The 144,179-nt window shown below is 37.8% G+C and overlaps 2 protein-coding genes and 1 pseudogene across 2 annotated transcripts; 2 read left to right on the top strand and 1 right to left on the bottom strand.

Annotated features, from left to right (window-relative positions):
* Positions 1-1,421: 1,421 nt before the first annotated feature.
* Positions 1,422-26,934, bottom strand: AASDHPPT (aminoadipate-semialdehyde dehydrogenase-phosphopantetheinyl transferase). Its single transcript, XM_043482128.1, has 6 exons — positions 26,654-26,934; positions 24,880-25,105; positions 12,300-12,421; positions 11,513-11,674; positions 6,206-6,277; positions 1,422-3,884 (listed from the first exon to the last, which is right to left on the bottom strand). The coding sequence occupies exons 1-6, from the start codon at positions 26,834-26,836 to the stop codon at positions 3,720-3,722; spliced, it is 930 nt and encodes a 309-aa protein (XP_043338063.1). The 5' UTR covers positions 26,837-26,934; the 3' UTR covers positions 1,422-3,719.
* A 241-nt stretch (positions 26,935-27,175) lies between these two features.
* Positions 27,176-83,757, top strand: KBTBD3 (kelch repeat and BTB domain containing 3). The gene is made up of 3 exons (XM_043482127.1): positions 27,176-27,305; positions 71,191-71,435; positions 76,140-83,757. The coding sequence occupies exons 2-3, from the start codon at positions 71,215-71,217 to the stop codon at positions 77,740-77,742; spliced, it is 1,824 nt and encodes a 607-aa protein (XP_043338062.1). The 5' UTR covers positions 27,176-27,305; positions 71,191-71,214; the 3' UTR covers positions 77,743-83,757.
* Positions 83,758-86,202: 2,445 nt separating this feature from the next.
* Positions 86,203-87,213, top strand: LOC122450641 (annotated as a pseudogene).
* Positions 87,214-144,179: the final 56,966 nt, after the last annotated feature.

Consider the following 144,179-nt stretch of genomic DNA (forward strand, 5'->3'; position numbering starts at 1 on the left):
CAACCCCAAATTCACATAATCTGATGGCATATTTTCCCCCATAAAATAACTATTAGTTCCCCTCATATCCCTTTTGATTAAGAACTGTTGTTACTGCTAAATTGCTTCAGTCATGTCCTACTCTTTGTGACCCTATGGACCGTAACCTGCCAGGCTCCACTGCCCATGGGATTCTCCAGGCAAGAACACTGCAGTGGGTTGCCATGCCCCTCTCCTGGGACTCTGCCCAACCCAGGGATTGAACCTGCATCTCATGTCTCCTCCAACAGGCAGGCAGGTTCTTTACCACTAGTGCTACCTGGCAAGTTTAAGTACTAGATGGAATTATCCTTATGCATATTTTTGATCAAAGATGTATGTATTTAAGTATACATATATTTATGTATATACATACATAAAAACATATACAGAAACATACACACATATAAATCTCTTTAGCTGTTTAAATTCAGATGGCAGTACTTTAGTCAGTGAGGGGCTATTCAGTTACCCAAATCTAATTAGTTTCTGCGTTTCAGATACTTAGTAGTAAGGATGGTGAACATTTTAATTGAAAATATATCCAAATATATTCAATTCCTGAGTTTGAAGAGCACAGGATACGTGAATGTTTATGTGCACACATACACACACAGGTTCATTTAAAAAAGTCAACCCATCAGAGTTTGTAGGCAGGAAAATACTAACAGGAACCAATGAAGCTATAAATACTGGGCAGTATGGTACGATGCAAAGAATGCTTCTGGACTCAGCAAAATATAGATATGAAACAGTGCTGTGGTCCAGCCCAGCTCAGGACTCAAAAATTGGTGATATCAAATACAGGGTGCTTTGGTGGGGGAACTGAATGGCATAATCTGTAAGAAGAAATTAGATCTCCTATACCACTCTGCAAAAAAATGTATTCTATACCGCCTTTGTTCTCAAGAAGTTACTTGATAATGATCCACACAAATGAAGCAGTAAATCTTAAAAAGGACATGAGACACAGAAAATGGGCCACCAGGGAATCCAACATAGGGGAGTGTGCTAGTTTTGCCTGACTCTTGGACTGTGGCCTCTAGGCCCCTCTGTCCATAGGATCATCCTGGCAATAATACTGCAGTGGGTTACCATTTCCTCCTCAAGGGCATCTTCCTGGCTCAGAGACTGACCTGCTTCTTCTGCACTGGCAGGCGGATTCTTTACCACTGATCACCTGGTGAGCCCCCAACGTAAGAGAGACAGAAGTAACTCCTAAGTCGGTGGTGGAAAGAGATCCCAGGACGACAGCTGTGCACTAGCCACAGAAGGTAAAAGCTCAGAAAGGACAAAACAGTGATTGCTTCAGGAGCGATTTCTTCAAGAGGGATGAAACTGATGAACAACTGGTATGTCTGAACGTCGAGTTTTGGGTTTAATTAGCAGTAAGTACACAGAAGCCTATGCAAACAAAGTTGATTATTAAGTCAGGAAATAAAAAGGCGGTACAGGGTAAGAGTAACACATCACTTAGCTGTACAGTGCTACGTAATCTCAATCGTGCATACCTTCTTAGTCACAGCCAATAATGAAAACACTGCATTACACACGCTGGGGAAAGGGGAACAGGAAGGGAAAGTGTAACGGCTGGGAAGCAGCAGACCAAAGTTTTATATTAGGAATTAAAGAAATGCCTCAAACTGGAAACAGGTAAAGCAATATAAGCATGCTATTTGGAGATACAGTAATAAATAACAACAACAAAAAATCAGTGAAACAGCTCACTCTGGGGACAGGAAACAGAAGGTCAAGGGAATGGTAATTTTTATTAGAAAAAAAGATTTTTATAGACCTACTTGAATCTAAACTATGTGTATTTATTTGATTCTGACTATGTGAAACCTTAAGACAACAGATCTCCACCCACTGCCCCCCACCCCCGGAAACGCAGCAATGGTGCCTGCTTCATAAAAATTCATAAATGTTATAATGATAAGACAGACGACAGCATTTTCCTATCACCATTACACTCATGCTACGGATAACAATGCTTCCTCTGCTATAAATGCTACTCGATCCTTTGAAAACAAGTTATTTACTATGCTTGGAATATCTGTGCATGCTTAACGAAGTAAAAAATAAAATGTTCAAAATTTTTCTTGTACTTAAGCAAAATATCTAATTTTATACAATTTAAACACAACTTTCCACTTTAGTAATAGAAACAATGAAACTATTTCACTTCTGACATTTAACAATTATTATTATAAGACTTCAAACTCCCCAAGACATGCACTACAACCATAGAATAGATTCTGTCATCAATATGATGGTCTTGCATCTTACATATTATGTTTGTACTTTGTCTTATTTACCAAAATAAAAACAGGTTAAGATAATGAACGGGCAGTTCATACAAAAAGAATACAAACAGCCAATACTAACAATGCCATAGCAACCTCATTTGTAATGAAAGAGACACTTTTAAAATATAAGGTACCATTTTTAACCTATACTGGCAGAGATTAAATTTTTTTTTTTTTTTAAAAGATCCTATCTACAGATGACCAGTCTGTAGGTTGAGGGGGGTGGGGATGGTGAGAGAATGATCAAACATATAACGCTAACTGCAAGTATAAATTATGCAGCTTTTATGGAGAACAATTTGGCAATACTTATTGAGGCTCTAAATATATTTAATTCTTTTGGACATAATTAAACAGGTACTTCAAAATGTGGCTACAAGGATATGCAATAAACCACTGCTTACAGTAAAAACTGCAGACATTTAAAATGCCCAGCACAGAGGACAGAGTGAGTCAGCTGTGGCACACCTTCCTCATGGTAGGCATGGGCCTCCCCTAGGTATCACTCCCCCAGACTCTGCTTCAGGCTTCTTTCTTACCAAGAGTTCCCTTTCCACAGAAGCCAAGAGTGTCAAGTTCAGCTTTCTCAGTGACCTGATCTGGGTCAACAGAAGCTCTGTGGAAATTTTCTGGGGGCACTTAAGAGGAAAAAACTTTCCTAACAAAACGTGAGAGGCAAAACAGCCTTTTCTGCCTTTCAGATGCATGAGGGAGACCAGCCTAAAGCAAAACAAATAAGCTAAGGCGGAGGCAAAAAAAAAAAAGGCCCTAATGGCAACTCTAAACTGTTTGTTATGTGACACAATAAACGTCCTTGGTTACTAAGTCAATTACAGTTGAACCGTATTACCTCTGGTCAATTGCATCTTGATAGTAGCTGGAAAACAGAATACTTAAGCAGCACTAAAAGTTATGCTACACCAATATATTTATGGACCTCAGATGTAGAGTCAAGAGAAAAGTTAAATATAGTATGTTCTATTAAAAAAAAAAAAAAGAGTAAGTATATTAATAGGGAATCATTTGCCAAGAAAAAGATCTGGGAAGATACTCCATGTTTTAAGGATAGGTACCTCTAAAATAGTTATCTCTTGAAAAATAGGAATTTGAACATTCTCTATTTTGTGTATTCTGTCTTATTACTTTAAGACTCTACCATCGATTTCTATTTTTTTTTTTTTTTAGCAAATACAATGTGATCTTGGGGAGGAAGAAGAGGTAAACATGTATTCTAGTCATCTATCTTGATCTGGGAGTCTGCCTTTTAGGAACAGTTGTTTCTTCTTTTTAAAAATGTTTTATGAAATAAAATTTGATAGTCACAGGCATTTATTTTTTAGTGAATACAGAAGACTACAGTTTTCACTTCCCTTTGTTACTCAGAAAATCATATCATGACTTTGTACCATTTCTTATGGAAATCTCTTCTGTAAAGCAAAAACAGTCCCAAAATGAAGGATCTTCAGGGGTCATAGGAACTGCAGACGATATTAAATCATTAAAGGTGAGAATAGTAAACTGCCTCTGGGTTGCTTTAGAATCTTCTTGAGATGTAACCTAAAAGGGGGGGAAAAAAGCCCTTAGATTACCTCAAAATTATAATGTGTATTAATCTTATGGTCAATTTTATAATTAGGAAAATAAGAAATCAGTAATCACATTTCAGTAATATTAAGTTACACTTCTATAACATTAAACAACATAGTGGGATTTTAGATAATTGTTTCTATTTCTTCTATTAGTGTTGTCGATATAAACAAATCAAGAATAATATGAAATAATCTGATTCTTAAACTTTTTGTAGATAACAACTGCCTGTGGTATTTGTTTAAAATGTAGATTTACTGAGCCATACGTCCAACAATTTTGACTCAATAGAAAACAATCCCCAAACAGATAACTTTAACAAACAGGTGGGTTATTCTGACAGGGAGAGACCACCAGGTAAACTTCTGAGAAATACTCTAGAGGGTGTATCTAATAAAATTCCCATAACTACTTAGAGATGCAGCACTTCATTAGTAAGTGACTCATTCAACACTAAATCGAAATTATATCTTACACTCTGTGATACAGCCCTTGCTCATAACTCAGCCCAGTGTGGACTGTCTTTAACAGTCTATACATTCTAGAAAAGACAGTACTTGGGTCTTTTGCAGTGCTTTTACAGGGTCAATATCTGTTTCATATGATTTAATTCTCATTACTATGTTGATATGGTTATGTTACCTCAATTCTATAGATGGGGAAACTGAGGCTCAGTAAGATCAGTCAATGTATACAAGCTTACAACACAGCTTAAATGGTAGACCTGGGCCTGGAACCCTTGCCCTTTTCTCACTATGATACTGCTGCCCAAACAGACTCTCTTCCAGGAAATACAGTACTGCTATGTGCAAATGTTACAAGAAATATAAAGCTCTATGGAATCAGAAGGTATTTGCAGAAAGGGCAATGCTGAGACTTCAGCATACAAGGACAGCTAACCTGTTTCAGAACATCTTCAGATAAAAGGAGTCAATTTTAACATGTCATCCCTTTTAAAATAAAATAATTTAGGAAGAATTTTACTCTTTTTTAATCTATGAAAGGCATGATCTGTATTGAGCTTTTATCCTAGAAGCAATGATGCAAACATACTGATCACACTACATTCCCTTATGCAGATTCCCTAAAATAATCATATGCATTTAATTTTAATTATTGTAACATTATCAGTATTCCTTAAATAAATACTTCTATAGAATCACAACTGTATGTAGACAGAGTCAAGACCCTAAGGTTTCTCTTTTAAAAAATTTCCCAACTTATCAATTAACAGGAAAAGAAAGTAAAAACAGATTTTAATTGGAAGAATTGATGTTATGCTAGAATATATCATAAGGTCTCTCACACGTTTGACACTTTGGGAATAATTTAGGAGAGCACTATAAAAAGGGGAAGATCAATTTGACAGATAATCCCACTATTCACTAACCCTCAACTTAGTACCATTACATTCAGTTCAGTTCAGTTGCTCAGTCGTGTCTGACTCTTTGCAACCCCATGGACTGCAGCAAGCCAGGCCTCCCCATCCATCACCAACTCCCAGAATTTACTCAAATTCATGTCCATTGAGTTGGTGATGCCATCCAGCCATCTCATCCTCTGTCGTCCCCTTTTCCTCCCGCCTTCAATCTCTCCCAGCATCAGGGTCTTTTCCAGCGAGTCAGCTCTTTGCATCAGGTGGCCAAAGTATTGGAGTTTCAGCTTCAGCATCAGTCCTTCCAATGAATATTCAGGACTGATTTCCTTTAGGATGGACTGGTTGAATCTCCTTGCAGTCCAGGGGACTCTCAAGAGTCTTCTCTAACACCACAATTCGAAAGCATCAATTATTGGGCACTCAGCTTTCTTTATGGTCCAACTATCACATTTATACATGACTACCAGAAAAACCATAGCTTTGACTAGATGGACCTTTGTTGGCAAAGTAATGTCTCTGCTTTTTAATATGCTGTCTAGGTTGGTCATAACTTTTATCATATTCAACAGCCCCACTTCACCAGGAAATAAACCATTGTTAAGATGACCAAGATAGTAATTACCTTGAATTTCTATTGAAAATATGAATATTGGAACAGTACTACCAAAATTTTTTCTTTGTAATATTTAAGTGTATTTGAATGTGAAGTAGCATATTTTAAAAACATTTCTGTGAAATCCCAAATGATCTTAAGGATTAGATAATGAACACTTCTAAAGTCTATCATTAAAAAAAACCAAAAAGCTAAAACCTCTACCTGATATCAAACAAACGATTATTTCCATCAACAACAAATTCAACTTTAATACATGCTTTTTAAGGAAAAAAAAAAAAGCAAACAGAGAAATCTTACATTCTGATGTATAGATCCATTGGGTTTCCTAAGAGCTACTGCAACAAAATGGTGTTCATCTATTTTGCTTTCCTGAGAAATAAAACATGAGTAAACAGAGAATACTAAATACAGAAACTTAGATACAGTTCTATTTTCATCTAAAAAAACCTCACAACCCACCACCACACACACACATATATATTCACTTCCCCTGAATAGTTTAAGGTAAAGTCACATACATTTTGGCCCTTTACACTGAAATATTGCAATGTATTTTCTAATAGGGACACTCTCACATACCCACAGTAGTTAATAAATTCAATAAGTAGTTAATAACTTCAATAAATTTAACATTGAAATAATACTTAAATCTACTCTCTGTATTCTAGATTCTGTGAATAATGTCCTTTATACCATTTTCCCACCTTCAGTATAGGAACCAGTCTGTGGGGTATTGTATTCAGTTGCCATGTCGTGCTAAGTGTTTCGTCTTTTATGACACTAATATTTTAAGATACAAGCTCCACTCCCCACTTTTTATTAATAAACACTGCTTATTTTTTGTCTGATGGCTCTTAATGATTATTTAGATTATAGATTCTTAATAGGAATACCATGTGGATAAAGCATCATACCTAGAGGCATGTCTAGAGAGCCATCTGCCCTCATTGGTGACGTTAGTTTCATACATGCTTAAAGTGATTAAAAAAAAAAAAAAACAGTCTGCAACACTGGTTTATAAGCATTTAGTTAACTACATATTACAGTTTAAGGAAAATCATGTGGAAACTCATAGGTACAAGTTAAAAAATATGCAATTTCCTATTTTCCCCTATGTGTGAGACAAATGGAGAGGGGCTTTAAAATAGACACTGAGGCAGTTACTAGAGAAAAGCATGAACAACTATTAAAAACTAAACAAAATTTCACTGAGAAGCCACTTTACTAAGGCAGTACCCCATAAGAAATCAGCTCAAACAGGAAACTACAATCAGAAATAATGTTAGAGACTTTTCATCCTTTATCCTCCTCTGTGTATCTTCACACTTTAAGATATCCAAATTTGTAAAAAACAAAAGAAATTCAAAAGAGATAAATTTAGGAAAATATTTCAAGAGAAAAAAATAACTAAGTGTGAGAAAGATTTAATGGGCTAAAGTTTGTAATAACATTATAAACACAACTATTCTTTTTGAACACGGTCCTCCCATTCTTTACACTGAATATATTGATAATACAAACACTGTAACACAGATGTGTTTTGGCTATAATTACTTTTGGAAAACTACTTAGATAAGCAGTTTTGTGGTGTCTATATCTAAGGTGGAATATCAGTGTTAACCATGGGCAGCAGACCATTTTCATTCAGTCTGTCCTCTAAAATGCCAAGGTACTCTGCTCAATTTGTCTGTTTACTTCATAATGAGCAAAAATTCAATGAGATTGACTTCAAAATAAAGATTCACCATATCTACTCACCCCTCATCAACATCACATAAATATGAAATTTAACACCGCAAAACTAAAGAAGTTATTTGACAAAGATTCCAGTAATCAAACATTAATATTCGATGTCTCACCAGAATAAAAGTTCTATACAATTAACTTTACCCTAAATCCCTTCTGCCTAGTATGTCTATAATACTAGTTGAAAAAGGAAATGAAAGTAGCAAGCTTGCTAGCTAAAGTTAAGGCAATACATTCAATACTACTGAACTTAAGACTTAAGACTTTCTAAATTTAAAAATTTTTTTCTAAGCTTATAACTTTTTATTCATAAAATCATGAATAGCAAAAGTTTCCTAAAAATCACCAACCCAGAGAAACAATATTTTATTTTTTCAAGAGGTAGTTTAGCATTAGACTACAAAGATTAATCTGCTTCAGTTAAATTGTATGTCATTTTCTTAGTATAACTTTACTTTGTTTATAAGATAAAATACAAAGTTTAACCTAAAACATTGAAGTTTTACAATGCTTTTCCAGTGGTAAAGTGCTGAATAAAATCTGTCATAAATGTTATTCTTTCTACTCTTTAAAAACACTCCTCCTTTCAAAAGTAAAGCAAAGAATTTGTTTCATCTAATCTCATCATAGTTTTAAACTATGACGGTAAATTTAACTTTCCAAATAGAAACTGGTTATGAAAATTGAGAGCCTATGAAAACACAAGATTCCTCTTGGTATAACAATTCGTACTTCTAGAGTATTATTTTTCCAGGTGTGAGATACATGCGTGCCTACTAAGTTGCCTGGGTTGTGTCTGACCCTGTGTGACCCTACGGACTGCAGCCTGCCAGGCTCCTGTGTCCATGGGATTCTCCAGGCAAGAATACTGCAGTGGGTTGTCATGCCCTCCTCCAGGGGATCCTTCTGATCCAGGGATCAAATCCATGTCTCTTCAGTCTACCTGCATTGGCAGGCGGGTTCTTGACCACTACTAGCACACCCTGGGAAACTCCATGAGATACATCTCTGTTCCCAACTCCGGGTGCTCCCTCATTCACTACGCCTCACAGGCAAAGTAATGATAACACTGTTATAATCCAGCTTTTAGAACCCTGGGTCACATCAAGTATCCAGTGTGGGTGAATTCAGAAGGGGAGGAAAGGCAAGTGAAGATCACTTACACCACAGGTGTCCGCTGTGATCACAGCCATCCCTCCACTGCATGCCTAAAGGCTGGTTCTTTATCTCGTGCGGGTACTCAGAGATGCCCCAACAGGAATTCCCATCTGTGTTCCTTGACTCTAGACATGCCTCCCCTGACTCTAGGCTCATCATTCTCCCCTCAAACCCTGGCTTCTGGCTGTCCATACCACCAGACTCATTCTGTTAAGTTCACTCTCTCTTCCCAGGCCTGTTTACAGTATAATAAATACTCCACACTTAAATATATATGTATCTAACATATTATTTGTATATTTTCCTAACTGGTCCACTGAACGGAAAAAACGCTCAAGTGCATTCAATTCAATAAAGAATTTTTCTTCCATAGATGTTTTCAAATGCGCCCTGTAGGATCTCTATTCCCAGTTCCTGGACAAGCTCTGAGGCAAACCTGATAGCTCCTCAGTTGCTTTCAGCTTTAAAAAAAGAAAATCCTATTTCAATTCTTAAGACATACTCTTCCCGGCCTCACCTTCCTCTGGTTTCCTTCAGGCAGGTGGCAGAGTGGGAAGTGATGGAGAACAGGCAAAGTAATGATCAACACTGCCGCAATCCACTTTTTAGAACCCTGGGTCACATCAAGCATCCGAAGGCTAGCTTAGTGGGCATCTGAGAAATTTTCAGAGACATACTACCTGTTCCTCTGCCCTATACACTGCATGGGCCTAGCAGTGCATTTATGAGCTGACTTCTTGTATTTCCTACCCGCAGCAATTAATACACAGTAGAATGCCCTCTGCCTCTTTCTTTTGGAAATCCTCTTAGGTAGCTTTTCAAGATACTTCAGGCCCTTTTTCTACAACATCTCACAGGCCCACAGGAATTCAGACATCTTTATCAACTAAAAAGTTGAAGCACAGCTAGCCCAATCACTCATTCTTTCCTCCTCACCCTGCTACTAGGTCTATTCCATCTGGCACCATTAAGAATAAAGGAGTCTCCATGAATGAAACGGCTGAAATCTGCCCCCTTCATAATGAAAAAAAAAATTTCTAACTGTATTAAAAAACACAGTATGCTAAATATAATTTACTCTTTAACTGATAGAATTCCTATCTTACTTGGTATGTTAGCAATTTTGCATCACCTAACACTACTTTCTGTCATTTAAAAAAAAAATATATATATATATATACATATACTTATTTGGCTGCTTGGCCATCTTCCTTGCGCTGTGCAGGTTCTTCTGCTGAAGCGCCGGCTCCAGCTCAAGGAGGCCCGGTGGTTGCAGCCCTCAGATCTCTGGGCAGAGATCAGACCTGTGTCCCCTGCGCTGCAGGGTGAGTCTTCGACCAATGGACCACCAGGGAAGCCCCCACTTTCTTAATTTACATGTTGGTTATTCTTCCTCGGTCTCCTCTCCACCCCACCTTTAAACAGCATTCTCAGGACTGGACCAGGTCTTTCTAAATTCTAATTTAGGTACTCACTGCTGCAACTGTAACTCCCATGGTTTCAGCTATCACTCACACGTTAATGATTACCCTTTTTCCTTTAGCCCAGTCTCTCTATTCGCCTGCTCAACACCTTCACCTAGATGTTTCTATGGTATCTCATACTTAAATCCCACTTGTGTTCTAATATTCAGTATCTCAACAGACAGTCCTGTAAGTCACAGAATTGATAACTTCTTTGACACCTCACTTCCTTAACCTCCATATATCATCATACAGAGAATGTGGTCTTAAAATACGATTCTGATCTTACAACTCTGTATTTACAACTTGTTAAATTCCCTTGAGAAAATGAATGAACATCTCCTCTTTATCTACTCATCATGAATTCTTTATTCTGGATACTGATGTTCTCTGCACACAATTCAGGTGATGACAGCAAGAACCACCACATTATAACACAGACCATTCGGCTGGGCTATGGACACTTGATACCAGTTGTAACACACTTCCTTGACTACGTCTGGTCAAGAGAAAGGCAACTAACATCCAACCTAAGCCATGGAATCTCTTTTCCGGAGCTTTTACAGCTTGAACCAATGAGTTCACCAATCTCTGTGGGGTTTTTAAACTGTAAATTGTTACACCTAAGGGTGGCAGACAGTCATGCTTCCTGCCACATAAGGAACCTTAACTAGATAAGGTTAAGAAAGCTGGTGTATAGAATGAGAAATGTGGGTGGGAGGAAACTGAAGCCAGGAAGGCAAAAGAGAAAAGATAAAAAGAGTTCTGATTTTCCAGTCTCTAATTCTAGCCAATTCTGCAATTTGGTTATATGAATCACTCTAATAACCCATCATAATGTCTTTTTGGCTAAAATGAGTTTGTTAAGATTTCTCTCATTAGCAACCAAGAACTGCTACTGGCAGAAACCAAATAAATAAGAGACCGAAATATTAACCGACTCGTAATGCCCTACATGATCTTATCAGCCTGAAACAGCATCTCTCTCAACCCCCCTCACCTCAGCCCAGTGACAAAATGGCAGCCTTTAGTGGTTCTATGCTTTATGTACTATGACTTATCTTTCACGTATCAGCTTAAATGTTATATGTGCTCCTCGTATTTCTGACTTCACCTTCAGAACACCCAGACTGGATTCTGAATGTGTCAAGTCTCAAAGACTAGCCTCCCCAAGCTGAGCTTATATTCACATGCTCAAAATAAGAAAATTCTTATAGCAATTCTGTAAATTTCTTACCTCAAACGCCCATTCTTTTTCTTCTTCTCCATCCAAAAACAAACGTGTTTCTTTATAAACTTGGCCTATATCCAGGTTTAACGGGGATATATCGAATTCAAGCCGTTGCAATTCAAATCCTAATCCAACACCTATTGCTTTTATAAAGCTTTCTTTCAGTGCCTAAGATACAGACAGACATTTTCTCTTAGAGCTTTAGTAGATAAAACTGTTCATAAAATCTTCAACCCTCAACATGTATGAATCTTTAATTCTCTACTACATTACAACTATAAGCTACTTACTTTCACCTTTATACCAGCACAGAGGCCAGCCAGCTGTGAAAGCTGAAGACAAACCATCTGGGCTCCCCATGCCTCCATTACCCCAGGTGTAACATGCAATAACAACAGTGCCTTCTTCATGGGGTTATGACAACTAACTAACTTATGAAGGGCTTACAGTAATGCCTTCTGGTACATAATAAATATTATGTAACTGTTTTTTAAATAAGTTCTAATATGTATGAGATTCTTTAAGACAGAAACCATTAAACTTTACTAATAATGATAAATAAAACGTCTTATTTTAGCTTTAAGAGTAAGGATCTTCTAATTGAGTACTAAACATATGTTAAATTTTCTTAAATGTCATTATAATATAATAATGTATACATAAAAATCATGAAGTTCCCAAGTAGTGACTTATGTACTTCAAACACTGTACAAAATACAGGGTTACCAATGGACTTTTGCTCCTGCTTTTAACAACACAGGGGCTTACTCTCAAAACTAGAAAGAAATTATACCCAATTCCTATAAAACATATCCAGCTGAGTCCATTCATCCTTAAAGCTTCTGATTGTTTCCCATTCTTTGTTGGTAAACTTTCTTTTCATAATATGAAAAAATTCTGGAATCGAACCACGACCTGTCAATTGAGGAAATAGAGAATTACCAAACTGTTAAAGACAGCACACAAAAGGAAACAATAGTCCAACCTTACTTTCGAATACAGTCACAATTTTGCTAAACAAAGTATCAGCAAATCAAAGCAAGTTGAGAATTAAAAGGATAACATACAAGACAAGCATGGGTTAGTCCAGAAGTAGAAGGGTAATTTAAGAGAATGGTGAAATTCTCTGAATTACTAAAGAATTAAGGAGAAAAAACATGGTTATATAAACAGATGCCCACCAAAAATTTGATAAATTTTTATTAATCTTAAAATAACTAGGGTAAGTTTCCTATATACGGTAGAATATCAGAAATCCAAAATAAGTACTCTTAAAAAATAGAGTAACAGTGTCCTGGGGTTTAGAATTTTACTTTGCTATTTAACAGGAAAATCAGGGAACAATTTCTTTATAATTTTGGAGGAATTGGTAGAAAGCTAAGAAGTGTTCTTTTAAGTGAATAACATGACTGGAAAGTTAATATACACTTATTTCCTTCACAATAACTGTTTTTAAACATGTATTCTAATATGATTTTTCCAAATAAAAATAGATTTTGACTTCTGTTCTATTGGCTCATTTTTTAAAAAAATACTGTTCCACAGACAATAAAACATTACACAGCATCCAAAAAAATCAACAGAACTCAAAGAATCTGATTCCCACAATTAAGAGCTAAATTTGTAATTTATATATTACAAATTATATAGTATGCTTTTCGTATTACATTTTTCAAAATATTATATGTTATGTTTACTACTAAACAGGAACCTTCTATCATCATCCATTTACTTACTGTACAATTATGCAGAATGTGTACAAATATTATACCGTTATGAACTGAACTAATGGTTAAAAACAAATCAGTCATGGTGCTTACTCTCACACAATTACAGCCTAAGTGGTCTATCAGAAAAATCTGGCAACAAGGTGCATGCATGCTAAGTCACTTTAGTTGTGTCTGACTCTTTGTGACCCCATGGACTGTAGCCCACCAGGCTCCTCTGTCCATGGATTCTCCAGGCAAGAAGACTGCAGTGGGATGCCATGCCCTCCTCTAGGGCATTTTCCCACCCCAGGGATCAAAGCCAGGTCTCCTGCACTGCAGGCAGATTAGTTACCGTCTGAGCCACCAGGGAAGCCCAGCAACAAGGTAGGTAAACCATAAATGTTTACTATATGAATAAATGTATGTTAACTGTTACCTGGTAAATTAAATGCTCTACAGCCCTATATCCTTATTTCATGATTACATTACTTCCAGCAAGCCTCTTGAAATAGGCCTTCTGCAGGTTCTGTTAACACAGTTTGTCTACTCCTGAATTTCCATTTCTAAAATACTTAACTTCAAAATCTGACATTCCCAACTGGCTGGAACTATAGCACGTCTGGAAAGAAAAAAGATGTCAAATTCCCCTACTTCATGCTTTACTCATTTAATTTAATCATTTAATCATTTAAATGATTTTAATCATTTAATCATTAACTAACCCCATGAGAATTCAACAATTAGAATGCACACTATATCATCAACTCCAAAAGTACCTTTTCCGTGGTTATCTCAAGGGTAGAAAATATTAAAAACCAGCTCTTCCACAGAATTGCCCATAATTCCCCCACCATCCCAACTCCGAAATAATAAAAATAGCCTCCTCTCATTTACATAGGAAATATCTCTAATGACCCTCCAATGATATGTGGTCCTTTAGTTCAAGGCAAAGATTCTCAATTATTTTCAAGTTAATCAGACTCATTTGATTTATCTATCTATTCCTTAGTCCTCTACTGTTCTCAAGAATGAAAACTTTACAATCCATTTTTATGAATCAACAAGTGTTGTTTGTATTCATATTAATGTTATAACGCTATCATTTCTGGGACTTTCCTGGTGGTCCAGTGGTTCGCCTTCCAATGCAAATGGTGCAGGACCATTCCTGGTCAGGGAGCTAAGATTCCACATGCCTCGTGGCCAGAAAGTCAAAACAGAAGCAGTATTGTAACAAATTCCATAAAGACCATAAAATTTTTAAAAAGGCAGATTACACACACACACACACACACACACAGAGCTATTACTTCCTAAAATAGCTCTGCAAAGCTGTAAAGTCATTTCATACGAAAGCACTGAAATATTAAACTGGGATCTTAGGAGTCCCGGGGGGATTCTAACCCTTTTGGGGCTATGAACACTCTTTGATAGTCTGGTGTTTATTCCTTAAGCCCCTTAATAAAGACTGTCTTGTTAAAATGCAAGCATCACTAGTACATCCTGGCTTGACAGGTAGAACACTAAAGAAAGTAAAGACAGTAAGCTCTGTTTTTCCAAAGTGACAGAAGAAACTGATGCTCTCAAACACTAGGGGCACATGCAGACCATGAACTGTTTCTGCTGAACAGACTGCTCCAAACAGGATAAGCGACAACAACGCAGGGAGCAGCTACCTTGAGTCTGGAAGACACCATTTTATATTCTGAGCGGGAGAGAAAGTCCTTCAGTCCTGTCAGACTCCTTGCGACCCCATGGACTATACAGTCCAGGGAAATTCTCCAGGCCAGAGTACTGGAGTGAGTAGCTGTTCCCTTCTCCAGGGGATCTTCCCAACCCAGGGATCAAACCCATGTCTCCTGCATTGCAGGCAGATTCTTTACCAGCTGAGCCACAAGGGAAACCCATTTTGAATGGAACTGCAGCCTTATCAGAATACTATCCAAAAAAAACCTAAAATTTTAACAAATATGCCTGTTCTCATCTATAGTATCATTATGTTCGTTGGTTTCTTTAAGCTATAATTTTGTAACGTTCAAGAAGTCCTCTGACTTTTACCTAAATATGATGGGGCAATCAAGGAAAAAATTTAGTCATGCTAGTAAAAACACTCATTTAACATAAAAAAGCAATCTAGCACAATCACTGAAAAAAGTAATCATAACTGATCATGCACAGCTAAAAAAAAAAATCTGCTATGACTATTTTCATATACTTTTGAGAGCACCATATGCCACACAAAAAAGAGACTTACAGCAACAGAAAACGGCTTTGTAAATATTCAGCCAAAGAGCCACAGTGCCACCCTGTGACTGAAGGTGAAAATACACACGCGCTGGGTAAGGACTCTGTTAAGGATTTAGTTTATCTTCGATATTGGAATTTAAAAAATCAGTAGGAAATATCAGAATAGAACACTCTCAAACTAGCTGAAGATGACATAGTCATTAGTTACATCAACTGGCAAAGCCTCCAAGTAATACCAACATAATTCATGTCTATTACAACCTTTGATTTAATAGACAGGTATGAACTTAAGTACATAATGTACATACATATAGATAAAATAACTGAAAAATTTCTATAGAATGAATCACCAACCAGGTTGAGAAAAACAGGATTCCCCCCGCTTACAGCTTAATCTTTAGGGAAAGCAGGACTAGATATTAACTAAGTGTTCTGCAATGATCAACTAATCAGGGTCACACAGCAACTAAAAAAATAATTTATACAGTTGAGCCTTGAATAAGGCGAGTTTGAACTGTGAGGGTCTAGTTGTCCTAAAACTCATGCCCACACAGAAACTAAAAATGTGACCTTATTGGAAACAGAGTCTTTGCAGATCTAATCAAGTTAAGATGATGTCATCTTGGATTAGGTAGGTTCTATATCCAATGACTGGTGTCCTTTAAGGAGAAACATTTAGACACACAAGAGAATATACAGGGAAAAAGGAGCCCTAGGAAACTAATACATAAATGCAAACAATTTAATTTATATATATATAGATACATTCATATACTGAGCTTTAGTGTTATGCTGCTGGAGTCAAATGTTCAAATCTTAGCTCTAACACTTCTTTTAACGTTTTATTTTGTATTGGGGTATAGGTGATTAACAATGTTATGATAGTTTCAGGTGAAGAGCGAAGGGACTCAGCCATACACATACACATATCCACTCTCCCCCGAACTCCTCCCACCCAGGCTACCACATATTGAGCAGCGTTCCATGTGTTATATGGTAGGTCCTTGCTAGTTATCAATTTTAAATACAGCAGTGTGTACATGTCCATTCTAAACTCCCTAACTACCCCTTCCCCTCTTCCTCCTGGCAGTCATGAATTCATTCTTAGTCTATGAGTCTCTTTCTATTTTGTAAGTTAAGTTCCTTTGTATCATTTCTTTTAGAGTCCACATATGAGGGATGTCATACAATATTTCTCCTTCTTTATCTCACTTACTTCTCTCAGTATGACACTCTCTAGGTCCCACCAACAGTGTAGGAGGGTTCCCTTCTCCAGTATTCATTTGTTAAATTTTTACTTATTTATTTATTTGGCCATGTCACACAGCATGTGGGATCTTAGTTCTCCAACCAGGGATGGAAGCTGAGCCCCCTGCTGTGGAAGCCCAAGGTCTTAACTTCTGGGCCACCAGAGAAGTCCTCAGCATTTATTTTTGATGATAGCCATTCTGCCTGGTATCACTTCTTTACCATTATTTAACTACTCTATGGCTGTTTCTTAAGCTATAAGATAGGGGAAAAAGAGTTGGGTAGTTCAAGAAAGAAACAGATAAATGGCCTGGGCCTGGAGCTGCTGCTGCTGCTAACTCGCTTCAGTCGTGTCCGACTCTGTGCGACCCCATAGACGGCATCCCACCAGGCTCCTCCATCCCTGGGATTCTCCAGGCAAGAACACTGGAGTGGGCTGCCATTTTCTTCTCCAATGTATGCATGCATGGTAAGTCGCTTGAGTCGTGTCCGACTCTGTGCAACCCCATCGAAGGCAGCCCACCAGGCTCCTCTGTCCACAGGATTCTCTAAGCAAGAATACTGGAGTGGGTTGCTATTTCCTTCTCCAGGGCCTGGAGCTAGTAAGTACTTAATAAATATTAGCTTTAAGGCTGTTGCAGTAATTGTTAAATATATATCACTCCTCTTTTGTGAAATGTTTTATCAAGCTCTTAGTCCATTCATTAGGTAAGTTTTAAGGGGCTTTTCTAGCAATACTTACAAAGTATTTTAAATATTAACCGTATTAACCTCTGTGTGTCTTATTTGCCCCCGTTTGTGAGAGAGAAGAGACTTAACATGAAATCAATGACATCTGCTAACTTTGTGGGTTCTTCTTACCATTCTAAGTTTAAAAGGTATCCTTCTTTCAGAAGTCTGGCCAAATATACAATTCTATTGTGTTCTAGTAACCTTTGTTAAAAACCCAATTCTAATTAAATTTGTTGTACATCATGAAACAAGGATCTAATGGCTTTCAAATAATCTTACTCTTTAAAAAAAGTGGACAGGTTACAATCGTTTTGTTGGTTCCATAAATTTAAATCTAATAGTGTTTCCTAAACACTAGTATGTCTAACAATCACCTGAAACTGTTTGAGTATAGAATCACTGGCTGCATCTAAGAAATTCTAGTTTGAGAGGTCTGAGGGGCCCTCAAGGAACCTGCACAGGCATCCTGGCTGATTGTAACATTCCGACCACCATTTCAGAAACACCATTCTATACATGTAACAACTATTACAACCACCTTAGACTAACATTTACTTATAAAGTACTTAATAATTCCAGGCACTTTACATGTTTATTCCTAATCTATCCCACACTGATGGTGCTAAAACTTCTGTGGCATATGATGTAAAATATATACACACAAATTCTAGGGGAATTAAAGATTTAAAGGTAAAAAAAAGGTACAATTTTAAAACAAAAAACTAATACTCTATAACCTATTGTTGGAGTAAATCTTTTACCAATTTGTTTACTTTCTTCAAATGAGACAGAGTTCAGTATTTATCAAGGAAAAGTTAGATATGTTAATTTAAAAAAGATAAATAAAATTCATACATTTAAAAAAAAATTCAAGATAAACAAATAATAAAGTGGGAAAAACATTTGTAGGGGCTTCACTGGTAGCTCAGTGATGAAGAATCTGTCTGCCAATGCAGGAGACATGGGTTCGATCCCTGATCTAGAGAGATCCCACGTGCCGAGGAGCAACTAAGTCCATGCTCCACCACTACTGAGCCCATGCGATGCAATTACTGAAGCGTGCGCTTCTAACAAGAGAAGCCACTGCAATGAGAAGCAGGCACGCCACGGCCAGAGTGGCCTCTGCTCTCTGCAACCAGAGAAAAGCCTGCACAGGAACAAACACCCAGCACAGCTGAAAATAAACATATAAATAAATACAATTAAAAAAAATAGTTGTAACAGGTATCAAAGAAGTGTCACTATCCAAAGTACATAAAGAGCTTTTATATATGACTTAGAAAATATTAATAAGCTGTTTATGGAAGAGCAAATTCAAGTAGCCAACAAGCTATTACCCTAGTGATTAATGCACCATTTAATAAATAATCTTTAACCACTGAATTGAAATATTACGTACAAGTACTAATCAGTACTAGTTGTCTATTCATTCGCTAACATCATGCTTTTTTGTTTAGGATGCCTCAGTTCAGTTCAGTTCAGTTGCTCAGTCATGTCCAACTCCTTGTGACCCCATGAACTGCAGCACGCCAGGCCTCCCTGTCCATCACCAACTCCTGGAGTTTACTCAAACTGACGTCCATTGAGTCAGTGATGCCATCCAACCATCTCATCCTCTGTCGTCCCCTTCTCCTCCTGCCCTCAATCTTTCCCAGCATCAGGGTCTTTTCCAATCAGTCAGTTCTTTGCATTAGGTGGCCAAAAGTATTGGAGTTTCAGCTTCAATGACATCAGTCCCTCCAATGAACACTCAGGACTGATCTCCTTTAGGATGGATTGGTTGGATCTCCTTGCAGTCCAAGGGACTCTCAAAAGTCTTCTTCAACACCACAGTCCAAAAGCATCAATTCTTTGTTGCTCAGCTTTCTTTCCAGTCCAACTCTCACATTCATACATGACCACTGGAAAAACCATAGCCTTGACTAGACGGACCTTTGTTGACTAATGTCTCTGCTTTTTAATGTGCTGTCTAGGTTGGTCATAGCTTTTCTTCCAAGGAGCAAGCCTAGTATAAGTTTAAACAATAGTAAGGCAAGTTCCAGCTCACTTTTGCATACTCTTCTTAGACATCAGTTCCTTCCTCAAAACTTTAAATTCATTTAACCCAGTTCCATAGCATTTTTTAGCATTTTGTACCAGCAAATTCTTAGCATTTAACACACAGAAGTTGCTCAATAAATACTAGTTCTATATTGTGATCCCACTGAATTCCTCTGTACAGTGGGAAAGACTGATCCTGTAACCTGGGAAAAGAGAAAACTACTTGCCAGTAAACACCTGCCTTTTCAGTAGCAGTTCAGAGCACAAAGAGAAGTGTGACTTATTTAAGCTGCTTGACATTTGTAAATCTCCCAGTTTAAAAAAAAAACAACCCCCCCAAAAAACAAAGCTTTAACTAAACATATCTTTCAAAATGCAGATCCAGAAGAATGTAGATCAGCTTAAAAATGTAGATCAGAAATGACAGTGGAATGCAGTTCTTTGATTTATGATGAAGTTATGTCCTGATAAATCTACTGTTAAGCTGAAAATATTTTAGGATTGAAAATGCATTTAATACTCCTAAGCTACGAAATGTCACAGCTTAGCTTCGCCTACTTTAAATGTGTTAAGAACACTTATATTAGCCTACAAATGGGCAAAATCATCTAACAAAAAGCCTATAACAGAGCATTGAATACCTCATGAAATGCACTGAATACTGCACTGAAAGTGAAAAAAACAATGGTTGTACTGGGTGTTTACCCTGTGACTATGTAGCTGAGTGGGACCTATGGCTCACTGCTGCTGCGTAGAATTACGACACATGGCTAGCCTGAGAAAATGTCAAAATTAAAAGTATGGCTTCTACTGAATTGCTTTTAAACCATCATAAAGTTGAAAAATTTTAAGTCGGAAACTGTAGATTGCAACAGTAACAAAGTTGGAAACTGAATCTGATGGGGATGCAAATGCAGGAGAGAAGCAGCTAGGCAGATAATTGGGAGGATGAGGAAGAAGACTTGAAGGAAGAACTGTGTGTAACCATGACTCACTAATGAGAACAGTTTATACTCAAACTAGAATCTGATATGAACATAACTGTTTATTGTAGCTGCGAACCAACTTTTCAACAAATTTAAGGAATATTTTAAGTGAAATTGAGAATTTCTATTATTTGTACATTCAATGAATATTTACTAAGCACCCTCAATGTGCTAGACACAGTAAGTACTAGGTCTGCATGGCTCCTGAACTTATTTAATGAAGGGAACAGAAATGAAGGATAATAATCAAATAACTAAGTTATAATTAGAAATGAGAAAGGCCATGACAGAAAATAAGAGCAGGTTGTCAGGAAAGCCCTTTCTGAGGAGGTACTGGAACTAGTTACTTCTCAGTCTTCAGATCTCCAGTACTCAAGAAGACTGAGAAAAACAGGCAGACAGATCAGCATTTTTTAAATGACCCTGAACTGGAAAAAATTTGCTACATTCAAGGTAATAAAAGATGAGTGTGGAGAACAGTGAGCAGAGAACAGATAAAAATGCAAAAGGAGAGATAAAGGAGAAGCGACAATAAGACGACACAGTCATGTTAAAAGGAATGAATTTTATTAAGAACCAACTTAAAAGTTTTAAGACAACTGCTTTAATGAGATTTTTAAAGACCACTCCCTAACTCTGTACAGACAATGTACTGAGTGAGAACAGAGAAGAGGGGGCCCCAATTACGAAGCTACTACATTAGTGCTACCAGTTAGTATGGGGAAGGAGACAACAGACAGACTCTACCAAAGCTAGCATATAATGCCATCACTTAACTTTACAGTCACTGTTCTTAATTTAGGTAGCAACTGTTCAAGAGGAGCAGTTCTATGATGCACTCATTTCAAAGCTATTAAATTAGCATTAAATCTCAAAATACTGAGTCATTTTGTCCTGCCAATTAATATCCGGAGAAGTTTATAACAAAAACGTGAACTAGAAAGTATAAACTCACGGTGAAAAGTATTTTGGGTCTTTCTCCAAATTCTAATAATTTTTACACTGTATCTATCTTATCTTGGGCTTCCCTCATAGTTCAGTTGGTAAAGAATCCGCCTGCAATGCAGAAGACCCCAGTTTGATCCCTGGGTTGGGAAGATCTGCTGGACAAGGGATAGGCTACCCACTCCAGTATTCTTGGGCTTCCCTTGTGGCTCAGTTGCTAAAGAATCCGCGTGCAATGCAGGAGACCTGGGTTTGATCCCTGGGTTGGGAAGATCCCCTAAAGAAGGGAAAGGCTACCCATTCCAGTATTCTGGCCTGAGAATTCCATGGACTATACAGTCCATCGTACTGCAAAGAGCTGGACACAACTGAGCAACTTTCATCTTTTTAAAAAATTGATTAATTTATTTTAATTGGAAGCTAATTATTTTATAATAGTGTAGTGGTTTTTCAATTTCATCTTAACCTGCCATATCTTGTAAGTATGGATACAAAACTGAACAATTCACAAAACTATCCTTATACTTCTAACTGCAAACGCTTTTAGTGGTAGACAAAAATTATTAGAAAAGGAAGGAAACAACCAATATTTCCCAACTGGGTGCAGCAGATTATAATGATGACCTATAAAACACCCGCCCCCAGGGTTAGGATTATATTGCACTGGCAATTTATCTATATTGGGGCCCCAATATCTTATATTAATAACTCCTTCTCTGGACATTCATTAAACAAACAATTACTGAATGACAAGTATACATCAGTTACTTTTGTATAAGGTTCTTCTCTCCATCAGGCAGAGAAAACAGTGGTAGGTGCAACAGTGTCCTTAACTGTGGGCATCTGGCTAGAAGGAAAAAGCCCCAAAAATCCATGATATATTCTCTCCTACCCTGTCACAACAACAAAGAGAACTGGGAGAAGGTGGGAAATGATCTGCACCTAGTAGGAATGTCTAATTCGACAAAGAAAGACACCACAAGTTCCTACGTGATGTTTGCATGTTAAGTCACTTCAATTGTGTCCAAACTCTTTGCAACCCTATAGACTGTAACCGACCAGGCTCCTCTGTCCATGGGATTCTTCAGGCTATACTGGAGTGGGTTACCATGCCCTGCAGACAAAATAGGAGTAATGGAACTAAGTCTTTCAATACACTGATGATGTCCCCAAAGTCTTAACTTCATCTTGAGATGAAGTTAGATAATCTTAATAACAACATTCAGAACAAAGTACAATACTTCCCTTGCTGCTATACTAAGTTCTACCCTCCATCATTTAGCAAATCTTAGGAACATCTCCTGCTCAGTTTCCTCACTCTGATAAGCAGAGTAATTCAATGAACTGCCAGTGAAGTAACCAGCGTCTACTTCCTGAGAAATAATGCTGCATCCATTAATCTTTTCAACATTAGTGACAGAGTAAGAATACTATTTAAAACTGGAAAGTATCTCTTCCTCAGTGCATTACTGGATATGTCAACAGTTTTTTCGCAATGAAACAGCTAAATAGTAAAAGGCCTGGATACTGTGATTAGGTAAATTAGAGCAAAGAAAAAAGATGGTGGATAAAAAAGGCTAATAAAATATAATTAACAGGAAACAGAACCTTCATATTTTTGCTTTAGTAATTACTTGTTTATCCAGTATTGACCATAACCCAACATTGCCCACTAAACCAATTGTAATTAGATCTGTCTCACAGGCATAATTTCCAAGCAGATATCAACTTGATGAGCCAACCATTACTATGTAATTGTGCTGACTGCATTCTAAGGAGCAATGGCCTCTCCAGTAATTTCTGATTTTAAGGGGAAATTCATAAAAGAAACACAGAAAACTGTGAAGTTTATAGGCTCATTTGCATGCTCACTCTGAATCCTCTAGAGCAGTGGTCCTTTCACATTACACCTTCTATGACCCTGGAGAAAACCAGATTCTCTTTTTGAGAAAGGCATACCTGTGCATACAAAATGTAGAGAACCATTTCAGGAGGTTAAAAAAAATGATGCTTATTTGGGGTCAAGAACCCCTGTTATAATTAGTACAACTCCCTTCTGAACAAAGAATAGAGTTTTAATAGATTTATGAACAGGTTAGAGAAAAACTGGCTGGTGGGAATATTCAACATAAGGGAGAGATGAGAATCACAGCCATATTCTGAAGCCTTACTATTGTAGCAAAGAATGCTTATTCATTTATTTAACAAATATTTATTATGCATTACTTCGAACTAAGTAAGGTGCTAGATGTGACAGTACAGTGGGAAGACAATCATCCTGATATAACTAAAGTGAAGTATATTATTGGAATGAAGGAAATATATTTTATGAGAGCCTTAGAACAAAGCGACCTGGCTTAGTTTGAAAGTGCACAAAGGCTACCCTAAAATAAGACTGAACTGGAAGCTAACCAATAAATAAGTTATCTGTGCCGAAATGCAGGTGGGCACAACATTATCACAAATATTCCAGTCCAAGGGAAACACAAGCAAAGAACCTGTGGTAGATGCAGTGTGGAGATTAAGAAATTGCACAATGAAATTAGGAAGATGTTGGTTATCTTATTTTAACAGCTTTCTTCTTATCCTGTTACTTATCTTCTGAAAAGTTCCACTCAACATATAATATACATAAAGAACTGAGTAAAATGTCTTGGCACACAGTAAGTGCTCACTAACGTAAGTGATGATGAAAACTACAGAGGAGTTGAGAGACCCTATGTTCTATTAAAATTACTTTATAGTTAACCACACAATAAATGTCAGCAGTTCCGACAGTCATCAGCTGCAAATTTCTAAGGCAAAATATAAATATTTTAGTAACTGTGTGCTCTTTCTTTTCGTTTTCTATAAATGTGCTACAAAGAACTATATTTAGATATAATACAAATACATGTTATCTCTGCTTAGGGATTATAATACACTTCACTATTGAGATTATTATCTTTTAAACAAGTTAATTAGTGTTAGTCACTCAGTCATGTTTGACTCTTTGCGACCCCATGGGCTGTAGCCCACCAGGCTCCTCTATCCACAGAATTTTCCAGACAAGAACACTTAAGTGGGTAACCATTTCTCCAGGGGATCTTCTTGACCCAGGGATATTGAACCTGAGTCTCCTGCATTGCAGGCGGATTCTTTACCATCTGAGCCACCAGGGAAGCCCACCAGTTTGATCTTCCCGACAAAGGGATAGAACCGGGGTCTCCCCTGGTGGCTCAGAAGGTAAGAGATCTGCCTGGAATGCAGGAGACTTGGGTTCAATCCTGGGTTGGGAAGATCCCCTGGAGGAGGGCATGGGAACCCACTCCAGTCTTCTTCCCTGTAGAATTCCATGGACAGAGGAGCCTTGCAGGCTACAGTCCCTGGGGTCGTAAAAAGTCGGACACAACTGAGCAACTAAAACTAAGCACAGTACAACTAAGACAAGACATTTAATAACTCATGTATTACAAAAATGCAACATTACCTGGAAAACTAGTCTTCATTATATCAATTCCAACTTGTAGCTCAGATTCTGCAGCAAGTACAGCATAGTCTCCTTGATGAGAGATGTTAAAGTTGAAATTGGGGTAAGGATTCAGTGAGTCTTTTGCAAGAACTGGTTTTCCTTTTGCAGTTCTTTGCAAACGAATATTATTCCAAGGTATATTCAATTTCTCTGCAACTAATTTCCTCATCATCAGACGACCAGCCTGTTAATAAAACATTTAGTAAGTACTGCTGTCTATACTAAAAATTCAAATAAAACTGCCTATAACATACAAAGTCTATTATTGTACTTTCTAAAATACTCACTTCTTAAAGTTTTTAAACTACCTAAAGTATTAAATATCCTGCATTAAGATTTAAGAAATGCTTATGAAGACAGAAAGGTCAAAGTCCCTCGTTAGCAATTCCCTCCGTCCCATCAACAAGTAACCAATGTTGACAAGAATTCATCCTTCATCTTTTCTCTAAGTATCCAAATATATGCTCATTTGCATTTGCTATCCATCCATTTATTTGAAATCCCACTATATGTACTATTCTACCATGTACGAACTTTTTCATTTCTAAGTGTTGGGGATTATTTTATGTCTCTTATGTTTATGCACATAACCATTGGCCTGTGCATCTTTAAATGTAGCATAATATTTCATAGTATCAGGGTACCACAACTTGACTATCCCCCTATTACTGGATATTTTAGGCTGGCTCTGGTTTTGCTATTATATACAAAAGAATTCCCCAGTGGGCAATCCTGTTGTACTTACATCTTTGTGCACATGTGCAAGTGTTTCTAGATCATATGTACTTATTACTTGCCTCCACAGTTAGCAAGGCATAACCTATCTTTTTTCACATATATTCTATTCCACTCTCTCTCCGATTAAGGTCTAAAATCACAAAAAATACCCGAGGACATAAGAAAACAAGGTAGATAACATTTTGCAAAATCTTTCAAGTTTTTTTTTCCTTCAGTTCTAACACTGACTTTTAAATACTGCAACACTTCGAATTTCACGAAAACATTCACTAGTGTCCCTTGAAAAATCAATTAGTCTACATTTCGAACGAAAAAGTCCTTTGATAGAGGGACATTTTCAGGATAATGACAGTCTTTGACGAGATGGCACTCAGAAGCTGTGCCATACTGCGCTATATAGACATCATTTTGAAACCCAAGCTTCCATTTGTTGCTAAATATATATACGTAAAATAAACGATTATATTCAAAAAAGTGTTTTCAGAGCTAAATATTTAGTTAAAAAGGTATGCTTAAGACCGCATCCTTCCTTGGCTTCGGTTTCATCGGTAAAAGGAGGCTAGACTCTTCCAGTTCTATGGTGTGCATGGCTAAACTAAGTGATACTGTCAATATTTTTTAGGGCCTACCACGTGCACGGTGCACAGGGAGACCGGTGGGATATTTAACAGGCTGACTGTGTGCTATGGGCCCAAGCAACGAAATTAAAAAAATGTGATTAACACTTAAAAACAAGGAAAATCCTATTGACAGACCTCTGCAACAGCTATTTTAGGGTTTAGCAGAACCTTTCTTTTCAAAAGCAACGGGGGAGGGGCTGATTTTTTGTGCGGACGAGGCGACGACAAAACCGGCGGAGACTAGGCCGGGCACACCCCGCAGTAGCCCTGGGCGGCCGCACGCGGGCGCCGAGGCTCGCGTGTGGGGTCTCTACTGCGCGGCCCACCACCCCGACGGCTGCTCCCCGACCCGAAGCGCGAAAGACCCGCGGTACCAGGGCGGCCTTAGCGTCCCGGGCGAAGACGAACTGGCCGATGCGCTCCTTCTCCTCGGGCTGGATCGATCGCACCGCTAGTAGCCATTCGGCGCGGCTGGGCAGCCACGTGCCGCAGGGAAAGGCCCAGCGCACGCCCTCCATCGCCGGCAGCACGCAGAGTCGCCGGGCGAGGAGAACCATCCACCGAGGGCCTAGCCGCCGCCCGGGGCTCGATGGCGCGGACGCTGGCGGAGCCCCTCCCAGCTCCCCCGGCGCCGCGCGGGGGGGCGGGGTCGCCGCGTGCGTGGACGGGGCGCAGCGTGCGTCCTCCCGCGCGGGGGCGGGGCGTCTCGTGTGTGGGCGGGGCGCCGTGCGCGTCCGCGGGACGTGGCTCACCCGCGGCCCTCAATGCGCGTCACCCGCGCGGCCGCCGCCTCCTCGGGAGCGGAAGCCGAAGCCCTGCTCTGCGCTCTGCGTCCTCGGCGCTCTGCGGCAGCGCGTGACCGCGCGCGGGGCGGGGCCTCGGGGGCGCGAGGGGCGGGACGGAGGCGCGGCGCTTACCGGCCGGCGCTCAGACTTGAAGAGGCAGCGCGACGGCGGCGGGAGCCAATCGCAGCCAGGCCTCGGGAGCGAAGAGGCCGGGCTGGAGACTTCGGAGACCGCGGTGCAGGTGGGTGACCGCGGGGCGCCGGGGGAGCGTGGGGGGCCTGCCTCGTTCCCGGGCCAGGTCCGGCCCCGTCGTCCGCAGAGCGGAGGGCTCACTGGCCTCGGCCGCCCGTGCCGCTCCTCGTGCGTCGTGGCGGGGGGCTTCCGTGACAGAGAGCGTCGCGCGGCGCCTCAGGAGTTGTTTCCCGGGCCCCGGGTTGCCTCCCCCAACACCCGACCCCGGAGGCCTGAGCGCCCCGATGCCCTTCCGGGCCTGTGTCCGCCCCGGCCCGGAGCCCTGCCTCACTCCCGGAGCGGCGCGGCCCCCGCCTGAAGCCGAGGCTGGGGGCGAGCCGCGGAGCCGTGCCGAGGCCGTCCAGGGAGCCAGGGGCTGTTTTTGCGGTTGCCAAGCCCGGGCCGGAGCCCTGGGGAGAAAAGTGAGGATTCTGTTGTTGAGGCGCCGGTGTTTCCGTTGTTATTACGGGTCCTGGCTCTGAAAGCAACGGAACCAAGTTAAATAGTTTCAGGAGCCCCTCCTTCATAGTTGCTCTGCGCCTTTGCTCAGTTGTTTATGACCAAAAGATCTTGCGGGTTTGGGGCCAGGGAACAGTTGAGATCTATAGATGAATATAAATGCCCATCTTTGAGATAGATTAAATGCCACGCTGTGTGATTCAGCCAATTCCCTTCTTCCTTTGGCTGCCAGAGAGTATTAACTAAAGGCCGGTAGTAGTACTGAACAGTTACCTGCGGCTTACTTCCGTCTTCTTTAAGATGGGTTCTATTCTGTTTTCATTTATATTTGTTTCTGTTAACTTTTCATGATATCAACACCCTCCAATCATTTGCAACTAAATGAGATCTTGGACACAAACACAAATCCTCAAAGGGCTGTAAAATTAATTACTCGCTTCACATACCATTTTAGCTAATGCTAAAAACGTGTCAGGTGCTACAGTCTGGCAAAGAAGATGAAACATATACAGAAAAACTACAGAAAGAGAAAATGTAAAGATATATAAACTATGAAGTGCTGATACCCATACCAGCAATGATTGTAACTAGTTTCTCTACTTTTAACGTTATGTAGCTAAGCATCATATTAAAACTTTTCCATTCTTGTCTATTTGAACTGACTTTTACAATTTTGGCATATTTATGTTTCTGTTTTTAAACCACTCATGTTCATTATCTCACATGTTCTATGCAGTAATTTTTTACTGATGCAGACACTGAGATGAGAAAGAGAATTTAGGGGATTACTTAAACTCAGATTTAGGAATTTATGGTCTACCCTTTTACTATTCGACTAAGCTCTGTGTATTCATTCTATAGAGCCTAATGTAGGCAAGTAATGTAGTGGTTATTTGTACTTGTTCCCTTAGAATATTCTCCGCAACTTCCATCATCACATTCCTTGTTTGTCTTTGTCATTCAGGTCAAATGTCATACTAAAGAGAATGTCTCCATGGAACATGTATAAAAAGCTCACTCTTCCCACTCTCTAACCCCCAGCCCTGAGCCTTACCTTAGTCAACACTGTTTATAGGTTTGTTTAATGTAATCCCCTTCCCCATCTACTTTTAAAATTCTTACTTGCCCTTGAAGGCTTAGCTCAAATCTAAAAGACTACCACAGCATACTTAAAAAAAAAAAAATACACACACACACACACATAGTCTATACAATTCGTTTGACAATTATTCTAGTACTATCTTATGACATCTCTTCTGTTGGCCTGAATTATTTATATGTGTGTTATCTTGCAAATTAGAATGTAAACTGCTCAAGGGAGATTTCCTGTGTATCTTGTCCTTTACAAATAGTTTACTTCAGCAAATGTTTTTGATGAACTTTTAATAGATTTTATGCTTCATAAGCTAATACTGATATTTATATTCTACCTTTACTTTCTTTACTTTTTTCTTAAAGACATATAAAGTGTGCAGTTAATAGCTTGCCTAATTATATGCAATAAACCCAAAAATGTATTGCAGTATTTTTTACTGCATTGGTTATGAAAAAAAAGGACTAAAGCTTCTGAGAGCATTCATCTTGCCAGATCCTAATCTGTAGCTTCTTAGGATTATGAGAGACTTGTGTCCTATTTTCAGTTCTATCACCAGTTATCTTTGTGACTTTGGGTAAATCACATAACCTCTACCAAGTATCAGTTTTAGTAGAAAAGTATCAAATGAAATCCATCTCTAAGATTTTTTAGGTAGTGTTCATTAGTTTTTTATTCTATTGCAAAATCTTGATTTCCCCCATTCCTTTAATTCCTGTATCCGATCTGTCCCAAAGTTCTATTGGTTCTATTTCTAACATAGAGCTAAAATCTACTTCTAGTCTCTAGTCTAAACCACTGTCATTTCTAACCTGAAATACTGATTAGTTTTCTATCTTGTTCAGGAAAGGGAAACATTCTCTTCCTGTGTCCATCCTCCATGACAAGCACTCCTGAACCAGTCTTCAGAGCTAAGTTTATAAGGCCATGCTCTTCAGCACAGTGCTATAGGCGTTTTTATTTAAGCTAAGAAGGAGAAAGGAAACCTGAAAAGTGTTGTGGCACAGAAAAGAAAGGGGAACTAGTTAACAGTGTGAACACTTCTGAGAGGTTATAAATGAGGGGAGAGAAGTTAGCATTTGACTGCAAGTTGAAAGTGTGGTGACATTGACATGAACAGTTTATTTTCATTTTTATTTGTATTATTTATTTGTTTTATTGACTTATAGGTAGCTTACAGCATTTCGAGTATACAGCGAAATGATTACGTTTTATATATATGTATACGTACGTATATAAATGAGACTGAATATAGTGCCCTGTGCTATACAGTAGGTCCTTGTTTATTTTATATATGTAGTGTGTATCCTTTAATTCCCAGGTCTCAGTTTATCTCTTGCCCTATTTCCCTTTTGGTAAATCAGTTATTTTTCTATGTCTGTGAGCTTATTTCTGTTTTTTAAGTAAGTTTATTTGTATCATTTTTTAGATTCCACATAATAAGTGATATCATGATATTTATCTTTCTGTGTCTGATTTATTTCACTTAGTGTGATAATCTCTAGGTCCATCCATGTTGCTACAAATGGTATTATGTCATTCTTTTAAATGGCCGAGATATATTGCATTTATATATATATTATATATATATATATATATCACATCTTCTTTATCCATTTCATATGTTGATGGACATTTAGGTTGCTTCCTTGTCTTGGCTATTGTTAATAGTGCTGCTGTGAACATAGGGTGCATGTATCTTCTAATTAGACTTTTTTTCTTAAATATATGCTCAGGAGTGGGATTGCTTGATCTTGTGGTAATTCCGTTTTGTTTTTAAGAAGCCTTCATACTGTTCTTCGTAGTGGCTGTACCAGTTTATATTGCTACCAACAGTGTAGGAGAGTTCTCTTTTCTCCACACGCTCTGTAGCATTTATTTGTAGATTTTTTTTGATGATGGCCATTCTGACTCATGTAAGGTGGTACCTCATTGTAGTTTTGATTTGCATTTTTCTTATAATGAATGACGTTAAACATCTTATTATGTGCCTGTTGGCCATCTGTGTGTCTTCTTTGGAGAAATGTCTGTTTAGGTCTTCTGTCTATTTTATGATTAGGTTGTTATTTTTGATATTGTATAAACTGTATATTTTGGAAATTAAGACTTTGTTGATTGCACTGTTTGCAAATATTTTCTCCCATTCTGTAGGTTGTCTTTTTGTTTTGTTGATTTCTTTTTCTGTGCAACAGATGTTAAGTTTAATTAGGTCCTATTTGTTTATTTTTGCTTTTGTTTCCAATATTCTAGGGGAGGGGTACAAAAAATGTTGCTAGGATTTATGTCAAAGAGTTTGTTTTCCTCTAGGAATTTTATAATATTGGGTTTTGCACTTAGGTCTTTAATTCATTTTGAATTTTTTTTTTTTTTTAGGTATTTGTGTTAAAGAATATTCTAATTTTATTCTTTTACCTGTAATTGTCCACTATTCTTAGCAGCTCTTATTGAAGTGACTATCTTCTCTGTTGTGTTGTAATTGATCAACTTTAAGTGTGTGGGTTTACTTCTGGGCTTTCTGACCTTTTGCACTGATCTGTATGTGTGTTTTTTTCTGCCAGTACAATACTGTTTTGATTATTCTAGCTTTGTATAGGCTGAAGTCAGGGAGCATGATTCCTCCAGCTCAATTCTTCTTTCTTAAGATTGTTTTGGCTATTTAGGGTCTTTTGTTTTCCATACAAATTAAAAAACTTTTTGGTTCAGTGACATGAGCAATGTTAATAGAGTGAAAGAGAAGAACCTGATTGTAGTGCGTTGAGATAATAACTGGTTGCAAAGTTACTGCAGACAGTTCTTTAAAGAATTTTTTCTGGGAATAAAAGAATAGGATGATAGCTAGCAGAGAGTGCAAGGTCAAAGGATAGATTTTTGTTTGATGTTTGTTTAAAGATGGGAGATAGTAAAACTTGTGTACTGATAGAAAATGTTCATAGAGTGGGAGAAATTGTGGATGTATGAGTTTGTATGTGTGTTCACCACTCAGAAATGTACTCCACAGTGGAGGACCTTGTCTCTAGTATTTTTGACTCTGTGTCCAATCTCTGGAATAGTGCTTGCTACAATAATAGTTACTTCATAAATTTTTTAATATTTGTTGAATAAATGAATGACTTAGACTCTATTTATCTTAACTTCTTTCAATTCATTCTTTACACATCAGCCAGATGGATTATTAAAAAAAAAAAAATCGGATTCTGTCCCTGTCTAGTTCAGTCTTCCATAAATACAGTAGGAAGTCAAGAAACACCTGAATAAACAGGCAAATTTGGCCTTGGAGTACAGAATGAAGCAGGGCAAAGGCTAATAGACTTTTGCCAAGAGAATGCACTGGTCATAGCAAACACCCTCTTCCAACAACACAAGAGAAGACTCTACACATGGACATCACCAGATGGTCAACACTGAAATCAGATTGATTATATTCTTTGCAGCCAAAGATGGAGAAGCTCTATAGAGTCAGCAAAAACAAGACTGGGAGCTGACTGTGGCTCAGATCGTGAACTCCTTATTGCCAAATTCAGACTTAAATTGAAGAAAGTAGGGAAAACCACTAGACCATTCAGGTATGACCTCAATTAAATCCCTTATGATTATACAGTGGAAGTGGTAAATAGATTTAAGGGGCTAGATCTGATAGACAGAGTGCCTGATGAACTATGGATGGAGGTTTGTGACATTGTACAGGAGACAGGGATCAAGACCATCCCCAAGAAAAAGAAATGCAAAAAAGCAAAATGACTGTCTGAGGATGCCTTACAAATAGCTGTGAAAAGAAGAGAATAAAAAAGCAAAGGAGAAAAAGAAAAATATACCCATTTGAATGCAGAGTTCCAAAGAACAGCAAGGAGAGATAAGAAAGCCTTCCTCAGCGATCACTGCAAAGAAAATAGAGGAAAACAATAGAATGGGAAAGACTAGAGATCTCTTCAAGAAAATTAGAGATACCAAGGGAACATTTCATGCAAAGATGGGCTCAATAAAGGACAGCAATGGTATGGACCTAACAGAAGCAGAAGATATTAAGAAGAGGTGACAAGAATACACAGAGGAACTGTACAAAAAAGATCTTCACAACCCAGATGATCACAATGGTGTGATCACTCACATAGAGCCAGACATCCTGGAATATGAAGTCAAGTGGGTCTTAGGAAGCATCACTACGAACAAAGCTAGTGGATGTGATGGAATTCCAGTTGAGCTATATCAAATCCTGAAAGATGATGCTGTGAAAGTGCTGCACTCAATATGCCAGCAAATTTGGAAAACAGCAGTGGCCCCAAGACTGGAAAAGGTCAGTTTTCATTGCAATCCCAAAGAATGCTCATACTACTGCACAATTACACTCATCTCACACGCTAGGAAAGTAATTCTCAAAATTCTCCAATCCAGGCTTCAGAAATATGTGAACCGTGAACTTCCAGATGTTCAAGCTGGCTTTAGAAAAGGCAGAGGAACTAGAGATCAAATTGCCAACATCCGCTGGATCATTGAAAAAGCAAGAGAGTTCCAGAAAAACATCTATTTCTGCTTTATTGACTATGCAAAACATTTGACTGTGGATCACAACAAACTCTGAAAAATTCTTCAAGACATGGGAATACCAGACCACCTGACCTGCCTCTTGAGAAATCTGTATGCAGGTCAGGAAGCAACAGTTAGAACTGAACATGGAACAACAGACTGGTTCCAAATAGGGAAAGGAGTATGTCGAGGCTGTATATTGTCACTCTGCTTATTTGTATGCAGAGTACATCATGAGAAACTCTAGCCTGGATGAAGCACAAGCTGGAATCCAGATTGCCAGGAGAAATATCAATAACTCAGATTTACAAATGACATGACCCTTATGGCAGAAAGTGAAGAAGAACTAAAGAGCCTCTTGATGAAAGTGAAAGAGGAGAGTGAAAAAGTTGGCTTAAAGCTCAACATTCAGAAAACTAAGATCATGGCATCTGGTCCCATCACTTCATAGAAAATAGATGGGGAAACAGTGGCAAACTTTATTTTTTGGGGCTCCAAAAATCACTGCAGATGGTGACTGCAGCCATGAAATTAAAAGACGCTTGCTCCTTGGAAGAAAAGCTTTGACCAACCTAGACAGCGTATTGAAAAGCAGAGACATTCCTTTGCCAACAAAGGTCCGTCTAGTCAAGGCTATGGTTTTTCCAGTAGTCATGTATGGATGTGAGAGTTGGACTATAAAGAAAGCTGAGTGCCGAAGAACTGATGCTTTTGAACTGTGGTGTTGGAGGAAACTCCAGAGAGTCCCCTGGACTGCAAGGAGATCCAACCAGTCCATCCTAAAGGAGATCAGTCGTGAGTGTTCTTTGGAAGGACTGATGTTGAAGCTGAAACTCCAGTACTTTGACCTTCTGATGCGAAGAGCTGACTCATTGGAAAAGACCCTGATGCTGGGAAAGATTGAAGGCAGATGGAGAAGGGGATGACAGAGGATGAGATGGTTGGATGGCATTACTGAGTCAAGGGAGATGAATTTGAGTAAACTCCGGGAGTTGGTGATGGACAGGGAGGCCTGGCATGCTGCAGTCCATGGGGTGCAATGAGTCAGACACAATTGAGCAACATAACTGAAATCCAGCTGCACTTAGAATAAAATTCCAGTTCCTTGTGTCTTACAAGATCCTGCAGGAGGTAGCACCAGCCTTCTGTAGGCCTGTCTCTCCAGCATTCATGCTCTCATTAACTATCCTCCAGCAATGCTGGCCTTCTGTCATATTCTAAAACTGAAGACCTTTCCCATTTTAGGGCTTAATACATAATTTTTCTCACCACCCCTTACCTTCTCATCTTTCAGGTGTTAACTTATGACACCAGCTCAGGAAGGCTCTCCCTGAAATTGTAGTGGATTGAAAGCATGTTCGCTGGAGCCAAACTTTCTGGGTTTATAGCCTGTCTCCCTGTTTACTTGCTATCCATTATTATTTTCAAGATTTTGTTTCGAGACACTGTTAAACCATTCTTCACATTTTAATTCACATATGTAGGTAATGACAAATATGTCATGACTTCTACCTGACAAAAGTGACTATAAGATATATTTCAATTTCAGGTATTCCTCATATTCCCTGGGTCTATAAAATAGAGATAATAGTGTATCTATTTTATAGTAGTTGTTTTGGAGATTAAAGAGTATGTAAAGATGTAGTTACAGAGTCTGGCACAGGGTAAAGTTATGTAAGTTTTCACTGTTACCATTGCGTTATCTGCAATTGAATACCACCCACTGTTCATTTTTATTTTCATTTTCCAGTTGTTTCTTCACAGTATTTATTATAATTTATAATTTGTCAGTCTTCTTTTCTATATACTAAACATCAGGAAAGTAGCGATCATGTCTGCCTTTTTTCTCCGTGCTATCTCTAGTGTATAAGTCAGTACCTGGCGTATAGTTAGCACTCTGTAATAAATATTGAAATAGAATAGCTAGGAATATCAGTGACCAAACTTCTATCAGTGGGAGACTTAAATCAGAGCCTGCTTCAGTCATAGCACAGCTTTAGTTTAATATTCCCCTTCTGTCAATTTGCATATGTTCCTTCATTGTTACTTAGTATCAAAGGCTTGGTTATTAGGCTTGATGCCTGTACTTTTAGTGACTAAATTTTTTTACATCAAATTTTAATGGAAGAAATTAAAAGGAAAAAAACAAGTGAAATTTTGAAAATTGATTCAGTGTTTTCAGCAGGAAGGTGAAGAGAAAAATGCCATTTAACTGTGACACAGCTTTTCGTGACTTGGAAGTTTTCACTCTTTTGGCAAGCCGTTTTAAAAATAATCACATCAACCTTGTACACACGTTTTAAAAAGTAAGCAAAATTAATTTGCTGAGATACTCACATTCAGAGTCTAACGCTTCTGTTCACCTTCAACTTAAAGTTGCAATGTCCATGTTTTTCTATATAATATTGTTCTCTGTTATCAGGAGCATTAGTGATGTGTCATTTTTTAAACAAAGTCAATGTCCATTTTTTATCTTCAGAGTTTTCTTCCAAGGCTGATACACATCTTTCACATTTTGTTGCACATAACACATGTAATAACAAATATGTTATGACTGCTGTTTAAAGTGGTTATTAGATAATTTCTTTCAATTTCAGATGTAAGTATGAAAAGTTGTGTCTTAAAGTTAGTGAAATATGATACTGAATTTATAGAATATTTTGGAAAGAAAGAATTGCCTACGAATCTTTTACCCAGATTTAAGAATTGTTTAACATTTAATAATGTTTATTGCTAAGTATACATTATTATTGATTTTGACCATTAATATTTATATACCACTTGACAACATTAATATTAATGTCATTTAAGCATCACTGCAGTACAGTGTAATTTAGTGTGTCCACTTTGCAGTTAAGGGAGCCAGAGCCTTAAAGAGCATCAGTAGGGGTCACTAGTCAGTGATGGATCATCTGGGACCTTATTCCTTCACCTCTCAATCCCAGGTTGTTTGCCATTTGCAAAATACACTAGTATTAGTAGTGAAAGTAAAAGTCACTCAGTCGTGTCCGACTCTTTGTGATCCATGGACTGTAGCCCACCATTCTCTGTCCATGGAATTCTCCAGGCCAGGATACTCGAGGGGTAACTGTTCCCTTCTCCAGGGGATCTTCCCAACCCAGGGACTGAACCCAGGTCTCCCGCATTGCAGGTGGATTCAGGCTTCCCTGGTGGCTCAGTTGGTTAAAGAATCTGCCTGCAATGTGGGAGACCTGGCTTGGGAAGATCCCCTGGAGGAGGGCATGGCAACCCACTCCAGTATGCTGGCCTGGAGAATTCCATGGACTGTATAGTCCATGAGGTTGCAAAGAGTTAGACACTACTGAGCAACTTTCACTTTCTTTTACCCCCTGAGCTACCAGGGGAGCCTTGTATCAGTAGAGACTTACTCAAACCAAATTTAAGAATAGAAATTTTCAGCTTCTTGGATTTATCCTGTGTAGAGTAAATGGATGGTGGGCTTCATCTTTTATAAAAGTGACTAGCTGTGTATGATCCTGATATATTTGAAAATACTTGAAAATTTATAGTAAAGTTTGCTTTTAGTGACTATCTTTGTATCAATAGAAATAAGAATGATGTTTTATAATTGGAGGATAATTGCTTTACAGTGTTGTGGTGGTCTCTGCCATACATCAGCTTGATGCATCATAATTAGATATATATCCCCTCCCTCTTGAGCCTCCTTCACACCCCCTACACCCCCATGTTCCACCCCTCTGGTTGTCACAGAGCACCAGGCTGGGCTCCCTGTGTTTTACAGCAGTTTCCTGCTAGTTACCTGTATGTGTTAATATACAATTTTTTTCTGTGACTTACATCACCCTGTGTAACAGGCCTTCATCCACCTCACTACTACTAACTCAAATTCCTTCCTTTTTATGGCTGAGTTTGGGCTTCCCTGGTGGCTCACCTGGTAATGATTCCACCTGCAATGCGGGAGACCTGGCTTCAATCCCTGGGTTGGGAAAATCCCCTGGAGAAGGGAAGGGCTGCCCACTCCAGTATTCTGACCTGGAGAATTCCATGGACTGTATAGTCCATGGGGTCACAAAGAGTTGGACCCGACTGAGCAACTTTCACTCACTCACTCACTCATTCCATAGTATATATGTACTACAATTTATCCATTCATTTGTTGATGGACATCTAGATTGATTTCCGTGTCTTGGCCATTGTAAACAAGTGCTATAGTGAACATTAGGGTGCATGTGTCTTTTTGAATTGTGGTTTTTTAAGGGTATATGCTTGGTATTGAGATTGCTGGGTCATATGGTATTTGTATTGCTAGTTTTTTAAGAAATTTCCATACTGTTCTCCATAGTGGCTATACCACTTTACATCCCAGCAGTGCAGGAAGGTTCCCTTTCTCAGCATCCACTCCAGCATTTATTGTTTGTAGGTTTTTTGATGATGGCCATTGTGACCTGTGTGAGGTGATACCTCATTGTAGTTTTGATTTGCATTTCTCTGATAATGAGTGATGTGCATCTTTTCATGTGCTTATTGGCCATGTATATGTCTTCTTTGGAGAAATGTCTGTTTAGGGCTTCTGCTTATTTTTGATTGGGCTATTTGTTTTTCTGATATTGAGGTGTATGAGCTGCTTATACAGTTTGGAGAATAATCCTTTGTCAGTTGCTTCATTTGCAAATATTTTCTCCCATTCCGAGGGTTGTTTTTTAATCTTGTATATTGTTTCCTTGCCTTGCAAAAGCTTTACAGTTTAATTAGGTCCCATTTGGAGCTTCTCTGGTGACTCAGTGTTGGGATGACCCAGAGGGATAGGATGGGGAGGGAGGTGGGAGGGGGGTTCAGGATGGGGAACACATGTACACCCGTGGCTGATTCATGTCAGTGTTTGGCAAAACCACTACAATATTGTAAAGTAATTAGCCTCCAATTAAAATGAATAAATTTATATATTAAAAAAAAAAGAATCTGCAGGAGATGGCAAGAGTCATGAGTTCGATCTCTGGGTCAGGAAGATCAATTTGAGGAAGAAATGGCAACCCACTCCAGCATTCTTGCCTGGAGAATCCCATGGACAGAGGATTCTAGTGGGCTACAGCCCATCGGGTCACAAAGAGTCAGCCACACTGACACCACCAAGCGTTCATGCAGGTCCTATTTGTTTATTTTTGTTTTTATTTCTCTTACTTTAAGAGGTGGGTCAAGGAGGATCTTATGTCAAAACTGTTCTACCTGTGTTTTCCTCTAAGAGTTTTATAGTTGCTAGCCTAACATTTGAGTCTTTAACCCATTTCAAGTTTATTTTTGTGTATGGTGGTGGAAAGTATTCTTTTCATTGTTTTACATGTGGCTGTCCAGTTTTCCCAGCACTGCTTATTGAAGAGGCTGTCTTTTCTCCATTGTATAATCTCCTTTGTCAAAAATAAGGTGCCCATAGGTATGTGGGTTTACCTCTGGGCTTGCTTGCTTGTCCCATTGGTTTGTATTTCTGTTTTTGTGCTGGTACCATACTCTTGATGACTATAACTTTGTAGTATAGTCTGAAGTCAGCCAGATTTATTTCTCCAGCTCTGGTTTTCTTAAGATTGCTTTGGCTATTTAGGGGTCTTTTGTTTTTGCAAATCATGAATTTTTTTGTTCCAGTATTGTGAGAAATTTAATTGGTAGTTTGATAGGGATAACATTGAGTTTGGAGATTGCTTTGGGTAGTATAGTCATTTTCACGATATTGCTTTTCCCAATTCAAGAACATGGTATATCACTCCATCTGTGTTGTCTTTGATTTCTTTTATTTGTATCTTATAGTTTTCTGCATACAGGTATTTTGTCTCTTTAGGCTGGTTTATTCCTAGCTATTTTATTCTTTTTGTTGCAATGGTGAATGGAATTGTTTCCTTAATTTCTGTTTCTGATTTTTCATTTTTAGTGTATAGAAATGTAAGGGATTTCTGTATATTAATTTTATATTCTCTGACTTTACTGTATTCATTGATTAGCTCTAGTAATTTTCTGGTGGCATCTTTAGTGTTCTGTATATAGTATTATGTAATCTACGAACAGTGAGAATTTTACTTTTTCTTTTCCAATCTATACTCCTTTTGTTTCTCGTTCTTCTTTGACTACTATGGCTAGGACTTCTAAAACTATATTGAATAATAGTGTTAAGAATGAGCACCCTTAATCATGTTGCTGATCTTAAAACATTTTCAGTTTTTCACCATTGAGAATAATGTTTTTCTGTTGGTTGCTTGTACATGACCTTTATTATGTTGAGGTATGTTCCTGTTCTACCTACATTCTGGAGAATTTTTTTTATAATTACATTTATTTTAAATTGATTGATTGCTTTACATTATTGGTTTGATTTCTGTCATATCAACATGAATTAACCATAGGTGTACATATGTCTCTTCCCTCTTGAACCTTCCTCGCACCTCCCAACCTTTCCCACCCCTCTAGGTTACTACAGAGTCCCAGTGTGAGTTCCCTGAGTCATGCAGTAAATTCCCTTTGGCTGTCTGTTTTACATATGTTAGTGTATGTGCCTCCATGCTGCTCTCTCCATTCATCTTGCCGTCTCCTTCTTTTCTCCTGCCCTTGTCCATAAATCTCTTCTCTGTGTGTTCTCCATTGCTGCTCTGCAAGTAGGTTCATAAGTACCATCTTTCTAGATTTCATATATATGCATTAATATATGATATTTGTTTTTCTTACTTACTTCAGTCTGTGTAATAGGCTCTAGGTTCATCTACCTCATTAAAACTGACTCAGATGTGTTCCTTTTTATGGCTGAGTAGTATTCTTTTGTATATAGGTACCACAGCTTCTTGATCCATTCATCTGTTGATGGACATCTAGGTTGCTTCTGTGTCCTAGCTATCATAAATAGTGCTACAGTGAACATTGGGGTATATGTGTCTTTTTCAGTTTTGGATTCCTTAGGGTATATGCCTAAAAGTGATATTGCTGGGTTATATGGTAGTTTTATTCCTGATTTTCTAAGGAATCTCCATACTGTCTTCCTCCATACTGGCTCTGTCAATTTATATTCCCAGTAGCAGTGCACAAGGGTTCCCTTTTCTCCACACCCGCTCCAGCACTTGTTTGTGGACTTTTTGATGATGGCCATTTTGACTGGTGTGAGGTGATAGCTCATTATAGTTTTGAGTTACATTTCTCTAATAATGAGTGATTAGTCATCCATGTATTTTTGGAGAAATGTCTGTTTAGGTCTTTTGCCCACTTTTTGATTGGATTGTTTCTCTGGCATTGAGTTGTATGAACTGTTTGTATATTTTGGAGATTAATCCTTTGTCAGTTGTTTCATTTGCTGTTATTTTCTCCCATTCTGAGGGTTGTCTTTTCACCCTGTTGACAGTTTCCTTTGCTGTGCAAAAGCTTTTAGTTTGGTCCCACTTATTTATTTTTGTTTTTATTTCCATTATTCTAGGAGGTGGTTCATAGAGGATCTTGCTATGATTTATGTCATACAGTGTTCTGCCTATGTTTTCTTCTAAGAGTTTTATAGTTTCTATACTTTCTATAAAACTATAGTTTTATAGTTTACATTTAGTCTTTAATCCATTTCAAGTTTATCTTTGTGTATGGTGTTAGGAAGTGTTCTAATTGCATTCTTCTACACATTGTTGTCCGGTTCTCCCAGCACCACTTATTGAAGAAACTATCTTTTTCCCCACTGTATATTCTTAACTCCTTTGTCAAAGATAAGGTGCCCCTAGGTGCACGGGTTTGTCTCTGGACTTTCTATCTTGTTCAGTTGGTCTGTACTTTTCTTTTTGTGCCACTGCCATACTGTCTTGATGACTGTAGCTTTGTAGTATAGTCTGAAATCAGCTAAGTTGATCCCTTCAACTCCATTTTTCCTTCTCAAGATTGCTTTGGCTATTTGGGGTCTTTTGTGTTTCCATACAAACTGTGAGATTTTTTTGTTCTATTTCTGTGAAAAATGCCATTGGTAGTTTGATAGGGATTGCCTTGAATCTGTTGGTTGCATTTGGTAGTATAGTAATTTTCACAATATTGATTCTTCCAAGTCAAGATCATGGAATATTCCTCCATCTATTTATATCATCCTTGATTTCTTTCATCAGTGTCTTATAGTTTTCTGAATACAGTTCTTTTGTCTCCTTAGGTAGATTTATTCCTAGATATTTTATTCTTTTTGTTGCAATGGTAAATGGGATTGATTCCTTAATTTCTCTTTTTGATTTTTCATTGTTAGTATATAGGAATGCATGTGTTGTCTGTGTTTCGATTTTGTATCCTGGAACTTTACCATATTCACTGATTAGCTCTAGTAATTTTCTGGTAGTGTCTTTAGGGTTTCTTATGTACAGTATCATGTTATCTGCAAATAGGGTTTTATTTCTTCCTTTCCACTCTGGATTCCTTTTATTTCTTTTTCTTCTCTGATTGCTGTAGCAGGACATCCAAAACTATGTTGAATAATAGGACATCCTATCTCACAAGTGGGCACCCTTGTCTTGTTTCTGATCTTAGGGTAAATGCTTTCAGTTTCTCACCATTGAGAATCATGTTTGCTGTAAATGGCCTTTATTTTGTTAAGGTAGATTCCTTCTGTGCCCATTTTTTTTTACTTTAACATAAATGGGTGCTGAATTTTGCAGAAGCTTTTTCTGCCTTTATTGAGATTATCACATGGTTTTATCTTTCAGTTTGTTAATATGGTGTATCACATTGATTGATTTGTGTGTATTGAAGAATCCTTGCATTCCTGAGATAAACCCCACTTGATAAGGGGATATCTGACCCTTTTAATATGTTGTTGGATTTTGTTTGCTAGTGTTTTGTTGAGGATTTTTGTATCAATGTTTATTAGTTATTGACTTCCCTGGTGACACCATGGTAAAAGAATCTACTTGTCATCACAGGAGACTGAGAATCACAGGTTCAATCTCCAGGACAGGCAGAACCCCTGGAGTAGGAAATGGGAAACCACTGTAGTATTCTAGCCTGGAAAATTCCATGGACTGAGGAGCCTGGTGGGCTACAATTGATGGGATTGCAAAGAGTCTGACCTGAAAGCATGCCTGCAGTACATGTCATCAGTGATATTGGCCTGTAATTTTTTGTGTGTGTGTGTGTGTGTGTTTGTCACGTTTTGGTATTAGGGTGATGGTAGCCTCATAAAATGCGTTTGGGAGTTTTCCTTCCTCTGCAGTTTTCTGGAAGAGTTTGAGCAGCATATGCATTAGCTCTTCTCTAAACTTTTGATAAAGCTTGCCTTTTAAGCTATCTGACACTGGGCTTTTGTTGGAAGATTTTTTGATTAGAGTTTTGATTTCAGTGTTTGTGATTGGTGTGTTCATTTTTTCTATTTCTTCCTGACTCACTGTTGAAAGGTTGTACTTTTCATAGACTTCATCAGTTTCTTCCAGCTTGTCCATTTTATTGGCATATAGTTGCTCATAGTGGTGTTTTATAATCCTTTATATTTTTTTATTGTCTGTTATAACTTCTCCTTTTTCTATTCTAATTTTATTGGTTTTTCTCCTTTTTTTCCTTGATGAGTCTGGCTAACTGTCAGTTTTGCTTATGTTCTCAAAAAAACCAGCTTTTAGTTCCACTGATTTTTCTTATTGCCTCCTTCATTTCTTTTTACTTATTTCTGCTCTGATCTTTATAATTTCTTTCCTTCTAACAACTTTGGTTTTCTTGTTGTTGTTCTTATTTTTCTAGTTGCTTAAATGTAAGGTTAGATTGTTTATTTGATGTTTTTCTTGTTTCTTGAGCTAGGTTTATATTGCTATAAATTTCCCTCATAGCACTGGTTTTACTGAATCCTGTAGGTTTTGAGTTGTGTTTTCCTTTTTTGCTTTCCCCTCTTTGAGATCTTCAGTGAACTCTTGGCTATTTAGAAGCATATTGTTTAGCCTCCCTGTGTTTGTGATTTTTTTAACAGTTTTTTCCTGTAGTTCATATCTAATCTTACAGCATTGTGGTAAAAAAAAAAAAAATGCTTGATATATTTTTCATTTTACTTTTTTTAAACTTACCAAGGCTTAATTTGTGACCCCAAGATGTTATCTTTCCTGGATTTTGTTTCTTACGCACTAGAGAAAAAAGTGAAATATGCTGTTTTTGGATGAAATGTCCTATAGAAATCAATTAAGTCCATCTGGCCCAATGTATCATTTAAAACTTGTGTTTCCTTAATAATTTTTGTGACCTGTCCATTGGTATGAGTGAGGTTTTAAAGTCCCCCTCTATTATTATGTTACTGTTGATTTCTCCTTTTATAGTTGTTAGCATTTCCTAATATGTTGAGGTTCTCCTATGTTTGGTGCATATATGTTTTTGATTGTTATATCTTCTTCCTGGATTAGTCCCTTGATCTTTATGTAGTGTCCTTCCTTGTCTCCAGTAATGGTCTTTATTTTAAAGTCTATTTTATCTGGTATGGCAGTGCTACTCCTAACTTCCTTTTGATTTTCACTTGCATGGAATATATTTTTTAAGTTAAGCTCCATTCCTTCAATCTCTGTGTGTCCCTATGTCTGAAGTGGGTTTCTTGTAGATGGCATATATAGGGGTCTTGTTTCTGTATCCGTTCATCCAGTCTGTGTTTTTTGCTTGGAGCATTTAATCCATTTACATTTAAGGTAATCAGTAATATGTATGGTCCTATTACCACTTATTTTATTGTTTGGGGTTTGGTTTTGTAGGTCTTCTTTCTGTTGTGTTTCCTCTTTAGAGACGTTCCTTTAGTATTTGTTGTAAAGCTGTAGTATTTGGTGGTGCTGAATTCTCTTAACTTTTGCTTTTCTGTAAAGCTTTTGATTTCTCTGTCAAATCTGAATGAGATCTTTACTCTGAAGAGTAGTCTTGGTTTTAGGCTTTTTTCTTTTCATCATTTTAAGTACATCCTGCTACTCCTTTCTGGACTGCAGACTTCCTGCTGAAAGATGAGTTATTAGCTTTATGCATAGCTTGTACATTATTTGTTGTTTTGCCCTTGCTCTTTTAATAGGTTTTCTTTGTGTCTAATTTTTGTTAGTTTGATTAATATGTGTCTTGGTCTGTTTCTCTTTGATTTTATCCTGTGTGGGACTCTCTGGGCTTCCTGGGCTTGTATGGTATTTCTTTTCCCATGTTAGGGAAGTTTTTGACTATAATCTCCTCAGATATTTTCTCATACCCTTTCTATTTGTCTTCTTCTTCTGGGACCTCAATAATTCAAATGTTGGTGTGCTTAATTATGTTACAGTCATCTCTGAGACTCTCTTCGTTTCTTTTCATTCTTGTTTCTCTATTCTGCTCTGTTTCTGTTATTTCTACCATTTTATCTTCCTGCTCACTTATCCGTTCTGCCTCAATTATTCTGCTCTTGGTTTCCTCCAATGTATTTTTCATCTCAGTTAATGTGTTTTTCATTGCTTATTATGTGTTCTTTATTTCTACTAGGTACTTACTAAACATTTCTTGTATCTTCTAAGTTCGTGCCTCCATTCTGTTTATTTGTGCTTCCATTTTCCACATTTTTGGATCATCTTTACTTTCATTACTCTGAATTCTTTTTCAAGTAGACTGCCTATTTCCTCTTCATTTTTTTGGCTTTGTGGGTTTTATCGTGTTCCTTCATCTACTGTACGTGTCTCTGTCTTTTCCTTTTGTTTAATTTACTGTGCTTGAGGTCTCCTTTCTGTAGCTGCAAGGTCATGGTTCATGTTGTGGACTTGGTCCCCAGCTGGTGGGTTTGGACCAGTGCCTTGGGAAGCTTTGCTTGTTGATGGGGATTGGTGCCTGTGTTCTGGTGGTTGGCGGTGGATCTTGTCTCTCTGGAGGGCAGTGCTGTGTCCAGTGGTCTGTTTTGGGGTGTCTATAAACAAGGTATGGCTTTGGGACACCTCTCTGCTACGAGCTGTGCTGTGCTTATGTTTTGCTGATGGTTTGGCATCAGACATCTGGCATTGGAGCTTGCTGGCCTTTTGTGTGTTGCGTGGTCTTAGTGTTGAGATGGCAGCCTTTGGGAGAGCTCTTGTTGTTTAATGTTCCATGGGGTTGGGAGTTCTCTTGTGGTTCAACACCCTGGACTCAGGTCTCCTACCTTGGAGGTTCAGGCCCGACTCCTTACTGTAGCCCCAAGACTCCACAGCACAAAAGGGAGAGAAAAAGTAATTAAGGGCACAAAAAAGGAGTGAGAGAAGAGGAAAAAAACAGAAAACAAAAGAGGGGAAAAAGTGAAAAAAAAAAAGAAATGAAAAGGAAAAAGAGGAAGTCAAATATAGAAAGAAAAAAAAAAAAAGGACAAAAGCCCCAAGACAAATGGTGCAACACAAGCAACAATCAACAGACAAGAATAAACAAAGGAGCCTTCATACTCACAAAGAGAATAGAAAAAAAAGAGATAAAAAAAAAAAGAATAAAAATAGGAACCAAAAAAGGAAGAGTACATTCAAGCCAATAAATAAATGAAAACAATAAGCCAATAAATAAGTGAAAACAAATACTAAAAACTAGAGTAGCAGAAATACAAGATCAAAAAACATGGGAAAAAATGGAATACAACTAGAGTACTGTAAAAATAGGAAAAAAATGAATTTATTCAAAAGTAAAAGGTTTTTAAAAAGAAAAAGTAAGTTTAAAAATTAAAGGAATAATAAAGAACACCATTACAACAATATGAAAAAGAAAAAATGCATACATACATATGTAGAGAGAAGAATGTCTTGAATCCTCCGTTGTCCTTGAGTACAGTGAGCACTAGTCATTCTGTTTACTCAGGAAGTCCTCCAACATTTCTGGGAAGGTCTCTGGACCTGTTGTGGGTGCTGTACGGTCAGCTCAGACTCAGATCTGGTCTTATTCCAGATTGTTCTTGCTCCCAAAGTCCAGAATTGCTCCCAAAGTCCGTCCACAGCCTTAGGCTCTTTGTGGGGATTTAATCTGCTGCACTTGTGGCTAGAGGAGCACATTTCCTTCCTCTTCTTCCCCTGGCGGTCAGCTTTGGTTTTGGCCTGCTTCTGCTTGTAGGCCACCCTCCATTGTCTGTTCCCCACCCAGACAAGAGTGAACAAGAGTAGCAGCTGATCAGGGCTCGCTTGCTCAGTTTGACTTGGGAGAGGGAGTGATATGGCAGACACAGCTGGGACATGTGGGAGTACCCACTGAGGTGGAGGTCTGCAGGAAGTTGCTACAGTCAGGCTGTCATGTGCACCCTCAGGGGAGTTGGCCTTGGTTTGTATGTCCCTCAGCAGAGCCAAGCTGCAAAGGCTCCCCAGAAGGTGTGGGCAGTGACCTGTGCCTGCTCACTTCTTGGTGAAGGCTGCTTCCTCTGGGGTTGAGACCACAGTGGCGTTTTGTCAACAACCTCTGGCCCTTGCCTTGGCTTTAGAGGTGGCCAGTTAGCCTGCATTCCCCACTCTGGGATCATAAACTGCAGTCATGGCTAGGGCCACACCTGGCACTTTTGCCAGCTTTGGCAGTAGGTGGCCAGTGCACCTGCCTCTTGGGTCGCAGTCCACATCTGTGGCTTCTCCCGTCTATGGCTCTCACAAAGGCAGCATCCTGTAGTCTGTGCATGTGTGGAATTAGAGTTTCCCTGCAGCAATGATCCCTTGACTCTCTGGAAGGCCCAGGCTTTACCCTGGACTCCCTCAGCTGTGTTGTACTAGTTCCCTCAGTTTAGCATCATTGCTGTCAACCCCAGTTTTCTCTCTAGGGTCCAGTACCTGAAGCCGAGCCTCAGCACCCAGCCCCAAATCACTGTAGTGGGCATGCAGACAGCGTCTCAACTGGGAAGTGCTGGTCAGTAGTTATCTCTGTGGTGAATTCTTTTCATTTTGCCTTCCTAATGTTGCTGCGTTCCCCTTTGAGGTTCTGAAGATGCTCCTGTCCCCACCCATGAGGGGGTTTCTGAGTGTGCAGACTGTTCCTCCTTCATGGCTCCCTCCCTGAGGTTCAGGTCCCCATCCCAAGTCCTTTGTCTTTCATTTTTCTTGTATCTTTTGCCCTACTTCATTCTGTGGAGATTAGTTTGCCTTTTTGGAAGTCTGGCATCTTCTGCCAGCATCCAGAAGGTGTTCTGAACAAGTTGTTCCACATGCAGATGCATTTATGATGTATTTTTGGGGGACGGTGATCTCCCCACCTTCCTTTATGGTATAGTCTTCATGGGATAGTCTTACTTTATGGTATAGTCTTACTCCTCTGCCATTTTTAAAGTCCCCCAAAGAACTGCTTTATACTTGTATCATTGAGTTTAATTCTTTAATTTTTTATGAACAATGAGACTCAGTAATTGACTTAATCTAACAACCCAAGTTAAATTCATATTTTTAACATCAGTGAACTTAATATAAAAAAATTTATGATTGAGTTTTAAAATTGATGTTCTCAAGGTCGGTGCCACAAGGAAGAAATAGAGATTTTATCCTTTTGAAAGTCTCAGATTTGTATATCTTCTTGTTTTACATTCAACTTATTTCTAAAAACTGAGGAACCAGTTACACCAAAAATAAAAGGAAATTTTCTTTGAATATTCTGAGTGTTTTGAACAAGAACAAAACTGTAAAGTCAAAATAGTTTCTGATTTGAATTTATATGTCATTGTCTTTTTCTCTTCATTTTTAAAAGAGTAACTACAGATACACAGGAAGTTACAAAACTATTACAGAGAGATCATATGTATCCTTCATGCAGTTTCCCCAGTTTTATATCTTACATAATTATTGTTCAAATTTAAAACCAGGAATTTGACATTGATACAGTGTATGTATAATTTCATATCATTTTATCACCTGTGTTAGGGTCCCATGACTACTGTCACAATCAGGTCTCCTTTGTGTATATCCACTTCCAACAACCTCCCACAACAGTCTTTAATCCCTGGAAATCTCTAATCTCTTTCTCATGCCTATAATTTTATCATTTAAAGAATATTTTAGAAGTAGAATTATAAAATATGTGACCTTTAGAGACTGAATTTTCATTCATGATAATGCTTTTGTAATTCATCTAAATTGTGTATATAGTAATTTGTTCCTTTTTAAAGGTGAGTTATACTTCGTGATATGGATGTACCAGTTTGTATACTCATCCATTTGTTTAGTAACATTTTGGTTGTTTCCAGTTTTTGACTATATAAATAAAGCTGCTATGAAAAGTTATATACAGGTTTTTATGCCCACATAAATTTTTATTTCTCCTAGGATAAATGCCAAGGTCTGTGATTATTGGGTTGTATGATACGTGTTTAGTTTCCTGCCCCCTAGTTTTATTGAGATACAGTTGATATATAACATTGTATTTTTGGTGTACATCATGATTCCTGCAATGCAGGAGATGCAGGAAACATGGGTTTGATCCCTGGGTTGGGAAGAACCCTTGGAAGAGGAAATGGCAACCCTCCCCAGTATTCTTGCCTGAGAAATCCCATGGGTAGAGGAGTCTGGCAGGCTAAGTCCAAAGGGTCACAGAGAGTTGGACACAACTGAGCAGATGAACACACGCATACATGTATTGCTAAATAATTACCACAATAAGTTAGTGTCTATCTCCTGAAGTTAGTTTTTTCTTCTGATGTGAACTTGTAAGCTCTACTCTCCTAGTAATTTTCAGATATTCCACATAGTATTGTTAACTGTTGTCATCATGCTGAATGTTGTTTCCAGAACTTACTTATCTTATAACTGGAAATTTGTATATTCTTACTACCTTTACCCAGTTCTCCCCTGCACACACACACCCACCCACCTTTGGCTAATACTGATTTGTTCTGTTTCTATGACTTTAGGTTTTTAGATCCCACATGTAAGTGACGTACAATATTTGTCTTTCTCCATCTGACCTAGCATAATGCCCTTAAGGTCAATCCATGTTGTCACAACTAGCAATATTCCTTCTTTTTTATGGCTGAATAATTTTCCTCTGTATATATGTGTATGTATGTGTGTATCATTTTTTCTTTATCCTTTCATTTACCCATGGACCTTTACAATGTCTCCATGTCTTGGCTATTGTGAACAATGCTACAGTGAAGTGGGGATACAGACACCTATTCAGGATGGTGATTTGATGTATTTTGGGTGTATACCCAGAAGTTGGATTGCTGAATCATGTGGTAATTCTCCCTGGAGGAGGAAATGGCAACCTACTCCAGTATCTTTGTCTGGAAAATCCCGTGGACAGAGGAGCCTAGTGGACTACAGTCCATGGGACATGTCTGAAGCATGAAGTGGTACTTCTATCTTTAATTTTTCAAGAAACCTACATACTGTTTTCTATTTGACTATACCAGTTTACATTCACAACAGGTATATACAAAGGTTTCTTTCCTTTTCTCCACATCCCCAGCACCACTTGTTATTGCTTCTGTTTTTGACAGTAGCCATGCCAACAAGTATGAGGTGATCTGTTACGGTTTTGATTAGTGATGTTGAGTACCTTTTCATGTTCCTGTTGGCCATTTGAATATCTTTTTTGGAAAAAGAAATCTATTTGAGTTCTTTGCTCATTTTTAGTTGTATTATTTGGGTTTTTTTGCTATTGAGTTGTTTGAATTTGTTATACAGTTTGGATGTTGACATTTTATCAGATGTGTGGTTTGAGAATATTTTGTCGCATTCTGTAGATTGCCTATTTGTTTTGTGGATTGTTTCATTTACTGTACAGAAACCTGTTTGTTTGCTATAGTCCCACTTGTTTATTTTTTGTGTCTGCGCTTTAGATGTCATACACCCCCACCCCAAATCATTGCTATTACTGTGGACAAGGAGCTTATTCCTCGTTTTTCTTCTGGGAGTTTTATGGTATCAGATATTACATTTAAGTCTTTAATTAATTTTGAGTTAATTTTTGTGGATATTGTGAAATAGGGATGTGGTTTCATTCTTTGGCATGTGAATATTCATTTTTCCCAGCTCAATTTTTGAAGAAATTTGTCTTTTTACCACTGAGTTTGTGGTCTTCTTGTCAAGCGTTAGTTGAACTTATATGTGTTTCCCATTAGTCTGTGTATCTGGTTTTGTCCTAGTGCATACTGTTTTGGTTACTGTAGCTTTGTGATATAGTTTAAAATCAAGACATGATGTGTCTAGCTTTGTTCTTTCTCAGGATTGTTTTGGCTGTTTAGTGTCTATGATAGTTCCCATATAAATTGCAAGATTGTTTTTGTTTTTGTTTTCTGTTATTTGTGTGTGTGTGTGTGTGTGTGTGTGTGTGTGTGAGAAATGCCTAGGAAATCATGATAGGGATTGTATTGACTCTATAGATGGCGTTGTGTTGTACAGACATTTTAATAATGTTAATTCTTCAAATCCAAGAACATTTAATATCTTTACATTTACTTGTGTCTTCTTCAGTTTCTTTCATTAGTGTCCTGTACTTTTTGGTGTGTTAAGTTTTTCACCTACATGGTTAATGTACTCCTAAGTATTATATTGTTGTTGATACTGCCATAAGTGGGAATGTTTTATTTACTTCATACTTAATTTCGTTCTTAGCATATACAAGACCTGGAGCTGACTGTTGCTCAGATCATGAACTCCTTATTGCAAAATTCAGACTTAAATTGAAGAAAGTAGGGAAAACCATTAGGCCATTCAGTTATGATCTAAATCAAATCTCTTATGATTTTACAGTGGAAGTGACAAATAGATTCGAGGGATTAGATCTGATAGAGTACTTGAAGAACTATGGATGGAGATTCATAACATTGTACAGGAGACAGTGACCAAAACTGTACAAAAAAGATATTAATGAGCTGGATAACCCCAATGGTGTGGTCATTCACCTAGAACCAGACATTCTCAAATGTGAAGTCAAGTGGGCTTTAGGAGGCATTACTATGAACAAATCTAGTGGAGGTGTTGGAATTCCAGCTGTGCTATTTCACACCCTAAAAGCTGATGCTATGAAAGTGCTACACTTGATATGCCAACAAATTTGGAAAGGGTCAGTTTTCATTCCAATCCTAAAGAAGGACCGTACCTAAGAGTGTTCAAACTACTGTACAGTTGTGCTCATTTCACATGCCAGCAAAGTAACGCTCCAAGTCCTTCAAGCTTGGCTTCAACAGTATGTGAACTGAGAACTTACAGATGAACAAGCTGGATTTAGAAAAGGCAGAGGAACCAGAGATCAAATTGCCAACATCTGTTGGATCACAAAAAGCAAGGGAATTCTAGAAAAGCATCTACTTCTGCTTCATTGACTACGCTAAAGCCTTTGACTGTGGTTCACAACAAACTGTGGGAAATTCCTAAAGAGATGGGAAAACCAGACCACCTTGCTTATTTAATTTATATGCAGAGTGCATCATGTGAAATGCTGGGCTGGATGCATTACAAACTGGAATCAAGATTGCCAGGAGAAATATCAACAACCTCAGATATGCAGATGATACCAGCCTATTGGAAGAAAATGAAGAGGAACTAAAGAGCCTCTTGATGAAAGTGAAAGAAAGTGAAAAAGCAAAAAACTAGTGCTGGCATCTGGTCCCATCACTTCATAGCAAGTAGATTGGTAACAAGTAGAAACAGTGCAGATTTTATTTTCTTGGGCTCCAAAATCACTGCAGATGTTAACTGCAGCCATGAAATGAAAAGACATTTGCTCCTTGAAAGAAAAGCTATCATAAACCTTGTTAGTGTATTAAAAAGCAGAGACATCACTTTGCCAACAAAGGTTCATATTGTCAAGGCTATGGTTTTTCCAGTAGTTGTGTATGGCTGTGAGAGTTGAACCATAAAGAAGGCTAATCCGAAGAATTGTTGCTTTCAAACTGTGGTGTTGGAGAAGACTCTCAAGAATCCCCTGGACAGCACGGAGATCAAACCAGTTAATCCTAAAGGAAATCAACCCTGAATATTCACTGGAAGGACTGATACTGAAGCTGAAGGTCCAATACTTTGGCCACCAGATGGGAAAAACCGACTCATTGGAAAAGACCTGGATGCTGAGAAAGATTGAGGGCAGGATGAGAATGGGGTGACAGAGAAAGAGATGATTGGATGGCATCAATGAATCAGTGGTCTTTGAGTTTGAGGAATGAGGTAGTGAAGGACAGGGAAGCCTGGCATGCGTAGTCCATGAGGTGCAAAGAGTCAGACACAACTTAAGAACTGAACAACAATTTTTGTATGTTGATATTGTATCCTGTAATTTTGCTTAATTTATTAATGCTTGCATTTCTTGGTGGAGTCTGTGGAATTTTCTACATAGGTAAAGACTTCTGTTGCCATTTTGTTAATAGTGTTGAGTTTCTTTTTTATCTCTCTTCTTTGTGACTTGACTTTTTGTTGTAATATTCTTTGACTGGCTTCCTGATAGCTCAGTTGGTAAAGAATCCACCTGTAATGCAGGAGACCTGGGTTCGATTCCTGGGTTGGGAAGATCCCCTGGAGAAGGAAATGGCTATCCACTCCAGTATTCTGGCCTGGAGAATTCCATGGACTGTACAGTCCATGGGGTTGCAAAGAGTTGGACACGACTGAGCAACTTTCACTTCACATTCTTTGACTCTTTTGTCATAATCATTAGTGTAACTGCTGTAGGTTTTTTGTTTTTGGTTACCATGAGACTAACATAAAATTTATGTTTTTAACTTACTGTTTTAATATGACAGTTTCTATTGCATATATAGACTTTATATTTTTACTTCTCCTTTTCCATTTTAAATTATTGATGTTTTAGTTTATATGTATTTTATATTGTTCATCTAATACATTATTTTAGTTACAGTTATCTATTAATATTTATTTTAAAATTTTGAATTATGTACCACCATATTAGAGAATCTAATTCTCTATTATATTAGAGAATCTAACTTCATATATTTACCCGGTTAGCTTTACACTTACATTCATGTGTTTTTATCATCTTTTCATTCCTACTTGAAGAACTCCCTTTATTATTTCTTTTAAGGCATCTAGTGGTGATGAAGTCACTCAGTTTTTGTGTTTTCAGAAAAGTCTTTATCTTTCATTAATTTCTGAAAGATGATTTTGTTGGGTATAGTATTCTTTTTTTGTTTTTTGGGTATAGTATTCTTTTTTTTTTCCCATTTATTTTTATTAGTTAGAGGTTAATTACTTTACAACATTGTAGTGGTTTTTGCCATACATTGACGTGAATCAGCCATGGATTTACATGTATTCCCCATCCTGATCCCCCCTCCCACCTCCCTCCCCATCTTCCCAGTGTGCTTCTTGATGACAGTGTTTTGTTTTCTTGCAGTATTTTGAATATATCACCCCATTCTGTCCAGGACTACAAAGTTTCTGTTGAGAAATCTGACCATAGTCTATTGGGAGTGGTCCCTTGTATATGATGTGTTGCTCCTCTGCTCCTTTTAAAATTCTTTCTTGTCTGACTTTTGACAGTGTAATTACAATGTGTCTCCATAGCCATTTTGAAGTAGTCTATTTGGCGTCCTTTGGGCCCCATGGCTCTTGATGTCCATATCTCTCCCCAGGTTTGTACAGCCATTATTGCTTTAAAAATATTTTCTGTTCTTTTTTCTTCTGGGATTCTCATAATGCAGTTGTTATTCATTTGATGGTATCCTGTGGTTCTCATAGACGATTTTACTCTTTTGCACTTTTTAACTTCTCCAACTGAATGATTTTAAATGCCCTGTTTTCTATTCATTGATTCTTTTTTCTGCTTGACCAAGCCTGATGTTAAAGCTCTCCATTGAATTCTTCAGATCAGTCATTGTGTTCTTCAACTCTAGAATTTTTTTTTTTTTAATGGCTTACTTCTTGGTTGAACTTCTGGCTTTGCTCATGCACTGTTTTCCTAATTTTGTTTAATGTCTGTAAAGAAGTTCACTAAACTTCTTTGAGGGGATTATTCTGAAATCTTTGTACACAGTTCAGAAATCTCCCATTTCTTTAGGGTCAGCTTGGAACTTTATTACTTTCCTTTGATGGTGCGATGTTGGCTCAGCTTTCTGCTCCATTGCTGTTGTAAGCAGGGTGGTAGGTGGGGCTGCACAGCTTCCTGAGTTTTCTGTTTAGTTTTTCTGATTGGGCAGGCATGGAAGCTGTATTCAGGCCAAGCTTTGAATTTGCTTTCCAACCTTCGGGCCGTGTAACAGCATTTACAGCTGGTATGACTTGCTGGCTAAGGATCTTAATCAGTCAGAACTGCTCACTAAGTTCCTTGGTCAGACAGAATCACTGGCTTGGTGCTCTTCAAGTGTTGCTGAGCTGCTCTGTTTCCTGAATGCTCTGGGCAGGTTTCCAGGTAAGTAGGGCTAGGGTTGCATTCACCAATAAAGCTAGGAATTAGCTTCCCTATCTGGGCCAGCAACAGCAGCAAAGCAGGTGTCAACAGCCAGCAAGGCATTGTTGGGGATCTTGCATCATAGTCTTGAAAACACAAGCTAAACCACCTTTTAAGAAACTACAAATAATTTCCATTATCAGTGTATGAATGGTCTAGTGTCTTTGAATCCTCTCAAGCTTTTGGTGTTACCACTGTTTTTAATAATAGCAATTCTAATAGGTAATAATATTTCCACTGTGGTCTTAACTTTACATTTTTTCATAGTGGAATATCTTGGAGGTATGGACAGGTTGGTTCCAGACCTCTGCAATAAATTAGCAAATATTGCAATAAAGCAAGTTATATGTAGTTGTTGTTTTTCCCAATGCTTATAAAAGTTATGTTTACTCTGTACTATAAGTATTAGTATCAATAGCACTATGTTTAAAAACACTGTACATACCTTATTTAAAGTATCAGTTCTAAAAAATGCTAACTATCATCTGACAGCACAGGGTTGCCACAAATTATCAAAACTGCAATATCTGTGAAGTTTAATAGAATGAATTATGCCTTTAATGACTAATGATATGAACATTTCTTTCTTTTTTTTTTTTGCACATTTCTTAATGTGCTTATTTTCCATCTGTATATTTCATTGGCCAAATATTTCTTCATGCCCTTTGGCTATTTTTTAGTTGGGTTGTTTGGGTTTTTTCAACCCATTGAGTTTCGAGAGTTCTTTATGTGAATCTTTTATCAGATTTCATTTGCAAGTATTTTCTTACAGGCCATAGCTTGTCTTTTCATCATCTTTACATGGTCTTTCACAAAGCAAAAGATTTTAGTTTTGGTAAAATTCAACCTATCATTTTTTTCCTCTATTTTATGGATTATGCTTTTTCTGTCATATCTGAGAACTCATACTGACTAACCCCTAGTCACAAAGATTTCCTCCTGTGATTTCTTTCTTCTAAAAGTTTTGTAGTTTAAATTTTTCCTTTTAAATTTATGATGCATTTTGAGTTAATTTTCGTATAAAGAGTGATGGTAAGATCAAGGGTCACTCTTTTTTTTGCTTGTGGATATCCATTTGTTTTAATATCATTTGCTTCAGTACTATTCTTTGAATTACTTTTGAACTTTGGTCAAAAATCAGTTGACTTTACTTGAGTGGGACTATTTGTTAGTTATAGATTCGTTTCCACTGATCTGTGTATTTAGTCTTCACCAGTATCATACAGTCTTGATTACTGTAGCTATATAAGCCTTAAAATCAGGTAGACTGATACTTCTCACATTATTTTTCAAATTTGTGTTAGCTATTCGGCTTTCCTTATCATCCTATATATGTTTTGGAATAAAGTTATCTATGTTTTAGAAAAACCTGGGATTTTCTGGGATTTTGATAGGAATTGTATTAAACCAGTATAGTCAGTATGGGGAGAACTGACATACTTACTATGGTGATTTTTCTAACCCATGAATGTGGCATACCTTACCATGTATTTAGGTTTCGTTGATTTCTTTGATTAGCATGTTGTAGTTTTCAGCGTATGAATCCTTGTACATGTTTTGTTAGTTTTATACCTGTGAATTTCTCTTTCCCTCTCTCCCTTCTTTGATATTGTAAGTAGTAGTATCTATTAAATTTTGGTTTCCATGTATTCATGGCTATTTTATAGAAAAACTGTTTTCTTGTGTTATTATATCCTTGGCATTGTTGAACTTATTTGTGTGTGTGTGTGTGCGTGCTCAGTCATGTTTGCCTCTTTGCAGCCCCATGGACTGTAGCCCACCAGGCTCCTCTGTCCACAGGATTTCCCAGGCAAGAATACTGAAGTGGGTTGCCATTTCCTACTCCAGAGGATCTTCTCAACTCAGGGATTGAACCCACATCTCTTATGTCTCCTGCATTGGCAGGCAGGTTCTTTACCACCCACTAGTGCCACCTGAGAAGCCTATATATATATATATATCAGTCAATCCTAAAGGAATTACATATACATATACATATATATAATGTATGTATATGTATTTACATATACAAATATGTATATATATTTGTATATATACATATATTTATCAAATACTTTTTCACAGACAAGTTTAAGGTCTATAAATAGTTTATTTCTTCCTTTCAAATATGTATGCTTTGTATGGTATTTTCTTGCTTTGGTGTGCTGGCTAGAACTTCCAATATTATGATGAAAGGCAGTGGTAAGAGTGGATATCCTTGTCATTTTTTCTCATCTTAGAACATTCAGTTCCTTCTTGTTGTTCAGTTGCTAAGTCATGTCTGACTCTTTGTGACTTCATGGACTATAGCACGCCAGGCTTCCCTGTCCTTCACTATCTCCCAGACTTTGCTCAAACTCATGTCCATTGAGTCACTGGTGCCATCCAGCTGTCTCATTTGCTGTCACCTCCTTCTCTTCCTGCCCTCAATCTTTCCCAGAATCAGAGTCCTTTCCAGTGAGTCTGCTCTTCACCTCAAGTGACCAAAATATTGGAGCTTCAGCATCCTGTCGTTCCAGGATTGTTCAGGGTTGATTTCCTTTAGGATTGACTGGTTTGACCTCCTGTCCAGCTCTCTTACCCTTTAGTGTATAGTGTTATCGATAAATTTTATTGTAGATGTTCTTTATCAATTTGAGGAAGTTCTCTATTTCTTATTGGCTGAAGAGTTTTTCTCATTAATAGGTATTGGATTTTTAATGCTTTTACTGTGTTGATTTTCTTTCATAGCATCCTTCAAAGGTGGATTACATCTACTGATACTTGAATATTGAAGTATTCTTACATCCATGGATAACCTACCTGGTTGTAATATAAAATTTCTTTTGTTTATTGCTGAACTTTTAAAAAAATTTTTTCCATCATATTTGTGAAGGTATTAATTTATAGTTTGGGCATTTTTTTGGTAGTTTCTTTGGGATGCTACAGTAAAACTGACTTTATAAAATTAATTAAGAAGTATTCCCTCTTTTATATTGTGGAAGAAACTGTATAGATTTAGTATCCATTCTTCAAACTTCTGGAAAACTTAATTTGTTTAATAGTAACATAGCTGTTCAAATTTTATATTTCATTTTGAGTGAGTTGTTGTAATGTGTGCTTTTTGAGGAATTAGTCCATTTCATCTGTACTATCAAATTGTTATGTGAACAGTTATTTATATTAATAGTGCTGTCTTATCCTTTTGATATTTACAAGGCCTATAGTAATCCCTTGCTTCATTCCTGACATCAATAATTTGTGCTTTTTTTTCTTTTTCTTTGTCAATCTTGCTGTAGGTTGGTCTACTTTATTGAACTTTTCAAAGAATAAGCTCTTTGTTTCATTATTTTTCTGTGCATTTTAAAATTTTTGATTTCATAGATATTTGCTCTTCATCATTTCATCTCTCTTGTATACACTGAGTTTATTTTGCTCTTTTTCTAGTTTTCTAAGGTGTGAGCTTCGGTTATTGGTTTGAGACCTTTATTTCATAACATAAGCATTTATTGAGGTTAAATTTTCTCTCAGCATTGTTATTAGCTACATCCCACACATTTAAATATGTTATATTTTTGTTCCAATTAAATGTATTTTAAAAAAAAATTTCCATTGAGACTTTCTCTTTGCCTCATGGATTGTTAGGAAGTGTGTTATTTCATTTCTAGATGTGGGGGAGATTGTGTGTGTGTGTGTGTGTGTGTGTGTGTGGTGGGGGGGAGATTTTAGTGTTAACTATTCTTAATTTCTAGTCCCACTTCATTGTGGCCATATAACATAGTAGGTGTGTGATTTCAATTCTTTTAAATCATTGGAAGTTTCTTTTTGTGAGTCAGAATATGGTCACCTTTAATATATGTTTCATAGGCGCTTAAAACTCATGTGTATTCTGTTGATTAGATTCTGTTGTTTGCTGGTGTTACCGAGTTCTTATGTATCATTGCTGATTTACTGTTTTCTTGTTCTGTTAATTTTAGGGAGAGAAGTGTTCAGGTCTCCAGTATTTTAGCTATAATAAATACTTTTGTGTGTTCTCTTCAGACCTGTCCTTTTTTGCTTCACATTATTTCAGCTCTTTTGTTTGCTATACACACTTTGGTTTATCCTGTCTTCTTGGTGGATTGACCTTATGTGATATATCTCTCTGTCCCCGATACTTTTTCTTGTTGAAGTCTACTCTATCTGATATTCATATAGCCCCACCTGTTTTCTCTTAATTCATGCTTGTATAGTATATCTATACAATCTATATCTTTCTTTATCCTTTGACTGCTAGGCTACTTGTATCATTCTGTTTGAAGTGACTTACTTGTAAGAAGGATAAAATTGGGGCAACTTAAAAACAAAAATCTCTGCTGTTCTCTGCCTTAAATTGATATATATATGTGGGGTGTGTGTGTGTGTGTGTGTGTGTACCGTTTACATTTAGTACAGTTGTTGATATTTTAGTACTTAAGTCTGCTTTTTGGTTGTTTGTTTTCTGTTTATTGTTTTTAATTTCTTTTTTTCCTGTCTTCCTGTGGGTTACTTGAACCGTTTTTAGGATTCCATCTTCCATTTTCATTTAGCTATAATGACTTTGCGTGTATCTCTTAGTATAAACTCTGTAGTGGTTGTTTTAAGTATTACATCACTTACATATTTTGTACATGCATTCAATCCTCCATAGCTACAGGTTCTGCATCCACAGATTGAAAGGACTGACCATACTTTGCCAGCCATTTTTTAAATTATTTTTTTATTGAAGGATAATTGCTTTAAAGAATTTTGTTTACTGTCAAACCTCAACATGAATCAGCGATAGGTATACATATATCTCCTCCCCTCGGAACCTCCCTCCCATCTCCCTCCCCATCCCACCCCTCTAGGTTGACACAGAGCCCCTGTTTGAGTTTCCTGAGTCATACAACAAATTCCCATTGGCTATCTTTTTTTACATATGGTAATGTAAGTTGCCATTTTACTCTTGCCCTACATCTCACCCTCTCCTCCCTTCTCCCCATGTCTATAAGTCTGTTCTCTATGTTTGTCTCTCCACTGCTGCCCTGTAAATAAATTCTTCAGTACCATTTTTTTAGATTCCGCATATGTGCATTAGGATACAATATTTATCTTTCTCTTTCTGACTTACTTCACTCTGTAGGTTCTAGGTTCATCCATCTCATTAGGACTGACTCAGTGCATTCCTTTTTATGGCTGAGTAATATTCCATTGTGTGTATGTACCACAACTTCTTTATCCAGTGTCAATGTCAATGGACATCTAGGTTGCTTCCATGTTCTACCTATTGTAAATAGTGCTGCAGTGAAAAATGGGATAGATGTTTCTTTTTCAGTTTTGGTTTCCTCAGGGTAAATGCCTAGGAGTGGGATTGTTGGGTCATATGGTGGTTTTATTCCTAGTTTTTTAAGGAATCTCCATACCGTCTTCCATAGTGGCTGTATCACTTTGCATTCCCACCAACAGTGCAAGAGTGTTCCCTTTTCTCCACACCCTCTCCAGCATTTATTGTTTGTAGACCTTTTGATGATGGCCATTCTGACTGGTGTGGGGTGATATCTCACTGTAGTTTTGATTTGCATTTCTCTAGTAATGAGCATGTGGAGCATCTTTTCATGTGTTTGTTAGCCATCTGTATGCCTTCTTTGGAGAAAAGTCTTAGGTCTTTTTCCCACTTTTTGATTGGGTTGTTTGTTTTTCTGGTTTTGAGTTGTATGAGCTTGCTTGTATATTTTGGAAATTTATCCTTTGTCAGTTGTTTCATTTGCTGTTATTTTCTCCATTCTGAGAGTTGTCTTTTCACCTTGCTTATAGTTTCCTTTGCTGTGCAAAAACTTTTAAGTTTAATCAAGTCCTACTTGTTTACTTTTGTTTTTATTATCCATTACTCTAGGAGGGTGGGTCATAGAGAATCTTGCTTCTGCTTATGTTTTCCTCTAAGAGTTTTATAGCTTCTGGTCTTCCATTTAGGTCTTTAATCCATTTTGAGTGTATCTTTGTGTATGGTGTTAGGAAGTGCTCTGATTTCATTCTTTTACATGTATCTGTCCAGTTTTCACAGCACCATTTACTGAAGAGGCTGTCTTTCCCCATTTTATATTCTTGCCTCCTTTGTCAAAAATAAGGTACCTGTAGGTGCGTGGGTTTATTTCTGGGCTTTCTATCTTGTTTCATTGGTCTGTATTTCTGTTTTTGTGCCAGTGCCATATTGTCTTGATGACTGTAGCTTTGTAGTATAATCTGAAGTCAGGAAGGTTGATTCCTCCAGCTCCATTCTTCTTTCTCAATACTGCTTTGACTATTTGGGGTCTTCTGTGTTTCCATATGAATTGTAATTTTCTGTCCTAGTTCTGTGATAGATGTCATTGATAATTTAATAGGGATCACATTGAATCTGTAGATTGCCTTTGGTAGTATAGACATTTTCACAATATTGATTTTTTCTACCCAGCAATGTGGAATATGATGCATCTGTGGAGATTGGTATTAGATGGGGTGGAGTGCCTTGGAAGCAGCCCCCTTTGGTTACCAAGGGACCAAGGTATATAATATATATGTGTGCATGCTTCTCTGGTGGCTCAGTAGTCAAAGATCTGCCTGCCATGCAGGAGACACAGGTTCAATTCCTGGGCTGTGATGTTCCTCTGGAGAAGGATATGGCAACCCACCCCAGTATTCTTGCCTGGGAAATCCCATGGACAGAGGAGCCTGGCAGGATACAGTCCATGGGGTTGCAGAAAAGTCAGAAAGAACTTAGGCTCTGAACAACAACAATATAATATATACTTTGTAATTGTTCATTAAAGCTTTTCCAAGATCAGTTCAGTCGCTCAGTCGTGTCCAACTCTTTGTGACACCATGGACTGCAGTACATAAGGCATCTTGTCCATCCCCAACTCCTGGAGCTTGCTTAAACTCATGTCCATTGAGTCAGTGATGCCATCCAACCATCTCATCTTCTGTCATCCCCTTCTCCTCCTGCCTTCAGTCTTTCCCAGCATCAGGGTCTTTTCCAGTGAGTCAGTTCTTCACATCAGGTGGCCAAAGTATTGGAGCTTCAGATTTAGCATCAGTCCTTCCACTGAATACTCAGGATTGATTTCCTTTAGGATTAACTGGTTTGATCTCCTTGCAGTCCAAGGGACTCTCAAGAATCTTCTCCAACACCACAGTTCAAAAGCATCAATTCTTCAGTGCTCGGCCTTCTTTATAGTCCAACTCTACATCCATACATGACTACTGGAAAAACCATAACTTTGACACATGGTACTGGCTAAATGTTAGCTCTTGTTATCATCATATATGTCTTTCTTATTCAGAATGACCTTAAATTGTCATGGTTACTTTTGACTACTACATTTATATTTGGATCTTTTGAGCAGTAAGATACTTTGTGAGCTTTCATTTAATATTAAAAATCCAGGGTCAAAATAGTATTGAAAATACCAGGGACTTTGAGTGAAGCAAGCATAGTTCTGTTAGTTTTGTGTCTGAATCTTATTGTTTAATCTTGGCTTCAGTTTCCCATTTTGGAAAACTAATTGTTAATCTTAAAGGATTATGAATATTGAATAAAATAGCTCTATAAATTGCTAATTATAAATTCTAATATTGTCAGGTCTGTTATATCACAAACTATGAAATTTGAGTCTCTAATCATTCATTTATTTATTAATGTTTACATGTTAATAGGAATGGGAGTTTTACCAGATAGTATTTTTCTCTAGTGTATTGCTTTAAAGGTCCAAAAAGATCTGCACTGATAGGGATGTAAGTTCTTAATTCCCCTTCATGGATCACAGTCTTGTTGTGGTGAAGGGGCTAGCGTAACTCAATTAAGATGAGCCAGGCCATGCAGGGTCACCTAAGATGGATGGGTCATAGTGAATAGTTCTGATAAAACGTGGTCCAGTGGAGGAGGGAGTGGCACCCCACTCCAGTATTCTTGATGTGAGAACCCCATGAACAGTATGAAAAGGCAAAAAGATATGACACCAAAAGATGAGTCCCCCAGGTCAGAATGTGTCCAGTGGGCTACTGGGGAAGAGCACAGGGTAATTACTAATAGCTCCAGTAAGAATGAAGTGGCTGGGTCCAAGAGGAAACGACAGTCAGTTGTAGACCTCTCTGGTGGTGACAGTAAGTCCTATGAACAGTATATTGCTTAGGAACGTGGAATGTTAGGACCATCAGTCAAGGTAAATTGGACATGGTCAAGTCAACAAGAGGGTCTGAAATGCAGTACTTGGGTGCAATCTCAAAAATAATAGGATGTTCTCGGTTTATTTCCAAGGGAGACCAGTATTACAGCAATCCAAATCTGTGCCCCAGCCACTAATGCTGAAGAGCTGAAGTTGACCAGTTCTGTGAAGACCTACAAGACTTTCTAGAACTCACACCAAAAAAAAGATGTCATTCTCATCACTGGAGATTGGAATGCAAAAGTAGGAAGTCAAGAGATACCTGAAGTGACAGGCAAGTTTGGCCTTGGAGTGCAAAATGAATCAGGGCAAAGGCTGACAGTTTTGTTAAGACATGCTCATAGCATACACCCTCTTCCAACAACACAAGAGATGACTCTACACATGGACATTACCAAATGGTCAGTAACTAAGGCAGATTGATTATATTCTTGGCAGCCGAAGGTGGAGAAGCTCTATACATACAGCAAAAGCAAGACTTGGCACTAACTGTGGCTAGATCATGAGCTCCTTATTGCAAAATGCAGGCTTAAATAGAAGAAAGTAGGAAAAGCTACTAGCCCAGTGAGGTATGACCTAAATCAAATCTCTTATGATTGTATGGTGGAGGTGACAAATAGATTCAAGGGATTAGGTCTGGTAGGTAGAGTACCTGAAGAACTATGGACAGAAGTTCATAGTGCTGTACAGGAGGCAGAGACTAAAACCATCCCAGAGAAAAAGAAATGCAAGAAGGCAAAGTGGTTGTCTGAGGAGGCTATACAAAAAGAAGCGAAAGGCAAAGGAGAAAGGGAAAGATATACCTAACTGAATGCAGAGTTCATGAAAATAGCAAGGAGGGTTAAGAAGGCCTTCCTGAATAAACAGTGCAAAGAAATAGAGGAAAACAATTGGATGGAAAGGAGATCTTGTCAAGAAAATTGGAGGTATCAAGGGCCCATTTCATAGAAAGATGGGTACAATAAAGGACAGAAACGGTAAGGGCATAACAGAAACAGAAGAGATTAAGAAAAGGTGGCAAGAATACGCAGAAGAACTATACAAAAAAGATCTTAGTGACCCAGATAACCACAATGGTGTGATCACTCACCTAGAGTCAGACATCCTGGAGTGTGAAGTGAAGTGGGCCTTAGGAAGCATCACTGTGAACAAAGCTAGTGGAGGTGATGGAATTCCAACTGAGCTATTTCAAATCCTAAAAGTTGATGGTGTCAAAGTGCTGCACTCAACATGTCAGCAAATTTGAAAAACTCGGCAGTGGCCTCAGGACTGGAAAAGTTCAGTTTTCATTGCAATCCCAAAGAAGGGCAAGCCAAAGAAGATTCAGACTACTGTACAGATGTGCTTATTTCACATGCTAATAGGGTTCTGCTCAAAATCCTTCACGGTAGGCTTCATTAGTACATGAACCGAGAACTTCCAGATGTACAAGCTGCATTTAGAAAAGGCAGAGGAGCCAGAGATCAAATTGCCAGCATTCGTTGGATCATGCAGAAGGCAAGGGAATTCCAGAAAAAAAAAAAACCTCACATATTTTTTCTTTGACTATGTTAAAGCCTTTGACTATGTAGATCACAACAAGCTGTTGAAAATTCTTATAGAGATGGGAATAACAGACCACCTTACCTGTCTCCTGCGAAACCTATATGCAGGTCAAGAAGCAACAGTTAGAACCAGTCATGGAACAACTGACTGATTTAAATTTGGGAAAGGAACAGGACAAGTCTGTATGTCTCTCTGGTTATTTAACTTCTATGCAGACTACATCATAAGAAGTGGTGGGCGATGACTTACAAACTGGAATCAAGATTCCCTGGAGAAACAGCAACTTCAGATATGCAGATGATACCACTCTTAATGGCAGAAGGTGAAAAGGAACTAAAGAGCCTCTTGATGAAGGTGAAAGGGGAGAGTGAAAAAGCTGGCTTGAACTCAACATTGAAAAAACCTAAGAACATGGCTTCTGGTCCCATCACTTCATGGCAAATAGAAGGGGAAAAAGTAGAGGCAGTGACAGGTTTTATTTTCTTGGGCTCCAAAATCTCTGTGGACTGAGACTGCAGCCATGAAATGAAAAGATGCTTGCTCCTTGTAAGAAAAGCTGTCATAAACATGTCAGCATATTAAAAAAGCAGAGACATCACTTTGCCAACAAAGGATGTCTAGTCAAAGCTATGGTTTTTCTAGTAGTCATGTCCCGATGTGAGAGTTGGACCATAAAGAAGGCTGATCACCGAAAAATTGATGCTTTTAAATTGTGCTGGAGAAGACTCCTGAGAGTCCCTTGGACAGCAAGGAGATCAAGCCAGTCAATCCTAAAGGAAATCAGTCCTGAATATTCATTCAGACTGATGTTGAAGCTGAAGCTTCAATACTTTGGCCACCTGATGGGAAAGCTGACTCACGGGAAACAACACTGATGCTGGGAAAGATTGACAGCAGGAGCAGAACGGGGCAGCAGAGGATGAGTTGGTTAGATATCATCACCGACTCACTGCATTTGAATTTGAGCAAAGTCTGGGAGATAGTGAAGGACCGGGAAGTCTGGAGTTCTGTGTTCCATGTGGTTGCAAAGTGTCAGATTCAACTTTTGACTGAAGAATAACAATAAAATGTGCTTAATTTAGATTGCTGTAATCATAAAAATTTTTCCTCCACTTTCCCCCCTTTCTTCTCAGTGTATTTGCATGCTTAAATTTCTCCCATCTAAGCAAAACAAAATTCCCAAGAATATACATGGTCCTCTTGTTCCAACCTCACTGAACTTAAAAAAAACTTTATATAAAATATGTTCATTATCCTCTCTTAAAACCACTATAATCTGGCCTCTCCCTATCCCACCCTCAAACCATCAGTGACTTCTTTTCAGTCCTTACCTTACCTAAACTTTTTCAGCCTTTGATTATATGGGAGCTACTTCATTTTTGAAATTCTCCTCCTATGGCTTCCACCATCTCTCCCAATTAGTTTTCCTCCATTTCTCTCCCTGTTCTTTTTATGTTTTTTCTCAGCTCTAGAACTTTTTCACCTGTGTCTTCTGTGATTTTGTAGTTATTAGAAAAGGAGGAAAAACATGCATATTTTATAAACATAGTTTTACAGGTGACTTAAGAAGTATGCCTTGTGAGGTAAGAAATTACCATTGAAACAATAGCCATATATTATTATTGGTAGAAAGATTTCATACCCTGCTCTAACTTGGAATATGTTTTTATCCTAGATCAGATGTTACCAACATTCTTTTTTGTTGTTGTTTTGTTTGGCTGCAACATACGGCTTGGGGAAATCTTAGTTCCTCACCAAGGATTGAACCCAGGACCCAGCAGTGAAAGCAGAGTCAACCACTGGACTACTAGGGAATTAACCTCAACAGTCTTAAGTACAGATTTGCACCATTCTGATGATTTTCTCTGTAGCCCACTCTAACTTGGAATATTCTTTTGCATCCTAGATCGGATATTATCAACATTCTTAAGATTTGCACTGTTTGCACTGTTGTGATGACTTGGCACTGGGTGCCCAGACATTTGGTCAGATGGTTATTCTGGGTATGTCTCTGAGGGTGTTTCTGGATAAGATTAACACTTGAGTAGATAGACTGGGTAAATTATTGCCACTTCTAATGCATGTGGGCCTCATCCAGTCAATTGAAGACCTGAATAGAACATTAGTCATTTTCTGCCTTTGGCCTTGAACTGAAAAATAATCTCTTCCTAGGTTTCCAGCCTGCCAGCTTTCAGAGTAGAATTGACACCATCAGCTGTCCTGGTTCTTAGGCCTTTGAATTCAAAGTGAAACTACACCATTGGCTGTTCTGAGTCTCTGACTAGCCAACCTTAATCTTGGGACCCCACAACTTTGTGAACCAATTATGTGCATTTATGTGCATATATGCTATATTTACATACACGCACATACATATACACACACAACCCACACAAATATAGCACATATCAGTTCAGTTCAGTTCAGTCGCTCAGTCATGTCTGACTCTTTGCAACCCCATGAATTGCAGCACGCCAGGCCTCCCTGTCCATCACCAACTCCCGGAGTTTACTCAGACTCATGCCCATCGAGTCAGTGATGCCATCCAGCCATCTCATCCTCTGTCGTCCCCTTCTCCTCCTGCCCTCAATCCTTCCCAGCATCAGGGTCTTTTCCAATGAGTCAACTCTTCACATGAGGTGGCCAGAGTATTGGACTTTCAGCTTCAGCATCAGTCCTTCCAATGAACACCCAGGACTGATCTCCTTTAGGATGGACTGGTTGGATCTCCTTGCCGTTGAAGGGACTCTCAAGAGTCTTCTCCAACACCACAGTTCAAAAGCATCAATTTTTCAGTGCTCAGCTTTCTTCACAGTCCCAACTCTCAACTCTCTCATTCATACATGACCACTGGAAAACCATAGCCTTGACCAGACGGACCTTTGTTGGCAAAGTAATGTCTCTTCTTTTTAATATGCCATCTAGGTTGGTCATGACTTTCCTTCCCAGGAGTAAGCGTCTTTTAATTTCATGGCTGCAGTCACCATCCTCAGTGATTTTGGAGCCCAAAAAAATAAAGTCTGACACTGTTTCTACTGTTTCCCCACCTCATGGGAAACACCCATGAGGTGATGGGACCAGATGCCATGATCTTAGTTTTCTGAACGTTAAGCTTTAAAGCAACTTTTTCACTCTCTTCTTTCACTTTCATCAAGAGGCTTTTCAGTTCCTCTTCACTCTCTGCCATAAGGGTGGTGTCATCTGCATATCTGAGGTTATTGGTAGTTCTCCCGGCAATCTTGATTCCAGCTTACCAGTAGTTTTATATATATATAAAATAGGCTTATAGCCAAATATATGGCCTATTGGTTTTTTTTCTCTGAAGAACTCTAATACAACTGTTTTCTGTCTTACGTTTCTTTGGAACTGCTCCCAAGCCTCTTATTATCTTTCTCCCTTTATGACACTTCATTCTTTGTGTTTATTTGTTTGTAAGCTCAATTATATTGACAACAAATATTCTCAGTTCTTTCCCTCAAAATGGCAGGCTCTCTTTCCTTTACTTTTGAGAGTATCTGCCAGATACCTAAGATAGAATAGTCATAATGTGTCTGTTATTTGACGTTCCGTATAAATGGTAGCTGCATCCGTGCTTTTCCTCAAGATGGTGTAGTTCTTGGGCACATAGCAGAAGTGCTCTATATGGACTTCCCATTTTGTCACACGGAATTAAGAAGATGTATCCTTAAGGAGCAAGCTTTAATAAAATCTGGAATTTTTAGCACTTTACTATGGACAATTTTAAGTGAAGTTGACTTTTCCCCCCTTCCGAGTGCTTGGGGTGAAGAATACAATAAATAGGTGTATTCCTTGATGGTAGCAATTTCATTCACATTTCTTTTGTTCCATTAGTGCAAGTGTCAGAATAGTGAGAAAAATAACTACTTAATGTTTGTATGAAAATAGTTTTAATTTCACAGACTCCTGAGAGGGTTTCAGGGAGTCTTGGTAGTCCATGGGCTAGAGAAACAGTTGGAGATGCTGTCTCACAGAATAGACGTGGTTGCTGATGATGAATTTGGGTGATACTTGACCTTCTTTCTCTCCCTTCTTGTGATTTTTTTTCATGATTTGTTAGCAGCTGCAGTTCCATCAGATGCTTGTAGCATCTCTCTAAAGGAGAGTGGCAGAACAAATTCACCATTTGTTCCTTCGTATTGTGTGTTGTGCATCTGCTTTGTTTGATCTTAGAAATTTGAAACCAGTAATGTCCTTTGAGACTTTATTTCCTAGATGGCGACAGTAAGGTTCTAAGATTTGGGGGTCAGAGAGAAAACAATAGCAACCTGGAAACAAAGCTTTGACCTGGCTAGAGTAAAAACCGTGACTATTGGCACTCACATTTAGAACCATTCCTTGAATATGTTTTTTTCCAGAGCTATTTCTCATCATTACTGTGCCTTCCAACTTGTAAGGAGCTGATTTGGAATTTTCCTAAATTCAGATTTACAACATTTGGTAATAACATCGAACCTGGAGGCACTCAGAAAGTGAGGCATTTTGTCAGAATCAGAAACAATTCTACTTCCCAAGACCTGTAATCACCCAATTTGAAACTCTTTGCATACTGGCAATATATTAAAGCATGTGTAGCATGCACAGAAGTGAAAATGGAAATTTACTACAGGAATCCTCAATTTATTATATGTCATGATCCTGTACCTAAATCTGCAGAATGGGGCATCCATTTTTTATACCCTTAAAGATACTGTTTTTGAAAGTTTCCCTTTTTTCATCTCTACCTATTTGACTTCCATATTCTTTCATTTCCACAGAAGTTCACTCCCACCTTCATTCTTAATATATCTCCCTCCTTATAGTTACTCAGAACACTGCTCACAAAATGACTGCAGGTAACTTATTTTTCCAATACTTACTGCAAATTGCATCATATTACTGCCTCCTGCACATGTGTGCACACACACTCTTAACACAGGCACATTATTTTACAGTACATCAGCTAGTCAGTAACTTTCTGTGATGATGAAAATACTCCTTATTTGCTGTATAATACAATACACTACAGTAACCATTGGCCACATGTATTAGTGTTCTCCAGAGAAACAGAGCCAATTGGAGGGAAGATAGATAGATTGATTTACTCTGTAGAGTTGGCTTATATGCTCATGGAATCTGAGCAGTCCTAACATCAGAAAACTGGTTCTAGTAGTAAAACTAGCAGTAAAGTTGTAATCCAAGTTTTAGTACAAAGGAAGAAGTCTGATACTCCAACTCAAACACAATCTGGCAGAGAGAAAAAATTCTTTCATTCTGGACCTTTTGTTCTTTGCAGGCCTTTAATGGATTCGGTGAGTTCCATTCACATTAAGTAAAGCAACCTGCTTTCCTCAGTCTGCTAATTCAGATGTTAGTCTCATCCAAAGACACCTTCACAGACATACCCAGATACAATGTTTAGCCAAATATCTGTGTACACCCATGGCCCAATTAAGTTGACACATAAAAGTAACCATCGTATTACATATAGCTACTGACTACTTAAAATATGGCTAGACCAAGGAACTAAACTTTTAATTTTTATTTAATTTTAAATAGTTTAAATGCAAATTGGTATACATGGCTAATGCTTACATTTTGGATAACACAGAGATGATTGTCTCAGTCTTAGAATGAAGCTTTGGTTGATGTTGTAGGACAATTCAGACTACTTCTCCAGCGTCTAGCTTTCACTTGGGCTTGAAACTCCTCCTCTAGAACACAGCTACCATGTAAGAAGTCTAGCTTACCCCGAGACTGCCATGCTGTGAGGAAGTATGAAGCTAGTCACCTAGATAGAGTGCATCAAAAGGGAGAGAGCCCTGTCTGTTCTGGCTGTCCATCCCATCTGAAGGAGATGTGAGTGAGGAAATCGTACGCGACCTCTCACCCAGGTTAGTTAGGCCTTCAGGTGAGCTGCCACCTGACCCTGACCCAGTCAGGCCTTCAGCCAGAGCTGCCACCTGACTGACCATATGAAAGCCTGCAAATAAGCAGCTGCATCTAACCCTGCAGAACCATAAGAGAATAAGTTGTCTTAAGCCACTAAGTTTTGGGGTGATTTGCAAAGCAATAAATAACCAGAACAGAAGTATGCTAAGGAATCAAGGTTTCCTATTTCTCTGACTCACCTAGATCCCAGTCTTACTGTCTGTCTGTTTCCTACTTTCTTGCTTTTTGTGCTATAAACTTTTATGCTCAAAACTAAATTTGCGGTTTGGGAAAGTCACAGTTAATCTGGCCTTCAACTATCTTGGATTTCTGACCTCGTTTAAAAGGCTTTCCTGCTTTCAAATAGGAGAGCTTGAACCAATGTTGACTTTTCTTTCCTTACTAAAGGCTATAACCAGTTAATTTAACACCTTTTTGTTTTTCAACCAGTTTTTTAAAAGTGTAATCCCAGAAGACATATACCTGTGCTTCAATATCAACATTTTGACATCTGATTTGCTACCAGAAGGAATAGGATGGGAGCGGAGAGGGGTGTGTTGGATAGATACTCAAATGATACCTGCTTATAAAAGCAATACCTCTTATATGTAACAAGGCTAGACATGTAGTCAGATTCTATGTCAGTTTTTAATACAACTTGTAATGGTGCTATTTAATGCAATTATACAGCCTTGAACTTTATCCCTAAATAACATGCTTTTTATTTCAGTGAACTCAATATTTATAAAAATTTAAAAGGAATTTACTGTTAAATGTCATGAAAACAAGTGTGTGGGACAAGATTTACCATTATGATTGTTTTTAATGAGCATTTTTTTGTGATTTACACTAAGAGGGCAAATTTTAGATCTGAAAATTCATTAAGACTCTGCTAAATCAGTGATTTGTTTTTTTTTTCCTTCTAGTTCTAAGAACAGATAGAAGTGGCTATGGATAATTCATATGATTTCAAACAAAAAGGCTCATGTAATGGAATTCCATCTGAGAAGAAAAACAACTTCCTTGTGTCAGAAGATCATGGACAGAAAATCTTAAGTATACTACAGAATTTTCGAGAACAAAATATCTTTTATGATTTCAAAATAATCATGAAAGATGAAATAATCCCATGTCATCGTTGTGTGTTAGCAGCATGCAGTGACTTTTTCAGGTACTTTACCTTGTCTATCTATCCCTCAGACTTTATGATACCACTAATTAAGTTATTTTTATGACTGTAACTCAATTTTTCCCCTACAGAGCACGGAATAGTAATCTTTAATACTTAAAAAGAGATACTTAGAACCTAGATTAACTAATGATTTTTTTTAATATGAAAATATAAGACTACCTTTTTAAAATCTCAAGTCTTCCCAGGCTAGGATTTCCCAGAGTTAAACACTAGTCCTTATTGTTCTGGGGGAAAAAAAAATTGTTTTGATGTGGGGTCAGTTTTGTTTGGAAGGTCCCCTGCACTGTATAATTTGGCAAAAGAGGAAAGGATAGACTGAGCAGAAATGGAAGCCAAGCTCAAAGAAAATGAGGCATCTGAGAAAAAAATACATTTTGGACATGGGTTGTATACCATGGATTATCCAGGGAAGAGGGACTCTAATGTGGAGAGTTTCTCTTCTCTTTAGCCTGGATCGTCCTAAAATGGGGAAAACTTCCAGAGCCATTTCTGGAGAACACTCAACTTCTTCTTATTCTAATTCTGAGTATAATTCGGTTCCCTAAGTAGATCATCCTACAAGGAATGCGCTAGTCATAACATTGTTAGAATTCACTATGATGACAGTGGGTTTCTGATTCTTTGTGGTTAAGGGTCAGACACATGACCTTAATATTGTGGTAACTGTATGAAGGTAATACCTCTGAGACCTATTCATCAGACAGGCAAACCTCTCTTGCTGACATCCTAACCTTCAGCCCTCCTAGTCATACTTTAATAAACTTAAATCCTAATTGCAGTATTTTGCATTAAGTTCAGTTTTAGAAGCAATTCTAAGTAAGCAGAGTTTAAATCTCTAACAAACTTGATAAAAAAGAGCAAGATATAGGATATAAAAACATCTAGATACAAGTTAACTTATACTGGTTTTAATCCTTAATTTAACTCTTGTTTTACTACCAACATATAATTAAGCCATACCCTTATTGTCAAGATTAAATCTTATAGGTTGTACTTCATTCAGCAAGTTTATTGATATCTACTACTCACTAAACACTTCTTTTCACCTTTTTTCTTTTTGATTGCCCTATGTGGCATGTGGGATCTTAGTTCCCTGACCAGGAATCAAACCGTGCCCTCTGCATTGAAAGCGTAGAGTCTTATCCACGTGACCACCAGTGGAAGTCACTAAACACCAGTTTCTCTAGGGTTTCCTGCTTTGAATTTGAGAGCAGTGGCTCAGTGCTACATCACAGTTTACTGAGGACAAGAGGAACTACACCTTTTACTAGCTTTTTGCCTAACTAGACTATATGTCTTTATGTATTCTTTTCATTTCTTCTCTCAAGTAACGTAAGTTATTCTTCTTCAGCCTTCACTGGGGCCCTGACTGGCCTTATGCTCGCCCATTTTCAGGTTCCACTAGTTTCTTTCCACCTCCTCTTGAATTCAGTTTTTCTTCCAAGGAACTCTTTTTGTTCCCTTATCCTTCATATCACCTCTTCATTAGAGAAAGCAGTACAGTATAATAGGTAAGTATTTGGCCTCTTAATGCACATGCCCTAAATCTAAATTCCAGATCCACCACTTATTAGACTGAACTTAGGTAACTTAGCCTCTTTATGCTTCAGTTTCTTTATTTGTAAAAAAATTGCTAAGCTAAGTCACTTCAGTTGTGTCCAACTCTGTGTGACCCCATCCCTGGAATTCTCCAGGCAAGAACACTGGATTGGGTTGCCATTTCCTTCTCCAATGCATAAAAGTGAAAGTGAAGTCACTCAGTCGTGTCCGACTCTTCGCGACCCCATGGACTGCAGCCTACCAGGCTCCTCCGTCCATGGGATTTTCCAGGCAAGAGTACTGGAGTGGGGTGCCATTGCCTTCTCCTGTAAAAAAAAATTAGGATAAGACAAAAGGGCCTAGTTCATAAAGTCATTAATGAGAGTTGAATGAAATAACATATATGCAATGATTAGGTCAGTCTTCCCTGGTGTCTTGGTGGTAAAGAACCCACCTGCCAATGCAGGAAAGACAGGTTCAGTCCCTCGGTGGGGAAGATCTTTGGAAAAAGGAAATGTCAACCCAGTCTAGTATTCCTGCCTGGGAAATCCCATGGACAGAGGAGCCTGGTGGGCTATGGTCCATGGGGTTGCAGTGAGTCAGACACTACTCACTACATAGAGACTAAATAACAACAATTGATTAGTGTCCACTACTTTCAGTTATTATTGTTGAATTAAATTGTTATTAAGCTGAATTTATTATTATTTATTATTATTATCATTAGCTGAATTTTTTTTAGCTGAAATTATTTCCAAATCTAGCCAAAAAATGGAAATTTTGGTTTGAACATGCAGTCTTATTTCCTTATAAAGTTTTCATGTTAACACAATAAGAAGTTCATGTGAGTATTTGAATTGGCAGTCCTCTACTCTTTATGTTGGAGTTATGCCTACTGCTTAGCTTTTTAGGGATCTGTTTTCAATTTTTAAAAATTATTGTTAAAACAATGTTTTTTAAAATTTGTACCTGTTCTGAAGTAAAACAAATGATGGTTTTATAATGACCTGAATCTTTTATGATATATAATATTTTACTAAATGAGTATATAGTTCACATAAAAATGTTTACAAAAGTAGTTAGAAGGTCTGTATAATTTACACTCTTGTAGCTAAGGCCACTAATTCATAATTTTGTGTTATGATCAAACTCACTGGAGTATTGGGCTATAAACTTACAGGAATATTGGGGTATATAAAATTAAACATAGCAGAAAAGCACACAGTGCATGGTAACTGCCCTTTATAATGTTTTTGGAAAATGAAAATTATGATTGAAATGTAAAGTCCCTGGAGACAAGATTCAAAAGGAAGCACACTATTATATAACCAGTTTATGATAACACAGTAAATTTGAGATAGAAGTTAACTGAATACTTTAAAGATGAATAGGATGAAGTATAGAAATATGATATTACATGTGTCTTCTCAGAGACAATGTGGAAGCTGATGGTAAATTAGAAATGCATACGATTTTAGAAAACTTCTTCCTTAAAATGATAGTAACAGCTGATATGCTCAGTGCTCAGTTGCTATGCAACCCCATGGTCTGTAGCTCTCCAGGCTCCTCTGTCCATGGAGTTTTTCAGGCAAGAATACTACAGTGGGTTGCCATTTCCTACTCTGATAACAGCTAATATTTTGCAGTAGTTAGCTTAGTTGTTCCTCTCATAACTCGGTGGCATAGGTACTCCTAGTATCCCCATTTTCAGAAGAATTTGAAGTATGATTAAGTTGTTACCTCCCCAAGGTCACACAGTTATTAATAAGGCAGGCCTGTTCTAGAGGCCACGCTCTTATTATTAACTTAAACTGACTATAAATATCTTAATAATCTAATACAATTATCACCACAGGTTAATGTTTCTAAGTTGATCACATTATTGAAATATCCTGCACAATGTGGAACATGTATAAATTTTTGTAACCATGTTTATTTGTTATTATATTAAGAAGTATTGAATATCCCTAGTAGAAAGGGACTTTATCATCATTTTCCTAAGGAGTGTTCTGTATTTGGAAGCCTCCTCTTATTTTTCAGGTGGACACTAGTGTTTCTTTAGTAGCTTTAGTTACTCTCTAGAATAGGCTTTAATAATGAAATTTAGTTTTCCCTCAGAGTACTACTTGGGGGCTTCCCTCATAGCTCAGATGGTAAAGAATCCACCTGCAGTGCTGGAGATGTGGGTTTGAAACCTGGGTTGGGCAGATACCCTGGAGGAAGAAATGGCAACCCACCCCAGTATTCTTACCTGGGACATCCCATGGACAGAGGAGGCTGACGGGCTACAGTCCATGGAGTTGCATAGAGTCTAACACACTAACCAACTAAGCATGCCTGCAGAGTACTTGGGCACTGCTCACAAAGGTATCCTGGACAGTACTGGTACAAAAACAAACCAGTGTTAAACCAGGCCCAAAGTCAGATGATCTTTAGTCTTAATGAATGTTCAACTGGCAGTCTTTAGTTCTTTGTGTAGCTCTTTCTTCTTTAACCTTAATTTTTATTTGCAGTTCTACTGAACACCATCCTAATGGGTTTGTTTAAAGTGTAAAAATTAGTAACTCTGGATATAAAGTTAATTAAGGATGGATGGCAATATTGTTCTTACCAAAGCCAGTTGTGAAATATATCCTGCCTAAACATTTCCAAATAGTTTATATTTTTGCTTAAAATGAGCCAAAAATGTTCCCAGTTTCTTAGAATGGTATCAATTTTACCAGGTGGGATAATGTATATGTAAGTTTATCCTATATTTTAAGTAATTTTAGTTATCACTTGCAGAGTTGATACTAAATTAACCCATAGGTAAATAAATTCAGCCATTAGATTTTACCCCAGTTTTATGAATAATATATAAGAACATCAAGTCAGACACAAAATTTGAATCTTTTGATAGCCTTTGGATTCATTGCTATGGCTTAGCTGTGATCTATATATTTTTCAGTGTGATATTGTGTAATATGTGTATTTTATAGATAAATAATATGGTCTCAATTTATTAGGATGCTTTAAAAATGTATTTTGTAAATATATTTTATATCAACCTAAGACTGAAGGAAACTTCTTTAAGGTCATATTGAAAATTATCTTGGAATAAAATATTCCTGTTTATTTGTTCTTCTGTGTTCTTCATTTTTGCAGGGCTATGTTTGAAGTAAACATGAAAGAAAGAGATGGTGGAAGTGTTACCATTACTAATTTGTCCTCCAAAGCAGTAAAAGCATTTCTTGATTATGCCTATACTGGAAAAACAAAGATAACAGATGATAATGTGGAAATGTTCTTCCAGTTGTCATCATTTCTTCAAGTTTCCTTCCTATCCAAAGCTTGCAGTGACTTTTTAATAAAAAGTATTAATCTTGTCAATTGTTTACAGTTATTATCTATATCAGATAGCTATGGTTCTGCCCGTTTGTTTGACCATGCTTTATACTTTGTCCAACATCACTTTTCTTTATTATTTAAATCCAGTGATTTCTTAGAGATGAATTTTGGAGTACTGCAAAAGTGTCTGGAATCAGATGAATTAGATGTTCCTGAAGAAGAAACTGTACTGAAAGTTGTCCTTAGTTGGACTAAACATAACTTAGAATCAAGGCAAAAACATCTGCCTTATTTGATTAAAAAAGTAAGATTATGTCAGTTATCTGAGGAGACACTTCAAGATTGTCTACTCAATGAAGAGTGTTTACTCAAAAGCACAAACTGTTTTGACATAATCATGGATGCAATTAAGTGTGTGCAAGGTTCTGGTGGACTTTTCCCTGATGCTCGACCATCCACAACTGAAAAATACATATTTGTTCACAAAACTGAGGAAAATGGAGAAGCTCAATATACATTTTGCTATAATATTAAAAGTGATTCATGGAAGATACTGCCACAGTCACACCTGATTGATTTGCCCGGATCTAGTCTATCTAGTTACGGGGAGAAAATATTCTTGACAGGTGGTTGCAAAGGGCCATGTTGTAGAACAGTTCGGCTTCATATTGCAGAATCATATCATGATGCCACTGATCAAACCTGGTGCTACTGTCCAGTCAAAAATGATTTTTTCCTGGTATCAACTATGAAAACACCAAGAACCATGCATACATCAGTTATGGCTCTCAATAAATTATTTGTCATAGGTGGAAAAACTAGAGGATCTCAGGACATTAAAAGTCTCTTAGATGTTGAATCTTACAATCCTCTTTCCAAAGAATGGGTGTCTGTTAGCCCATTACCCAGGGGCATATACTATCCTGAAGCAAGTGCATGCCAAAATGTAATTTATGTTCTTGGATCAGAGGTAGAAATTACAGATGCTTTTAACCCATCACTTGATTGCTTTTTCAACTACAATGCTACAACTGATCAGTGGTCTGAACTAGTAGCAGAGTTTGGGCAGTTTTTTCATGCAACATTAATTAAAGCTGTCCCAGTAAACTGCACACTCTATATATGTGACCTTTCCACTTATAAGGTTTATAGTTTTTGTCCAGATACTTGTGTTTGGAAGGGTGAAGGATCTTTTGAATGTGCAGGCTTCAATGCAGGTGCAGTTGGAATTGAAGATAAAATTTATATATTAGGTGGTGATTATGCACCAGATGAAATCACAGATGAAGTTCAGGTCTACCACAGCAGCAGGTCTGAGTGGGAAGAAGTTTCACCAATGCCAAGAGCCTTAACTGAATTTTACTGCCAAGTGATTCAGTTTAATAAATACAGAGACCCATGGTTTTCTAATCATTTCTAAAAGTTGTGTATGATTAGACATTCTAAAGCAATTGCAGTTCTAGAAGCCTGCAGTAAATTTATTAACTTTAATTATTGGTAAAAAGGTCTTTACAGCTTAGTAAGATAAAATACACCTTCTATAAGAGAATTACTGTGAATGTATACCATATTAGAGAAATACTATGAATGTATACTATATATGAATTAGCAGTTCCCAGAAACTTTAAAATACACAATACATTTTACCAAAAACTGTATTTAATTTAATCTTGGAGAATCTAGGATATTAGTATTTTCATATGTAAGTAAAACTCAGGCTTTGATGTTTTGATTCTTAAAGTACTTTATCCATGACAGAAAAACAAATCACACTTCACAGAACTGTACAATGTAAATGGGAGAAGTCTCTTTAGATAGTAAAAATGACTTATTTATACTATATTATATGAAGTGTAAAATATATTAAAGGTGAGAATCCTATCTTGTTACTACAGGTATAAGAGTAGTTGAATTACTATTTTTTCTGATCATTGGTTAGCTATTTTTAAGCCCTTTCTTTTCTTTCACTATTTTTCAGTCAGAAAATTTTCTGAAATGAAGTGTATTTCCCCAGCTTTCTAAAACTGTACACTAAACATGTTTTAATTTTTTGATTCAACTCTTCAGTAAGAGTATAGTGTGCTGTAATGCTGTTGGCAGTTACTGAAATGTCTTAAAATTTGCATATTCTATTAGTTTTTAGTGTTAGTTGGTCTCAGTTTTTACAGGTATTTTATTTTCTGGCTCAAGCTCAGTAAATTAACTTTCTTAATTTATTTAATCAGTTCAAGTTATACCTGACCTGATTTTATCTTGACATGTAACCCTTTTAGTGATGTTCTTGGATTCTGGGATGGTGGTCCTAAAATACTTTTCCATATCATTGCCGGCTCCCAATGTAAGCGAGGACATAGAAAATCTGACCTCTAGATAAGTGGACCACTATTGCTGGCATTTCTTAGGCTTTTGCATGTACACATTTGAGTTGCAGTAAGAAATTTAAACACTTCAGTTAGCACCGTGTCAATTTTCTGTGATGGTGTATACCCTCTGTAAAGTGCTGTGTATGTTTTCTTCAGCAAATTATTCATAGTGAATTATTTACTAATTTAAAAATGTGACTGGGCTCTTGGTATTCATAGTAGATATGTGAAACTTGTAACTTATTAAATGTTTAATCATCTCTAACCCAAACAGTGAAAGAGAATCATCCTTGTTCTCAGCTAAGATGATTCTGCCTTGTAAGAGGATATGTTTCTTTAGTCAGTTTTAACGATACAGGTATTTTAGGTTTTAGGACCTGATTTATATCTCAGGTAATGTGTAGATTATATTTCTCTGGAATCAAATGAAGTTTCCCATACACTGTAGTAAATGTTAATCTGTTGTAAATATTCTTTAGAAGTGGAAATATACCTAAATGAAGGTCCTTTTATTTTACCATATAAATTTATACAATCATAAATTTCAAATATATTTTTCAAAATGAAACAGAATGTTAGACTAAATTATCATGCAATTCCAAAATCAGGGATGGTCCGTAATCAGATGATAGTTGCATAAAAATTCTGTAGAATTGGTAACTTCCTCCGTACCTACCTTTGTTGGCTCTGCCCTTCTCTCTCTCTCTCTCTCTGTGGGTGTGTATATGTGTGTTGGGTGTGTAAGAAAGAAAGAAAATTCAGTGGAGGCTTTGTGTGTGAATGTGGCACTTTGAAAACAAGTTATTTGAAAAAGACCATAACACAGTGGGTGACTAAATTGTTAATTTAAACACATATAAACAAATATTTCGACAAAGGAGCAACTAAAGCAAAATAGAATCCCTTCCTGATGTTGTTTCATTATTATATCTTGATTTCTACCATTCTTTTCACTGGCCAGTGATTTTTTTAAATTTTATTTTTACTTGAAGGATAATTACGATGTGGTGATGGTTTCTGCCCCACATCAACATGAGTCAGCCATAGGCATACATACGTCCCCTCCCTCTCGAGCCTTCCTCCCACCTCCCTCCACACCCCACCCCTCTGGGTTGTCACAGAGCAACCACGGCCATTGGTTCCTGATGTTACTAGAAGTATTCTTGTTACCAAGGCATAAGTAGCTCCCTCTGCATTTGATTTAAAACACTTTTCAATGCACAAGGCTTTCTTGCCTTAGTTTCCACAATTGCTGCAGGAAACTTGTTGATCATTTTTCACTTACTGTCACCCCTTTTACATCTGTACCTGAGTGTTCTTAATCAGTTATAACTTAAAAAAGTAGTCTGTCTAGTCATAAAACCTCAAACTCTTCCTTTACTTACTGTTCTTTTTCCTTGACATTATAGCAGTCTGTGCTGGGCTTGGCTCTCTTGGCAGTTAATCTTGTTGTCTCCAATTTTGCATCATCTGGTAAAGGGAACACTTTCATTTGATCTACTGAAAGGTTATTGAAAAATGGTTCTGGGTGTTCAAAATCCTCAAGGAACTTAGGCACATGTATGCATGGTCAGTGAGTTAACTGGTATCATTCTGATCTTGCCAGTCACTTTGGCTTCACCAAGAACCACATATGTTATTTCTGGCCTGACCCTCTATTCTCGATCTTTTGCAAGTCTCAGTGATCTTTCAAGTCTATTCTGCTACCCAGGAGGAGCCGTTTTTCCTATCTGTAAGATTAGAAAACAATACCCCTTTATGACTTCTTCCCTTAGTCTTTTTTTTTTCTTTAAAGTTTCCTTTCCTTTCATTATCATCCTTCAGTCTGCTGCATTGTAAGAGACAAAATAATTAAGCTCATTATCCAGATTGCTTTCATTCTTGTAGCAAAATTCTAAGTAACATTTCCAAATTTTTTATCATTTGTCCTGGTAAATGGATTATGCATGCAAAAAAAAATTGCAGTATTGTAATATCCTAGTGTCCGCTAAAATTGAAAGTAGTTATGTGTCATTATTAAACATAAAAAATTAAATTCAACATTTATATGATATCAAAGTTAACATTCTCAGAACTATCTTCAAACTTGATTTATAATGTAGAGCACCTGTTAATCTATTGCCTGTGAAGCAAAAGCAGTATGAAGAATATTTGCATAATCAAATTAACTGCATTCATATAATAGTGTTGGTTTGGGGAGTGAAAGCAGTCTTTATCACAACAGTATTCATTATATGTTACTCTTGAAAGCCAGAATATTTGAGAGCAACCACATCCTGCAACATGATTCCATTTTCCCCAGATACCAAGAAGAGCAATTGAATATGTGTTCAGGGTACCTAAAAGAAGGCATCTGACTTGAAAATCAGAGTCAAATATAGAGGGAGACATCTGTTTATCGTTTAAGAGTTGGAAGCAGTAAATGTAATGGTTAAATATATTGTTGAATATACTTTGGATCATCACTCTCAGTTTAATTGGATCCAGTGTTTGGAAACCCATATATTTAGAATTGAATGTGTAAGAACAAAAAATGCCTTCCAATGGGCAGCTCTTAAGAGCAATCTAAAAACGAAGGCTAAAGTTTATAAGGAAGCCAGTTTCTGTTCAACATAACAAAATTCACTCCACTTTATAAAGCCATATTTGGAATGAGACTAAATATCAAACACTGGCATGTGGCAGAGAACTAGCCCAAATATATTCTTACACAGGAGTATACCAAAGATTTCTATGTTTTATTTGCACATTTTGATTGTAATATTTTTCTGCCTTTTGACTAATTGCTTCCTCCAGTTTGTTTAGCATTTAGGCATTCTGAGTAACTTGATTTTTAATGTCTGCATACTCAAGATTTCAGTAAGATGTGAGTCATAAAATTACATCATTTTAGGAGCATTCTTGTTGAAGGAAATTCGTTCTTTTTTTTTTTTTTTAAATCACTTAGGAAAAACTCTGTAAAGGGTGTTGACATTTATAGTGAGCTGCTAATAGGGATTTCTCCTTCTGTTTACTATAAGTGCACGTTTGTTTTACAGTGAATAGAAACTGAAAGACCATTACCTAAAATTTTGTCCTGCATTATTATTGTTCTTATTTCACTGCAGATGTAGCTATATAGCTATATGTAGTGAATCTAGATGAAGATTATATAACTTGAAAGATATCTTTAATTTTTAAAAATCTATGTTTACAAATAACTTATATTTGATTAAGATGATTAAATTTATAAATAGGGGTTTTAATCACAGCATGGTATTACACACTGATAAAGAGGTAACTTTTCTAAATCATAGATTCGTATTCAAACTTGAAGATAACCTTAGAATCTAATACAGCTTCCAGCCTTGTATAGAAAACCCCTCTAAATTCTAAAATACCCTTGATAGACGATTTTCCTTTCAAATTCTAATTCAGTTCTTTCAGGGTAAAGTGCTCAGTACCTCCATTTTTAAACAGTTCTATTAGAAAGTTCTTCCTAAGGTTGAAAGCAACTCTGCCTCCCTGTAATAACTTTCAGGCCTTGATTTTAGGTTGCTGTCTCCATAAGTATTGGAAATAGCATGTGTTCCATTCCTCTAAAATCACTTCTCACTTTCCTTCTTGTTCAAATGCTTAGCACTTTAAAACTTGCCACAGTGGCCAAGGTTACATACCTTCTACGTGTACATTTGCCTCAGAAAAATCCATCCTAGCTCTGTTGCTTTTTTGGTGTGTTGAGCATGATGAGCATCGCATAATCTTCTAATAAAGCAAGCACTTCATTCCCTTAATCAGTTTTTATAAACTCAGTGTGAGCTAGAGCCTTGCTGTTTCTCCTTCTATTGACTATCAACATAATCACAGACATGTTTCCTGGGAGAGGAATTCTGAAGCCAGATTTTAATGTCTTTGTTGTCATTAGATATGGTTTTCAGAATTTTAATAATACTTCTGAAAGACTAAAACATATACAAAAAATAGAAACCAAAGCAGTCACTAACTAGCTCAACAAATTATGTTGTTGTTTCCAGGGGTAACAAGGTTGCCGAAATTACTTAAAGAGTACAATTCTCTGAGTATTACGTTGTAGTGTAAATACTTGTTTACATATCTATCTTATTTAATTGGAAACTCTTAGGAGTAGGGATATTATCATTTCTGGACCTAGCAATTAGCACAATGCTTGCATATTAATAAGGCATCTAATAAGCTAACATTCTATCAAGCCAATATATGAAGCAAAATTTATTATAGTTTTATTGTTTCTGAATGGGTTAGACAACTGCATATTTTGCAATTTTCATGTACAAAAAATTGATTTACATTAGGATTTTACATTTAAGAATGCTGCACATTGTACTTTAGTTATCAATGTATGTGTTAATTCTTTTTGTAATACTTGATATCCTTATGTTAAAAGTCTGGGTTAGCTAATTTATACAACTTTTTGTTAGTATATGTTGTATATCTTTGTTAGTATATGGAAAAATTAATAATGAAGTACTTTTTATTTGAGAATGAAATTGCATTACACAGTACATTGCCCACATTTGGAGAACATGTATAGTTGGTTGTATAGTTGTGTTGCATATGTATATTTGGTACTTGAAAGTGAAATTATACTTTCAAAGTAATTCATTGAATTTTTTTAGTGCTTAAGGACTATTTGTTCTTGAATTTTAATTATAATGTTTAATTCTGTGTTTCCTTTCAAATGCAGTAATAGATAAGACAATGACTGAAAGTATCATTAGTAGACACACAACCCCCGTTTCCCCTACAAGAACATAATAACTTTAGTGACCTTTTTCCCACAGGGGAGACTGTGCAAAGCTACTTAACTTTGCATACATAAGTGATTTATTTCATTTTCTATTAGTAGAATATGGGCATTTACTATATGCTATGAGAAATAAAATCATTTTTTTCAGGTCCATGTTAACCATGTTAATATGTAGTAAACAATTCAATTATATAAAATAATTATTAATGTATTAAAATGTATCTCAGAAAAGAATATATATTGTTTGTATTTATTGTTACTAGAAATAAAAAAGATAGAAAAAGGTGAATGCTAAGGCTCTCATTTTCTTGCCCTGAGTGGCTCTGATGAATTTCAGAATTCCTGAGAGAGTGGTGGTGGAGGTGGGGTTACTGTTAGAAGGGGCTCTCTGACTGTGGACAGAGTAGCATAGACTTCAAGGTGGACATGTTGGGCTGAGTGAATAAAATGCAGCTAGATTTGAAATGAATCATAGAGGGGGAGAGACTTTGAGGCTCTGCATGAGCTAAGAAAGAACAGACGACATGTCCGTGAGCCACAAATGAAAGCAGTAGAGGCTAACTGAATGTCCAAGGTCAGGCACTGTCCAACCCTACTTCAACGGGACATCAGCAACACAAGAATCAGCCAGGTGCCACGGTATAAACCTTCTTCCTACCTAATATGTACAGGTGAGCTAGTGAAGAGGTCCAGAGTCTGAGAGACTAAATCATACCATAACAAGACTTATTTTAAGATGTTTACATTAGACAGATGCTGTCTTAATTCCAGTTCAATTTTTCCTCTTTCTGGACAGGCCCATTTGCCATCACATTTCTGGTTTTCCAATGTGATCAGTTGTGATTTACTAAACAACCTTGACTCCCAAACCCTCTTGTAGAATACTGCTCAGCTTGAAACAGTTGATCTACGGAAACCTAACCCTTAAAAAATCAACTGTTCTATCCCACATGCTTGCATAACACTAGTTGCTTTCTCTTCATTTCTTAGGCTCTCCTATCAAATCCTTGGTCCAACCTTACTGCTCCAGACTTCTTCCCTTATTACCTCCAATTCTCCATGTGCTTCCTTCCAGCTTCTGTAGTTTACTTTGCCAGCAAATAATGAAAGACTCACCTCCTTTTCTTTAATCTCTGTAGTTAATTTTAAATGCAAGGATATTGGAGAGAATTTGCCTGTTACCAGGTTGTTGGGGATGCTCCCCCGAAAGCAGAGGTGTCTCTTGGTCAGCATTTTAATACTTGCAAGTTTTCCTCTTAAGTCATTAAATAGAATGGTCCATAATCTCAGGCTGATGCATTGGCATTTGAAGTTCTTTCCCTGAATTCTGAACTGCCTGAGTTTATCCTTCTCACTGCAAAACAAAAGCCCCTCAAAGACAAAATTGAATCTCTATACTCAGAAAATAAATGGCAAAACACATTTAAACAATTACTTAATATTGTGTTACAGGCTCTTATTCAGTTACAGTGTAAGTTGCAAATATGTTTTGTCAAAAATTACTTTAGCAATTTGGCCAATATAAAGACTAATTGATATATATGTACATTTTTCAGAGAAAAAATAATCCTAAAACGTAATTACTTTTTTCACTATGAATATGGAATTTCAAAGTAATATTTATAAAGTGCTTTGAGGTTTTTGAAACTATAAAATATTGAATTTTTAGACAATGTGGCACTAAACCTACCTAGTGAATATTAATTAAAACTGCAATTTATTTTAATTACTTTTATAAAATCTATGTTTCCAGGGTAAAGTTTCCTTGGACTTATTAAATTTTGCAATTTTGAAGACTTCTATGAAGCTTAATGAAACTAAACCTAAAATAGCAAACTTAATATTCATGAAAAAACTTAAGAAATATGTGGAACCATCTTAAAATATTTAACATATCATCGTAGTGTTTATAAAGTTAGATTTCACTGCACCTTACAAATATTTTTGCATTTCTTCCAAATTCAGGGCTTGTTTAACCTGATTCTGTTCTAGTAGTAATTAGTGAGTACTTCCATGAGAAATTAATTACCCTTACCTAACTTTGAGTAAAATACATGGTGGAAAGTTAGTTTAACATTTTCAATCAAGAAAAGCCTTTCTCTAGCCTTTTCATTTAAAAATACAACTAGCCTAATTTTTTCCTTTTAGAGATTAACCACCTTTTATGTTATGAAAATTTAATTGGAATTTGAAAAAACTTTTAAAACAACTTTCAACAAATGAGTAATTTTTTTGTTTCCTTTACAAATAGTGTTCACCTTGTGATCTGTTCCTGAAGGAGTGAAATATACCACAATATTCTTCCATTTAAATACAATTCACATTTCACTTACAAGCACAAGTTAATGGACACTTGTTTCTAGGAATTTTCACAAAGAGAATTATTCTAGTAGTTTAAAGCATCTAAATTTCTTTCCTTTATAAATGAAATATTAAGCTCTAACCAATAATTTTTGTTATGGGATGTCTACCCAGGAATATATGTGTCAGGCAGTGTTCCTTAAAGTTTCCTCCAAAACAAGCAAACAAACAAACAGGTCATCTGGGAGACCCACTAAAAGTATTGAATCCACGGGGAGGTGCTGCCAAGGCTAGCAGGAAACATCCAACCCCCTGTGATACTAGATGAATGGAAAACTCAGATTTAAATAAAGTACTAACAAGGAATTGTCCTTGATTTTTGTACTTTGTAGCATTCCTCAAATTCCTTTCACATCTTCCCTTACTGTAAAAACTGCATTTAAGTTAGAAAATGAAGCAATTGAAAAGGAAAAGCAATTTCAGTGTACAAGAAACTCAGACCCTTTTGAAAGAAATTACAGAAATGAAGTAGTTTTTTCTAAGCAGCTTAATACAACAATTAATGTGATGAAGGGAATGACTTGGGAGGAGATTGCACAGTGTGTGAATGCTGTAGGGTAAGGAGAACAGAGAACAGGGACAGAAGTAAAAAGAAGGTACCTTGACTGATGAGCCCTTATGAAGAGAAAGAAGATGAAGGCGAACATTAAGCTAGCTGGTTCAGGGTTTCCCCTGCCCACATCTGATTTAGATGACTCTCTCACTGAAGAGATAGATGAAAAGATTGGATTCCGAAGTGATACAAATTTTGATTGGCAAAATGTGGCAGATTTCAGGGATGCAGGTGGATCCTGAGGTCAAGGAAGAAAAGGAAGAAAGAGATCCCCAGAGTCCTGAATTTGAGATTGAAGAGGAAGGAGAAATATCATCAGTCGTACCAGATTCCAGGAGGAAAATGAACTTCCTGATTTCCCCCACATTGATGAATTTTTTACTCTGAACTCAACTCCATCTAGGTCTGAATATGATGAGCCCCATTTGCTTGTAAACAGAGAAACAGAAACTAGAATTGGAAAAACAAAGGCTTGATATTGAGGTTGAAAGACTGCAGGTAGAGAAGGAACGCCTACAGATTGAGAAAAAGAGGCTGCGACATTTAGACATGGAGCATGAGCGACTTCAGCTGGAAAAGGAGCGGTTGCAGATTGAAAGAGAGAAGCTGAGGTTACAGATAGTCAACTCAGAGAAGCCATCTTTGGAAAGTGAACTTGGTCAAAGGGAAAAGTCCATACATCAACCACAGGATATAGAAACCAAGAAGTTAAAACTTGAGAGAGAACGCTTACAACTGGAAAAAGATAGGCTGCAGCTTGGAATCTGAATCCGAGAAGATGCAGATTGAAAAGAAATGCTTTCAAGTAGCAAGAGACTACGAATTCAGAAGGAAAGACACTTGCAGTGATTTATTTAGGTCTCCATTAATCAAATGTTTGTAAAGCATAAGTTTAGGTTTAAAAATGGTTGCAGGATTAGCTGTATTGTTGGTTTTTTCCCCTGTTTAATATTAGTGTTTTCCATAGGAAAAAGATGATTATTTGTGGGTAATATATGCTTAAGTCTTCTATGAAAACTATGTGCCCTAGCATAAACAATATAGCAGAAATTGTTGTACTATACACCTTAATTTAGTAAAATTACACACAGTCTTGTATAATCCATGCACTCAGAGTTTACAATTATGTCTGCATAAAATTCTAGCTCAGTAGTTGTCAACTGGGGGTGACTTTGGCCCCCAAAAGACATTTGACAATATCTGGCGACATTTTTTGGTTGTCAGAATTGGAAAGTTGGGCACATTGCTCCTGGTATGCAGTAGGTAGAGGCTAGGGATGCCTACATCCTGCAATACACAGGACAGTTCCCACCCTCCACCCCCCCCCCCAAAAAAAAAAAAGAATGATCAAACCCTAAGTAGCAATGTTGCTGAAGTCGAGGAACCCTGTCTTAGCCTGGCTGAGCACTTCTTTAGCTTTGTTTCAGTTTTAGAATATTAAAATACCACAGATATCTGTGTGGGAATTACTCAAGTGGCCCAACACTTTATGAAACAGTCCTATATAGTATATTGACTATAGGAAGTGATGAAGATTATAGATGTTTTATTCTTTTGTTTCCATCTGTATATAATGTGAGAGTCAGAAAACAATGTAGGCAACATAGAAGTTGTCTAAAGTGAGTTACTTTCCAAAGCAGTTCACTCATCTAGCTATTGGTGCTTTAGAAACAGTACACATTTTTGTAAGCTTTATGCTTTCTTCTGTGACTCCATTGACTAAGCCAGTAGTTTAGACAAAAATTGTGATTTCTACCATGTACTGAAATCTTAATATACTTGGTTGAAGCTAGTAAGAATGTTACCAATTTAAAAATGGTGCCAGTAGTCAATGAACTGGAACCCAGTAAGTGGTCATTTGATTTTTAAAATAGATAATAGCTATTTGGAACTGGGAGTGGGGGTGGGGGAGAATGTCCTCTGTATCCAATAGTAATGATGATGGTGATGAAATAGTGATAGTAGTGGTGTATATGAATTAGGGAAGCACTTATTGCACACTATCTGATATAATCTGTAGAAAAAGTCTTGAGAGTAGTATCATTATTCCTGAATCTGAGACTTAGAGAAGTCACACTTCTCTTAAATGACTGATTTCATATATCATGATGTATTTTGTCTTTGTTCTTCCCTGTGAAACAAAGTTTGTATCTTTAGTCAGTCATTTTGGTATTTATTCTGAGACCAAGAGTTTACTTAATCTGGTGGTTTGCCTTGAGTCCCCTTCCACTGTCCAGAAGATTGTAATGCACACTAAAGTTGAGAATCACTGCATGAGATCACTTTGTATTTTCCCATTTCCCTATATGTAGTCTTAGTACATCTCTTCTATTGACAGATACTACCTTGATTCTAAATTGATTCTTGTTAATTTAAGAATATCTTGAAACCAAATTTAGAAAAAAGCTAACACCTATGCAACTCAGACTCTCCCAGAAAATTGCAGAGGAAGGTACACTCCCAAACTCATTCTATTAGGCCACCATCACCCTAATACCAAAAACAGACAAAGATGCCACACAAATAAAAATACAGGCCAATATATCACTGATGAACATAATGCAAAAATCCTCAACAAAATTCTAGCAAACAGAATCCAACAACATACTAAAAAGATCATATATCATGACCAATTGGGCTTTATCCCAGGGATGCAAGGATACTTCAATATTAGCAAATCAATCAATATGATACACCACATTAACAAGTTGAAAGATAAAAGCCATATGATTATCTCAACAGATGCAGAGAAAGCCTTTGACAAAATTCAACACCATTTATGATTAAAAACTCTCCAGAAAACAGGCATAGAAGGAACATACCTCAACATAATAAGAGCCATACATGATAAACCCATAGCCAACATTATCCTCAATGGTGAAAAGTGGAAAGCATTTCCATTAAAGTCAGGAAGAAGACAAAGGTGCCCACTCTCACCACTACTATTCAACACAGCTTTGGATGCTTTAGCCACAGCAATCATAGAAGAAAAAGAAATAAAAGGACTCCAGATTGTAAAAGAAGAAGTAAAACTCTGTTTGCAGATGATATGATCCTCTACATAGAAAATACTAAAGACACCACCAGAAAATTACTAGAGCTAATCAATGAATATAGCAAAGTTGCAGGATATAAAATTAACACACAGAAATCCCTTGCATTCCTATACACTAAGAAAACAGAAATTAAGGAAACAATTCCATTCATCATTGCAAGGAAAAGAATAAAATACTTAGGACTAAATCTACCTAAAGAAACAAAAGACCTATGTATAGGAAACTATAAAATGCTGATGAAAGAAATCAAAGATGGCACAAATAGATGGAGAAGTATACCATGTTCATGGACCAGAAGAATCAATGTAGTGAAAATGAGTGTACTATCCAAAGGAATCTATAGGTTCAGCTCAATCCCTATGAAGCTACCAATGGTATTTTTCACAAAACTAGAACAAATAATTTCACAACTTGTGTGGAAATACAAAAAAACCTCAAATAGCCAAAGCAATCTTGAGAAAGAAAAATGGAACTGGAGGAATCAACTTTCCTGACTTCAGACTATACTACAAAGTTAGTCATCAATACAGTATGGTACTGGGACAAAGACAGAAACATAGATCAGTGTATCAAAATAGAAAGCCCAGAGATAAACCCATACACCTATGAATACATACAATGAATTAAAATGTACAATGACGTGAAAATATACAATGGAGGTGAAAATATACAATGGAGAAAGACAATCTTTTCAACAAGAAGTGCTGGGAAAACTGGTCAACCACCTGTAAAAGAATGAAACTAGAACACTTTCTAACACCATACACAGAAATAAACTCAAAATGGATTAAAGATCTAAATGTAAGACCAGAAACTATAAAACTCCTAGAGGAAAACACAGGCAATACACTCCCTAACATAAATAACAGCAAGATCCTCTATGACCCAACTCCCAGAGTAATGGAAAAAAGCAAAAATAAACAAATGGGACCTAATTAAATTTAAAAGCTTTTGCACAATGACGGAAACTATAGGCAAGTAAGAAGGCAGTCTTCAGAATGGGAGAAAATAATAGCAAATTAAACAACTGACAAAGAATTAATCCCTAAAATATGCAAGCAGCTCAAGCTGCTCACTACCAGAAAAATAAATAACCCAATCAAAAAATGGGCCAAAAAACTAAACAGACATTTCTCCAAAGAAGACATACAGATGACTAACAAACACACGAAAACATGCTCTACATCACTCGTTATCAGAGAAATGCAAGTCAAAACCACAATGAGGTACCATCTCACGCCAGTCAGAATGGCTGCTGTCAAAAAATCTACAGACAATAAATGCTGGAGAGGGTGTGGAGAAAAGGGAACCCTCTAACCCTGTTGGTGGGAATGCAAACTAGTACAGCCACTATGGAGAACATGTGGAGATTCCTTTAAAAACTGGAAATAGAACTGCCATATGACCCAGAAATCCCACTGCTGGGCATACACACCCAGGAAACCAGAATTGAAAGAGACACGTGTACCCCAATGTTCATTGCAGCACTGTTTACAATAGCTAGGACAGGAAAGCAACCTAGATGTCTATCTGTAGACGAATAGATAAGAGAGTTGTGGTACACATACACAACGACTATTACTCTGCTATTAAGAAGAATGCATTTGAATCAGTTCTAATGAGATGGATAAAACTGGAGCCTATTATACAGAGTGAAGTAAGTCAGAAAGAAAAACACCAATACAGTATATTAGCACATATATATGGAATTTAGAAAGATGGTAACAACAACCTTATATACGAGACAGCAAAAGAGACACAGATATAAAGAACAGACTTTTGGACTTTGTGGGAAAAGGGGAGGGTGGGATGATTTGAGAGAATAACATTGAAACATGTATATTACCATATTTGAAATAGATGAACAGTCCAAGTTCAATGCATGAAAAGGGCACTCAAAGCTGGTGCACTGGGACAACCTAGAAGGATGGGATGGGGAGGGAAGTGGGGGGGGGGGGGTTCAGGATAGGGGACACATGTACACCTGTGGCTGATTCATGTCAATGTATGGCAAAAAACACCACAATATTGTAAAGTAATTAGCCTTCAATTAAAATAAATTAAAAATATATTATTAAAAAAAAAAAGAATGTCTTAAAAACCATATGTGACATTTGAGTATGGGTATATAAGGCAAAAATATACATCTTAGCTACCTTGCATTTGAAATAGTGTTATTTTTCTATAATTGAAATAAATGCTACCATAAGATAAAAAATACCTAATCCCAGGACCTTATCCTTAGAGATTTTCATTTAGTAAATTCTAGATTCAGATCCTAGGAACTCATAGCTTTTACAAGCACTGCAAATAATTCTTATCAGTAAGCAGGCCTGGAAATATACTAACGTAGAGACTGAAGACTCAATTCTAAGTCAAGTAGGTTTGGGTTTGTATCTTTGTTCCACCATAAAGTGGTTTAAAAGCTGTACAAACTTGAACAAATTACTTAAACATTCTGTGCCCCAGGTGTTTTATTGGCAAAACAGATAATAGTTATACCTCCTACAACATGTTATTTTAAGAATTAAATAACACACGTGACATACTTGACAATGGGATATGTTCAGTAAATGTCCCTTGTCTCCTATCTTTTGTCTTGTTTGCTTTTACCAGAAGCCATCTTCTCCTAATTCTCTGATATGCTACTACAGCTTTACATTCTATAATTAGAGCTAAAAATTTAAATCTGAAAAGTATACAAATCTTCCTTGACAGAGGGAATTGATGGGATAAAGTAAAACTTTGCCTAATACACAGTTTATCTTTGACTTGGCCCTAAATCTTCCTTCTTAGGCTCAACCATCAGTATCTCATTTATTATTTTATTCATTTAACAGAGTTCCTAATGTGTGTTGTCAGTGTAGTAGGCTTGAAGTAACAATAGCAAGAAAATCAGATGTGTTCCCTATTTTCCTTGAACTCACTTAGTGTTCTGTCACTTCTTCAAGTCTCTCCAGGCTTGATTTTTGCCTAATCTCTATTGATAACATACACTTTTGATTTGGCCCCATTTTTGTTTTCCAATCTCAGAGCCTTGAACCTTAGAAAGTTCTTTGGCTTCCACATCTGCTCTGTCCAAATGAGAATTCCCTTTTTCTCTTTGACCCACATCTCTCACCTTTTACTCAAGTTTAACTTTGGCTGATGCCAGATAGAGCATGCTGTTCAAATCTCCTGTATACACCTGAGCAGAGGGTCAGACAACCAGGTTACAGAACCCTAAAATGGGTAAGAGCTCTTAGAAGTCTACAAGGAATTTCAAATCTATTGCATGTTTTATTTTCACAAACTGCAATGTAGAATGTATACACGATTCAAAATTTTGAACACAATTCAAAAACTTTTTTCTTATTAATTTCCCATCCTGGTATCTGTATTCAACCCTATATAATATGTCATGTTGAGGGGGTGGTCCCAAGATGACTGAGGGATAGGATGGGGAGATCACTTTCTCCCCCACAAATTCATCTAAAGATCAGTTGAATGTTGAGCAACTTCTACAAAACAACTTTTGAACGCTGGCTGAGGACACCAGGCACTGAGAAAGGCTGCCCAATCTCTTTGAAAGGAGGTAGGACAAAATATAAAAGATGAAAACAGAGATTTAGAGATGGAGGCCTGTCCTGGGGAGGGAGTCGTGAAGGAGTAGGATAATCCTCTCATAAGCTGTCTAGGTTTGTCACAGCTTTTCTTCTAAGGAGCAAGCATCTTTTAATTTCATGACTGCAATCATCATCTACAGTGATTTTGGAGCCCAAGAAAATAAAGTCTGCCACTGTTTCCACTGTTTCCCATCTATTTGCCGTGAAGTGATGGGACCAGATGCCATGATCATAATTTTCTGAATGTTGAGCTTTAAGCCAACTTTTCACTCTCCTCATTAACTTTCATCAAGAGCCTCTTTAGTTCCTTACTTTCGGCCATAAGTGTGGTGTCACTTGCATATCTGAGGTTTTAGATATTTCTCCCAGCAATCTTGATTTCACCTTGTCCTTCATCCAGTCCAGCATTTCTCATTTTGTAGTTTGTGTATAAGTTAAATAAGCAGAGTGACAATATACAGCCTTGATGTAATCCTTTCCTGATGTGGAAACAATCTGTTGTTTCATGTCCAGGTCTAACTGTTGTTTCCTGATCTGCATACAGATTTCTCAAGAGGCAGGTCAGATGGTCTGGTATTCCTATCTCTTTAAGAATTTTCCACAGTTTGTTGTGGTCCACACAGTCAAAGGCTCTGGCATAGTCAGTAAAGCAGAAGTAGAAATTTTTCTGGAACTCTCTTGCTTTTTCGATGATCCAATGGATGTTGGCAATTTGATCTCTGGTCTAAAAATAATCTACAGAGCAAATCAAAACAGAAGAATAATAAATGTTTTTCTTGAGTCACTGCTGTCAGAGTCCTTTCCTGCACTGGGAGTCACAGTCCATCTCACCTCCCGAGGATGCCCTCCAACACTGTGCTAATCTCTGGACCTGCTGTGGGGGCAGCTCAAATTCTAATCTGGTTCTCCTCCTATGTGTTCTTGCCTCCAATGTCTACAGCTCTAAGTACTAGTGCATTTTCTTTTGTGGAAGCCTTTGACCTTTTATATATTCTATAGACACAGAAGCTGCCTAGTTGATTGTGTGGGTTTAATCTGCAGCTTGTACAGCTGTTGTGAAGGTTTTGGGTCTTCTTCCTTAGCCACACTGCCCTGGGTTTTATCTGTGGTTTCGAGTAGGATAGGTGTTAGCTCTTCTCTAAATTTTTGGTAGAGTTCACCTGTGAAGCCATCTGGTCCTGGGGTTTTGTTCGTTGGAAGATTTCTGATTACAGTTTCAATTTCTGTTCTTGTGATGGGTCTGTTAAGATTCTCTATTTCTTCCTGGTTCAGTTTTGGAAGGTTATACTTTTCTAAGAATTTGTCCATTTCTCCAAGTCGTCCAGTTTATTGGCATATAGTTGCTCATTGGCATATAGTAGTCTCTTATGATTTTTTGTATTTCTGTCTTGTCTCCTGTGATTTCTCCATTTTCTTTTCTAATTTTATTGATTTGATTCTTCTCCCTTTTATTCTTCATGAGTCAGCTAATGGTTTGTCTATTTTATTTATCTTCTCAAAGAACCATCTTTTAGTTTGTTGATTTTTCCTATAGTCTCGTTCGTTTCCTTTTCATTTATTTCTGCTCTGATTTTTATGATGAGTTTCCTTCAGCATATACTTTGGTGTTTTTTTCTGTTCTTTTTCTAGCTGCTTTAGGTGTAAAGTTAGGTTGTTTATTTGGTATTTCTCTTGATTCTTGAAGTAAGCTTGTATTGCCATGAATCTCCCTCCTAGCCCTGCTTTTACTGAATCACATAGGTTTTAGGTTGTCATGTTTTCATTTTCATTTGTTTCTATGCATATTTTGATTTCCTTTTTGATTTGTTCTGTGATCTGTTAGTTATTTGGATGTATGTTGTTTATCCTCTGTATGTTTGTATTGTTAATAGTTTTTTTCCCCCCGTAGTTGACATCTAATCTTAAAGCATTGTGATCAGAAAAGATGCTTGAATTGATTTTAATTTTTTAAAATTTACCAAGGCTCGACCTATGGCCCAGGATGTGATCTTTCCTGGAGAATGATCCATGTGCTCTTAAGATAAAGGTGAAATTCATTGGTTTTTGGTGAAATGCCACGTAGGTATCAAACTGGTCCATTGCATCATTTAAAGCTTGTGTTTCCTTGCTAATTTTCTGTTGGGTTGATCTATCCATAGGTGTGAGTGGGATATAATAGTCCCCCACTATTATTGTGTTACTGTTAATTTCTCCTTTTATACTTGTTAGCATTTGCCTTTTGTATTGAGGTGCTCCTATGTTGGGTGTATGAATATTTAGAATTGTTATATCTACTTCTTGGATTGATCTTTTGATCATTATGTAGTGTGCTTCTCTCTTATCATGGCCTTTATTTCAAAGTCTATTTTATCTGATATGATTATTGCTACTCCTGCTTTCTTTTGGTCTCCATTTGCATTGAATATAATTTTCCAGCCCCCCACTTTCAGTCTGTATGTGTCCCTAGGTTTGAGGTGGGTCTCTTGTAGACGCATATACAGGGGCCTTGTTTTTGTATCCATTCAGCCAGTCTTTGTCTTTTGGTTGGAGCATTGAACCCATTTACATTTAAGGTAATTATTGATAAATATTATCCCATTACCATTTACTTTGTTGTTTTTGGTTTATTTTCATAAACCTTTTCTGTGTTTCCTGTCTAGAAAAGATCCTTTAGCATTTGTTGAGGAGCTGGTTTGGTGGTGCTGAATTCTCTCAGCTTTTGCTTGTCTATAATGCCTTTGATTTCTCCTTTGAATCTGAATGAGATCCTTGCTGGGTAGAGTAATCTTGGTTTTCAGTTCTTCTCTTTCATCACTTTAAGTATGTCCTGCCACTCCCTTCTGGCCTGAAAAGTTTCTATTGAAAGATCACCTGTTATCCTTATGGGGATCCCCTTGTGTGTTATTTGCTGCTTTTCCCTTGCTGCTTTTAATGTTTGTTCTTTGTGTTTGATCTTTGTTAATTTGATTAATATGTTTCTTGGAGTGTTTTGCCTTGGGGTTATCCTGTTTCTGGGTCTCTTGGACTTGGGTGTCAATTTCCTTCCCAATTGTAGAGACGTTTTGACTGTTATCTCCTCAAGTATTTTCTCATGCCCTTTATTTTTGTCCTCTTCTGGGACTCCTATGATTCAAATGTTGGGGCAATTAACATTGCCCCAGAGGTCTCTGAGGTTGTCCTCATTTCTTTTAATTCCTTTTTTCTTCTTTCCTCTCTACTTCATTCATTTCCACCATTCTATCTTCCACCTCACTTATCTACTCCTCTGCCTCTGTTATTCTATTGTTGGTTTCCTCTAGAGTGATTTTAATCTCACTTATTGCATTGTTCATTATTGATTGGCTATTCTTTATTTATTCTATGTCCTTGTTAAACATTTATTGCATCTTTGCAATCCTTGCCTCTAGTCTGTTTATCTGTAACTCCATTTTGTTTTCAAGATTTTGGATCATCTTTACTATCATTATTCTGAATTCTCTTAAAGGTAGACTCCCGATCTCCTCCTCTTTTGTTTGATTTGTTGGGTTTTTATCATGTTCCTTCATCTGTTGTATACTTCTCTGCCTTTTCATTTTGTTTAGATTTTTGTGTTTGGGGTACCCTTTCTACAGGCTGGAAGTTTGTGATTCCTCTTAATAGTGAAGTCTGCTCCCTGTGGGTGGGGTTGGACCAATGCCTTCTCAAGGTTTCCTGGTTGGGGGAACTTGTGTCTGTGCTCTGGTGGGTGGAGATGGATCTCTTCTCTCTGAAGTGCAGTGAAGTGTCCAGTAATGAGTCTATGGGTTTGGTATGGCTTTTGGCAGCCGTCTTTCAATTTTCAGGGTTGTGTTCCTGTTTGCTAGAAAATTAGCATGGTGTGCCTTGCACTGGAGCTTGTTGGCTCTTGTGTGACTCTTGGTTTGAGTGTACATATGAAGACTTTTGTGTGAGGTGTTGTCTATTAATGCTTCCTGGAGTTAGGTGTTCTCTGATCTTCTAAAGTTCTGGAGTTAATCCTCCTGCCTCTGGTTTTCAGTCCTTCATTTACAGTAGCCTCAAGACTTCTCCAACCATATGGCACAGAAGATAAACCACTAGGTTAATGGTGAAACAATTCTCCACAGTCAGGCACACCCAGAGAGATTCAAAGAGTCATATAGAGAAGAGACTAGGGAAGATGGGGATAGAGGTGACCAGGAGGAAAAAAAAAGAGAGTCAAAAGGGGGAAAGCAACCTAGTTAGTAATCAAATCCCTAAGTGCTCTTCAAAGTCCAGAATACCTAGAGATATGCACAGAGTTATATAGAGAAGAGAAGAGGGAGGAAGGAGATAGAGGTGGCCTGGAGGAGAAAAGGGAGAGTCAAAAAGGAGAGAGAGCAATAAGCCAGTAATCAAATCCTTGCATCAAAATGGATACTGAAGATTAGACTCTTAAAGGTACAAAATTGATAACAAATACCAAAAATCAAAGATTAAAAACCTGGAACAGAGATTAGACTCTCAAAAATACAATATAAAAAATACAAAACAAAATCAATCCCAGAAATTAAAAATATATGTATATGGAAATGACCTAAATCAAATCCCTTATGATTATACAGTGGAAGTGACAAATAGATTCAAGGGATTAATCTTATAAACAGAGTGCCTGAAGAACTATAGACAGAGGTTCATGACATTGTACAGGAGGCAGTGATCAAGACCATCCCCAAGAAAAAGAAATACAAAAAGGCAAGATGGTTGTCTGAGGAGGCCATACAAATAGCTGAAAACAGAAGAGAAGCTAAGGGCAAATGAGAAAAGGAAAGATACACCCATTTGAATACAGAGTTCCAAAGAATAGCAAGGAGAGATAAGAAAGGCTTCCTCAGTAATCAACGCAAAGAAATAGAGGGAAAAAAATAGAATGGAAAAGACTAGAGATCTCCAAGAAAATTCGAGATACCAAAGGATTAGTTCATGCAAAGATGGGCACAATAAAGGACCTAAAAGAAGCACAAGATATTAAGAAGAGGTGGCAAGAGTACACAGAAAAACAGTACAAAAAAGATCTTCATGACCCAGATAATCACAATGGTGTGATCACTCATCTAGAGCCAGACATCCTTGAATGTGAAGTCAAGTGGACCTTAGGAGCCATCACTATTAACAAAGCTAGTGAAGGTGATGAAATTCCAGTTGAGCTATTTCAAATCCTGAAAGATGATGCTGTGAAAGTGCTGCACTCAATATGCCAGCAAATTTGGAAAACTCAGCAGTGGCCACAGGACTGGAAAAGTTCAGTTTTCATTCCAATCCCAAAGAAAGGTAGTGACAAAGAATGCTCAAACTACCACACAGTCGCACTCCTCTCACACTCTAGTAAAGTAATGCTCAAAATTCTCCAAGCCAGGCTTCAACAGTACATGAACCGTGAACTTCCAGACAGATGTTCAAGCTGGATTTAGAAAAGGCAGAGGAACCAGAGATCAAATTGCCAACATGCATTGGATCATCAAAAAGCAAGAGAGTTCCAGAAAAAGATCTATTTTTGCTTTATTGACTACGCCAAAACCTTTGACTGTGTGGATCACAACAAACTGTGGAAAATTCTTAAAGAGATGGAATACCAGACCACCTAACCTGCCTCCTGAGAAATGTGTGTTAAGGTCAGGAAGCAAGAGTTAGATCTGGTTGGAAAAAGACTGGTTCCAAATTGGGAAAGGCATACGTCAAGGCTGTATATTGTCACTCTGCTTATTTAACTTATATACAGAGTACATCATGAGAAATACTGGACTGGATAAGTTATAAGCTGGAATTAAGATTGCCAGGAGAAAGATAAACAATCTAAGATATGCACATGACACCACTCTCATGGTATCATCGGGACTGGATGAAGGACAAGATGGATTCGAGATTGCCAGGAGAAATATCTATAACCTCAGATATGCAGATGACACCACCCTTATGGCAGAAAATGAAGAAGAACTAAAAAGCCTCTTGATGAAAGTGATTGAGTAGAATGAAAAAGTCGGCTTAAAACTTTCAGAAAACTAACATTATGGCATCTGGTCCCATCACTTCATGGCAAATAGATGGGGAACATTGGAAACAGTGACAGAGTTTATTTTGGGGGGCTCCTAAATCACTGCAGATGGTGAGTGCTGCCATGAAATTAAAAGACACTTGCTCTTTGGAAGAAAAGCTATGACCAAACTAGACAGCATATTAAAAAGCAGAGACATTACTTTGCCAACAAAGGTCCGCCTTGACAAAGCAATGGTGTTTCCAGTAGTCGTGTATGGATGTGAGAGTTGGACTCTAAGGAAAGCTGAGCACCAAAGAATTGATGCTTTTGAACTGTGGCATTGGAGAAGACTTTGAGAGTCCCTTGGACTGCAAGGAGATCCAACCAGTCCATCCTAAAGGAAATCAGTCCTGAATATTCATTGTAAGGACTGATGCTGAAGTTGTAACTTAATACTTTGGCCACCTGATGTGAAGGACTGATTCATTGGAAAAGCCCCTGATGCTGGGAAAGATTGAAGGCGGGAGGAGAAGGGGTCGACAGAGGATGAGATGGTTGAATGGCATCACCGACTCAATGGACATGACTTTGGGTAACTCCGGGAGTTGGTGATGGACAGGGAAACCTGGCGTGCTGTAGCCCATGGGTTCACAAAGAGTCGGAGATGACTGGGTGACTGAACTGAAGTGAACTGACTGTAGATTATTTTGGATTTTTTTCCCCCATTTTTCCCCTCCTCTCTTGTAGTTGTTGATCTTATTCACACTGTGAAATCTAATTAAAGCTTTTGAGATTTTCTTTTTTTCCTCAGTCACATTTTTATTGTTGTTATGAACATCTACCTCTATGTTGGGCTTTTGCAGTTCTGTAGAGTTTTCTTTTTTTTTTCTCTCTCTTTTTTTGAATTTTAATTTTTTAAACCTGTTAGTTTTTCCCCCCCACATTTATTCCTTTGTTTGCTTTTCTGACTGTTCTTTTCCTCTTGCTGTTCATCTTTGATGCATATAAATCTTCTTTATCTACCTCTATTTAATTTTGCATTTCCATTATTTCTTTCTTTCCTTTTTTTTTCCTTTCCTCTCAACATATTTGTTATTTTTAATTTCATTGCTTTATTCCCCATTGGCACCTTGTTGTAGTTTGTTTTCCTGTTTATGCTTTAGTTAATTTTGTTCTGGGAGATACAATTTTTGGTTTCCTTTTTTCATTGGGTCAATCTATTGTGCTTTATTTTTGTTGGACTGTTTTGATTTTGCTTATGGGTGTATATGTATATGTGTACATTCAGTGACACATTATATTGTTGTTATAAACCTCTGCCTCTACATAGGACTTTTGAAATTCTTTGGAGTTTTCCTTTTTTTTCCTTTTTTTGTTTTTTTCTTTGTTCTTCCATTTTTTATAATTTAATTTTTAGGTTTTTAAAAAACCCTATGTTTATTCCTTTGTTTGCCTTTCCTGCTGTTCTTTTCCCCTTTCAGTTAATCTTTAATGTATATAAATCTTCACCTACCTCTATTTAACGTTGCATATCTATTCTTGCTTTCTTTTCTTTCTTTCCTTTTGTCTGAACATAATTGTTAGTTTTGTTTTCATTGCTTTATTCCCTACTTGGCACCTTGCTTTAGTTTTTATTTTTTTTTCAGTTTGTGCTTTAGTTAGTTTTGTTCTTAACTGGTAAATATAATTTTTTATTTACTTTGATTCCCAAGTCTATCTACTGTATTTCATTTTTGTTGGACTGTTTTGAATTTGCTCATGGGTGCATATGTATATGTGTATATTCTATTATTTTAATTATTATTTGCCTGACTGTGTAACTGCCATTTGTCTGGTGTTCATCTTTGGTTTCTTGTTTTTAGATATTTGTTTTAATCTCACTTAATACCATAACAAACCACTTATGGAATCTTCATTCCTGACCAGAGATCAAGCCCTGAGCCTTTGGAGTGGGAGCACTTATTCTGAGACCCCAGACTACCAGAGAACTATCTCCAGGGAGTATCAAATAGTGAGAAATCACACAAAGGAAACCACTTGAGTACAAGATCCAGCAACAGCCAACCACCAGTAGCACCCTGTGCAGGACTTCTCATCTAAACAAGAAACAAACAAACATAAAATACAAACTCAGTCATCAGCAGACAGCATTATCACCTCACTCAGCCTTGCATATCAGAGGAAAAACAAACAAACTCAGCTCAAATCTCACTCTATATGAAGCTTATGCAAACCACTGGACAAACCTTAGGAGGGCAGAAACCTAAAGGAGGAAAGAATCCAACCTCGAAACCTGGGAAAAGGAGACCTCAAACCCAATAAGTTAAAAAAATAATGAAAAGGCAGAGAAATGCTACACAAATGAAGGAACAAATTAGAAACACAGAAGTCCAAATAAATGAAGAGTAAATAGGCAAACTACCTGAAAGATTATTCAGAATACTGAGAGGAAAGATGATCAAAAACCTTGAAAACAAAATGGAGAAAAGGCAAGAATCAATTAACAAAAACCTAGAAGAATTAAAGAATAAACATACTGTGACAAACAGCACAATTACTGAAATTAAAAATAACCTAGAAGGAATCAATAGCAGAATATCTGAAGCAGAAGGACGATACAGTGAGCTGGAAGATAAAATGGTGGAAATAAGTTCTGAAGAGCAAAATAAAGTAAAAAGAATGAAAAGAACTGAGGACAGTCTCAGGGACTTCTGGGACAATATGAAAGGGACCAATATTCAAATTATAGGGGTCCCAGAAGAAGAAGAGAAAAAGAAAGGCTATGAGAAAAATTTTGAAGAGATGATAGTTGAAAATTTCCCCAACATGGTAAAGGAAATAGTCAGTCACGTCCAAGAAGCACAAAGAGTCCCATACAGGATAAACCCAAGGAGGAACATGCCAGACACATACTAATCAAGCTAACAAAGACTAAACACAGAGAAAGAACATTAAAAACAGCAAGGGAGAAGCAGCAAGTAACATACAAGGGAGACCCCATGTGCTTAACAGCTTATCTTTCAGCAGAAACTCTACAGGCCAGAAGGGAATGGCAGAATATATTTAAAGTACTGATAGGAAAAAACCTACAACCAAGATTACTGTACCCGGCAAGGATCTCATTCAAAATTGATGGAGAAATAAAAAGCTTTTCAGACAAGCAAAAGTAAAGAGTATTTAGTACCACCAAACCAACTTTACAACAAATGTTAAAGGAAACTATATAGTCAAGAAACACAAGAGAAGAAAACAGATCTACAAAAATCAACCCCAAACAATTAGAAAATGGCATTAGGAACATATATATCAATAATTATTTTCAATGTAAATGGATTAAATGCTCCAAACAAAAGACACAGACTGGCTGAAAGGATACCAAAAAACCAAAAAGCAAACAAGCAAACCCATATATACGCTGTCTACAAGAAGCCTACCTCAGACCTAAAGACACACATAGACTGAAAGTGAGAGGATGGAAAAACTGGGAAGCAAATTGGGAAGAAAAAGAAAGCAATTGGGAAGCAAAAGAAAGCTGGAGTAACAATCTTATCAGAGCAAATAGACCTTAAAATAAAGAATATTATAAGAGATAAAGAAGGACAGTACACAATGACCAAGGGATCAATCCAAGAGGAAGACATAGCAATTGTAAATATCAATGCACCCAACATAGGAGCACCTCAATACATAAGACAAACACTAACAGACATAAAAGGAGAAATTGACAGTAACACAATAAAAGTAGGAGACTTTAACATCCCGCTCACATCAATGAACAGTGCATCAAAACAGAAAATTAATAAGGAAGCACAAGTCTTAAATGACACATTAGATGAGATGAAGCCCAAGTCTTAAATGATACATTAGATGAGATGGATCTCACTGATATCTTCAGGACATTCCATCCAAATGCAGAAGGATACACCTTCTCAAGTGCACATGAAACATTCTCCAGGATAGATGGCATCTTGGGTCACAGATCAAGCCTCAGCATATTTAAGAAAATTGAAATCATATCAAGCATCTTTTCTGACCAGAACGCTATGAGACTAGATATCAATTACAAGAAAGAAACTGTAAGAAACAGGAACACAAGGACATTAAACAGGTTTCTAAATAACCATCAGGTTACTGAAGAAAACAAAAGGGAAATAAGAAAATTCTATAAACAAATGACAATGAAAATACAACAACTCAAAACCTATTGGGTGCACCAAAGCAGTTCTAAGAGGGAAGTTTATAGCAAGACACTCCTACTTCAAGAAACAAGAAAAACATCAAATAGACAACCTAACTTTACACCTGAAACAGCTGGAAAAAGGAGAACAAAAAAACCCAAAATAATAGAAGGAAAGAAATCAAAAGATCTGAGCAGAAATAGTGAAAAAGAAATGAAAGAAACAATAGTAAAGGTTAAAAAAAAAAAAAAAAAAAAAGCTGGTTCTTTGAGAAGATAAATGAAATTGACAAGCCTTTAGCCAGTTCAGTTCAGTCACTTAGTTGTGTCCAACTCTTTTTGACCCAATGAACCACAGCACTCCAGGCCTCCCTGTGCATCACCAACTCCTGGAGTCTACCCAAACCCATGTCCATTGAGTCAGTGATGCCATCCAACCATCTCATCCTCTGTCGTCCCCTTCTCCTCCTGCCCTCAATATTTCCCAGCATCAGGTTCTTTTCAAATGAGTCAGCTCTTCACATCAGGTGGCCAAAGGATTGGAGTTTCAGCTTCAACATCAGTCCTACCAATGAACACCCAGGACTGATCTCTTTTAGGATGGACTGGTTGGATCTCCTTGAAGTCCAAGGGATTCTCAAGAGTCTTCTCCAACATCACAGTTCAAAAGCATCAATTCTTCGGCGTTCAGCTTTCTTTATAGTCCAACTCTCACATCCATACCTGACCACTGGAAAAACCATAGCCTTGACAAGATGGACCTTTGTTGACAAAGTAATGTCTCTGCTTTTTAATATGCTGTCTAGGTAGGTCATAGCTTTCCTTCCAAGGAGTAAGCATCTTTTAATTTCATGGCTGCAATCACCATCTGCAGTGATTTTGTTGCCCCCCAAAATAAAGTCAGCCACTGTTTCCACTGTTTCCCCATCTATTTGCCATGAAGTGATGGGACTGGATGCTGTGATCTTAGTTTTCTGAATGTTGAGCTTAAAGCCAACTCTTTTACTCTCCTCTTTCACCTTGGTCAAGAGGCTGTTTAGTTCTTCACTTTATGCCATTAGGGTGATGTCATCTACATATCTGAGGTTATTGGTATTCCTCCCAGCAATCTTGATTCCAGCTTGTGCTTCCTCCAGCCCAGTGTTTCTCATGATGTACTCTGTATATAAGTTAAATAAGTATGGTGACAATATACAGCCTTGATGTACTCCTTTCCCTATTTGGAACCAGTCTGTTGTTCCATGTCCAGTTCTAACTGTTGTTTCCTGACCTGCATACAGGTTTCTCGAGAGGCAGGTCAGGTGGTCTGGTATTCACATCTCTTGAAGAATTTTCCACAGTTTATTTTTATCCACACAGTCAAAGCCTTTGGAATAGTCAATAAAGCAGAAATAGATGTTTTTCTGGAACTCTCTTGCTTTTTTGATGATTCAGCAGATGTTAGCAATTTGATCTCTGGTTCTTCTGACTTTTCTAAAACCAGCTTGAACATCTGGAAGTTCATGGTTCAGGTATTGCTGAAGCTTGGATTGGAGAATTTTAAGCATCACTTTACTAGCGTGTAAGGTGAGTGCAATTGTGCAGTAGTTTGAGCATTCTTTGTCAGACTCATCAAGAAAAAAAGAGAGAAGAATCAAATCAACAAAATTAAAAATGAAAAAGGAGAGGTTACAATGGACAGTACAGAAACACAAAGGATTGCAAGAGACTATTATGAAAACTATACAGCAATAAAATGGATAACCTGGAAGAAAGGGACATATTCTTAGAAAAGTTCAATCTTCCAAGACTGAACCAGGAAGAAATAAAAATTATGAACAACCCAATTACAAGTACTGAAATTGGAGCTGTGATAAAAAAAATATCCCCCAAAATCAAAAGCCCAGGGCCAGGAGGCTTCAGGAGGATTCTATCAAACATTTAGAAAAGAGGTAGTGCCTATCCTTCTAAAACTCTTTCAAAAAATTTCAGAGGAAGGAACACTTCCAAACTCAATGTACAAGGTCACCATATCCCTGATACCAAAACCAGACAAAGACAACACTAAAAAAGAAAACTACCAGCCAATATCTCTGATGAACATAGATGCAAAAACCCTCAACCATATTTTAGTGAACAGAATTCAGAAACACATCAAAAAGCTCATACACCATGATCAAATTGGGCTTATTCCAGGAATGCAAGGATTCTTCCATATGTCCAAATCAATCAATGTGGTACACCATATTAACAAATTGAAAGATAAAAATCATATGATCATCTCAAAAGATGCAGGAAAAAACCTTTGACAAAATTCTTCAAGAAATAGGCATAGAAGGAACCTACCTCAACGTAGTAAAGGCCATATATGATAAGCCTACCGCAAACATTATTCTCAGTGGTGAAAAATTGAAAGCATTTCCACTAAGATCAGGAGCAAGACAAGGGTGTCCACTTTCACCACTATTATTCAACATAGTTCTGTAAGTCCTAGCCAAAGCAGTCAGAGAAGGAAAAAAATGGAAGGAATCCAGATCGGAAAAGAAGTAAATCTCTCACTGTTTGCAGGTGACGTGATGCTATACATAGAAAACCCTAAAGATAGTATCAGAAAATTACTAAAGCTAGTCAGTGAATTTAGCAAAGTTGTAGGATACAAAATCAATACACAGAAATCACTTGCATTTCTATATACCAACAATGAAAAATCAGAAAGAGAAATTAAGGAATCAATCCCATTCACCATTGCAGCAAAAAGAATTAAATATCTGGGAATAAACTTACCTAAGGAGACAAAACAACTACACACAGAAAATTATAAGACACTAATGAAAGAAATCAAAGACAACAAACAGATGGAGAGATATTCCATGTTCCAGGGTAGGAAGAATCAATACTGTGAAAATGACTATACTACCAAATGCAACCTACAGATTCAATGAGATCCCTATCAAATTACCAATGGCATTTTTCACAGAACTAGAAGAAAAATTTCACAATTCGTATGGAAACACAAAAGAGCCTGAGTAGCTAAAGCAGACCTGAGAAAGAAGAATGGAGCTGGAGGAATCAAACTTCCTGATTTCAGATTATACTACAAAGGTACAGTAATCAAGACAGTATGCTACTGACACAAAAACAGAAATATAGACCAATGGAACAAGATAGAAAGCCCAGAAATAAACCCATGCACATTTGGGTACCTTATTTTTGACAAAGGAGGCAAGAATGTACAATGGGGCAAAGACAGCCTTTTCAGTAAATGGTGCTGGGACAACTGGACAGCGCCATGTAAAAGAATGAAATTAGAACACTTCCTAACACCATACACAAAGATAAACTCAAAATAGATTAAAGACCTAAATGTAAAACCAGAAACTATAAAACTCTTAGAGGAAAACATAGGCAGAACACTCGATGACATAAATCAAAGCAATATTCTCTATGACCCACCTCCTAGAGTAATGGAAATAAAAAACAAAATAAACAAGTGTGACCTGATTAACTTAAAAGCTTTTGCACAACAAAGGAAACAATAAGCAAGGTGAAAAGACAACCCTTAGAATGGGAGAAAATAATAGCAAATGAAACAACTGACAAAGAATTAATTTCCAAAATATACAAGCAGCTCATACAACTCACTGCCAGAAAAACATACAACCCAATCAAAAAGTGGGAAAACGACCTAAATAGACATTTCTCCAAAGAAGACATAGATAGCTAACAAACACATGAAAAGATACTCAATATTGCTCATTATTAGAGGAATGCAAGTCAAAACTACAGTGAGATATTATCTCACACCAGTCAGAATGGCCATCATCAGACAGTCTACAAAAAATAAATGCTGGAGAGGGTGTAGAGAAAATGGAATGCTCTTGCACTTTTGGTGCGAATGTAAATTGATACAGCCACTAAGGAAGACAGAATAGAGATTCCTTAAAAAAACTAGGAATAAAACCACCATATGACCCAGCAATTCCACTCCTAGGCATTTACCCCGAGGAAACCAAAACTGAAAAAAACACATGTATCCTATTGTTCATTGCAGCACTATTTACAATAGCTAGAACTTGGAAGCAACCTAGATGTCCATCGACAAGTGAATGGATAAAGAAGTCGTGGTACATATACTCAATGATATATTAGTCAACCATAGAAAGGAACACATTTAAGTCAGTTCTGATGAGGTGAATGAACCTAGAACCTATTATACAGAGTGAAAGTCTGAAAAAGAAAGATAAATGCCGTATTCTAAAGCATACATATGGAATCTAGAAAATGGTACTGAAGAATTTATTTACAGGGCAGCAGTGGAGAAGCAGTCATAGAGAATAGACTTATGGACATGGGGAGAGGGGAGTAGAGGGTGAGATGTATGGAGAGTAATGTGGAAACTTACATTACCATATGTAAAATAGATAACCAAGGGGAATTTGCTGTCTGGCTCAGGAAACTCAATCAGGGGCTCTGTATCAACCTAGAGGGGTGTCACGGGGAGGGAGATGGGAGGGAGGTTCAAAAGGGAGAGGATATATGTATACCTATGGCTGATTCATGTTGAGGTTGGACAGAAAACAACAAAATTCTGTAAAGCAATTGTCCTTAAATAAATTAAAAAGATCATGCATCATGACTAATTGGGCTTTATCCCAGGGATGTAAGGATTCCTCATTATTCACAAATCAATGTGATACCCCATATTAACAAATTGAAAGATAAAGACGATATAATTATCTCAATAGATGTGGAGAAAGCCTTTGACAAAGTTCAGTACCCATTTATGGTAACAACGTTCCAGGAAGCAGGCATAGAAGGAACATACCTCAACATAATAAAAGCCTTATGTGACAAACCTGCAGCAATCGTCATCTTCAATGGCAAAAAATTGAAAGCATTTCCCCTAAACTCAGGAATAAGATAAGAGTGCCCACTCTCATGACTACTATTCAACATAGTTTTGGAAGTCCTAACCACAGCAATCAGAAAAGAAAAAAAAAAAAAAAAAAAGGACTCCAGATTGGAAAAGAAGACCTCTCACTGTTTGCAGGTAACATGATTTTCTACATAGAAAACCCTAATGATGCCACCAGAAAATTACTAGAGCTTATTAATGAATATAGTAAAGTTGCAGGATATAAAATCAATACACAGAAATCCCTTGTATTGATATACACTAACAATGAAAAAACAGAAAGAGAAATTAAGGAAACAGTCCCATTCACCACTGCAACAAAAAGAATACAGCACTTAGGAGTAAATCTACCTAATGAAACAAAAGACCCATGTATAGGAAACTGTAAAACATTGATGAAACAAATCAAAGATGACACAAATAGATGGAAAATTTACCATGTTTATGAATCATAAGAATAAGTATATTGAAAATGAGTATACTAAAGAGATAGGAATGCCAGACCATCTGATCTGTCTCTTGAGAAACCTGTATGCAGATCAGGAAGCAACAGTTAGAACTGGACATGGAACAACAGACTGATTCCAAATAGGGAAAGGAGTACATCAAGGCTGTATATTGTCACCCTGCTTATTTAACTTATATGCAGAGTACATCATGAGAAACGCTGGGCTGGAAGAAGCACAAGCTGGAATCAAGATTGCTGGGAAAAATATCAATAACCTCAGATATGCAGATGACACCACCCTTATGGCAGAGAGTGAAGAGGAACTGAAAAGCCTCTTGATGAAAGTGAAGGAGGAGAGTGAAAATTTTGGCTTAAAGCTCAACATTCAGAAAACTAAGATCATGGCATCTGGTTCCATCGCTTCATGGGAAATAGATGGGGAGACAGTGGAAACAGTGTCAGCCTTTATTTTGGGGGGCAACAAAATCACTGCAGATGGTAATTGTAGCCATGAAATTAAAAGACGCTTACTCCTTGTAAGGAAAGTTATGACCCACCTAGATAGCATATTTAAAAGCAGAGACATCACTTTGTCAAAAAAGGTCCGTCTAGTCAAGGCTGTGATTTTTCCAGTAGTCATTTATGGATGTGAGAGTTGGATGGTGAAGAAAGCTGAGCCCCGAAGAATTGATGCTTTTGAACTGTGGTGCTGGAGAAGACTCTTGAGAGTCCCTTGGACTCTCAAGGAGATCCAACCAGTCCCTCCTAAAGGAGATCAGTCCTGGTTGTTCATTGGAAGGACTGATGCTGAAGCTGAAACTCCAATACTTTGGCCACCTCATGCAAAGAGTTGACTCATTGGAAAAGATCCTGATGCTGGGAGGATTGGGGGCAGGAGGAGAAGGGGACGACAGAGGATGAGATGGCTGGATGGTATCACTGACTCGATGGATGTGGGTTTGGGTAGACTCCGAGAGTTGGTGATGGACAGGGAGGCCTGGTATGCTGCGATTCATGAGGTCACAAAGAGTTGGACATGACTGAGTGACTGAACTGATACCACCCAAAGCAATCTATAGATTCTAGACAGTCCCTATTAAGCTACCAAGGGTATTTTTCACAGAACTAGAACAAACAGTTTTGCAATTTGTATGGAAACACAAAAAACCTCAGATAGCCAAAACAATCTTGAGAAAGAAGAATGGAACTGGAGGAATCAACGTTCCTGACTTCAGACTATACTACAAAGTTACAGTCATCAAGACAGTATGGTACTGGCACAAAGACAGAAATATAGATCACTGGAACAAAATAGAAAGCTCAGAGATAAATGCACGCACCTTTGGACACCTTATCTTTGACAAAGGAGGCAAGTATATACAATGGAGAAAAGACAATCTCTTTAACAAGTGGTGCTGAGAAAACTGGTCAACCATATGTAAAGGAATGAAACAAGAACACTAACACCATACACAAAAATAAACTCAAAATGGATTAAAGATCTAACTGTAAGACCAGAAACTACAGGAAAACATAGGCAGAACACTCTCTGACATAAACCACAGGAAGATCCTCTATGACACACATGCCAGAGTAGTGGCAAAAAAAAAGAGAAATAAACAAATGGGACCTAATGAAACTTAAAAGCTTTTGCAGAGTGAAGGAAACTGTAAGCAAGGTAAAAAAGCAGCTTTCAGGTTGGGAGAAAATAATAGCAAATGAAACAACTGACAAAGAATTAATCTCCAAATATACAAGTAGCTCATGCAGCTCACTGCTAGAAAAATAAATCACCCAATCAAAAAATGGGCCAAAGAACCAAACAGACATTTCTCCAAAGACATACAGATGGCTAACAAACACATGAAAAGATGCTCAACATCACTTATTATCAGCAAAATGCAAATAAATACCACAATGAGTTACATCTCACACTGGTCAGAATGGCTGCCATCAAAAAGTCTACAAAAAGTAAATGCTGGAGAGGGTGTGGAGTAAACGGAACCCTCTTACACTGTTGGTGGGAATGCAAACTAGTACAGTCACTTTGGAGAACAGTGTGGAGATTCCTTAAAAAACTGGAAACAGAACTGCCATATGACCCAGCAACCCCTCTGCTGGGCATACACACTGAGGAAACTAGAATTGAAAGAGACACATGTACCTCAATGTTCATTGCAGCACTGTTTATAATAGGTAAGCCATGGGAGCAACTTAAATGTGCATCAGCAGATGAATGGATAAGCAAGTTGTGGTACATATGCACAATGGAATATTACTCAGCTATAAAAAAAAAAGAACACATTTGAGTCAGTTCTAATGAGGTGGACTGAAACTGAATCTGGAGCCTGTTATACAGAGTGAAGTAAGTCAGAAAGAGAAACACCAATACTGTATATTAATGCACATATATGGAATTTAGAAAGACAGTAACAATGACCTTATTTGCAAGACAGCAAAAGAGACACAGATGTAAAGTACAGACTTTGGGACTATGTGGGAGAAGGCGAGGGTGGGACGATATGAGAGGATAGCATTGAAACATGTATACTACCATGTGTAAAAGAGATGGCCAGTGCAAGTTTGATGCATGAAGCAGGGCACTGGACAACCCAGAGGGATAGAGTGGGGAAGGATATGGGAGGGGGGTTCAGGATGAGGGAGCACATGTGCACCCGTGGCTGATCCATGTTGATGTATGGCAAAAATCACCACAATATTGTAAAGTAGTTAGCCTCCAAATAAAATAAATTAATTAAACTTTTTTAAAAGTTTAAAAAAAGTCACGTTGACAAACTCTTATACCAGGTACAGTACTACTTTAATGTTTTTTCACCTGGTAAGAATTTCTCACTTGTTCCTCAAGCATACTCTTCCCCAAAATAACAGACTTAAGAATATGTGCAGAGGTCAGCTTATTGGTATTTAGAAATACAAAATGAGGATGGTCAGTCATGAAAAATTCCACTTACATATAATGATCCTTCTCATTAATCATTTAAGAGTCCAGCTCAATCTTGCAAGTAATATAGCATCAGCAGAGTAAATGAAAGCAGAGGCAAGTAGTATAAATTCCATGTAACCAAGAATACTGATGATACAGTGCAGTCAGGACTTCAGCAGTAATGGGAGGACTGAAGGATAGAAACTAGAGACTGTGTAAGAAGAATTAGGTCATCAACTGCTGTAAATTGTCATTCTTTGACTCTTTCCTGCTCAGTCAACATCCCTTGCCTTAACTAGACTACACTTACATATGGCCAGGAGTTATGACAGTGTGCATATTTGAGTAGGGGGTAAAGGCAGAAGGGTATCCTATGGGGAGTGGGAGGGATCTGGACTTACATATTTTGTTGAGCCCAAAGAATAGACACTCAAATCCAGTGACTGGGGCCCAGATTTCCTTGTTGTAAACTTCCATTATATCATAGAGATCTCTCTGAGAAGAGGTGACAAGCCTGCATATAAAGACCCAATGAGTCTTCCATATATCTGCATATGAAAATCCCGTTGCTCATAATTCTGTGGGTCAGGAATTTGAGCAGAGCTCTACAAAGGGACAGCTTGTCTTTGTTCCACATGGGCTGGATAGGTTCAGGTGGGAGGGCTGGAGGCCTCACACTCCTGGTGCTCTGGCGCTAGCAGGTAGTGGGGCAGCTCAGCTGTCTTCATGTGGCCTCTCTCTTTATGTGGTGTCTTTCCTCTTAGGGCTGTACTGCCCAGTATGGTAAGCACTATCCACATGTGGCTTTTTACATCAAAAATTGTGTTAGTCAAAAAGTTTTTTAAATTAACAATGTAGTTTCTCAATCACAGGTAACATTTCAAGTACACAGTAGTTATGTGAGGTTACTGGATGTCACATTGGACAATGTAGAGCATTTCATCATAGCAGAAATTTCTGTTGGAAAGCATTATTCTAGGGCCTTTCTCTTCATGTGGCTCCAACAGGAGCTGAACTTCTTTTCATGGTACCTGGCTTCTCTCTAACTGACAGCATAGCTTCAGAGCCTCAAGACCTGGACTGAGACATCTCAGACACCACTTCTATATTTTACTAATCAGAGCAATTCACAAAACAACACAGATTTAAGGCATTGGAAATAGACTCCATAGCATATAGCAAACACATATTTCAAAGGGTACAGAAAAAAGATATGGTTTATTGGGTATCATTTCTAACAATTTACCAATATGTTGAATCCAATTCTGAGTTCTCTCTAGGAAGTAAGTAGTCATAGTTCAGAATCTGGATTCTTTGATCTTCTTCTCTTTACTCATATTCTCTGTACTATTTTTGGCACTCATATGTCCTCAGACCTCTGCCTCTATATCCTGTCTTTCTCTCTTACCTTTGCAAGATAAAATTACATCGTAAGGTAAAAAAGGCTTACATTCCATTGTCAAACTTTATAATCACTCCCATGCATGCATGGCATGCTCAAATCCTTTGCCCCTCTCTTGCTTTGTCATACTTACTTCACAAAACCAAAACTGAACTGATCTGAGGAGACTTCTATTAACTCTTATCACCAACCACATTGTAAATTCCTGATTTACAAGCTGGGTTTACAAAAGGCAATGGAACCAGAGATCAAATTGCCAACATTCATTGGATCATGGAGAAAGCAAGGGGATTCCAGAAAAACATCTACTTCTGCTTCATTGACTATGCTAAAGCCTTTGACTGTGTGAATCACAATAAACTGTAGAATATTCTTAAAGAGATGGGAGTACCAGACCACCTTACCTGTCTCCTGAGAAACCTATATGTGGGTAAAGAAGCAATAGTTATAACTAGACATGGAACAACTGACTGATTCAAAATTGGGAAAGGAGTACAACAAAGCTGTATATTATTACTATGCTTATTTAACTTCTACGCAGAGTACATCATGGGAAATGCCAGGCTGGATGAAGCTCAAGCTGGAGTCAAGATTGCTGGGAGAAATAGCAACAATCTCAGATATGCAGATGATATCACTCTGATGACAGAGAGTGAAGTGGAACTAAGCCTTTTGATGAAGGTGAAAAAGGAGAATGAAAAAGCTGGCTTGAAACTCAACATTCAAAAAATGAAGATAATGGTCTCTGGTACCATCATGTGTCCAGGCTGAGCCTCTCGGGAAGCCAGATAGAAGTAGCATGTGCTCAGTCACCCAGTTGAGTCTGACTGTGGCTCCATGGACTGTAGCTTGCCAGGCTCCTTTGTCCATGGAATTTTCCAGGCAGGAATACTGGAGTTGGTTACCATTTCCTACTCCAGGGAATGAATCTGCATCTCTTATGTCTCCTGCACTGTCAGGCAGGTTCTTTACCATTAGTGCCACTTGGGAGGAACTTCCCTGGTGGCTCAGATTAGGTAAGGAATCTGCCTGAATGCAGGGCACCCAGGTTTGATTCCTGGGCCAGAAAGATCCTCTAGAGAAGGAAATAGAAACCCACTCCAGTATTCTTGACTGGAAAATTCCATGGACAGAGGAGCCTGGGGGCCTACAGTCATGGGGTCCCAAAGACATGGACACGACTGAGCAACTAACACATTTCACCTGGGAAGCCCACTAAACTACTATACTCTCTTAAAACTCTGTAATGTCATCTCTATCCTATTTTTGGGGAGACAAAGTGCTTATTTTTTGTTGTTGCTGTATTATTTCTTTTTATTCTCTTTTACTTGAAGTATACTTACTTTATAACTTTGTGTTAGTTTCAGGGCTACAAAAAAAGTGAATTATATATATATGCTTATTTATTGTTTTTAGGTAAGAAATAGATTTATTTACAGAGAAATACACTTTGCAGACAGAGTGTGAACCATCTTTGAAGGTGAGATACCCTGAAATATGATATGGTTAGTTTTTATGATCTGGGTAATTACATAGGCTAAGAGGATGAGATGGTTGGATGGCATCACCGATTCAATGGGCATGAGTTTGAGTAGACTCTGGGAGTTGGTGATGGACAGGGAGGCCTGGCGTGCTGCAGTCCATGGGGGTGGAAAGAGTTGGACACGACTGAGCAACTGAACTGAACTGAACTAATGAGTGGGAGGATTATTCCAATTATTTGGGGGAAGGGGTGAGGATTTCCAGGAATTGGGCTGTCGCCCACTTTTTGGTCTTTTATGGTTAGCTTCTGAACTGTCATGGTGTCTGTGGGTATGTAATTTAGCATGTTAGTGTATTACAATGAGCGTATAATGAGGCCCAAAGTCTACTGGAAGTCACATCTTCCACCATTTTGGACCTAGTTGGTTCTAACAGGTTTTTCTCATGTCCTGTGGCTGTACCCCCTGTCATAGATCTCAGACTTGTCATGGTGAAGGGGCTTGCGTAACTCAAAGAAGCTATGAGCCATGCCATGCAGGGCCACCCAAGATGGACAGGTCACAGTGGAGAGTTCTGACAAAATGTGGTCCACTAGAGGAGGGAATGGCAAACCACTCCAGTATTCTTGCTGTGAAAACCCCACGAACAGTATGAAAAGGCAAAAAAATATGACACCGGAAGATGAGCCCCCAGGTTGGAAGGTGTCCAATAGGCTACTGGGAAGAGAGAAGGGCAATTACTAATAACTCCAGAAAGAATGAAGCATCTGGGCCAAAGTGGAAATGACGTTCAGTAGTGGATATGTCTGGTGGTGAAAGTAAAGTCTGATGCTGCAAAGAACAATATTGCATAGGAACTGGAATGTTAGGTTTATGAATCAAGGTAAATTGGATAAGATTAAGTGGGAGATGGTAAGAGTGAGCATTGAAATTTTAGGTATCAGTGAACTAAAATGGATGGAAATGGGCAAATTTAATTCAGATGACCATTATATCTACTACTGTGGGCAAGAATCTCTTAAAAGAAATGGAGTAGCCCCTATAGTCAACAGAAGAGTCCAAAATCCAATACTTGGGTGCAATCTCAAAAATGACAGAACAATCTTTGTTCATTTCCAAGGCAAGCCATTCAACATCACAGTAATATAAGTCTATGTCCCAACCACTAATGCTGAAGAGCTGAAGTTGACCAGTTCTATGAAGACCCATAAGACTTTCTAGAACTAACACCACAGAAAGATATCCTTTTCATCATATAGGATTGGAATGAGAAAGTAGGAAATCAAGAGATAACTGGAGTAATAGGTAAGTTTGGCCATGGAGTACAAAACGAAGCAGGACAAAGGCTAACAGAGTTTTCTCAAGAGAACACAGTGATCATAGCAAACACCCTTTTCTAACAACACAAAAGATGACTCTACACATGGACATCACCAGATGGTCAATACCAAAATCAGATTGATTATATTCTTTGCAGCTAAAGATGGAGAAGCTCCATACAGTCAGCAGAAACAAGACCAGGAGCTGACTGTGGCTCAGTTCATATGTTCCTTACTGAAAAATTCAGACTTAAATTGAAGAAAGTAGGGAAAACCAGTAGGTCATTTGAAAGTGAAAGTGAAGTCGCTAAGTCATGTCCGACTCTTGTGATCCCATGGACTGTAGCCTACCAGGTTCCTCCGTCCATGGGATTTTCCAGGCAAGAATACTGGAGTGGGTTGCCATTAGGTGTGACCTAAATCCAATCCCTTATGATTATACATACAGTAGAGGTGATGAATAGATTCAGGGGATTAGATCTGATAGACAGACTGCCAGAAGAACTATGGATGAAGGTTTGTGACATTTTACAGGAGGCAGAGACCAAAACCTTCCCAAAGAAAAAGAAATGCAAGAAGGCAAAGTGATTGTTTGAGGAGGCTTTACAAATAGCTGAAAAAAGAAGAGAAGTGAAAGGTAAAGAAGAAAGGGAAAGATATACCCACTAAATGCAGAGTTCCAGAGAATAGCAAGGAGAGATAAGAAGGTTTTCTTAAATGAAAAATGCAGATTAAAAAGAGGAAAACAATAGAATGGGAAAAATTAGAGATCTCGTCAAGAAAATTGGAGATATGAAGGGAACATTTCAGGCAAAGATGAGCACAATAAAGGACGAAATTGTAAGGACCTAACAGAAGCAGAAGAGATTAAGATTAAGTGGCAAGAATATACAGAAGAACTATACAAAAAAAGTCTTAATGACTCAGATAACCATGATGGTGTGGTCACTCACCTAGAGCCAGGCACCCTGGATTCTGAAGTAAAGTGAGTCTTAGGAAGCAATACTATGAACAAAACTAGTGGAAACGATGGAATTCCAGCTGAGCTATTTCAAATCCTAAAAGATGATGCCATTAAAGTGCCGCACTAAATATGTCAGCAAATCTGGAAAACTCAGCAGTGGCCATAGGACTGGAAGAGGTCAGTTTTCATTCAACCCCCGCAAAAAGCAATGTCAAATAATATTCAAACTACCATACATTTGTGCTCTTTTCATGCTAGCTTTCATGCTAGCAAGGTTATGCTTAAAGTCCTTCAAGCAAGGCATTAGCAGTACAGGAACTGAGAATTTCCAGATGTATAAACTCAATTTAGGAAAGGCAGAGGAACCAGAGATCAAACTGATAACATATGTTGGGTCATAGAGAAATCAGGGAATTCCAGAAAAACATCCATTTCTGTTTCATTGACTACACTAAATCTTTTGACTATGTGGATCACAGCAACCTGTGGAAAATTCTTAAAGAAATAGGAATACCAGACCACCTTGCCTGTCTCCTGAGAAACCTGTAATGCAGAGAAAGAAGCAACAATTAGAACTGAACATGGAATGATGGAAATGGAACAACAAAAAAATTTGGAAAGGAGTACAACAAGGTTGTAAATTGTCACCCTCGTTATTTAACTTCTACACAGAGTACAATGTGTGGAATTTTGTGCTGGATGAATCACAAACTGGAATCAAGATTGCCAGGAGAATGTCAACAACCTCTAATATGCAGATTACACTACTCTAACGGCAGAAATTGAAGAGAAACTAAAGAGCCTCTTGATGAGGGTGAAAGAAAAGAATGAAAAAGCTGCTTAAAACTCACCCTTACAAACTAAGATCATGGCATCTTGTCCCATCACTTTATGGCAAATAGAAAGGGAAAAAGTGCAAACAGTGACAATTTTATTTTCTTGGGCTCCAAAATCACTCCAAACAGTGACTGCAGTCATGAAATTAAAAGATGGTTGTTCCTTGGAAGGAAAGTGATGAAAAACCTAGATCGCTTATTAAAAAGCAGAGACATCACTTTGTTGACAAAAGTATGTCTAGTCAAAGCTATGGTTTTTCCAGTAATCATGTATAGATGTGAATGCTGAACCATAAAGAAGACTGAGCACTGAAGAACTTGTGCTTTTGAATAGTGGTCCTGGAAAAGACCCTTGAGAGTTCCTTGGAATGCAATGAGATCAAAATAAACCATTCCTAAAATAAATCAATCCTGAATATTTATTGGAAGAACTGATGCTGAAGCTCCAGTATTTTGGCTAATTGATGTGAAATGCCAACTCACTGGAAAAGACTCATACTGGGAAAGGTTGAAGACAAAAGGAAAAGGAGTGGCAGAGGATTAGATATTTAGATAGCATCACCGACTTAACAGACATGAATCTGAGCAAACTCTGGGAGATAGTGAAGGACAGGGAAGCCTGGTATGCTGCAGTCCATGGGGTTACAAACAGTTGGACGTGATTTAGCAACTGAACAACAACAATGGTTATGTCACTCTTAAAGATTGTGCCCTGCCTCCTTCCCTCCTGTTTCATTCCTCCTCAGGGATTTTATCCCCATATTCTTATAAGAAGTAGAGGAGCAAAGATCTGTCTTCTGCAACAGCTGAGTAAGGATGTTGACCCTGCCTATCAGGGAGTGAAAATCTCTGGATGCCCGACCTAGGGCCTCCAAGGCAGGACAGTTCCTTTTATTTGTCGACTAAAATAGATGGACAATGTGAGAGTTGTGAGTTAACATTTATTTGGTGTATAATGAGGACTGCAGCCCAGGAGACAGCACCTCAGATAGCTCTAGAGACTGCTTCAGAGAGACAGTGGGGGAAAGCCAATATATAAGATCTCGGTAAGGTAAAAATTCAAGCTTACTTTACAAAAGGTTTCCTGCTAGTCAGGAGGAGCTGATGTCACCATGAAAGGATTTAGTGCTTTTCTAGATATGAAGAGATGAAAGGATTTGGATCATGAAATCAGTTCCTGAAAATATCTAGCTATCTAAAGACCTGTTCCACCAGTTTCTCTGGAACACAGAGCACCTCACTCTCCATCCTGAATTCCCTTCAGGGAAAATCAAATGTCATTAGCTGCAGCAGCACAGGCAGATGGCAAATGCCCTTATTGTTGCTGTTCAGTCACTAGCCAATTCTCTTGGCAAGTACCAGTTCATAGTTCACAGGCAAGTGCCAATTTGTAGTTGACAGTTTTAAGTTGGTATGGACTGGAATCCTTCCATAGCCAACATCTTGATGTGCAACTGTTGTTACTGTTTCTTTAGCCTTCCTATGAATCTTCTTGATGATTAAGCACTTTTGTAACTGCATCAGAGTGAAAGATAACTATCTATAAATGACAAAAGACTTAAAAAGCATGGCTAAATATCTGATTACAGTGTAATGGATGTCGACTAAAAAAGATGTAACTTGAGAGCTGCGAGTTAAGTTTTATTTGGGGCAAAATGAGGACTGCAGCCTGGGAGACAGCATCTCAGATAGCTCTGAGAGACTACTCCAAAGCGGCAGTGGGGGAAGGTCAATATATAAGGTTTTGGTGAAGGGGGAGTTCAATACCATGAAGCACTAATTTTACAAAAGGTTTTTTGTGAGTCATGAGGATCTGATGTCACCATGAAGGGATTTAGTGCTTCTCTAGATATGAGGAAATGCAAGGATTTAGATCATAAAATCTGTTCCTAAAAACATCCAACTATCTAAAGACCTGTTCAACCAGATTCCCTGGAGCACAGAGTGCCTCACTCCACCCTGAACTCCCTCAGGGTTTGTTGAAGGTCAACAGCTATAGCAGCATGGGGTTTAATCTCCATAGAGGCAGATGGCAAATGCCTTTGTTGTTTAGCAATGCTATTGGTAAGTGCCAATTTGTAGTTGACATAGATAAACTCAGTTATAATAACCAGGATCACAAATGACTACATTTAACATACCAAATAATTCTAGTTAATTTAGTGTTTCTCTTTCTGCTGACAAACTCTGTAACAAGAATAACATAAACTTGATTTTCTAAACCTAGGTACTATAGAACTATTATACTTAACATTGATAACTTTAAAGATATGTCTATATTAATCAAACCAATAAGTTTAAGCCAGCCTTAATATCAGATATTAATTTAATATTGAATATTTCCTAGATCCTATGAACCTGAAATTCATTTTGGCTGATTTTCTTCACATTTATGAGTGCTTACATAAGAACTTAAGTTCCTTTAGGCCAATCTATTTAATTAGGCCAATTAGATAGAACTCTTATTAATTAATTTTTGCAACACCATACATCTATAACACATATAGATGCACAAACACAGAGATCTCATAGTTCCCATTTCAAAATTTCAGGTATAACAATATAAAACCCATCATTTACAAGGGGTTGAATTAAAATTAGGTTTCTCACAGACAGAAGAAATCAAGGTTACCTGTCTAGGTGGCTAAATACATTTTACTAATGTCTATAGAAAAGTCACTTAAGATTTATTTTTACCCTTGACAAGTCAAGTTCTAGATTACCTTCCCCCTTTCTTCAAAATTTGCTTTTTAAAAAGATGGTGGAGATAAAGGTTCCTGGAGAAGACATTTTGCTTCTCAAGTGATTTCTCAAGTGAAAATCGCTCAGTCATGTCTGACTCTTTGCGACCCCTCTACTGAAATGGGTAGCCTTTCTTTTCTCCAGGGGATCTTCCCAACCCAGGGATAGAAACCAGGTTTCACACATTGCAGGCAAATTCTTTACCAGCTGAGCCACAAGGGAAGTCCATAGCCTGGGAAAATTCCTCCTAGGGTGACTTTGTTTCCTTAAGGCCAGAAAAAATATTTCTTCTTTTTTTCTCAAAGAATTGGATGGCCACCTCAATGATATCAAATGACTGACCCACCCCTTCACCTATGTTGTAAGATTTTACTTTCTCTCTTTCAGTTTAGGACAGAAGGCCTCCTTGAAAATTCCTATCAGGTTCCATATATCATCTATGGCTAGTTTAGTTAGTCCAGTGGTCTCCCATTTTGGTAATCAACTTACAAACCCTTTTAAGGATGCTCCTAGTTTAAGAAATTTGTGCCTTATATTTAGACACTCTATAACCCTTTTAAACTTAATAACCACCAACTAGATAATCTTTGGCCAAGACCAGAACCTTGATATTCCACACTCCAGGATCTACTAAGGCTTCTATTTCAGCTCCAGATTCATTCTGCTCCTTTCCACTTTCTATAAAAATCATTTGATGATGAAGGATGTTCTCTTGCCCCTCAAGAAATAGAGTGGCCCCTAGTTTAGTTAATAAGTCTCTTCCCATTAAATGGATGGGACAATCAGGAACAAACAAAAAGGAATGTAAAGCTACAGGCCATCAATGTTTCATAAAATGGGTTCCAGGAAAGAGTGACACTGCCTCTTTCCTGACATCTCCATTAGAAAAGCCAACCTCCCCTTTGGTGGTCTCTGAGCAGACAAAGCCACCGCAATTTTTGGGGCTTTTTGCATATTTCTCTGGGTGCAGTCAGCCTTTTTGGCCATATCCTTATTATTGAAAACCAAAATAAGCCAATCATTTACCAGAATCTGAGGACTAGCAGTTGCTTTCTGAACTTTGTGCCTGATGTCTGGGGCAGACTGGTTTATGAAATGAATAGCTAAAAGAGCTTATTCCTTGAGGGAAGAAGGATCCATATTCATATACTTCCTAAAAGCCTCTGCTAGTCTCTCTCGGAAGACTGCATGTTTTTGTCCTGTCCCTGTTGAACCTCTTTCATTTTTTCAGAATTGACGGGTTTTACTGTAAGTTTTTCCATAATCTCTACTAAACAGGTAACCATATGGTCCTGTCTATCCCTATCAAAGGAATTTGCCTGGTAATTCCACTGTGTGTCCACCTTGGAGCGGTGCTGTTCCCCACACAGTGTACTGCATGGCCCCACAGGGGGAGTCTATTGAAATGTCCTTTCTGTCTTTCTTAGAGTCATCCCTCCAAGCTACACATGTGTTAATTATGAGGGGGTTTCATTGCCTAAATGCAAGGTCATGAAAATTTGAACATATGGTACCTCACTCCATTTAAATTTCCTGACTCATAATGTGGGCAAATCTGATTATATAACTTAATAAGATTTTTCCTTTTTAATGTGTTTTGTCAAATTTTTCCCAATCCTGGAATATATTCCCCAGGCTGTATTGGTCAGAATTTATGTGGCCTGATTCATTTCAGACTCAAGCCTGAGGTGATAGCTCTAATTTCCATGCTATCCAAAACTCCACTTTTAAGTCAAAACTCACCGTGCAATTTGGTCAAGATTGGCACTTAGGATTTCAGTTGATAGTGCCCCGTGATGCAAATGAATGGTAGAGAAAGTGTCCTCATCAGTGTTGACAATGAGTGAGAATTGGTCTAGATATAAGTTGGAAATAAAAGGTCAGGATTTATCAATAACAAGTACATCTTGGCAGTCACACAGGTTTCCTGCAGTTTAGAAAAGAAATAAAGAAATGGAACAGGAGTGAATATAGCATGCAGGAGAAAGACTTCAGAGTCCAGGAGTAGAGTACCGATTATCAAATCTTGCAGCAACAGTTCTGCTGTTGGATGTGCATAAGCATAGCCATTCCAGATCATCTTTCTATAGCAAACCACGCCAATTGCCATCATTCTTCTGGTATGGACCTAGATTTGCAATCAGAGCCCCAAAACATTTGGGGCTGACAAGCCTGACAAACATGGGCAGACATCAATGGAGCATCCTCCTTGGCAAACCTTGCTCATGACATCCCATGAGCCATTCTAGGACCAACACCTAACTTTCAGCACTTTTTAACCTTATATTGTCCCTTGGTGTCTCACCAGCTGAAATCATTCACCTCAGATTGAACTTGAACCCATGGACAGGGACTCAAAGCCAGCCAGAACCCACTGCCTTTAAATTGAGATCAGACACCTAGTCTCATAATTGAATGATGCTCAGGTTCTTTATGTCTCATTGCAGAAATAATTCAGTTCAGTCGCTCAGTTGTGTCTAACTCTTTGCAACCCCATGTGCTACAGAAAGAATTAAGAAAAAGACAAATGTAGGTAAGAAGTGAACTTATTTAGAGAGAAACACATTCCACAGAGTGTGAGCTATCTCAGAAGATGAGGTACATGTATATGTGTCTATACATATATACATATATATAATATATAATATATTATGTGTATAATATACATATGTTTTAGATCAGATTATTTCAAAATATTGAGCATAATTCCCTCTGCTATACAACAGGTCCTTGTTTTTTAATCTATTTTATATATAATAGTGTGCTCATTCTAAATACCTTATTTATCCCTCCCGCCTTCCCACTTTGCTCCCCACCACTGTTTTACATTTGTGAGTCTATTTCTGTTTTGTAAATAAATTCATTTGTATTATTATTTTTAGATTCCAAGTATGAGAGTTTTCATATGATATTTGTCTTTCTGTGTCTAATTTACATCATAGAGTATGATAATATCTAGGTAACTTCTTGTTGCTGCAAATAGCATTATTTCATTCTTTTCTTAATTAAGACTGGATAATATTCCAGAGAGACACACAGACACACACATATATGCATACCACACCTTCTTAATCCATTCATCAATCAGTGGACACAATTAGGTTTCTCCATACCTAGGCTTTTGTAAATAGCACTACTGTGAATATTGGAGAGTGTGTATCTTTTTGAATAAGAGTTTTCTCTGGATACATGCCAGGAGTAGTATTGCTGGATCATATGGTAATCATATTATTAGTTTTGAAGGACCCTCCAAACTATTGTCCATACTGGCTATAACAATTTACACTCCCATCAAAAGGAACCCTCCTTTTTCTCCACACCCTCTCAAGGATTTATTATTTGCAGACTTTCTGATGATTCTGGCCATTCTGACAAGTGTGATACCTCATTGTAGTACTGACTTGCATTTCTCTAATAATTAGTAATATTAAGCATCTTTTGATGTGCCTGTTGGCTATGTCTTTGTCTTCTTTGGACAAATGTCTATTTAGGACTTCTGCCCAGTTTTTGATTGGGTTATATATTCTTTTGTATTAAGCTGTGTGAGCTGTTTGTATATTTTGGAAATTAGTCCTTTGTTGGGCACATAATTTGCAAATATTTTCTCCCATGCTGTTGGTTGTTTTTTCTTCTGTGTATGGTTTCCTTTGCTGTGCAAAAGCTTTTACATTTGTTTAGATCCCATTTGTTTATTTTTGTTTTTAGTTCTGTTACTCTAGAAGATGTCTCCAAAAAAGTATTGCTGTGATTTGGATCAAATTGTGTTCTGCTTATGTTTTCCTCTGGGAGTGTTATAGTATATGGTTTTACACTTAGATTTTTAATCCATTTAAAGGTTACTTTTATATATGGTATTAAAATTCCAATTTCATTCTTTTATATGTAATTGTCAAGTTTTCCCAGCACCACTTATTGAAGGCATAGCCTTTTCTCCATTGTGTATTCTCCTTTGTTGTAAATTAATTGACCATAGGTGTGTGGGTTTATTTCTGGGTTTTCTATGTGCATGCGTGCTAAGTTGCTTCAGTGTCCAACTATTTGCAAGACTATGGATCTCTGTCCATGGGATTCCCTAGGCATGAATACTGGAGTGGGGTGCCAGGGAATCTTTCTGACCTGGGAATCAAGCCCACAACTTACATCTCCTGCATTGGCAGGTGTGTTCTTTACCACTAGTGCCACCTAGAAAGCCCAGGCTTTCTATACTATTCCACTGGTCTATGTGTTTGTTTTATTGTCAGACTATACTTTCATATTACCATAGCATTGTAGTATAGTCTGAAGTCAGGGAACATGATTCCTCCAGCTCCATTCTTCTCTCTAAAAAACAAAAAAAAAAACAAAAAAAAAAAGGCTATTTGCATCTTTCTGTTCAGTGGCTCTTCATGGCTCATCAGTGGCTCTTTATTTACTCCTTCACATTATTAATTTGGCTTCTATCCATACCAGTCCATTAAAGCAAGATGACAGACACCTTCATGTCACAAAATCCAAAAGACCTATCAGGAGACCGCTGGGTTCACTCCCTGGATCAGGAAGAGCCCCTGGAAGAGGACTATGGCAACCCACTCCAGAAATCTTGCCTGGAGAATCCCATGGACAGGGGAGCCTGGCTGGCTATACTCCATAGGGTTGCAAAGAGTTGGATATGACTGAAGCAACTTAGCATACCTGCATGCACTTGTTTCCATGCAAATTTAAAGTTATTTTGTTCTAGTTCTGTGAAAAATACCATTGATAATTTGATAGGAACTGCACTGAATCTGTACATTGTCTAGGGTAACATAGTCATTTTAGCAATATTGATGCTTCCAATCCAAGAATATGGTATAACTTTCTATATGTTTTTGTCATCTTCAATTTCTTTCATAAGCATCTTATACTTTCAAAGTACAAGACTATCTGGCTCCTTAGGCAGTTTTAGTCCTAGGTGTTTTAGTCTTTTTGAAGAAATAAATGGTAAATGGGATTCTTTCCTAATTTTTTTTCCTGATAGTTTGTTGTTACATGTATAAATGCACAGATTTCTGTATATTAACTTTTTATCCTGCAACTTCACCAAATTCATTGATGAGCTCTTAGTTTTCTGGTGGTATCTTTAGGATTTTGTGGTATTTTTTAGGATGTGTATAGTATCATATCATCTGCAAACAGTGACAGTTTTATTTTTTTCCTGTCTTTAAAGGTTTTTTAAAAGAAGAATACATTTAAAATTTCACATTTCTATTTACAGTATCACTTCACAAGCAATTCCCCCACCCCTGAATCCTAAATTTCCTCACATTCACAATGACTTCAGAGTATGCTGAAAGTGTTAGTTGCTCAGTCATGTCCGTCTCTTTGCAACCCCATGAACTGTAGCCCACCATGCTCTTCTGTCCATGGAATTCTCCAGGCAAGAATACTGGAGTGGTCATTCCTTTCTCCAGGGCATCTTCCTGACCCAGGAATAGAACCCAGGTCTCCTGTATTGCAGGCCGATTCTTTATCATCTGAGCCACCAGGGAAGCCCCCATAAAGCATGGAAGGAGATGTTAAATGGAATGGAAATAAGGATGGGAGCATGGGAAGGTAAGGATTATCCACCAACTTACTAATAATTTACCTGTCTCCCCTCCTTCATTTTATTTTTTAAAATTTTTTATTAGAGTATAAATCATTTACAATGTTGTATTAATTTCAAGTGTACAACAAAGTGAATCTGATATACATATACATATATCCATTCAAAATTAGATTATTTCCCCATAGAGGCCATTAAAGAGTATTGAGTAAAGTTTCCTATGCTATACTGTAGGGTCCTAAGAGTTATGTTATATATGTTATACATAGTAGTCCATGTATGGGCTTCCCTGGTGGCTCAGATGGTAAGGAATCCACCTGCAATGCAAGAAACAGGAGTTTGATCCCTGGGTTGGGAAGATCCCCTGGAGGAGGGCATGACAATCCACTCCAGTATTCTTGCCTGGAGAATCCCGACGGACAGAGGAGCCTGGTGGGCTACAGTCCAAGGGATCGCAAGGAGTCAGATGTGACTGAGTGACTTAGCACAACACAGCACAGTTTGTATATATCAATCCAAATCTCTTGATTTATCCTTCCTCATCTTCCCCTCCACATACACTGCTAATGAAAAGTTTGTTTTCTATATCTGTCACCCTATTTTTCTTTTATAAATAAGTTCATTTGTACCATTTTTAGATTACACATATGTGTTATGATATTTGGCATTCACTGTCTGATTTAACCTCACTCAGTATGAAAGTCTCTGGGTCCATCCATGTTGCTACAAATGGCATTATTTGATTCTCTTTTATGGCTGGGTAATAGTGCATTGTATATATGTACCACATCTTCTTTATCCATTCTTCCATTGATGGACATGTAGGTTTCTTCCATGTCCTGGCTATTGGGAACAGTGCTGTAGTGAACACTGAGGTGCATGTATCTTTTCAAATCATGTTTTTTCTCTAGATATATGTCCAGGAATGGGATTGTGGCTTCTTATGTAAGCTCTATTTTTAGTTTATTGAGGAACCTTATTACTCTTCTTTTTAGTGGCTTACATTCCCACCAAAAGTGTAGGAGAATTTCCTTTTCTCCACACCCTCTCCAGGTTTTACTGTTGGTAGACTTTTTGATAATGGCTGCTCTGTCCAGTGTGAGTTGATATGAATTGTAGTTTTGACTTGCATTTCTCTAATAATTAGCAATATTCAGCATCTTTTCATGTGACTTTATCCAACTGGATTTTTTTTTGAGGAATGTTTATTTAGATCTTCTAACAATTTTTGTTTTCATTGGGTCTGTTTTCTTTTGATATTGAGATACACGAGTTGTCTGTAGACTTTGGAGGTTAATCCATTGTCATTTGCAAACATTTCTTCCATTCTGTGGGTTGTTGTTTTTTGCTTGTGGTTTCCTTTGTTGTGCAAAATCTTTAAAGTTTAATTATGTCCCCTTTGTTTATTTCTGTTTTTATTTACATAAGTCTAGGAGGTGGATCAAAAATGGTCTTGCTATGATTTATGTCCAAGGGTGTTCTGTCTGTTTTCCTCTGAGAGTTTTATAGTATCTAGCCTTAAATTTTTGTCTTTAATCCATTTTTAGTTTATATTTGTGTATGGTGTTATGTTGTTGTTCATTCAGTAAGTTGTATCCAACTCTTTGCAACCCCATTAACTGTAGCACGTCAGACTTCCCTGCTTTCCACTATCTCCCTGAGTTTGCTCAAACTCATGTCCATTGAATTGGTGATGCCATCCAACCATCTCATCCTCTGTTGTCCCCTTCTCCCGCCTTCAATCTTTCCCAGCATCAGGGTCTTTTCCAATGACTCAGCCTTTTGCAGCAGGTGGCCAAAATACTGAAGCTTCAGCATCAGTCTTTGCAATGAATATTCAGGATTGATTTTCTTAAGGATTGGCTAATTTGATCTCCCTGCAGTCCAAGGGACTCTCAAGAGTCTTCTCCAGCACACTTCAAAACCATCAGTTCTTCAGCGTTCAGCCTTCTTCATGGTCCAACTCTCACATCCATATGTGACTACCAGAGAAACCACAGATTTGACTAGAGGAACCTGTGTCAGCAAAGTGATGTCTCTGCCTTTTAATGTGCAGTTTAGCTTTGTCATAGCTTTTCTTCCAAGGAGCAAGCATCTTTTAATATTGTGGCTGCAGTTACTGTCCACAATGATTTTGGAGCCCAAGAAAATGAAATCTGTCATTGTTTACACTTTTCCCATCTACTTGCCATGAAGTGATGGACTGGAAGTTTTTTGAATGTTGAGTTTAAAGCCAGTTTTTTCACTCTCCTCATTCATCTTCATAAAGAGGCTCTTTAGTTCCTCTTCACTTTTTGCTGTTACAGTGGTATCATCTGCATATCTGAGGCTGTTGATATTTTGCCTGTCAATTCCAGCTTGGGAGTATCCAACCTGGCATTTTGCCTGATGCACTCTGTGTAGAAGTTGAATAAACATCTATGAGGCTACCATCACCCTAACACCAAAACCAGACAAAGATGTCACAAAAAAGAAAACTACAGGCTAATATCACTGATGAACACAGATATAACACAGATATAAAAATCCTTAACAAAATTCTAGCAAACAGAATCCAACAACATATTAAAAAGATCTTACATCATGACCAAGTGGACTTTATCCCAGGGATACAAGGATTCTTCAGTATTCACAAATCAATCAATGTGATACACCACATTAACAAATTAAAAGATAAAAAGCATATAATTATCTCAATAGATGCAGAGAAAGCCTTTGACAAAATTCAACACCATTTATGATTAAAAAAAAAAAAACCTCCAGAAAGCAGGCATAGAAGGAACATACCTCAACATAATAAAAGTCATATATGATAAACCCAAGCAAACATTATCCTCAGTGGTGAAAAATGGAAAGCATTTCCCCTAAAGTCAGGAACAAAACAAGGGTGCCCACTCTCACCACTACTATTCAACATAGTTTTGGAAGTTTTAGCCACAGCAATCAGAGAAGAAAAAGAAATAAAAGGAATCAAAACTGGAAAAGAAGAAGTAAAACTCTCACTGTTGGCAGATGACATGATCCTCTACATAGAAAACCCTAGACTCCATCAGAAAATTACTAGAGCTAATCAATGAATATAGTAAAGTTGCAGGATATAAAATTAACACACAGAAATCCCTTGCATTCCTATACACTAACAATGAAAAAACAGAAAGAGAAATTAAGTAAACAATTCCATTCACCATTGCAACGAAAAGAATAAAATACTTAGGAATAAATCTACCTAAAGAAACAAAGACCTATAAATAGAAAGCTATAAAACACTGATGAAAGAAATCAAAGAGGACACAAATAGATGGAGAAATATACCGTGTTCATGTATTGGAAGAATCAATATTGTGAAAATGAGTATACTACCCAAAGCAATCTATAGATTTAATGCAATCCCTATCAAGCTACCAATGGTATTCTTCACAGAACTAGAACAAATAATTTCAAAATTTGTATGGAAATACAAAAAAAAAACTAGAATAGCCAAAGCAATCTTGAGAAAGAAGAATGGAACTGGAGGAATCAACGTTCCTGACTTCAGACTATACTATAAAGATACAGTCATTAAGACAGTATGATACTGGCTCAAAGACAGAAATATAGATCAAAAGAACAAAATAGAAAGCCCAGAGATAATTCGATGCACCTATGGACAACTTATCTTCGACAAAGGAGGCAAGAATATACAGTGGAGAAAAGAAAGATCTCTTTAACAAGTGGTGCTGGGAAAACTGGTCAACCACTTGTAAAAGAATGAAACTAGAATACTTTCTAACACCATACACAAAATAAACTCAAAATGGATTAAAGATTTAAGTGTAAGACCAGAAACCACAAAACTCCTAGAGGAAAACATAGGCAAAACACTCTCTGACATAAATCACAGCAAGATCCTCTATGACCCACCTCCCAGAGTAATGGAAATAAAAGCAAAAATAAACAAATGGGACCTAATTAAACTTAAAATCTTTTGCACAACGAAAGAAACTATAAGCAAGGTGAAAAGACAGCCTTCAGAATGGGAGAAAATAATAGCAAATGAATCAACTGACAAAGAATTAATCTCAAAAATATACAAGCAACCCCTGCACCTCAATTCCAGAAAAACAAATGACCCAATCAAAAAATGGGCCAAAGAACTAAACAGACATTTCTCCAAAGAAGACATACAGATGACTAACAAACACATGAAAAGATGCTCAACATCACTCATTATCAGAAAAATGCAAGTCAAAACCACAATGAGGTACCATCTCATGCCAGTCAGAATGGCTGCTATCAAAAAGTCTACAATAAATGTTGGAGAGAGTGTGGAGAAAAGTCAACCCTCTTACACTGTTGTTGGGAATGCAAACTAGTACAGCCACTATGGAGAACAGTATGGAAATTCCTTTAAAAAGTGGACATAGAACTGCCATATGACCCAGCAATCCCACTGCTGGGCATACACGGTGAGAAATCCAGAATTGAAAGAGACATATGTACCCCAGTGTTCATCGCAGCACTGTTTACAATAGCCAGGACATGCAAGCAACCTAGATGTTCATTGGAAGATGAATGGATAAGAAAGTTGTGGTACATACGCACAACAGAATATTACTCAGCCATTAAAAAGAATGCATTTGAATCAGTTCTAATGAGGTGGGTGAAATTGGAACCTATTATACAGAGTGAAGTAAGTCAGAAAGAAAAACTCCAATACAGTATACTAAAGCATTTAGAAATTAGAAATTTAGGAATTTAGAAAGATGGTATTGATGACCCTATATGCGAGACAGCAAAAGAGACACAGATGTAAAGAACAGTCTTTTGGACTCTGTGAGAGAAGGCAAGGGTGGGTTGATTTGAGAGAGTAGCATTGAAACATGTATGTTATCATATGTGAAATAGATCGCCAGTCCAAGTTTGATGCATGAGACAGGGTGCTCAGGGCTGGTGCACTGGGATGACCTTGAGGGATGGGATGGGGAGGGAGGTGGGAGGGGGATTCAGAATGGGGAACACATGTACACCCATGGCTAATTCATGTCAATGTATGGCAAAAACCACTACAATATTGTAAAGTAATTAGCCTCCAATTAAAATAAATAAACTAATTAAAAAAAAAAAAAGAAGTTGAATAACCAGAGTGGCAAAATATAACCTTGACATTCTCCTTTCCTAATTTTGAAGCAGTCAGTTGTTCCATGTCTGGTTCTAACTATTGCTTCTTGCCCTGTATACGAGTTTTCTTGAGTGGCAGGTAAGGTGGTCTGGTATTCCAATCACTTTAATAATTTTTCCAAATTTTGTTCTGACCCACAGACTCAAAGGCTTTAATGTTGTCAATGAAGCAGAAGTAGATTTTTGGGGGGATTCCCTTGCTTTTACTATGATCCAGCAGATATTGACAATTTTGATCTGGTTCCCCTGCCTTTTCTAAATCCAGCTTGTACATCTTGAATTTCTTGGTTTACATACTACTGAAGTTTAGCTTGAAGGATTTTGAGCATAATCTTGCTAACATGTGAAATGGGTGAAATTGTACGGTGATTTGAACATTCTTTGGCTTTGCCTTTCTTTGGGATTGGAATGAAAAGTGACATTTCCCAGTCTTGTAGTCACTGCTGAGTTTTCCAAGTTTGCTGGCATATTGACCGCACCACTTTAACAGCTTCCTCTTTTAGGATTTGAAATAGCTCAGCTGAAATACCATCACCTTCACTACTTTTGTTGCTGTAATGCTTCCTAATGTCCACTTGACTTCACACTCCAGCATGACTGGTGCTAGGTAAGTGAGAACACCATCGCGGTTATCCATATGATTAAGACCTTTTTTTTGTACAGTTCTTCTGTGTATTTTTGCTACCTCATCTATTAGTTTTTTGTTTGTTTGTTTGTTTGTTTTTGTTAGGTCCTTGCTGTTTCTGTCATTTATTGTTCCCATCAGGGCACGATGTTCCCTTGGTATCTCCAATTTTCTTTTTCTTTTGGAGCAGTATTTATTTATTTATTTGGACTGTACTGGGTCTTCATTGCTCTGAGGGCTTTTCTGCAGTTGAGGCAAGTGGGGGCTACTCTTTGTTGCAGTGCACAGGCTTCTTATTGTGGTGACTTCTCTTGCTGTGAAGCATGGGCTCTAGGTGCATGGGCTACAGTAGTTGCAGCACACAGGCTCGGTGGTTATGGTTCTCAGGCTCCAGAACACAGGCTTAATTGGTGTGGTGCACAGGCTCAGCTGGCCTGAGGCTTGTGGGATCTTCCCAGACCAGGGTTCAAACCTGTGTCTTCTGCACTGGTAGGCAGATTCATTACCATTGAGCTTCCAGGGAAGCCCCTATACAATTTTCTTGATGAGATCGCTAGTCTTTCCCATTCTATTGTTTTCCTCTATTTCTTTGCATGGTTCAATTAAGAAGGCTTTCTTATTTCTCCTTGCTCTTCTCTGAAACTTTGAACTTAGTTGGGTATACATTTACCTTTTTCCTTTGCCTTTTGCTTCTCTTCTCAGCTATATGTAGGGCCTCCCCAGACAAGCAATTTACCTTCTTGCATTTCTTTTTCTTGGGGATGGTTTTGTCACCACCTCCTGTACAGTGTTATGAACCTCCATCCATAGTTCTTCAGGACCCTATCTACTAGATTAAATCTCTTGAATCTATTTGTCACTTCCACTGTATATATAATCATAAGGGATTTGATTTAGGTCACACCAAAATGGCCTAGTGGTTTTCCCTACTCTCTTCAATTTAAGTCTGAATTTTCCAATAAGGAGCATATGGTCTGAACCACAGTCAGCTCCAGGTCTTGTTCTTGCTGACTGTGTAGAGTTCCTCCATCTTTGGCTGCAAAGAATATAATCAATCTGATTTTGGTATTGACCATCAGGTGATGTCCATGTGTAGAGTTATCTCTTGTGTTGTGGAAAGAGGGTATTTACTATGACCAGTGTGTTCTCTTGGCAAAACTATTAGCCTTTGTCATGCTTCTATTTGTACCCAAGGCCAAACTTGCCTGTTATTCCAGGTATCTCTTGACTTCCTACTTTTACATTCCAGTCCCCTTTGATGAAAAGGATATATGTTTTGGGTGTTAATTCTAGGAGGTCTTGTAGGTCTTCATAGAAAAGTTCACTTTAGCTTCTTCAGCCTTAAATGTTTGGGGCACAGACTTGGACTACTGTAGTGCTGAATGGTTTGCCTTGAAAATGAACCGAGATCATTCTTTCATTTTTGAGATTGCACGTAAGTACTGCATTTTGGATTCTTTTGTTGATTATGAGGGCTTCTCCATTCCTTGTAAGGGATTCTTGTATACAGTATTTGATATAATGCTCATCTGAATTAAATTTGCCCATTCCCATCCATTTTAATTCACTAATTCCTAAAATGTTGATGTTTAATCTTGTTATCTCCTGTTTGACCACATCCAATTTACCTTGATTCATGGACCTAATATTCCTGGTTCCTATGCCATATTGTTCTTCATCACATTTGACTTTACTTTTACCACCAGATACATCTGCAACTGGGCATTATTTCTGCTTTGACTCAGCCTCTTCATTCTTTCTGAAGCTATTTCTCCACTCTTCCCCAATGGCGTATTGGACAACTTCCAACCTGGGGCTCATCTTTCAGTGCCATATCTTTTTGCCTTTTCATACTGTTAATGGGGTTCTCAAGGCAAAATTACTGATGTGGTTTGGCATTTCCTTCTCCAGTGGACCACGTTTTGTCAGGTGGCTCAAACAGTAAAGAATCTACACGTGTTGTGGGAGATTTGAGTTTGATCACTAGATCCAGAAGATCCCTTGGAGAAGGGAATGGTTCCCTACTCCAGTAGTCTTGCCTGGAGAATTCCATGGACAGCTTTGTAGTGTACTCTGATGTCAGAAAGCCTTTTTCCTCCAACTCTGTTTTCTTTTCTCAAAATTCTTTAGGCTATTTGTGATTTTTTTTTTTTTTTTGGCTCCATACAAATTGTAAAGATTTTGTTTTAATGGTGACTGTTTTATTTGTTTTTATCCAACATGCATGCATGTGTGCATGTGCATGCTCAGTTGTGTCCAATATGGATTCCTTTTATTTGTTCTTCTCTGATAAAACTATGTTGAATAAAAGTGGTGAGAGTGGGTGTAGTTTTCTTGTTCACAGATGGAATAATTTCAGATTTTCATCATTGAGAATGATGCTACTTCTGGGTTTGTCATATATGACTTTAATTATGTTGAGTTGTTACTTCTATGCCCAGTTCCTGGAGGTTTTTTTTTTTTTTTTTTTTAATCACAAATGAGTGTTGCATTTTATTAAAAGTTTTTGCATCTATTTAGTTAATCAAATGTTTTTACCCTTCAGTTTGTTAATGTAGTGTATTAATGTGGAAATATTGAAAAATCTTTGCATTCCTGGAATAAATCCCACTTGATCATAGTGTATGACCCATTTATTGTATTGTTGGATTCAATTTGCTTGGATTTTCTTGGGATTTTTGTTTCTATGTTACATTTGCCTGTAGTTTTCTATTTTGTGTATTATCTTTGTCTTGTTTCAGTTTCAAAGCGATAGTAGCCTAGAATACTTGAGTTCAGAAGAGTTCCTTCTTTATTATTAAGTTCTTAGTCTCTTTTTATTTGTTTCTTCTCCAATCTTTATGATTTGCTTCCTTCTATTAACCTTGGATTTTGTTTATTCTTCTTTCTCTAGTCACTTTAGGTGTAAGGTTAAGTTGTTTATTTGAGATTTTTCTTGTTCCCTAAAGTAAGCTTTATCTCTAGAAACTCCTTCTTAGAACTGCTTTTGTTTTCATACTATAGGATTCAGATTATCTTATTTTCATTTCAATTCATCTCTAATTGTTCAAATCTAATTGATTTTTTCTTTGATTTCTTTGATGATCCATTGTTTGCTTAACCTCCACGTGTTTGTGTGTGTGTGTGTTTGCAGTTTTTCTGTTTGTTGTTGTGAGCCATTGTTTGTTTAGCCTCCACGTTTTTGTGTGTTTTTTCTTTTCTTTTCTTTTTTTTTTTTTGCAGTTTTTCTGTTTGTTGTTGGTTTCTCAGAGTGTTATGGTCAGAAAAGATGCTTAATATGACTTCAGTGTTCTTAAATTTACCTTACTTTGTGGCTTAGCATGTGATCTCTCCTAGAGAATGTTCCACTTGCACTTGGAAATAATATGCTTTCGGATGGAATCGTCTATTCAGTTCAGTTTAGTCGCTCAGTCATGTCCGACTGTTTGCAACCCCACTGACTGCAGCAAGCCAGGCTTCCCTGTCCCTCACCAACTCCCAGAGCTTACTCAAACTCATGTCCATCGAGTCAGTGATGCCATCCAACCATCTTATCCTCTGTTGTCCCCTTCTCCTCCCACCTTCAATCTTTCCCTGCATCAGGCTCTTTTCCAGTGAGTCAGTTCTTTGCATCAGGTGGTCAAAATATTGGAGTTTCAGGTTCAGCATCAGTCCTTTCAATGAAGATTCAGGACTAATTTCCTTTAGAATTGACAGGTTGGATCTCCTTGCAGTCCAACGAATTCTTAAGAGTCTTCTCGAACACCACAGTTCAAAAGTATCAATTCTTCGGTGTTCAGATTACTTTATAGCCCAACTCTCACATCCATACATGACTACTGGAAAAACCATAGCTTTGAACAGACAGACCTTTGTTGGCCAAGTAATGTCTCTGCTTTTTAATATGCTGTCTAGGGTGGTCATGATTTTTCTTCCAGGGAGCAACCGTCTTTTAAATTCATGGGTGCAGTCACCATCTGTAGTGATTTTGGAGCACCCCAAAATAAAGTCTCTCACTGTTTCCATTGTTTCCCTGTCTATTTGCCATAAAGTGATGGGATGCCATGATCTTAGGTTTCTGAATATTGAGATTTAAGCCTACTTTTTCACTCTCTTCTTTCATTTCATCATGAGGCTCCTTAGGTCTTCTTTGCTTTCTGCCATAAGGGTGATGTCATCTGCTATCTGAGGTTATTGATATTTCTCCTGGCAATCTTGATTCCAGCTTGTGCTTCATCCAGCCTGGCATTTCACATGATGTACTCTGCATATAAATTAAATAAGCAGGGTGACGTTATACAGCCTTGACGTACTCCTTTCCTGATTTGAAATAAGTATGTTGTTCCATGTCCAGCTCTAACTATTGGTTCTTAACATGCATACAGATTTCTCAGGTCAGGTGGTCTGTTAGTCTTATCCTTTGAAGAATTTTTTAGTTTGTTGTGATCCACTTAGTCAAAGGCTTTGGTGTAGTCAATAAAGCAGAAGTGTTTTTCTGGAACTCTCTTGCGTTTTCCATGATCCAACAGATGTTGGCAATTTGATCTCTGTTTCATCTGCCTTTTCTAAATCCAGCTTGAACATCTGGAAGTTCATGGTTCACGTACTGTTGAAGCCTGGCTTGGAGAATTTTGAACATTACTTAGCTAGTGTGTGAGATGAGTGCAATTGTGTGGTAGTGTTAACATTCTTTGGCATTGCCTTTCTTTGAGATTGGAATGAAAACTGACCTTTTCCAGTCCTGTGGCTACTGCTGAGTTTTCCAGATTTTATGACATATTGAGTGCAGCAGTTTAACAGCATCATCTTTCAGGATTTGAAATAACTCAAAAAGAATTCCATTACCTCCACTAGCTTTGTTGGTAGTGATGCTTCCTAAGGCCCTCTTGACTTCACATTACAGGATGTCTGGCTCTAGGTGAGTGATCACACCATTGTAATTATCTGGGTCATGAAGATCTTTTTTGTACAGTTTTTCTGTGTATTCTTGCCACCTCTTCTTAGTATCTTCTGCCTCTGTTAGGTCCATACAATTTCTATCCTTTATTGTGTCCATCTTTGCATAAAATGTTCCCGTGGTATCTCTAATTTCCTTGAAGAGATCTCTCATTTTCCCCATTCTACTGTTTTCCTGTATTTCCTTGCATTGATCACTGAGGAAGTCTTTCTTATCTTAGAAAACTAACCAAACTGATCACATGGATCACAGCCTTGTCTAACTCAATGAAACAATGAGCCATGCCATGTAGGGCCACCCAAAACGTACGCATCCTGATGGAGAGTTCTGATAAAATGTGGTCCACTGGAGAAGGAAATAGCAAACCATTTCAGTATTCTTACCTTGAAAACCCCATGAACAGTATGAAAAGGCAAAATGATATGATACTGAAAGATGAAATGCCCAGGTTGGTAAGTGCCCAATATGCTACTGGAGATCACTGTAGAAATAACTCCAGAAAGGATGAAGAGATGGAGCCAAAGCAAAAATAACACCCAGTTGTGGATGTGAGTGGTAATGGAAGTAAACTCTGATGCTATAAAGAGCAATGTTGCATAGGAACCTGGAATGTTAGGTCCATCAGTATCGTATCAGTTCAGTCACTCAGTTGTGTCTGACGCTTTGTAACCCCATGGACTGCAGCACGCCTGGCCTCCCTGTCCATCACCAACTCTTGGAGTTTACTCAAACTCATGTCCATTGAGTCAGTGATGCCACCCAATCATCTCATCCTCTGTCATCCTCTTCTCCTTCCACCTTTAGTCTTTCTCAGCATCAGGGTCTTTTCAAATGAGCCAATTCTTCACATCAGGTGGCCAAAATATTGGAGTTTCAGCTTCAACAACAGTCCTTCCAATGAATATTCAGGAATGATTTCCTTTAGCATAGACTGGATCTCCTTGTGTTGCAGGAAGGGGGACCCCTTCCAGAGCCCAAAACTGGGTTCTTGTCTGACACTCGGAAGTGAATTGTCCAAGGAGACACATGTGCTGACAAAGCAAGAGATTTTATTGGGAAAGGGCACCCAAGTGGAGAGCAGTAGGGTAAGGAAACCCAGGAGAACTACTCTGCTGCGTGGCTCTCAGTCTTGGGTTTTATGGTGATGGGATTAGTTCCGGGTGGTCTTTGGCCAATTATTCTAATTCAGAGTCTTTCCTGGTGGCACATGCATTGCTCAGCCAAGATGGATGCTATCGAGAGGGGTTCTGGGAAGTAGACGGATGTGCGATGTCTCCTTTCGACCTTTCCCGAACTCTTCCGGTTGGTGGTGACTTATTAGTTCCATGTTCCTTATCAGGATCTCCTGTCATAAAACAACTCATGAAAATGGTTACTATGGTGCCTGGCCAGGGTGGGCGGTTTCAATCAGTGTGCTTCCCCTAACACTTGCAGTCCAAGGGACTCTCAAGGGTCTTCTCTAACACCACAGTTCAAAAGCATCAATTTTTCAGCACTCACCTTTCTTTATTATCCAACTCTGACATCTATACATGACTACTGGATAAACCATAGTCCTGACTAGATGGACATTTGTTGGCAAAGTAATGTCTTTGCTTTTTAATATGCTGTCAAGGGTGGTCATAACTATCCTTCCAAGGAGTAAGTGTCTTTTAGTTTCATGGCTGCAGTCACCATCTGCAGTGATTTTGGAGCCCCAAGAAATAAAGTCAGCCACGGTTTCCAATGTTTCCCCATCTATTTGCCATGAAGTGATGGGACCAGATGCCTTGATCTTAGTTTTCTGAATGTTGAGCTTTAAGTCAACTTTTTCACTCTCCTCTTTCACATTCATCAAGAGGCTCTTTAGTTCTTCTTTATGTTCTGCCTTAAGGGTGGTGTCATATGCATATCTGAGGTTATTGGTATGTCTCCCAGAAATCTTCATTCCAGCTTGTGCTTCATCCAGCCCAGTGTTTCTCATGATGTACTCTGCATATAAGCTAAATAGGCAGGGTGACGATATACAGCCTTGACATACTCCTTTTCCTATATGGAACCAGTCTGTTGTTCCATGTCCAGGTCTAACTGTTGCTTCCTGACCTGCATACAGATTTCTCAAGAGACAGATCAGGTGATTTGGTATTCCCGTCTCTTTCAGAATTTTCTACAGTCTATTGTGATCCACACAGTCAAAAGCTTTGGCATAGTCACTAAAGCAGAAATAGATGTTTTTCTGGAACTCTCTTGTTTTTTCAATGATCCAGCAGATGTTGGCAATTTAATCTTTGGTTCCTCTGTTTTTTCTAAAACCAGCTTGAGCATTTGGAAGTTCATGGTTCACATGTTGTTGAGGCCTGGCTTGGAGAATTTTGAGCATTACTTTACTAGCGTGTGAGATGAGTGCCATTGTGAGGTAGTTTGAGCATTCTTTGGCATTGCCTTTCTTATGGATTGGAATGAAAACTGACCTTTTCCAGTTCCGTGGACACTGCTGCATTTTCCAGATTTGCTGGTGAAAGGTTGTTTCTGAACCACGAAAAGATGCCAGAATTCTTGGCCTCCGGAGGAGAAGAATTTAATCCGGGGCTAGAGACGAGGCTTGATTGTTCAGAGCTTTTGTGTAATAAAGTTTTATTAACGTATAAGAGAGACAGAGGAAGCTTCCGGCATAGACATCAGAAGGGGGCAGAAAGAATGCCCACCCCCTTGATAGTCTTTAGCTTGATGTTATATAGCTACTAGCAGTCTGCTAATTAAAGGAAGGAAAGGTCTCAAAACTCAGAGAATGACACCAGGCCCCTCACCCACAAGATGCATTTCGAGATAATCTTGGCACCAGGCGAGCCATCCCGGGCCATAAAACGCTTGACATGAATCTTGAAGAAAGGCAGATTCCCATACAAATATATAGTTTCATTAACATAGATTAAGTGAACAATGTATAACATACTGGTTTGTCAAGTCAGTTCTGAGCCTTTAGGCAAACCAACTTGAATACAGTCTGGGATAAAGGCATAATACATTAACATAGCTTAAGACAAACATTTCCATAAGAAAAATGCATTGGTTAGCTCAAGGTTTGAGAATAGTTAAGTTCAGGTGGAACCAGGTGTCATTATGGCAACACAGTATTTTAAGAGAAACCTCTTTTTAAATTTGTACAGAGAAGGGAAAAAAAAAATATCAAGAGTTTGTTTCCTCTTTTTGCTTAAGAGAGAGATAAAAAAACGTCTGACATTTGCCCCCTATTTCCTCTGTTTGGAGACCCCTGGCCTTCCTGCCTGTTACCCTCTCACAGGCATATTGAGTGTGGCACCTTAACAGCATCATCTTTTAGGATTTGAAATAGCTCAACTGGAATTCCATCACCTCCACTAGCTTTGTTCACAGTGGTGCTTTCTAAGGCCCATTTGACTTCACATTCCAGGATGTCTGGCTCTAGGTGAGTGATCACACCATCGTGATTATGTGGGTCATGAAGATCTTTTTTGTACAGTTCTTCTATGTATTTTTGTCACCTCTTCTTAAAATCTTCTGCTTCTGTTAGGTCCCTACCATTTCTGTCCTTTATTGAGCCCATCTTTGCATGAAATGTCCCTTGGTATCTTTAGTTTTCTTGAAGAGATCGCTAGTCTTTCCCATTCTATTATTTTCCTCTATTTCTTTGCACTGATCACTGAGGAAGGCTTTCTTATCTCTCCTTGCTGTTCTTTGGAACTCTGCATTCAAATGGGTATATCTTCCCCTTTCTCATTTGCTTTTCGCTTCTCTTTTTTCAGAGCTGTTTGTAAGGCCTCCTCAGACAGCCATTTTGCTTTTTTGCATTTCTTTCTTGTGGGGATGGTTTGATCCCTCTCTCCTGTACAATGTCATGAACCTCTGTTCATAGTTCATCAGGCTGTCTGTCTTTCAAATCTAGCCCCTTAAATATATTTATCGCTTCCACTGTATAATCATAAGGGATTTGATTTAGGTCATACCTGAATGGTCTAGTGGTTTTCCGTACTTTCTTCAATTTAAGTCTGAATTTGACAATAAGGAGTTCATAATCTGAGCCACAGTCAGCTCCAGGTCTTGTTTTTGCTGACTATATAGAGCTTCTCCATCTTTGGCTTCAAAGAATATAATCAATCTGATTTCAGTGTTGACTATCTGGTGATGTCCATGTGTAGAGTATTCTCTTGTGTTGTTGGAAGAGAGTGTTTACTATGAACAGTGCGTTCTCTTGGCAAAACTCTATTAGCCTTTTCCCTGTTTCATTCTGTACTCCAAGGCCAAGTTTGCCTGTTACTCCAGGTGTTTCTTGACTTCCTGAAAGTGCAAGTGAAAGTGAAGTCGCTCAGTCGTGTCCGACTCTTTGCGACCCCATGGACTGTAGCCCACCAGGCTCCTCTGTCCATGGGATTCTCCAGGCAAGAATACTGGAGTGGGTTGCCATGATTTCTCCAGGGAATCTTCCAGACCCAGGGATCTAACCCAGGTCTCCCGCATTGCAGGCAGGCGCTTTAACCTCTGAGCCACCAGGGAAGCTCTCTTCACTTCCTACTCTAAGATAAATTAGAAGTGGTCAAACAGGAGATGGCAAGAGTAAACATTGACATTTTAGGAATCAGTGAGCTAAAATGGACTGGAATGGATGAATTTAACTCAGATGACCATTATATCCACTCCTGTGGGCAAGAATCCCTTAGAAGAAGTGGAGTAACCATTATAGTCAACAAAAGAGTCTGAAATGCAGTACTTGCATGCAATCTCAAAAACGACAGAATGATCTCTGTTCATTTCCAAGGCAAACCATTCAATGTTACAGTCATCCAAGTCTATGTCCTGGCCAGTAATGCTGAAGAAGCTGAAGTTGAATGGTTCTATGAAGACCTAAAAGACCTAGAACTAACACCCCAAAACGATGTCCTTTTCATCATAGGGGACTGGAATGCAAAAATAGGAATGCTCTATAAGTATCCATTAATTCCATCTGGTCTAAAGTGTCATTTTAAGCCTGTGATTCCTTGTTGATTTTTCTATCTAGCTGATCTGTCCATTATGTAAGCAGAGTGCTGAAATCCACCACTATTATTGTGTTAATGTCGATGTCTCCTTTTAAGTCTGTTAAAATTTCTCTTATATATGTGGTTTCTTACATTGCATGGACATCTATTTACAATTGTTATAGCTTCTTCTTGAATTGATCCTTAACTCATTATGTAGTGTCCTTTTTTGTGTCTTACAATAGTCTCTCTTTTAAATTCTTTTATATATATATATATTGCTAGTGCAGCCTTCTTATGATTTCCATTATATTGGGGCAATATTTTCCAACCCCTCATTTTCAGTCTATATGTGTCTCTAGATCTGAAGTGAGTCTCTTATAGACAACATATGTGCAGGTCTTGATTTTTTTTTTTTTTTTAATCTATTCAACCAGTCTGTCTTTTGGTTGAAGCATTTAGTCCATTTACATTTCAGGTAATTATTGATATGCATGCTGTTATTGCCAGTTTGTTTTTTGCTATAGATTTGCTTTTGTAGGTCTGTTCTTATCTACTTTTGTTTTTTCATCCTGTGATTTGATGACTATTTTTAGTGTTGTGTCTAGATTCCTTTTTCTTTGTCTGTGTGTATATCTACCATAGATATTTGGCCTGCAATTACCATGAGGTTTTGGTATATCAGTTTCCCTCCCTCTGTCTTTCTCCCTGTCTCTCTGTCTCTTCCCTTCTCGCTCTGTTTCTCTCTCTACATATATATAGTATTAAGTTACTAATTTCTTAATTTCAAATGTATTTTATTTTTTCAAATGCTTTTTAAATATTCCACATTTGTACTCTCTTCCACTCGTGATTGCTGTTTTTTATATCATATTTCCCTCTAATTGTTTTGTGTATTCCTTAACTGCTTATAGTGGACCAGGATAATTTTACTACTTTTGTCTTTTAACCTTCCTACTAGTTTGTATGTGGATGATTACCTATCTTTACCATATGTTTGCCTTACTGATGAGCTTTTTCATTCCATAAATTTCTTGTTTCTAGTTGCAGGCTTTTTTTCACCTAGAAAATTTCCTTTTATATTTTTTGTAAAGCTGGCTTAGTGGTGCTGAAGTCTTTTAGCTTTCGTTTTTCTCCACAACTTTTGATTTCTCCATCAAATCTGAAGGAGAGCCTTGCTAGGCAGAGTATCCTTGGTTGTAGGTTTTCTCCTTTCATTACTTTAAATATATCATGCCATTCTCTTCTGGCCTGTGGATTTTCTGCTGAAAAATCAGCAGATAGCCTTATGATAATTCCCTTGTATGTTATTTGCTGCTTTTCTCTTGTTGCCTTTAATAGTCTCTCTTTAATTTTTGTCATTTTGTATATAAGGTGCCTTTGTACATCTCTTTTTGGGCTAATTCTCTATGGGATTCTCTGCATTTCCTGGACTTGTGATTGTTTCCTTTCTCACATTAGGGAAGTATTTTCAGGTATTATATCTTCAAATATTTTCTCAGGCCTTTCTCTTGTCTCTTTCTGGGACCCCTACAATGCAAATATTAGTGAGCTTGGTGTTGTCCCAAAGGTCTCTTAAACTGTTCTCATTTCTTTTCATTCGTTTTTGTTTTTTCTTTTCTGCAGTACTATTTCCATTACTCTGCCTGCTTGATGATCTGTTCTTCTGCATCATTTAGCCTACTATTGATTCCTTCTAGTGTATTTTTCATTCCAGTTATTGTATTTTTCAACTCTGCTTGGTTGCTTCTTATATTTTATAACTCTTTGTTTAAATTTTCTAATTTCTTGCTCTGTACATCCATTCTCCTCCTGTGTTCTTTGATCATCTTTGTGGTCATTCATCTTTCTCAGGCAGACACTTCACTTGGTTCTTCTGAGATTTGCCTTGCTCTTTCATGTGGAATATAGTCCTCTGCCACCTCGTTTTGCCTAACTGCTGTTTGTATTTTTCTGTATGTGGTGAGTTAGTTCCACTTCTCAACCTTGGAGAAGTGGTTCTCTGTAGGAGATGTCCTATGTGTCCTCGCAGTGCACTTCCCTCTGTCACTCAAGCTGTATCCTCTAGAGGTTCCCACTAAGAGGGCTTTATGGATTCTTCTGTTGTTGTGGGCTGATGATGTGAGTGGTCTGATAGGCTTTGTTGGGCCCTAGTCTAGTTCATTAATGGATCCTGCCTTATGCAGATATTTCTGGCTGCCTAATTGTGAGGCAGCTGGATGCAGACACCCTCGTGTCCTCAGGAAATGTGTTGGCTCACTGGTGGGCAGAGTCGTGATTCCAAAGACTCTAGATTTGTTGCCCACCCAGTAGCAGGTGAAACAATATTTTTGCATTATTTCCAGACCTCTGGAACACAGAGCCATTTCCTAGAGTCTTGGTGCAGGATCCTTGGAGTTCAGATCCTTGGTAGGGGGTGTCAATTTCTGACACAGTCGAGTATGGTGTCTTCACTGTCCTAATATGATATTGCCCTGCCAGTGGGAAGGCCAGGGTCCAGCTATTCCCAGGGTACAGTCTGCCCTATGTTGTGGGATCTTGGTTTCCTTGCTTCTGGTTGCCTCCTGGTGGGCAAAGCTGGTCTAGAGACTATCTGGCTTCCTGGTGGGAGGATAAAGTACCTGTCCACTGGTGAGTCATGCTGGGTCCTATACCTCTGTGGGCTGAGCTCTGTCTAGGGATGTGTCCAGAGGTGGTCGTGAGCTCTTTAGTGGTTAGTCAACCTGTC

The sequence above is a fragment of the Cervus canadensis genome, chromosome 11 (assembly GCF_019320065.1).
Source record: "Cervus canadensis isolate Bull #8, Minnesota chromosome 11, ASM1932006v1, whole genome shotgun sequence".
NCBI classification, from domain to species: Eukaryota; Metazoa; Chordata; class Mammalia; order Artiodactyla; family Cervidae; genus Cervus; species Cervus canadensis.

What these genes read in the sequence shown, in the direction of transcription:
- AASDHPPT (XM_043482128.1), bottom strand. Translation starts at nt 26,836, where the DNA reads ATGGTTCTCCTCGCCCGGCGACTCTGCGTGCTGCCGGCGATGGAGGGC. An exon ending in AAAAAGAATGGGCGTTTGAG is followed by an intron (nt 6,278 to 11,512) that starts GTAAGAAATTTA and finishes TTTATTTCTCAG; the next exon opens with GAAAGCAAAATAGATGAACA. An exon ending in ATGGATCTATACATCAGAAT is followed by an intron (nt 3,885 to 6,205) that starts GTAAGATTTCTC and finishes CCCCCCTTTTAG; the next exon opens with GTTACATCTCAAGAAGATTC.
- KBTBD3 (XM_043482127.1), top strand. Translation starts at nt 71,215, where the DNA reads ATGGATAATTCATATGATTTCAAACAAAAAGGCTCATGTAATGGAATT. An exon ending in GCATGCAGTGACTTTTTCAG is followed by an intron (nt 71,436 to 76,139) that starts GTACTTTACCTT and finishes TCATTTTTGCAG; the next exon opens with GGCTATGTTTGAAGTAAACA.